Here is a 101,027-nt window from a genome sequence, read left to right on the forward strand (position 1 = left end):
TTTTACTCCTTAATTTATTTTTTTAAATCAGAATCTTGTTATACAAAAGCCTATTATTATGCATATTTGTAAAGTGAGACCAGAATATTCATGTGTTCATTTGATAAGTGAAACTAATGCTCATAACAGAGATTTGTGGAATATATGATTACAGTAGGACAACTTATTTTGGGGAAAGAGTCTTCTAACTATCTTGCCAGGTTTCTTAGTCTTTAAGATGGTATACATAGAAGATATATTTTCTCCTAATGAAAATGGTAGAGCAAGAAAATATGCTATATATATGCACACAACATTTTCTAACATATCTATAACATATTTTCTCACCTCCCATTTTCATTAGAAATATATCTATATATACATATGTTTATATAGATATATATATCTTCTGACATTTATAATATTACCAAGTATTGAGGCACTGCAAATATGACCAGTATGTGACTAGAGTACACACTTACTGTTTTTGTTGACAAGCATCTATCCACCTCTTGTCCAATAATAGTATTCCAACCCTGCTTTTGAGGGATGTTCCTATACCACCACCACAATCCTGACTGTTCATAGGTTTCAAGCAAGGTTTTCCTTCTAGTTCCAAGGGTAAGGCATTTGCTTTAGGGAAGGCCAATCAAAGTACAAAGCACAGCATTACGTAGGACTGAGCAATTACTTAGGGGATGGGCATGTTACCCACCTGGAGCAAGTGAGATGCAATGAGAGTTTTTCTGGTTCTTTATTCCTATTGGATTTAAGTCTGGAAGGTTGGGAGGCTGGAGCTGCTATAGGACCTTACTACAATAAGGGATGAATCTCTAGAAAATCTATCACCATTGAAGTCAAAGCCAAAGGATGCAGCATAACTAGGTGCTGGTAATGTCAGCTGTGTTCCAGAATCATCCTATGCCTAAAGCTAGCCCTAGACAACAAACCTTGAACTAATGAACTTCCTTTTCCTTCCATCCTTCTTTCTTCTCTTTTCTTCCTCCCCTCCTTTTCCTCCTTCCCACTTTCTTTCCTTCCTCCCTTCTTTTTTCCTTTCCTCCCTTTCTTTCTTTCTTTTTTCTTTCTTTCTTTCTTTCTTTCTTTCTTTCTTTCTTTCTTTCTTTCTTTCTTTCTTTCTTCCTTTCTTTCTTTCTTTTTCTTCTTTCTTTCTTTTTCTTCCTTCCTTCCTTCCACCCTCCCTCCCTCCATCCTTTCTTCCCTCCTTCCCTTTCTTTCTTCCTTCCTTCCTTCCGCCCTCCCTCCCTTCCTCCCTCCTTCTCTTTCTTTCTTTCTTTCTTTCTTTCTTTCTTTCTTTCTTTCTTTCTTTCTTTCTTTCTTTCTTCTTTCTTTCTTTCTCAAGCCAGTGTGAGTCATCCTTTTGTCTCTTATAACCAAAAGAGACCTGCTAGAGTGATTAAAAAATTATTTTTGGCTATATCTTCTCTATGTTCAGTTCCAACAAATACATTTTCTAATGAAAATGATGAAACTAGAAAATATGCAAAATTTATTGATTTAATAATTAGGACTGTTTCTGGTTATAATTGGTACCACTGCCTGGTTTTTATTTAATCTTTATTTCAGGCTTTAGTTGAATGAGCAAGTGTTTCTTTTTATGACTGAATAGAGTTCACACATGTTTGGTGTCAGACTTTCAGTTTGAATCCTGTGTGTATGATCTTAGATGACTTGTTCTACCCCCTGTGTACTTCCTTTCTCCAGTTTTCAAATCAGGATCGTGAAAGTGTTTATTTGATAGGCTTGTGGGGAGGATGAAATGATATGGTGCATGCAGACATGTCAGCCCTGTCAGTGACTGGCACGTAGTAAGTTCTCAAATCATCACTATATCACTAATTGAAAGATTGGCATTAGGATTTCACTGGCTTTTCAGTTTTATTCTGGCTGCTTTTCAGCCACTAAAATCAGAGTTTAAATGGGAGTCTCATTTATTTTATTTCTAGAGAAAGTTTATTTGTATAGCACAAAGACCATCTCTGTTGAATTAGCAAAGCACTTTGTTGGAGTTCAGCTACTCTGGGGCTGAGGCTAATGTTAAATTCCACTGTATGTAAGACTTTCATTAATATAATTGCTTTTTTATGAGTTTCTATTTTTAACATTCAGTATTTACTTTCTTTTTTTACTTTGAATTATTTGTATTGATTGAATGACTTCTGGCTTAGGAAATAAAAAGTATAAACAGAAGCTTAATCTGTTAGCAAAATTAATGATTGAAATCAGCAAAGTCTTAGCGTTTTGTTCTAAGAAAAGCCTGTGAGAAATCAGAGCTCCATTAGTGAAAGCTTTGGGCTCCTTCAAACACAGGGCTGTGTGTACATACACTGTGAGGGGTTTCTCTTCACAGTTCCCCCGCCCTCTAGTGGTAGTTATAATAACGCCATTTTGTAGTCCCCAAACAGGAAATGCCTGTTCTTACTTCAGTTACCAGAATCCTTTTACAGGAAGTTAGGTGTGGTCTTTGAAGGAGAATTAAAAAAAAAAAAAAAATGAAAAAAAGAAAAAAAGAATGATGGAATTTTAGCTGCAGTCTTCTTGGTGCCAGCTTATCAATCCCAAACTCTGGGTGTAAAAGATTCTGCAGGGGTAATGTTTTAATATTCTTATTATGCTTATTCTCTGTGATGCTTCTCTACCTTTACAGTAGAATCCTTGGGGGAATCTGCAGAGGACCACTTTCATTTTGAAGCTGCTGGCTGCATGTTTTAGCATGTCTCTTCTATTAGAGCATCCAGGCATGGCAGTTTCCTCCATGGAGTATGCATGGACCGTCTTCATGCCTATGTCTGTCGAGGCATGAGGGTCTCTGGGGATGGGTAAGGTAAATGGGGGATGTTTTGGAGACAGTGTGATACTGAGAGGGCAGTCTGCTAGCTAGTGGCTGAAAGGTCCTAGTCTACTTGAAAAAAAATAAAAATAAAAACGATAGAGTAGCTTATGTTATTTTAAATTTCCCTGTTTGATCTGGCATATGCTACAGAAGTGATCTGGATATTAATGCATTTACTCTTTGAAAATGCACTTCATATAATTAAATAGCAATTCTCATTCCTGTAGGATGGGGGTTACAATGGATTGATATTTTAAAAAGAAGGAAAAATAGATAAGTGATTGTGTACAGATGGCATGCAGGAGTTAAGCTTTTGGTTGTATGATTTCAAAAATCATAGAAACTCTTGCCACTGGTTCAGAGATAACATTTGGAATGATTGGTGTGCTCTGTTAAGTTATATATGTTAGTCCGGTGAAATATGATTAGAATACAGTAAGCCTCCATTTCTATGGCAAAGACCAACAAATAGGAGTTTGTTTAAAAGATAAACTATCTTAAACTTGTTATTTTTTCAAGTCTACATCTGCTATTTAGATTTTTATGAAATGGGCACTATTTGAGAAAATGAACTAATTCTACAGTATTTCCTAAGTACTGCAAATTTGTTAATTTAAGAAACAATTATACTAGGTAGCAGCAGGTTGCTCGGCCAGGGGGGTCCAAGATCCAGACCTCTGACGTGGATGACTTCCTGCCCAGTTTGGCAGGAGCTGGATCCCTTCCTGTGCAGCTTCCGAGCAGTTCCAAATGCAATCGGGCATCCCCCGCTCCTTCCTGCTCCCTTGCTTTCAAGCAGTATCTACCTATGTTTCCATAGCCTGGCATTTCAGGATTTCCAGAGCTCTTTACCAGGTGCGTTGATTTTGAATAAGCTATTAAAGGTGGAAAAGTAGGCCAAAAGGAACATGGAAAAAATGGAGAGGTACATGCAAGATCCTTGCATAGCCCAGGTTCTATAATTTGGGGTGATTATTCATCTCTTGTTTTGGATCCCTGATATTTTTTCAGAAAGGATGCTGAAAAAGATGGCTGCCAAAATATTCACAATGAAACAGCAAGCACAAACCAGTATCCTCCATTTCCGAGCTCTGAATTGGTTATTTTCACTTAAAACATTTTGGGAGTGGGAGACTAGATTACCTCATAGACATCTACTGAATGTGAAAGACAGATCTCCATGCAAGCAAATGAATGCATGCATGAGAATCCCGTGAATACAGCTTCCTTAGTAAAATATTGCAGAGAGCTTGGTTTATATATTTTATCTCAATATCATGTTATTGCCACAGTTACCTTTTATCCTAATGACTGTTGCCTCTCTCTCTCTCTTCTCTCTCTGTCTCTTGTTTCCATAGCACTTTCTTATGCAAGGAGCTAAACAGTGATTAAAGGAGCAGGATGAAAAGATGGCACAGTCAGTGCTGGTACCACCAGGACCTGACAGCTTCCGCTTCTTTACCAGGGAATCCCTTGCTGCTATTGAACAACGCATTGCAGAAGAGAAAGCTAAGAGACCCAAACAAGAGCGTAAGGATGAGGATGATGAAAATGGCCCAAAGCCAAATAGTGACTTGGAAGCAGGGAAATCTCTTCCATTTATTTACGGAGACATTCCTCCAGAGATGGTGTCAGAGCCCTTGGAGGACCTGGACCCGTACTATATCAATAAGAAAGTGAGTTTTTAGTCAAGTTGTCTTTACTTCCCCCACTTCCTAATTGGTTCTGGACTAGTCCCACAGATGTCTGGTGAAGAATGATGTGCCTCTTCCCCTTTGTCTAAAGCATCACTAGGATGCTGGGTGTGCTTGAGCATGTAATGGACCCCTTATCCTACAAGTCTTTTGGAAGTACTCATTTGAATCTACATTCCCAGGACAAACAGAACTGAAGTGGCATCATGCAGTTGGGTAAATGAGGAAGGGCAAAAAGTGATGAAGCAAAAAGTGAAAACAAGGGTTATATTATATTTCCAGAAATCGTATTTAAATTCCTTTTTACAATCTCAAGCTCTATATAAGTTATTTTGATCAGCAGCAGGTTTATGCCTTCATTACCTGTACTTTGCCCTTTCCACGGCTCTCTGCAGGAGAAATAATAGTAGGTGACTTAAGTACCCCCAAAAGAAGCTCATCCAGAAACACACATGGAAAACTCTGAAGTTCTCATGAAAATTTTTTGTCAAAATGAAGAAGTAATCAAAGTCTCATTTTTATGCTTTTTGTGAATTACAAATATAGTTTTAAAATACTGATATCAAAACTTGATAAAAGGTGCTAAATTCCTACGGGGCATTGACTATAGGTTTTTGTGGTTTTTTTCCTCCTTTGAATCCTTATGTCTTACCAAATTTAGGAAAGTTAATGGTGCACAGAAAGAAAAAGCCCCTATCATCATGTTGTATGTTGGTAATTAGTGTATTACTATAGTATTTTATAAGGCAAAATTTTAAATGATGGTCTTACCTTTCTCTTAAAATGTTCTTAATTTTAATATTAAGATCCTAAATTCTGTTTTATATGTTGTGTTTTCTCTTTCAGACATTTATAGTATTGAATAAAGGGAAAGCAATCTCGCGATTCAGTGCCACCCCTGCCCTGTACATTTTAACTCCCTTCAACCCTATTAGAAAATTAGCTATTAAGATTTTGGTACATTCATATCCTTTTTTCAAATAGTTGCTTTATTATGATTTTGTTCTTTGAATTATTGATCTGGGAATTTTAAAAAAATATGTGGTTGGCTATGTTATGTGCTCTTCTTTTTTTCTTTCCTCTTACTCAACAGTTAGCATATTGCAAATGGGATTATAGGTAAGTGAACCCCTTTTCCTCATCTTCTGGTAGTTCCTCTCTTCCTGACTCTTCTGCTTCCTTCTGAACTGCTGCTACATCTAAGACTTCTTCATTAATGTTGATCATGTTGCCAGGCTCTCCTTTTATACGTCTTCCTATTTTACAATGTTTTGCAATGGGTGAACTCCATGAGCTAATTTTCCTTACTGCTTTCACATTTGGAAAATATGTACATGATCTGAATTGCACAATTTTATATCTTTTTGATCTGAGTTGTACTACTTTCTGCTTTTTATTTCAGCATTTGAAAGCTTTGATTAGTAAATGCTTACAGTTGTGATTGTATACACACTAGCCTTTCAGATATCTCTCCAATTCTTTTCCCCAATAGCATCCTACTGGGGAAAAGATTTTCTATTTTCTTTCTTTTTTCTTTTCTTTTCCTTTTCTCTTCTCTTCTCTTTCCCTCCCTTCCTTCCTCCCTCCCTCCCCCACTCTCCCTTCCTTTTCTTTCTCTTTCTTTCTTTCTTTCTTTCTTTTCTTTCTTTCTTTCTTTCTTTCTTTCTTTCTTTCTTTCTTTCTTTCTTTCTTTCTTTCTTTCTTTCTTTTCTTTCTTTCTTTCTTTCTTTCTTTCTTCTTTCTTTCTTTTTCTTTCTTTCTTTCTTTCTTTCTTTCTTTCTTTCTTTCTTTCTTTCTTTCTTTCTTTCTCTTCCTTTCTTTTCTTTCTTTCTTTCCTTTCTTTCTTTCTTTTTCTTTCTTTCTTTTCTTTTCTTTCTTTCTCACTTGTTCCTGTGTTTTATTCAAGTCAAAGATTCTGCTACAACTGTCTCTCTCCAAAGGCTTATTGTCTGTCAAACCACATACATCCTCATTTTATTCTTCATTCTCCTTATTGAAGTAGCAACTTCCTAGAAATGAGATTGATGACACCTTGGTGGGAGATGGTAATTTGATTTACTCTTAGAAGTTAAATAGAGTAGTTGTGAATGAGAGGTTTTATTTTAGGTGAAGGACAGTGGTATGACTGACAGCCAGCCCTGGGAAAACCAAGGAAGCAAAGGTTTGGAAGACTGGGGCTTTGCCAGGCAGGGGCATTTACAGGAAGAACACTTAAACCTTGGGATGGGGATTGATATGCATCAGGAACCAGAGGTAAGGTTCCTGAAGGGGAAACTGAAATCTAAGCAGAGTCTCAGGGCAACTTTTAACGTTGTTTCTTCTTTAGAAAGAGTCATTGCCTTGGATTCCATGACATGATCAGGCCAGGGATTCCAGGACATGGTAAGACTTTCGGTATAAAAGCCTACTTCCTCTAGTAGTCCATGAAAATGTTTAAATTAGATAAAGTGAGGAATTCGGGGTGTGGGATAAGCTTGGTACCGGGAACTCATTTCAGTTCTGAATGGAGGGGCTGTAAATCATGTCCCCAGACTTGCCAGGCAGTGTGGTAAATGACATTTTCAGAAGCATGGCATTCTAGAATTCAGGCTCCCTTTAACATCTAGTTTATTCCTCTTCCTCCCCTATGTCCTTTGCATAGACATCAACATACTTTAATTCATTATTTCTTTTATGCTTTAAGATTTAATAATTTTTTCATGAATTATCTAAAGGAATAACATTTCCTTACTTCTATTTTTCAAGAAAATAACCCATTGTATGGGGCATAAAGGTCTTTAAGTTAGCATTAGAAATGAATAATAAAGTTGAGATTTAGATTTGGGTCTCCTGAATTATAAATTGTGGTCTATTATTATGTTTTGGGTATTTGTAATCTTTGCATTAAATAAATCTTCCCATAAATTATTTATTATATTATCAGATAACTGTATACCCTTTATGTAAATTTTATTTTTATATGAAATTATGTGAAAACTCAAACTTATGTCCAATGCTCTGTTAAGAGTAGATAACTAGGAGAGTATGCATTGAATAAATAAGGGACTAATGAGTCAGAGGCTAGAAAATTAGATGCAAAACAAGTAACAAAATGGGAGATCTGAATAGGTCAGAAAAAACTATTTTGTCCTGAATCTGAGTGATGGGATGGAATTAAGAAAGTTAATAAAGAAAAAAGCAGTTTTTATTTTAAACCTTTTGTGTGGGGATCATGTATTTTTTTGAAAATGTCACGAACACGATCATCTCTAGGAAGTTAGGGAACCCATGAGTCCTAATTTAAGGCCCTTTGAGAAAAGAGACTCCCAGTGACAGAGGACAAGGGCAGTTTTAGAAGTTTTGATCAGAGGATCCAGGCATTAAGGACATAGTTTATGGTGGGGGCTCTCTGAGAATTGAGACAACTTGAATTTGAGGGTTTGCACTTGCTTCCCAGAAGAAAATCTTCAAGGGGCAGAGTTGCTTGGAGGCCTGGAGTGATGTTAGTTATGTGAAGGCAGCCAGGGAAATCTATTAAGATTTGCTAAAGTGAATGGTTAGATGCTTACAAATGTCTGATAAGCCACAAATTTCTTCTAATGTAGAAAAAGTAGATTTTTAAAAATCTCTAATTTCCTGAATTAAAATATTCTATTTCACATATTTCATCTTGGACTAAAGATATAAGAAAAGAAAAAGGAAGTGGACCAAAAGTCTAAGGTAGATAAATTCTTTAGTCTTTTGGCAATAGTGGCATACTTGGTGGGAGAGCCTAGTAAACTTTGATGCATATAATGCTGTAGGGTTTGCAAATGATTCTGCTAGTGATTTTGTCTTTTATTCTTCTCAATACAAGCCCTACACTCAAATCCTGGTTTTCTGACTTGAGGCACATGCCTTTTGCTGTAAGGTTAAAATGCTTGGAAATGGTGATGGCGGTGGGTTTGGGCACAGTTAAGAGGTCATTGTGTATTTATTATCATTAATTTATAAACCAGAAAATGCCCGTTCGCAATAAAGAAATTTGTATTTTAAGCTTAGACTAATATATCTATTTCCAAAGGAAATCCTGTCTTGTTTCTTAAAGAGCTGTTATCTTCATTAGGAGCTGTTGAATATCAAATTAGCTTTGTTTCTTGACTTTGGCAGAATAAGAGGTTATACTTATGCCTACTATATTTGTGCCAGGGTGTATTTTGAAAGCTGAAAATGCTTTTGATATGCCTAATATCTTGTTTTGCTAGTTAAATAAAATATGGTTATATTTTCTAGATAGTAAACATGTTAAAAATGATCCATATTCCTAAAATTCCTTATCAGAGTTTTAAATGTTTCATGTCAGTTTTTATTATTTTAGCTTAAGATGCATATTCCACCTTATTTTGCATTTGTCACTCATTCATTTGTTCATTTGCAAGTATTTACTAAGTACCTAATGTATGGCAGGTGTTCTTCTAGGCATTAGATGCAACACTGAACAAAACAAAGTTCCTGCTTTCATGTAGTTACATTCATATATCTATGTGTGTTTGAGAGGAGAAAGATGAGAAAAATAAACCATATGTCAACTAGTGATAAGAGCTTTTAAGAAAAATAAAGCTGTGTAAAAAGAGAAGAATGGCAATGTACTATTTTAGATCAGAGAGGTCCTCTCTAAAAAGATACCATCTGAGTAGAAATCGGAAGGAAGGGAGAGACTGAGACATGGAAATCTAGGGGAACGTTAAGTGTAAAGAGAATAGCAAATGTGAAGGCCAAGTATAAAGATAGAAGTACAACTGGTGTGTTCAGCAAGGAGAATCAGCAAGGAGTCCAGAGTGATGGGGTGAAGTGGGGAAGGCAGGGTGTAGTAGGGTATGAGGTCAGTGAGAGTGGAGGGCAGGGGCTGCAGTTGTAGGCCATGATGAGGACACCAAAGTCACTCTGAATGAGATGCAGAGTGATGGCTGAAGGATTTCCAGCAGAAGAATATCATAACCCAACTCACATTTTATAAATACCACTCTGGCTGCTGTGTGGAGATTAGACTGCGTGGAGGGAAAGTTTGGGAGCAGAATTGATTGGGGACCTCCTGCCATAATGAAGGCAAGGGACGCTGGTGGTTTGGACTATGATAGAAACAATGAGGGTGGCAAAATGGCATCGAACTTAGATGTGTTTTGCAGAAGAGCTGATAGGATTTGCTGAGCAATTGAATTAAATTTGAATGTGTTTTTTTTTATATATTTTTAAAGATTTTATTTATTTACTTGACAGAGAGAGACATAGCGAGAGAGGGAACACAAACAGGGGGAGTGGGGGAGGGGAGAAGCAGGCTCCCCGTCTAGCAGGGAGCCCGATGTGGGGCTCGATCCCAGGACCCTGGGATCATGACCTGAGCCGAAGGCAGACGCTTAACAACTGAGCCACCCAGGCACCCCTTGAATGTGTTTTTGAGATGGCTGTTAGACATTCAGTGGAGGAGCTGAGTACTTGGATAGAAATACAGATCTGGAGTTCAGGAAAGGGCAGGGCTGGAGATAAAACTTTGGGAGACATCAGTATTTAGATGGTATTTAAAATCATAATAAAGACTGCGACACTCCAAATCACACAACTAGTGCGGACTGCCTGTCATTCACACCGAGTGGGAAAATGAAAAACAGCTTTGGTATCAGAAAACCTGGATTCAGACCCCACCTCTGAGATTTACCTATTGCTCTATGACCTTGGGCCAAGGTATTACAACTGTTTTGAATCTCAGTTTCTCCATCTATAAAATTGGAATAAAATTTTATACATTAATAATAATAAAATGTATAAGTACCTGGCATCGTGACTAGCACCTAGTAGGTACTTGATAAGTGGTTGCTATGATAGCTGTTGTTGGTTGTAGTAGCTACAATTCTAGCAGCAACTGCTGCAAGATTAGTAAAGGAAAACTCTCATATTGTTAAGGAATTCCACAAAGAATTCTATATAAATCACTGCTTTCTTCTGGCTTCACATCGCGAAGAAAATGTTTATCCGGCACCAGAGTTTGGAGCTGTCAGTGACTAAAACGCAATGTGATTGTGCAACCTTCTCATTTTGCAGACGATTTAATTAAGTCCCAGACGTGTTTACTCCCTTTCTAAGGCTACATTTTGTATCAATGGCAGAGCTAAAACTTCAGACCAGGTCTTCTCATTCTCAGCCCCGTGCTCTTTGCATTTTCCACCCAACAGACGAAAACTCTCAGATACAGTGTCCTAGGTGCGCTGCCAATATCGCTGTCTGTATGCGTTCTAAAGGTTATTTTCAGGGGCTTCAACTTACTATTCATTAAAAAAGAAGTAGGCTTTTTAGTTCATCCCAAAATTATATGGTATCCCTGTAGAAATAAAAAAAAAAGTTACGGTTTTCCCTGCAAAGAAGTATGTAGGCCTGTAGGAGAGGAAGGGGAGCAACTTACAATTTCCATGTCCCTTGCTTTTAATGCTCAGAAGTCATCATGCATTATCACATAGTTAGGAAGATGGTTAATCATAGAATGAAACAACTCCAGAGTTAAAAGTATATAGGTGACATTTAGTTAGTATTTCTGCTAGCTTAGAAATGTGCACTGATATGTCGAAAGAGGCCTATCCTACTCTGCTTTGAATTTTCCATTTTTATGTTAAGAAAACAAAACAAAACAAAACTCTAACATTAAACTGTTTTCTCCCTCTAGTTTAGAGTTAAAAATTCCTCTGCAGCGTCTCTGGATATTATAGAACATTACAAAGTCCCTGAACAGATTTACAAACAATGACTTTCCCTTCTTTAAGAATAATAAAGAAATGCCCTACATTTTATATTCAATAAGCAAATGATTAATAGTAATAAAAATAACTGTATCCTCTAAGGAAAGCATTAGTACTGTATTTACATAAGAAAACTGAACATCCAAGAATTAAGCAACTTGCTGAAGCCCATGTGGTTGGTAAAGGAGACATCTGGTCTGTCCTTCAGTGCTTTAAATTAATTTTTTTTTTTTTTTGGTGCTTTAAATTTAAAGCTCACATTGCTCCATCCTATCTACACGGAGCTAGGGGTAGGCATGCCAGTATTTTAAATATTCAGGTTCCATGTCAAAGAGTACATAAACCATATTCAGTATAAACTTGAAGTTTCTTTTCATCATATACACACAGAAAATATTTTAGATTTGCCAACTGGCAGAATCAATCAAAGGTTAACACATTTTACCTGGTATAAATAAATTAATAGATTAAAAGGATCATTTTTTCCAGAAATTATTTAAGGTTAGTCTGCCTCTATTATATTTTATATACCAAGGCTCTTAAGGAAATATTGTTCTTAAGGATACGTTGTTCTTTTGAAAAATATATTTTGTTGAAATCTTGGCCTATATGTTTAGAAAATAATGTAGGATTTACATGTTTTATTACTAGTTCTTGCCCCTTGAAATCTGCCTTGATGTGAAGTTTCTATACTTTTTCAAGGTGTGGTATCACCAAAACAAAATCCATACCTACTTTTTTTTTATATCTGTATATTTATTATGATTATCTGAAGCTATAAAAAGTCACTCACTAAATTCCAGGAATTTTAAAAGTATGTGACTGATAAAATTAATCCACAGTGATTTTTAAAAATTGATGAATTCTGATACACACTCTATTTAGAGATACCTATTAAATCAAAAGCAGAAAACCTAACTCTGGTTATCTTTTATTTGTTTTAAAAGCAAAATAGTTTTATTTGCTTTCCTTTTCTGAATGTCTGTCAGGATCTTTAAATTAGTGTATTTTTTAATAATTAAAAGGATAGTTGTGCAATGTGGAAAACTCCTGTTTGAGCATAAATGCTTTATTAATTGTGACTTATGGGACAATAATCACTCTTTCTATTGTTTAGTAATATTGAAATTTATATTTTACTTCATTACATATAATTAAAATCTACCATTATAAAGAGTAAATATTTTTTAAGGGCTATAAAACCATGGCTCAGATCATTATGTGACAAAATCCCAGGAGGCTATTAATTTCCACCTATGTTTGCCTTCTGCACACTCTTTCAAAAAACAAAGTGTAGAAACTTGTGTACTCAGTATACATGAAGACAAATTTCATGCTGTATTTTTAGACCATATCGTATCAATACATCATCAAAAATCATTAAAAAGGAAACATGTTATTCCATTTAGTAATAAATGAGTTGCAAAATTTATTTCATTCAATAGTCAACTGACTGTGCAAAATGGCCAGGATTTAGTGGTGAACACTACAGACATGGTGTCTGCCCCCACGAAGTTGACCGTCTAGTAGAAGAAAAGATCGGCATTAAAATTAGTCATTGGAAGAATAATATAAGATGCTATGAGGATATATAACTGGTAGACCTAAACAGGTGAGATACTATGGTAAATAACTTTCTACTAGAAATCTTTTTCAAAATAAGTACTAAAGAACAAGTATGAGTTGGCTATAGTGTAGTAGAGAGCATTTCCAGGGAGAAGAGGTGGCATTTACAAAGACCCTTATTTGAGCAAGAGAGTATTTCATTAGATGACCTAAAACAATTACAGTATCATGGGAGAGTGCAATTAAGAGTAAAGAAAAAAAACAACAACAACTAGAGAATGCAAAATTAGAGGAGTAGACGGGTCAGACGTTCTGGAATCTAGACTGTGTTAAGACATTTGATCATTATTCTAAGAATAGTGGAAAACTATTGAAATCATCTGAATTACATTTACACAGGTCATTTTAGCACAGTCTGCAGAATGTATTGAAAAGAACTAAACATGGATTCAGAAAAACCAGTTTGGAGGAGACTGCAATAATCTAGGTTATACTTGGTGGCACTGGACTATGTAGTGATGTGGGGATGTAAAAGTGCACTGAATCCAGTGCCAGCAGATAGAATTGACAGTATTTGGTGCTAAATTGGATGCAGAGGTTTAGGGAGAGAGAAAAATCCAGGATTGCTTCTAGGTTCCTGGCTAGATCGTGGGACATTTTATAAGATACAGAGATGTCAAAGGAGCAGTATGGGTGGGGGGAAGGGGAGGGTAAGATGAAAAGATTTTTACTTCAGTTTTAGTACTCAAAATCTTTTAAATGATTTTGAAGTATCAGTGAGATACGTAGTACAGATGCCATTTGAACACTTCACTGTGTAGAGTTCAGAAGAGGCGTCTAACTTGGAGAGAAGTAGTTGAGATGGTGGGTACATAAATGACATGTGAACCTATGTTTGTTGATGAACTCTAACTAGGATGAATATAGCAGGAGAGGGGGAAAATGGCTGAGATAGCCTATCTCCTTTTCCAAAGGGAATTGCAACATTTCAAAGGATGCAAAGAAATTGTTGCATCCTCTGGTTAGAGAATTAGGATTTCAATAAAGGGAAGGGAAGAAAACTTAATGAAAGAGGGAAGAATTTTCCTTGCTGAATACTACTGAGAGTCAAATAAGAACAAAATTGCCCTTTTGTTTAATGACAAAATATGAAGAGTCTGACATCTTTAGAAAGAAAAGCTAGTAAGCTGAGGATGTGCTGGATACATGAGCGAGAGAAAAGATAAACGGCTCTTTCAAGAAGTTTGGCTGTGAAATGGAGAAAAGTTAGGGCTGTAAGTACTTTAAGAGGATTCAGGATTATAAGAAAGTGTGCCTTCCCCCAAGACAAGAGAGGCTTAAGCAAGTTTATATTGATAGGAAGCTCCCAATAGGATGGGAGATAATAAAGATAAAAGAAAAATGCGGTAAGAGATTTCTGAAGTATCCTGGAAAGAAGGTGTCCGGAGTATGAGTGGGGGCATTGAAGACTTTCCCCATTGAAATAGGAAGGAAGGAAGAAAGGGTAGGTCCAGAAGTCTCCAGAGAAGTTTATCAGCTTAGGGGTGGGAAATAGAGATCTGGCAGTCTGATGCTATCTATTCTCTCAGGGACGTAGGAAATAAGGACATCAGCTTCAGGTGGGGAAGGAAGGAGGAAGAGGGTTGGAGGTCAGAGGAGACTGGAGAATGTTTTAAATTGTCTTTGCAGAGGGTAGGAGATGGAGTTAAGTGAGAAATATGGGGCTGTGTAGAGTAATGGCCATGTTCAGAACCATGAATTTAGAATGGTGTCAATCTGCCAAAAAGAGTTGTTTTCTCCTGTAGGACCTAGCAAACTAGCAGACACAGAAGATCTAGTTTTATATACTAATAGCAAATCATCTTACATTTTATCTTTTTGTTTATTTCTAACAATTAAGGAAAAATAGGTGTTTCTTCTTTGAAATGGTGTTTTTGTTAAAGCGTTCTCTAGGTTCTAGTGCCCTCACGTGGCTGATCCACGTCATTCACTTAGGACTTTTTTTTTTTTTTTTTATGTGGATGCATTTGAACAAGCTGAGAATTAAGCAAGTGCCTTATATCACTGCTAGTAAAAACGAAAAATGAATTATGGCTTTGACTAATGGCAGCTGAGGGTGCAAAGAAACTTCCGTTATAGATTAATGACACATTGGCTACTCACTGTCCTATTTGACTGTACTTAAAATCATGTTACTGTTTTGTTATGTGCAAGTAATGTGAAAACTTACAATAAAAATTAAGACTAAGAAGGGTTATGAACAGCGTCTACTCAATTTCTGGGATTTTTATCATTGTGTCTAAGTTTACATTGATAAAGGTTGTCGTTTTACATAATTGCAACTGAATCTTTCTTGTGCTTTTTCTTAACTATGAAAGTCATTTTAATTATGTGACTACCGAATATTTTATCAGTTTTTGTTGTTGTTTTTTCAATATAAAGGAAAGTGAAGGGCATTGGCTGTGTCTACAAAGGCAAAATGGGTACAGTGACCCAAACCAAATGTTTGTTATAAGGAATGTTCTCTATGATTCAGGAAGTTAGGAAGGCAATTTATTGAGCATCGATTCTTTACCAGGCACATTAAGTATAGGAGCTTTTGTGTATTTTAACTAATTTGATCCTCACAGCAATCCTGTGAAATTGTTATTTTTTTCTCACTTTTATAGTGAATTGAACCAAGTCTTAGGTACATTAATAAGTAATTTGGCCACAGTCACAAACCCAAGAAATGCCATCACTAATACCAGCCATCTTTTCTTACTATTCAAAATTTTATGAGCAGTTACTGTATATTATAAACTCCACGCAGAAAGGATCATATTAAAAACATTCTTCTAGAATGATCCTTAGAATGGAATTATTCTTTCATTGAATTTTTATCATAGTTTATAGACATGCTGAACTTGTAGTTCAGTTGTTGAGGTAAATCTGTCATTTATCATATTTTATTTTTTTATTAAAAAGGCATTTTTTTATAAATACATTTCAGTTGTAGCAGTAAAATACATTTTGTGTTACCATGAATCTTTTAAGACAAAAGAACTTCACTGAGACAATGATCGCAATGTAAGAAGTATAGACCCCGCACCGCCCCCCCACACCATGGAAAAGTTGTTCGAAGGAACCAAAGTGGCTAAAGTAATTACGAAACCTGGTTAAAAAAAAAAAAAAGACCAAAAAAGAAGAAAATAAAGACCCTGGACTGACTTTGGGGTTATTTTATGGTACAAAGTCATTTTTACTTTGAAGGATAAACTCTTTAGGTATTAGAACCTCTCAGATGAGGTATCGTTCACTGCGACAAAAAAAATAATCATTATAGTTTTGCCAGAAATTAAGATTATTAGGTGGCTGCACAACTGGGCCTGAAGAGGTGGAGACAGACCATCTCAATTTTATAAAGCCTCCCTTGCCAAAATAAGACCCTGTATGGATTTGCTAAGTAATTGATTATATGAAGTTAGCTGAACAAGCTTAGATAAGAACTGTTATTTTTGAAGCATTAAAAAAAAACCACACCCACATCTCTCACTAATAACAGGACCCATTCCAAAATGCAAAACCCATTACCGTTATAATTTAGAGGAGAGGCATTTTCATCACCATATTTACCTAGGATACAACTACTACATATAACCAGTACCTTCATGGGTTCCAAAGAATCATGTCAGATGACGGGCACAGAAAAAGCGGATACAGTACAGTGTCCTATACATGGATTGATAGGAAGCAGGCACGGTCTGGATCTATGGAAATCCAAGACCCTTCCTCTCTGGATGGGAGGGGAGGACTGAGAAACATTCTCAGGTGGAACCCACACGTTGGGATTTCAACCTGTGAGCCACTGAAAGACAGAGAGGTCTTTGTATACAAGGCATGGTGCAAAGCCAAATGTAAATCCTGCGAAGCTCCCTGTGGGTTGGAAATGGACAAAGGAACCTGTACCGAACATGGAGACAATCCCCGCGGAAGGGTAATCAAGGCTTTCAAGGAGGAAGTGCTGTGTTTGAAGAATTCCAAAGCTGTGCATTCTCTGATGCTTATCATGGGTACTTCTACACCTAAGTCATTCTAGAATCTATTGCCTTCAAAATTAAATCTGTCATTTAAAAAACTTAAATTGATAAATTATTTACCAATGAACCTATCTCTTTATATTTAATTACTAAGAAGCACCTCAAATGGCCTCAAAAAAGTTGAGGGCTTGGCCTGAGATGGCCTAAATATGTGGTTGTTGAATTACAGAAATGGAAAAGACGAACTCAAGAATAAAATAATAAAGGCATAAAAATTCTAAGCTTCATGGTGTAAAGGCATGGTGGGGCATAAAAGTGAGATTTTTCCATTGAATTTTGTCTTCCTTGACAATACTCTTCTACTTTATTCAATGTGCTCATTATGTGCACTATTCTCACCAACTGTGTATTTATGACCATGAGTAACCCTCCAGACTGGACAAAAAATGTGGAGTAAGTAGAAAATAAAAAGATATTTTTCAATATTGTCACCCCTTATATTTCCAAATTTACTATCTTGAGACCCTATCACTTTCTTTAGCAGATCATACTAGCTACTCTAAACCAGAAAAGTTTAAACAATGACTCAGGATCATTTCAATGACTAATTTCCCGTAGGACAAAGCTTGCAGTGGCTCATTCATTAGCTCAAATTACTGCACTTGTTTGACTGCCAATATTTGTAGCCCTTAATCTTCCTTGTGAGTCTCAAACTCTTTTGAATATTATCAGTGATTACTAATATCCAATGATAAAAGTTACACCTAGTTTGTATGTTCTTTTTCTCATGGCTATCACTTTTTTTTTTAAAGATGTATTTATTTATTTTAGAGAGCAGAAGAGAGTGGGGAGGGGCAGAGGGAGAGAGAATCCTCAAGCAGACTTCCCACTGAGCACAGAGCCTGATGAGGGGCTCGATCTCACAACTCTGAGACCATGACCTGATCCGAAATCAAGAGCTTAACCAACTGAGCCACCCAAGTGCCCCGGCTATCACCTTTCTGTTTTATTAGATATTTCATGGCTCTTAATGATACATATTTTATTAAACACAATGCTTCATTAATTTGGAGGTTAATACCTATTTTGCTTAAATCAGACTGACAGCCAGTGTATTTCAGGTAATATCATCATATAGAACCATATTATTTGGGCCTTCGTTAGTTAATGTAGCAAATACAGCACTTATTTACTTATAGTCAATGAGAATGTCTTTCAGAATGTAATGTTTCTTTTGCCTTAAACTCCTCCTAAGCTTACATCATAGGGAGACTAGTATAGTCCCATATGGAAGCTTCTAATTTTTGTTTGTTAAGTTTCCTTTAAGACACGTACATGTCAATTACCTACTAGATCTTTAATGTGGACTTGGCTATTTCCTCTCAGGTACACCTTTACAGGAATTTATACTTTTGAATCACTTATAAAAATACTTGCAAGGGGCTTTTGTTTAGAAGATTTCACATTCCTGCGGGATCCATGGAATTGGTTGGATTTCACAGTCATTACTTTTGCGTAAGTATCTTCATACGTTTTCCATCCTGGAATAATAAATCACTGGTGGGAGCCTATGCTTTATTTCTCCTCAGTGGCTTCCCTTGACAGATCAAGCATTTTCCTTAGTTATCATGTAAGCTTAGAATACTTTTCCTCTAATCAAATGATGTACTTTGGAGAAATTAGGAATCTAGTAGTAAATTGTATAATTTTGGATTCAGTTAGCACTGTAAAGTAGTAAAGTAAAGTTTCCCAAGTATCTAGACGATGGTTGAAGACAATGCCATTTTTCTCTTAATTGGGAAATCTGATGGCAACGCTCATTGAAGTTGAAAAGGTCTTGATGAAAGACCAACATAGACTTAGATTTCCCTAAATTCTGAATAACTCTGATTTAATTCTACAGGTATGTAACAGAATTTGTAAACCTAGGCAATGTTTCAGCTCTTCGAACTTTCAGAGTCTTGAGAGCTTTGAAAACTATTTCTGTAATTCCAGGTAAGAAGAAACTGGTATAAGGTGGTAGGCCCCTTATATCTCCAACTGTTTCTTGTGTTTTGTTATTGTGTTGTGTGTGAACTCCCTATTACAGATATGTGACAGAGTTTGTGGACCTGGGCAATGTCTCAGCGTTGAGAACATTCAGAGTTCTCCGAGCACTGAAAACAATTTCAGTCATTCCAGGTGAGAGCTAGGTTAAACACCGAGGCTGACTTTACTGCATTGGGGCTACAATTACAGTTTTTGTGCATAAGCCTTTTGCTTGTCACACTTCGCAAAGAAATATGTAAAATAGCAAGAATCAGGACATCATATTTTGGATGGGTTTGATTCTTTGCTTTTACTTCTTGCTTTCTTTAAAACTGTTCTAAATCAGCCTTTGAGTTTAACAGGTCTTTGCATGAGGCATTTGCAGTAACAGGCTACATGGTTTGCATCCTGTAACATCAAGCTTTCCGCATAGAAGCTAAACTGTGAGGCGTTCAGACTGATGCAAATTTGGCCATTCAGGTCGAAAACTGGTGATGTTCTTATCTGCAGATAAATGAAGGAGCAAGAGATAGCATGAGTGCTGCATGGAGCTCAGTTTTCAGATGTCTTCCTTTTTTAACCCGTATTCAAGCTTGCAGAATTCACAAATATATAACCTCATAATCCATTGACTCCAAGATTTGTTACTACTCTATTCACATAGATTTTTCTAAAATCAGTAAGAGGTTAGGGAGTAAGACATCTGCAAATAAAGCAAAATATTTACACAAGGTTTATGTTTAAGCATGAATAACAAAATCATTTCTTTCGCTCTAAGGAGTATTTGGAAATATACTTTTGGTTCATTTCCATTCACAGTTTTCTAACAAACATACAAGTTCTGTTTTCATTCATTTTCACCAGCTACGGGCTTTTCATGAAAATGTTATTCAATCACAAACATTAAACTAATATTGTTGGCATTCTGCATGACATCTTTATTTTCCAGGACAAGCTCATGATGTTTTTGTCGATAATGTAGCTGTTGAATAGTATATTGACATTCCTCTCTGATTTTATTCGTAGGCCTGAAGACCATTGTGGGGGCCCTGATCCAGTCAGTGAAGAAGCTCTCTGATGTAATGATTCTGACTGTGTTCTGTCTGAGCGTGTTTGCACTAATAGGACTACAGCTGTTTATGGGCAACCTGCGGAATAAATGTTTGCAATGGCCCCCTGATAATTCTTCCTTTGAAATAAACATCACTTCCTTCTTTAATAACTCATTGGATGGGAACGGTACCACTTTCAATAGGACAGTGAGCATGTTTAACTGGGATGAATATATTGAGGATAAAAGTAAGATATACTCTTTTAACCATTAAGTTGTTTAGTCCTTTAGTTAAAAAAAATACGTATAGTGGAAATTGTCTCAATTTTAATGTGAACTAAATGATTTAACCAATTTAAGATAACACATATGATACAGAAGTCAAATGATATTTATGATATGATAATGATATTTTACTCCTTTTTCCTTATCTATCAATCAATATGATAAAAGTTATCATTTGAAAATGTGTTATCTTTTCCTAAACCAGTGTTGAAAGCAATACCATTTTATTTGGTATTTGGTAAGCATTGATCAGGAAGGAGTTTTCAGTCATGTAGTAAATAAATCAGTAGTTTGAACTATTCGGTGTATTATGCTGAATTGTGTTGTTAAGAAGACTGTGGAAAAATAACTTGGCCTTATTTGGTTGACTCAGTATTTGTATTGAGTGCATATGATATATCTGGAAATAGAGAAATCATTCACCAAGATGGAAATCTACATTTGTGTACTCATCAGAAAGTTAAGCAACCCCAATCCAGCCATTCACTTATTGATGATGGGAAAATGTAAACTCAAACCTAACCTCTGTTATTGTAATTCATCTTTTTGGTGTTAGTCATTGTTTTAGAGTTGTTATCAGTATAGTTTGATTTTATTTAGGAATAGACATCAGAATAAACTCATGATGCCATATACTTCAGTATAATTTCTTACCATTGAAGCCAGCCTCTCTGTCATTTGGATGTTCAAGTCCCTCCCTCTGCATGTGCAATTAGCTAGCCAATACCCATTGGTCTTTTAATTATCAATATTCTACTGGGACACTTATTCTAAGGTATTCTTCATGGTTTTTAGAACCATATGAAATTTTATCCCTTCTCAAATTATATTCATGTTTTAAGAGTTAGTATTCTTATGAAGATTTCTATAACAGAGATTAAGATGCATTGGATAAATAGTTTTTTTAAAAAATTCATTATTTATGGGGTTTCCTACTTATTAATAACAGCAAAGTAACAATATTTGCACATAAATATTTTCTCTATTTCTGATTATTTCCTTCAGATAAATTTCTGTTAGTAGAATTTGGTTGTGGGGGGGAGTGTCAAAGGGTATAACAGATTAAGGCTATGGAGATAGAGTGTCAGATTGCTCTCAAGAGAGATCATACCACTATATACTTCCTACAGAACTGGTCATCTTACTGAACTGTCCCCAATATTGACTATTACCATATTTTAAAATCTTTTGGTAGAAAGAAAAGTGTATTGTTCCTTAATTATTAATGCAGTAGAATTTTTAAACTATGTTTATTAGTATCAATAACAAGTTATATATTTTATATAATGTGAATTATCTGTTGATTTTTTTACCCATTATTTCATCAAGTGATAGTAAATTTTGGAGAATTCATATGAATTCTTTAATTTATCAAGCATGTTAACATTTTGTCCTTTTCTGGCAAGTATATTTAGCTTGTTTTTCATCTTATTGCTTGTTTTTGATGCTTAAGTGATTTTCATATTTAGGCAATATAGTCATCAAATTTGTTTTCATTTTTCTCTAAGTTTAGAAAATGCTTCTTGATTCGGAGATCATAAAAATATTCCCTTAGATATTGTATATATAAAGGAACCACCTATATATCCTACATAAAAACATTTATATATTCTTTGTATTATATTAATAGACTTAGTTTTTAAATCTTCAATCTTTAAAAATCTAGGAATTTTTTTTGGCATATATTGTGAGGTAAGGATCTAAAACTTTCTGCAAAATTACAGCCCAGATTTCCTTGCATAATATATTAGGAGATTCCTTCAATATAGGCTTTAAAGTAGTCCTAAAAGCAATTACAATAATTTTTTATGGGGCATATGTATGTGTTTTAATGTTTGTGTGTTTTAGTATGTGAATATGTATGTTTATGAATGTATATTTTTTGAGATCATCTTTGCAACTTATTGAAGTTATATATAAGGTTTCCCTAAGAATAGAAATTAGATATACTTAGAAAATTATGTATGTTCAAAGAAACAAATTTATCCTGTTCCTTTGAAATACAGTAATCAAGCCAAAATCCAAAACACAATACTTATTTAGAGCATCATAGAAAGGAAAAACCTAACCCCACTTTTCACAGGAAATTAAGTTAAAACTGGTAGGAAAAAAAAGTCTGAATCTATTTTGAGTCCATGCAAAAAAGTACTTATAAAGTAAAATTTTACTTGCATGGAAGCAATTTGAAGCAACAAGGCTTCCCTTTCTCTCACTTTTTGTGCCAAACAGCCTTAATTTGGCAACTCTTTTTTTGAACTATCCCAAGCAATTTGAGTTTATATTTGCAATAAATGCTGATAAGAGAATGTTATAATAGTTATTCCTTCCCCCCCAAAATTCTTTTTAAAACAGATTTTCTAAACATTTGTTTAATAAAAAATTTTATATTTTGATATTTGTTTAGTATTCAGTTATTATTAAAATATTTTCATTTAGCCATATACATATTTATTACTTTATCCATTTCATTTTAGTTGAAAAAGATTATGAGGTTTATTACCTGAACACAATGGCTGAAGTGTTTTGAGGGCCTTTTTAATGATTCTTTCTATTTCTCACTCTTTAAATAGGTCACTTTTATTTTTTGGAAGGGCAAAATGATGCTCTGCTTTGTGGCAACAGCTCAGATGCAGGGTAAGTGATGTTTCGTATTGAGTTTCAGTCCACACTGCTCCATTGGCCCCAATAACTTGTCACCTCCCACCTACCCAACCCTCCCTCACTCCTCATTCAAAGCCCTCCATAAATTCCACTTCACGCTGATTCTCAAAATAGCTGAAATAAGTGTGGATTCTCACCTCCTTCACACACTCATATGCGGCAATTGTTTTTCCATACTAGGTCACAGCTAATCTTCCAAATTAGTTCAATGGAAAATAGAGAAGCAGTACATATGTATTAGAAGATTAAGTTAATGGAATTCGTAAGCATGTACTTTTGTAAGTGTGATATTTTATACATGCTAATGTGGTCTCCATGACTTCAAATGTAAGATCTCTGGAGATAATGTCGGTATCTGAGTCATGGTGAGTGTATGTCAAGCATATTAGAGCACAAGCTGGGAAGTTTGCATGGATTCAAGCCTGACTACCGAATAACACTCCCTCCCCTTGGCTTAGTTTCCTACAGTGATAAATGGGTATAATAATAGAGTTGCTGCGAGGATTAAATGGATTAGCGAATATGTAGCTATTACAGCATTCAATAAGTGCTTTTGATTATTATGATTGACACGTGAACTTTGTTATTAAGAAGTATTGCACTTGGGGCTAAAGCCTATGAAAATTCAGAGAAATAATTAGCTTTCCCTCTTTGGCAAGAATTTAGAACCATAGAAGAAGTTTAGTGTTCTTCAATGGAAGATGATATTGTGGACATACCTGTAGCAAAATTTCCAATGGTAACGACTTTCGTTTGGCTCATATGATAAATATTGTGCTGCCTTTTCCTCCAAGTCCCAGTGATAAGTAGAACAGACTAATTTTTTTTTAAAGATTTTATTTATTTATTTGAGACAGAGAGAATGAGAGACAGAGAGCATGAGAGGGAGGAGGGTCAGAGGGAGAAGCAGACTCCCTGCCGAGCAGGGAGCCCGATGCGGGACTCGATCCCGGGACTTCAGGATCATGACCTGAGCCGAAGGCAGTCGCCTAACCAACTGAGCCACCCAGGCGCCCAGAACAGACAAATTTTAATTCCTTGTCTGTACCATACTAAATGCTTTACATAGACTATCTTATTTAACACTTGTTTATTTGTAAGGCAGGTTCTGTTATTAATCCTTTCTTACATATGAGGTGCCTGAAGATTAGCAAAGTTAGGAAACTTACTCAAGATCATGCATCTCGAAGTGTCAGGCACAATGCTGGGGCCAGATTTGGCTTGATCATTAAAGTCATAACTATGAAATCTTTACCATGCAGAGACATTCCCTCCTCTCCATGTGCTGCCATCCATCCTTCCTTCACCCCTCTTCTCTACTGCCATACTCACACACTCTGCATCTAGATATCTTCAGTGAAAATCAATTTTTTCCCTATAGACTTATTCTTCTGTTCATTCTGCAAGTCCCAGGAGATATTAATCATGATATGATTGCTTTTATATGGAGACATGATAAATATAATGACAAGAAATCTGTTTTCCCTACTGTCATATAAAGTAGACATTGGCATCTATAAAAACAGGGAAGTCACCCAGCAGACTTGCAGTACTGACTGTTTCTTTTAATCTAATTACAGCCAGTGTCCAGAAGGATACATCTGTGTGAAGGCTGGCCGAAACCCCAACTATGGATACACAAGCTTTGACACCTTTAGTTGGGCTTTCTTGTCTCTGTTTCGACTCATGACTCAAGACTTCTGGGAAAACCTTTACCAATTGGTGAGAACAGATAAAAGGATTCTTCTGGGAAGCATGAAATACTGAAATCAAGGGAATTGCTTTAAGATACTGTATTACTTGGAGTGTGAGCTTTTAGCGTCTATATAAAATTTAATAAAATATCTCTTACATTTTTACAGACACTACGTGCTGCTGGGAAAACATATATGATATTTTTTGTGCTGGTAATTTTCTTGGGCTCATTCTACCTTATAAATTTAATCCTGGCTGTGGTGGCCATGGCCTATGAGGAACAAAATCAGGCAACTCTTGAGGAAGCTGAACAGAAAGAAGCTGAATTTCAACAGATGCTTGAACAGTTAAAAAAGCAACAAGAAGAAGCTCAGGTATCATTAGCAAGAGCATAGAGCTCTTGTGTTTGTTGATCTCAGTCCTCTGACCGCACTGGTGAGGTCAGTGACATTTACCACGCGAAATCGGCAGTGGGTAAAAGTAACATTTGAAACATGTCATATGTGTTTGGTATTAGGAGCCGTTAGATTTTTAGATTATTATTTTATGTTGATGATTACTGTCAATGCTGATGGCATCAAAACATCAAGAATTATAATTGCTTTATTGACTTTTTTTTTTCTCCCTTGTGACTCCTCATTTACTCAGGCTCACAAAATATGTAGACCTGTATGCCCTCAATTGAAGTATTTTCTTAATTTTCTGGGGAAGAGGAATTTGTTATAGTTGCTTCTTCATTAGTGTCAGTAGAGGTGGGAAAGGTCAGAAAACCAGAGTCAAACTGAGAAGATATTTCCTAGAATCTGGAAAAGCAAAGACCTATTTAATATTTATTTTTTTATTCGAAGGGTATTTAAAAGCAAGTTTACAGGTTGCATAAGAAAAACCCTGGTGTGTAAATGTAGTAAATCACTACATTCTCTGCCTCCTACCCTATAAAAAATAATTTAATTTGGATTTGATAAGACTTCAGAATAAGGCAAGAATTGCTCTAATTGTATTTGCTTGACTTAATGGCATTAACTAATCCAAGTGCCTATTTTTGGCTTCTCTTGGATCTTGACTACAATTCCCATTTAATACTGAGTATCCTAAATATTTAATAAAGGTCAGATAAAATATACTGGAGTAACAGCAACAAGATAGGATACTATACCTTTCCCAAAACTGTACTCTTATAATTTAGAAATTCATTCAGATGCCACGATCTGGGATTCCTATATACATATATATATGTTATATGTATACATATATATATATACACATATATATATGTATACATATAACATATATATATGATCTATGATATGTTTTTGTTGTACATTTCTTAGTGAGATACTCCACTTAAGTGAGAGGCAGAAGTTTATCAAAATAAAATACTTGGCTGACTTAAGTTCAATAATTTAGATTGGCACTAAAAATTATTGTCAAGTGGATGTGTGATGGATCAGGTTAAAATAGGAAACCTTTAATTCTTAAATTCTTTCCTTCTTCATATAGTGGTTAAGTCATAGAAAAATTTATTATGATATTTGAATGTCTTGCTCATATTGTTGAATAATTAGAGAGCATAGTGAGAGGCCAGAGCTTTAAAGTTCGCATCAAAGTCACACGTATCATCTTCCACATGTCTTTTGAATTTAATTCTTTAATTGGTTTAATGACAATGCACGGTTTTCCGAAATATGGACCGGAATGGAGAATTGTTTTTCAAGATTGTATTCATGACATTGAAGACAGATGAAGTAGTAAACAGCGAGAGAGTTTTTCAAGGTTTGTGTGCAACTGCCATTTCCTGTCTCCGCTTCCAGGCAGCGGCTGCAGCCGCATCTGCTGAATCAAGAGAGTTCAGTGGTGCCGGCGGGATAGGAGTTTTCTCAGAGAGTTCTTCAGTAGCATCAAAGTTGAGCTCCAAGAGTGAAAAAGAGCTGAAAAACAGAAGGAAGAAAAAGAAGCAGAAAGAGCAGTCTGGAGAAGAAGAGAAGGAAGATGCGGTCCGCAAATCCGAATCAGAAGACAGCATAAGAAGAAAAGGTTTCCGTTTTTCCTTAGAAGGAAGCAGGTTGACATATGAAAAGAGGTTCTCTTCTCCACATCAGGTAAAGATATTATTAGCTTACATAAATTGCATTTTCGTAACAGACCACTTTTTAAAGATATGCCAGAATTTGGTAGAAATAAAACCGCCTTCTCCCTGGATGGCACAGTACTTTCAGAATTGTAACGATCATCAAGTGTTGTGTTTATCACCTCAGAGACTTTGTGAGTTTTGCAACTTTTTGAAATCCCAAGAAAGCATTTTTAGAGCATAGACCCCACTGAGCTTGGGAAGGTTTATGGTTTTGAGGTTTTGTGGAAGACTCAAACATCTTGGGGCAATTTTCCACTTGAGAAATTATCAGCAGATGGTTCCCATCCCTCTTTAGCTACACTACTGTGCCGGGACCCAGTGACTATGGGTTTTCCAAGTGGCAGGTTCCTAGAAGTGAACCTTGTATTCTTTCAGACCATCTGTGTAGTTGTTCCCACTCACATACGAACTTTACTGGAAGAATCATTCTTCAGACACTTGTTTCAAAGGAAACTGAAGTAAAATTTTTCTAGACGTGTAGCCAAAATTCTTAGTTGGAAATGCACTAAGGAATATTTATGACACTAAATAAATAGTGGTGTTTAATTGCACTTGATTATCTCTCTCATGTTTAATGTGGGATTTGTGCTGAAAGAATATCCTGATTATATGGTACAGTAAATGTTCACTGGATGCCTGTGGCTTATGTACCAACACAAGCTATTGAGACTTTGAAATTTAGGATCCTTAAATTTTGAAATTACCAAGAGAATTACCAAAAATACAGAGTTTCTCAGAAGACAATGTCACCAGTAGTGAAACCTTAGTATGATTTAGTAGCCATAACAATGAGAACAAAGCTGAGAGCAATGATAATGGCTAACACTTGCAGAATTCATTGCAGCTTTCAGTGTAAACTCATTTAAGCCCCTCACTACAGCCCTGAGTAGGTACTACGATCATCATCCCCAGTCTACAGATGTGAGAACAGGAGGGCTGTATTCTTTCTCAAGTGCTTGTTTTATCCTTGGTATTCTTTTTACATTATCATAATTAATGTTAACATTAGTATTATTTTCACTATTTATTAGGCCCAGTGAAATTGAATAATTGCCCAGTGTCATGTAGTTATTAAGGGCTGCTGTGGTATTCAAATTTGGTATGACACTAAAACTCCTGAACTTTCCACTTTAACAGCCTGACTAGAAAGAATATTTTAAAAAACTGATAAAGAAACTTACAATTTGATGTCACTAAACAGATACATATATTTAGGGTTATACTTGCTCTTCATACAGTTTGTAGTATATATATACTCACAAAACCTCATATTTAATATGTGTAAAATTTTTATAGGTCAATTCCAAGTCCAAATAACATTATGAGATAGAATAGATTAAAGGATTACTGGGGTTGAATTTATATTTAAAATAGAATTTGTTTTTAATTCTACATTTTACACTCATTCTTATTCATGTTGTTGTCTCAGTCATTATGATTTAATTAGTGGAGACATTAATCTTAATAAATTTGAATTCCTTAAAAATCAAATCCCCTTTTTTATAGCATTGGTCATGTTGTAAAAGAAGGAAAGGAAGAAGGGAGGGAGGGGAGAAGGAAGGTAGGTTATTAGAGATAAAATGGCCTAAATTTGAAACTGCGAATCACCAGGTGCCACAATCTCTTCAATTTGCTTCAATTCAAATCCAACAGAACTAATTCTAATTGAAATAGTGAAGCCTGAAAAGGTTAAGTTCTGACCTACTTCCTTCTGCAAATTTTGCCCACAGATAAAGCATTTCCCCAGTACTGTCTTCTTTGTAACTCTGTTTCCTAGCTAGTTGGGCATGATAAGTAATTACTGACTTATACAACATGCAACATCTGGCTCAAATTGATACTTGTTTCTTAAGTGGTATCTGTATTTTAAAAGAGTGAAAAACTTTCCTTTTATCTGGTAAATAGATGAATAGCTAAGAGATGGAGAGGGAGAGAGAAAGAGGATGGGGGAGAGATAGAGAGAGAGAGGGAGGTAGAGGGGAAAGAGACAGAGAGAATCCTGAATTTATACTAATCCCACTTTCCAAGTCCCTGGAAGTAATACAGGAAATATTAAGGAAGGTAGAGGTTCTTAAGGTACAGTGATGAAAGGCCCATTGTTAGATTTTTTTGAAAGTCCAAGACCCCAGAGTATTAAAGACTATTGTTTTGTGGTGACATGATGGAAAGGCAATTATGTTGATAACCATTTCTATTTTCATATTGAAAAAAAATATATATAATGTAGGCTTTTACTGCAAGATTATAATTTTCTCAGTAGAGTAGGTGGATTGTATGAAACATTTCTTAGGCTTCAGTTTGACTTGTTAGTGTGGGAGATGGGAGAGAAGGAAGTCAAGAGTACAATCTCTAATCAAGTCTCAAGACAATCTGGATATTTATTTATTTTATTTTATTTTTAAAAAGATTTATTTATTTATTTTAGAGAGAGCGAGCATGTGCAAGTGGGGGGAGGGGCAGAGGGAGAAGGAGAGAGAATCCCAAGCAAACTCTGTGCTGAGTGCAGAGCCTGATGCAAGGCTCGATCCCAGGATCCTGAGATCATGACCTGAGCCAAAACCAAGAGTTGGACACTCAATCTATTGGGCCACCTAGGTGTCCCTGGATATTTTATTCTGAAGATATAGTCAACCTTCTTAAGTTATTAGATATGGTCGACCTTCTTAAGTTATTCGTTCACTCCCTATTTATAATAAAGCAAGAGTTTTGCTTTTTAGAGATTCATTTTTTTATGGCAGATTTTTTGTATTGGCCATCCTTTATTTGTGGTGCAACATTTGATTGTTATGGATTTAGATAATTAATGCAAGCAATAGAAGCTGATGTTAACAGATGGGGCACAATCATTTTTCATACAGCTGTCTCATGTAAGCTGTGCTCTTGTATGGCAGAATTCACCTTTAAACTCAGAGAGGAACCCTGTGTGCAATTTTATAACTTATTTCCCTCCAACCCTTGTATTGGCTCTAATTAAGTTGAGTACTTGTAGTTAAAATATAAACTCTTACTAAGAGTGATACATATAGTTTCTACCTTATTTCTTATTGCCAAGCACTTCTTGCCTGCCTTTTTGAGCTGGTGATAGCCAGCATGTCACAAATGCTATAACTCTCATGATTTTATAGCTTATTCAAAGTCCCTTGTGAAAAGAGAGAAAGGAGGTGAAAGAAATGGGGTAGTCTAAGAGAGACATAAAAAAATTACTTTTTTGGAAAACAATACAGGAAAAGAAGGAATCTTACTAGTGAAGTTGAAAAAACTTGGGAACAGGAAAAGGAAAAAGGACATCTTTTAGGGGAGCAGATTAGTCTCAAATGTCCTTCTTTCTGTAAATAATAAATAGGATTCCATAACATAAGATGATTTAAAGCTTATAAATGTTTTATAGATGTTTATAGACATTATTGAGAAAAAAAATTTTTTAGCCAAAAAGAAAATTAAAAGCATACTTTTGGTCAGGAAGTATAAAACATATATAGAGGTACAAAATAATTTTAATTAGCTTTAAATCCTTTGGAGAAAAGAAGATCACACTAATAACATTTAAATGATTAAATTAGTATTCTTTCTATTAATAATAAGAGAAATCCAACTCCAGCCAGCTTAAATTAAAAAAAGAGAGAGAGAGAACTGATTAGATCAGATAAATAATATCTGTGAGTAGCTTTAGGCATGGCTGGGTCCAAAGGCTCAAAGCATGTTATCATGGCCAAGTATTTCTTCATATTGCAAGCCCAGGTTCCTCCAATAGAGTGCCAAGGTGTCACTGCAACTTCAGACTTATAGTCAATATTCTTAACAACCCCAATTGAAAATGCACCTCTTTCTCAACAATTGTAAAAGAAAAAGGTGGCTGCCAATGGACCAAGTGGGTCCCCTGCCCATCTTTAAATGGTTTTCTATGGCCTGAGGTATGGAATGTCCTCATTGGCTGGGCCTGGGTCATAGTCTTGACTGAGGATCATTTGTCAAGGATAATCAGGGTACTGTTGAAAGAAGAAGGAGGAATGGATATCGGACAAGCAAGAAAGTGTTTACTACAGTGAAGTTATAAAAGTAGACTAGTAATAATCAGGAAGTGATTGTGTTCAATGCTAAGCTCTTTCTTTAAGAATCAAGGAAAACTATGTGGTGGCAGTGACAATGTAGCCATTTAGAAATCCGTGTAATGATTGTGACCAAGTACTTAGTGAAAACAGGCTTTTGTGAATATGGTACTTTTCAGATTTCTTGAGAGATAGAAGAATGAAAATCAGGGAATGAATCATACAGTTCTCTCAGCTTGATTTATTTAATTTATTCATGAAGACATTATAAAATATGCAAAGAAGGGGAGAAGCTGCTCATTGTACTATAATTAAACAGACCTACTAGCAAGATTGATTTTATTTTCCTCTGTGGTGAGATCTGCATCAGGGTGTGGTCACTAGTGAGCTCTTACTGGCTATATTTTTGGCTTCAAAGGGTCTAAATGTAGGTGTGTGTTTAGTTGCTTTCCATTGGCATGTTAAGTGAGATTAGCTTCTAGAATAGGGTCTAGCAAAAAATTCTGTTCTAGGTGCCAATAATGGGACAAAATAATGTTGAGGGGTACTTGCAACTATCTTAAGGCATGTGTAAAATAGAAGAAAATAACAGAAAATAAAGAATGAAGGAAGGGAGAAAAAGGGAAAGCAAAACAGATGAGGTGACCTGGTAGAGAGTGCCAGAACACCACCAGCAGTTACCACAGGAGTCCATGGTTCCAACTTGTCCCATGACTTATCCTCAGGTAAGTCAACAAATCTGAAACAAGTCAAGTCTCATATTTTGGGGGATGACTGCTCTTAATTCTGTTCCTCTGTGTTTTGTTTGTTTTATTATTATTCATAGTCTTTACTGAGCATCCGTGGCTCCCTTTTCTCTCCAAGACGCAACAGTAGGGCGAGCCTTTTCAGTTTCAGAGGTCGAACAAAGGATATTGGCTCTGAGAATGACTTTGCCGATGATGAGCACAGCACCTTTGAAGACAATGACAGCCGGAGAGACTCTCTGTTTGTGCCACACAGACATGGAGAGCGGCGTCACAGCAATGTCAGCCAGGCTAGCCGCGCCTCCAGGGTACTCCCCATTCTGCCCGTGAATGGAAAGATGCACAGTGCGGTGGATTGTAATGGAGTGGTCTCGCTGGTCGGGGGCCCTTCTGCCCTCACATCTCCAGCTGGACAGCTCCTTCCGGAGGTGAGGCCAATGAAAACTGCCGCTGCTGGGGAGGGACCTGTGGCTGGGGCAGGCAGGAGTGTTTTTGATTTCCATATCCAGGAATTTTGTTAAGTCTTTTGTTGGGGTTGGTTCAGTCCAGCTGTGAACTCACTTTGTCAAATTGTTCTATTTAGATGTTTCTGCAAGTTAATTAAAAATATAGGTTGGCTCTCACAGAGAAGTATTCATCATTTTTGGGAAGAAGAAAAGGATATCCTTAATGGCCTAAGGGTATGAAACTTGCCAAAAAGCACAGGAACAATTTATCAAACATAATGTTTAATTAATATAATCGAATGAAATGCAAGAAATGATATAAATATTCAACTTAAGGTTGAATAAGATATAAATACTCAACTGTTCCATTAAAAGGAGAATTTGATACTTCCTCTTGAAGTAGATACTATTACTGAAGACATCTAAATCCTGTGATGCAACATTCTTTTTCTTTGCAGGTCAGAGTGCTGTAACATTTTTAGCATCCACTCAAATGACCCCAGCCATTGTACCTTTGTGTGGTAAAGAAGTCACTCAAAGTACCTGGTAGGGTCAAGTATTGCAATTTTTAGAGCAGATTTCAATTTTTATATTACTATCATGATTTCTTTTTGTAAACAAAGAGGCTCTAAATCAAGCATATAAAAAAGAGTTTCAACTAAATAGCAGACACAGGGATATATTATTGCCATTTTCCTTTGTAAACATAAGGTGCTTTTTAACTTTGGTATTAAATAAGATTTTATTGCCCAACATAAAAATATTCTAGCAATGTCATTGGGTTGTATTTTATAGTTTTCCAAATCATATTGTAATCTTCTTTGTATGATTTTTCTAAAACAAGCCCATTTATTATAGTTGGAGAAGCTCTTTCAGTCACATTAAAATCATATGGAGTCAGCTTTCAGTCACCTAATACAGGAGCTTCTTACCTCTTCCCTGGGTTATAGAAATAGCCATTGATCACTTTTTTCCTTGGCCTCTCCCCACCACTTTCTCCCAAAGAAATGTCCAAGTACCTAGAGTCAGATAAAACTGTGAAAAAAGTAGAACTTTGTAGTGAAGGAACCAGGAAGAATGCAGAAGGAATATCAACTTCTCTGTTAAAATAATCATGGCTGACTATGTACCAGGCACTGCCCAGAACACTTTACATGTGTTAGTTCATTAAGTTCTCACAACAACCCTTTATGATAGGTACTAATATTATCCCCATTTTAAAGAGAAGGAAACTGAGGCCTGTGCATGGTGGAACAGGGGTAGATTTGACCCCAAGTGTGCTGGCTACTAACCCTACATTCTATCCATACTGTAATATTGCTTTCCATTGATTTTTTTTTTAACTTTCTTAAATGGAAAGTAAGAAATGGCTAAGGAAGCAAACATTTTCATTTTAACCCAGTATTTCTTAAAACCTACTTCACCCTCAAACTACTTACATCAGAATTCCTTGGGATGCTTCTTAAAAATGGAGATTCCTCATTTTCCTCTCCCTCAATCCCTGGCAACCACCATTCTGCTCTCTACTTCTGTGAGTTTGATGGCCAAAGGGTACAAAATTTCCATTAAGCAAGATAAATAAGTTCTGGAGATTTATATAGCATAATGCCTATAGCTAACAATACTGCATTGTATCCTTAAAATTTGCTAAGATGGCAGATTTTATGTTAAGTGTTCTCATCACAAATCATAACAGCAACAACAAAAATAATAAAGGGGATGGGAGGAAACTTTGGAAGGTGATGGAGATGTTTCTGGCCTTGATAGTGGTTATAGTTCACAAGTGTACACTCACTGAATTGTGTATATTAAATATATACAGCTTTTTACATGTCAGTCATTCCTCAATAAAGTGGTTTAAAGAAGAAAAAAAATAGAGATTCCTGGGCCAATCAAGACTTACTCAGACCAAAAGACTGAAGAGAACGAAGTCTGGGAAACTCCTTCCTTGATGATTCTTACACATGATAAAGTATGAGCATCACTGATCCTGATAAATGTTAACTGAACAAACAAAAACAAATCCACAACTTCTTTGCAAAAATAGAATTTATCAGTAATTACCATAAAACTCCTGCCCTATCGAGAGGATAGGATACATCTCTGAAGGCAAATGGGAGCCCATTTGAAGCAAAGCTTAGTGAGATCCTTTTATTTCCCACTCCATCGTGTTCATTCTGCAATCAGGCAGGTGCTCAGAGGCAGGGTCCTGAGCCAAAGGTGCAGACAGAGTAGGCTTTGAGAGACTGCAGAGGGGGAAATGAGAATAGAAAACAAACCGCTAAAGGCAAATGATACCTACCAAAGTCCACAGTATCCTCGACATGTAAATTCAATAGAAGCAATTTAACTTAAGAATTTCCTCAGTAATATCATTAGAGGATCAGAAATCTATCATTAAAGATGAGACAGATCTAGGATTACACATAAAGTTCTGTATAGAGCAGAAGAGACTAGATGACCTGTAAATGACCCTATTTCTTTTCTTAAAACTTTGCCTCTCTGACCAGGCCAAATATTTTAATTTCTGAAAAACAACCTTTTGATTTGAAGGGCTTTAGTTTCAACAGGGAGGGCTTATTTTTTTTTCTCATTAATTTTGCTTCTCTTCTACCATAAAATTAATTTTAGAGTGACCTATATGGATATTTATCACCATTAAATCATATCAACTGAGTGGAAACTTTGCTTTTGAATATGTCTGCATTGGAAGTATGCAGGTTAATAAAATAATGCTAATTACTCATTCTACAATAAAGTCAAAGTAGATGAACAGGACTCATATTACTCTTTTAGAAATAGGGAGGATCCTCAGAGAACTAAAAATTCTTCTTATTTATTATTAGCACTCAAATCTGCATTTGAAATGCATGAGTTTGCCCTTTCTTCCTGTGATAATTAACTTCCTTGTTTGATCTCCTAAAGTAGGAATAAATTTCTGCCCATGTTAAATCTTGGTGAGTTTATTTTGGAATAGAAAAGTATCAAATCATTTTATCATGGTTAAAAATCAAAGTTCCCCAGATTGGTGTTATTGACTTAGAGTTTCAGCACCAAGGATGTTTGTTTTGTGGATTTGTTTTGTAAATGTAAGACAGTTATAAATTAGTTCTAATATTTGCTTTTATTATTAAGGATGGATGTTAGGAAATGTTACCTATTTATAATGAACAAAAGCATTTTATAAGTTGAATTCACATTTTAGGGGAACTGTTACTAATGCATCTTAGAGAAACCTTAAAAATTCTTTCCCTACATTAAACCATGAATATGTGTCTATAAAGATCTAATAACTCAACCTGAGAGTAAATCAAGGAACAATGAGTTTCAATCTGAAGTTCTAAGTAGGACTGGTTGAAATACTAAAAGTTTATCTATGCAATGGTAGGCATGATCCCTCCAGCCAAAAGCTCCACCATCTTCATTGCAAACCCAAAAATCAGTGAAGGCTGAGAATCTGATGGGCTTTCAAACACGTCCCAAGAATGCTGATTCCAGCAACATCTTAATGAGCTGTTCTCATCTGGTGGACATTTAGTTAAGTAGTACCTATTATAGGAACACTTTGGGTTTTGCTACCCTTAAGAATAATAGTTATTTTATCTAAAATTTTATTTTTAGGGCACAACTACTGAAACAGAACTAAGAAAGAGACGGTCCAGTTCTTATCATGTTTCCATGGATTTGCTGGAAGATCCTACAGCAAGGCAAAGAGCAATGAGTCTAGCCAGTATTTTGACCAACACCATGGAAGGTATGTCAAAAGTCTTACAGCAGAGCTACTTGGTGGTGCTTCGGTAATGATGAAAAAAAAAAAACTTCCATAAATTCAAAGAGAATTCTTCCTGACTTTATATCACATCAGCATTATGTCTTTTACCAGATAAAAGTAAAATCCACATACAACACATAGATTCTACTATCTCATACAGATTTTTACATTTAGCCTCCAGGAAGCTACTACAAATTCAAGATATATTGGAATACTGCTTTTGCAGATTAAATTCTAAACTGTTGAAGCTTGTTGTGTGCATGACAATGAAAGGAGTGTAATGATAAATGTTTATTTTCATGATGATGCTAACCCATTTGAATTCTATTAACTGCTTGAGACAAAATTTATAAAGTCCTTTGATTTAACCAGAAATATAAATGAAAAATGTGGATTAGGGTTTGATATTAACCTTTGAAGCAAATTTTTCAAAATTTTGTAGAACTACTTTTGCCTCTTTTTGACCAGAGTTTTACAATATATCAGCTCTTTCCTTAGTTGCAGATTGTATATCTGAGTAGTTAACATATTGTTTAGCGGTCTGGATCTTACAATGCCAAAATAAAGACTTTGGGGACAGCTTGATCTGTGATCGATTCTTGGTTCTGCTACCTGTTAAATGTGTTAATTTATGACTCTAAACTTCAGGTTTTTTTATTAGTAAAATGCAGATAATGAGGTCTAGGCATCAGGTTGTTGTAAGAATTGAGACATCATATATAAAACACCTATGTATCTGGAATGTAGAAGGCAGTCGGTAAATATTATCATTATTGTCGTTTTACTTTCATTGGTTTTAATACACTTTTGTGTCTTTCCACACTGTAAGTGAATTTAAATGTGAACTATCAACTTCAACTACTTGAAAAATACTTTCATATAAAATATATTCTATCCTCCTCCCTTGCCCTCCATCTCTCTTCTCTCCCTTTCTCTTTTATAGCCCCCCTCTTTCTGCCCTCTCCCAGGTTGTGTGTGTGTGTGTGTGTGTGTGTAGACGTGTCAAAGGAAAAAGAAAGATGGCGAATGAGAGAGAATGCATGGGCACTTGCCTTTCTTATTGTTAGTTATAGTTTCTCTTGGCATTGGCTGGATTCTTGGAATAATTCTTTTCCAGTCTGAATGCAAAGATTTTTTGATACTAATACAAGTACCAAAAGCCTAAAAGTCACCACCAGAAAAAACCCACAGTGTAGATGGCTGAATATATATCACAGCCATGTCAATATTATAAGACCCAGCTTTCATTATATCTTAATGCAGTATCAGAAATCTTCTTCCTGATTTCTATGGAATATTAAACTCAGTACGTTCTTCCCCAACCTCGCCTGCATTAGCTTGCACTCCCTCTTCTCCCCCAGCTGCCAGTAGCTTGCTCCTCCCTGTCCCTCCAGGTAAATCTTTTGAAGATTCTCTGGTCTTCTGCTCCTTGCCATAGCAAAACCACTGAGAGGAAGCTGCCAGTGGTTCTGCTACCGATGTCAGCAGCATGTCTGCTCCCTAAAGCAAGAAGTAGAGAAGGAGACAGGGTAAGTCTAAATCAACAGTCCTAACTTTGCACTTCTGATACCATTAAGTTTGAGCTAACGTAAGAAATTACTTGAAAAACATCAATCCACCACAAGATTGGACTTGTCCACTAATTAAGATAGAGTTCAAATGAGTGTATCCACGTGGCTCTCCATTGAAATGTGTCTCAGTGGAGTTGCCTAGGATGTCCTGGAAATACATATAACTTAGGCAGCAGAGGACTGAGTGTTTGGCTTAATACCTGCAGAGCTTTTTGATTTTATACTTTTGTGAGGGACAATGGCAACATTTTCATTCTGTTTTTCATTGGTTATATAGAATATAAACCTTTTCTTTATTCAATTGTATCTAAAAATTTTGAATGTGACATTGATTTAGGTTGGTTGTTAGCAATACTTCACATACACATGCGTATTAGAGCTGTCTTAGATAGTCCTTCCTTTTTTTGGTCCTGCTAACAGTGGAAAGGTTTCTTAAGTTGACATAATTTGTTTATTTGGGGATCCTTTCTTCTAAGTCTAATCATGGTTCATGGTTTAGTTTACTTCCCACCCCACACCTCTCTCTTTTTTTTTTTTTTTTTTTGAACCAGGCTTGTTGATCCAGCTGGCTGGCATCTTTTGTTTTCCTTCTTTTGAACTACAGTCAAGTCTCCATTGTCCAGGGTAATGAATAGCCTCCTACTTAATGAAACTGTAGGAGATGAGCAAAAATGATTGTTTGCTTTTCAAGTTTTAAATGCAAAAACCATACATAAATGTTTCCTGGTCGCATCCTTGGGAAGGATAGTGGGAGGGTAAGTTATAAACACCTGAGGAATTGAGGAGAACCAGCAAAATATCTAAACTGGGATGTAAGTGAATCTCAGTGCAGATAATCCACACAGGAATAATGGAGAGATGGCTGTTGTTCTTTCCTGAGTGCTTTGTTTTGTTTTAAAATGTAAGATTCTTCTCTCTCCCTCTTTTTTTCTCTCTCTCTCTTTCATTCTCTCTCTCTGGCATGAATAATTGAATGATTTTATTTTAGAACTAAAACAACTTTGATCCACTTTTTCCTGGTGTCAAGATGAGCAACACTGGCTGAATTTTCCCTTTTGAACTTTTCTCTGATTTGTTTTTTTTTCTACACAATTCCTGTTTGCTTCTCTTTACCTGCTAAATGACAAGTAGCATTAAAAAAATACTTATTCTGACTCTACACAGGCCAAGAGTTATTATTTTATTTCTCTTTTGTTAGTTACTATAAATGGTATCTTTTTATCTTCAGTGTAAACATGACATTGTTTAGGAGTCTTAAAAGCATCTGTGCAGTAACTGGTTATAGATATTATATTTTTCCTCTGATTTACACCTCAACTATTCTTTATTGTTTACAAAATTACATATTAAGAAAAAGAGAAATAAACCGTGCACTTGAAGAATTTTAGTATCTAAAGAGACAATTGAAGAATCTACCTACCCTGATAGATTTCTGTTAAAAATAATCAGGAAATTAATTTACTTTAGGGAAGTGGTGAACTTACAGCATTAGTTAGTAGTGAATGTTTATCAGCAAAACAAAAAATCATTAGCTATGGTTGTGTTTATCCATTCAATATGCTGTTTTCTCCCCCACAAAGTTTAGCTTCTAGTGAACTGTATCAGGTTTGAAGGGATACTCCAGTTTTACAGTAGTAATACTACGGTAACTGACCAGAGTCAAATATACCATGAAGGAAAAAAGAATCTTTCCCTTTATATTAGTGCTAAGAAGTGGTGGTCTCATATTTGGCAGAGCAGGTAATCAGGTGTGAAGTAATGATATGGGCAGAAAACAAGTTGTGCATTCTTTTTCCACTCAAGAGTTGATTAAAAGATCATCTTACCAAAGAAAATAATAGTTTCCCACTTCTTATTTTCTAAAATTCTTTGCCAGTATTTACCAAGTTTCAGTATTTTGAGTATCAGCTTAAAGAGCTATGCAAGTCTGCCTTCTCTCTCCTATTATTCAGTTGAAATGTTTCTTGAAATCATTGTACTTTTTTCTTAAATAAATGTATATGATATGAAATTTTATATCATAGGTTTGGTATGATAGTTATACCCTTTAATACATTAAAATAAATTCACACCATGAAAATTTATGAATTCTACATATGTCCCACCTTAAAATCCTCTTATATTTTACCATTAGTGCATAAGTCTCAATTGAAACATTGATTTATGCTAACAGTGAGTATCCTGGTTTCTTAACATGCATATTTTCTCTTCTTTTATGCCCTCTAGTTAAATAAAGAAATTTAGAGAAAAGGAATCTTATTGAATTTAATATGCAAGCCTATATCTAAAAAAGCTTAACTGGAAACTTTTTGACTAAGACTGGTGACGCTAACCAAACTATCTCATTAAAAGACCCAAAATACATATCTAATCCAAGAAACTGAGATTCAACATGACTGATATAAGTTTTAGGACATCTCCTGAGAAGGGGTTCTTTGATTAAATATATATGCATCTGGCTCTATCTGGAGCATGGATGAGCTTAACCCAAGTCCTCCCCATTAGTTTCAAATATACTTGAAGATAATTTTTGAACAGTTTAATATTGCAGATAGAATCTGGGAAACTATGTTTAGCCAAAATAGATTTGGAAAGTTTACTTGCCTTTCTGTGCCCATGTTTTTATGACAGCTAACCCATGTTAGGTCTTTTCTTGTTCCACCATCAGATTAACCCGTTAATGCCTTTTGACAACTTCAGATTTCTAAAAAATCACTTTCAAATTAAACCAAATGCTGCCTAATAGAAAGTAAGCAGTTTTCATGAGTTTTCTAACTTTTTTCTTCCAGAACTTGAAGAATCCAGACAGAAATGCCCACCCTGCTGGTACAAATTTGCTAACATGTGTTTGATATGGGACTGCTGTAAACCATGGTTAAAGGTGAAACATCTCGTCAACCTGGTTGTGATGGACCCATTTGTTGATCTGGCCATCACCATCTGCATTGTCTTAAATACACTTTTTATGGCCATGGAGCACTATCCTATGACAGAGCAATTCAGCAGTGTGCTGTCAGTCGGGAACCTGGTAAGACTCACTTGAGGGTCCTTTTCACCTTGAAAGAGTTCATGATTGCCTTAATGAATTTCATATATCACCTTCAAGTTAAATGTGTATTAATTGGCCATGTACACCTGGACAGCAAAAGTTTAGCATCCCTTTTTTTTATAACAAAAATATATTGCTGCAGTTAAGCAGTGCAAAAGAGTGAAAGATTTTACATACAATTTGATTAGGAATTAAATTTGATGAGAAAGATGATTATGAATTATAGAGGACATTTTTCTATGGTAACAAGATTGTGATGTGTTTCTGAGGTAGTTAGAATAGATTCTTAATGACATGACCACATTTGTCAAATTATAAAATATGCCAAGTCAGATAATTTTGAAATATCATTTATAAACACTGAAGATGGAATCTTTGGGGAGGAAATAGCACATAGAGATTATTATTTCTGTTTGAATTTCTCCTGTAAATTTAGGAATTTATAATGATAAATTTTTGCATACATTTTCACTTAAAAATTTGTATTAACATTCACTGATATATGGTAGAGTGATAGAAAGGAAAGTGTAGAGATCTTATGCAGAGAAACAAAAACTCAGGCAACAAAAATATATTGATAACGATGTAAGAGGCTTAAGTTCTCATGCACCTTCTGACTTGAGAAATGAAATTTACATGAGCTCCCTCTCTCTAGGTTCCCATAAATTCAGTCCTGAGGCAGATACTGTGATTTTCTGTATTTTACAATTGGGGAAACTGTACCCATAAGAAATTGACAGAGCAATGGAAAGTCAGAACACTGTATCAGAGACTCTGAAAGCTATTTCAGAGAATATCATAAACTGTAGTCAGAAATCACAGAATTGTGGGATAGGAAAGAATAATAACATTACCTAGTAAGTCTAAATTTTCACCTATATGGGAACTACTTCAATATTATCTCTAAAAAATGAGCAAGGGATGGAAGAAAGCTTAATGGAGGTGGGTATTAGGAAACAACTCAAATGGACATGAGCAAAAATAAAGAGAATTCATTACCTCAAGTAGCTAACACCCATTTGGGCATAGCTCCAGGTTTTAACCTGTATAGATTCTGTTTCTCAAGCAATGTCACTGGGAGTCATTTTCTGACCCTACTTCTTCCCAATATGTTTCCTTTGTCTCTGGCTGGGTATTCTATTGGTGACAACATCCCACCGACTTTTATCTTACCAGCATACATTCCTGAGCAGAAGGATTGTGCTTCCTAACTAGTTGCTTAACAAAGGTCTAAGAATTAATTATTATTGGCCTGGTTTGAGTTACATGACCATTTCTAAGCCAGTCAGTTACTCTGGTTCTAGAATTAGAATGCCCTATTTGGCCAAACCAGAACCATTTCTTATCACTGAAGACAGAGTAAATGAGTGGAATTAATAAAGAAAAAAAAATCAGTTCTGCCATTTCTAGATGAAGAGAGAGTAGATGCTGGAAAGACAAAAACAACAAATGGACAATTTAAACTCGGACTTGTCTTATGTGTTAAGGAAGGCAAGATTTGCATTTGAGGTGAATCATGGAATAGTAGAAAATATATGGACAGGATATACACATTCTTGTCAAGTGCATATGAAATAGTCCCCAAGATAAGCTATATGTGAAGTTATAAAACAAGCCTCAATAAACTCAAAAAGATTGAAATCATACAATGTACTTTTCTGACAAAAATGGAATGAAATTAGAAATCAATAGCAAATAAATTTGGAAAATTTACAAACATGTGGAAATTAAAAAACTTTTCCTAAATACAATGGGTTAAAGAAGAAATCACAAGAGAGATTAGAAATACTTTGAAATGAATGAAAATGAAAACTCACCAAATTGAAACTTATGAAGTGCAGTTGACAACAATGATTTAGCTGAACCTTTCATGTAAGAAAATAAAAGTGACAATATTAATTTTATGGTCTTAATTCATGTATTCCTCATCACTTAATAAACCTTAAATATAGTAAACAATTAAATATTGATTTGAGTACAAACCATTTGAGGTTACTGATTTGCTGGACCTAAACCAATTTTTAAAATTTGTAATTTAATTGTGGTTTGTTGGAAGTAAGTTAAATTGCTCGATAATTAGTTATGTTTTCAAGAGTATTCACTTGTGTAATAACATTTCTCACTTAGGTCTTCACTGGGATCTTCACAGCAGAAATGTTTCTCAAGATAATAGCCATGGATCCATATTATTACTTTCAAGAAGGCTGGAATATTTTTGATGGCTTAATCGTGAGCCTTAGTTTGATGGAACTTGGTTTGGCAAATGTGGAAGGATTGTCAGTTCTCCGATCATTTCGGCTGGTAAATTAACTGGGAGTATCCATAAATGTTTTTATAATTAATTTAATCAGACTTCTCTCTTATCTAGTAAGAATAAGAATTATAAGATTTCTCATAGTTAAATATTATTTGAATATATTTAAAAGCAAACCGGATTCCTCTATAACCAGCTGGTAATTTGTTCTTCATCATAGCTTTAACAGATAGATGAAGTTTATTCAAATGAACAACCAACTGTTCTGTCTTCAGTAATTGAATGGCAGGGCTAATAGCGAGGGAGAAAAAAGGCTTCATATATAAATCCAAATACAATTAAACAACACAATATTCATCTTTCAGTTATGTGAAGCTTAACTGTGCATAAGGCTTTGAGACTTAGGGTGAGCTCATCTTTCTCTCAGAGGCTCAGGAATTATGGAGTTGCCCACTTTGCCCCCATAGAAGTCAAGACTTGAGACTGGGTACAGTGTGCAAGGGAAGAAGGTGGAGCTCCCCACACATTTGCCCCTTCAGCCAGCTTGGAAGTCACCAGATCTAGTCCTGAGTAGACTTGCCTATATTACGTTTTGTTAATTTTAAAGAGTCTTTTATTTGATCTTTATATTCATCAGTTCATGAATCTTTTAAAATTAAGAGACAAAATATCACTTGACACATTTCCATTTAAAGTGTGATACGTTTTATCATGCTGTTACTTTGAGTTGGCTCTTTTTGTGATTTATTTTCAATTAACAGAGGTTGTAGATAGTTACTAAAGACAGTTTCCTATTGGTAACCATATTAGTCGTGATTAGATTCAAGACTTTGCTGTGAAGTCTATTTAGAATTTCCTGTACCACCTTCAAAGATGAAATTTGAGTTGAGATCCTTAGAGCTATGGTTTCCTTCCCTAGTTGTCATGGATAGCTATGAATCTAATTTGAAGCTAGAAGGATGCAAAAAAACAGAGCAAAAATTAGAAATGATTATATAACAAATAATATGGGCAACTACTTAAAAAATGTTTAGTACATCTTTGTGATGATGTGATGCAGTTTGGGGAAATAGGAAGCATATTAGCATTAGCATTTTGCTTAGTGTGTAGGCTCTTTTGCATTAGTTATTCTCTGGGAATAAATTAAACATTTTGGTGCATAACCACTCCTTTGGGTCACTTAGATGCCATTAAATAATGCACTACTCTTGGCCTGACATTTACTGAAGCATCAGAAATAAAATGCTGCTGCAGTTAAACTGTAAATGGTACCTTAGAGGATTCCATGAGCTCATACAACTAACACGTCAAGTACAGTGGTGGCAAGCCATTTACACACCATAATGAATTGATTGATTAAGTCACTGAAGACATAAGAGTTGACAAAATACAGCTTTTTACTTAAGTCCAAGTATTTCTTATTCGAATACAGTAGTCGCAGTAGTCCCCTCCCCCTTATCTGTGGGAATATGTTTCATGACCCCATTGGATGAAACTGTGGATAGTACCGAACCCTATATATACTGTTTTTCCCTATACATACACACCTGTGATAAAATTTAATTTATAAATTAGGCACAGTAAGAGATTAACAAAAGTAAGTAATAATAAAATAGAACAATTACAACAATATACTCTTAGTAAAAGTTATCTGAATGTGGTCTCTTTCTGAAAATATCTTATTGTATTGTACTCACCCTTCTTCTAATGATGACATGAGATGACAAAATGCCTATGTGTTGAGATAAAGTGAGGTAAATGACATAGGCCTTGTGACATAGTGTTAGGCCACTGTTAAGAAGGAGGACAAAGCATCATCTGCTTCCAGACCATGGTTGACCATGGTTCACAGAAAATGAAAACACAAACAAGGGCAGGGGGACTCTGGTGTAATAAATCTCCTTTAAAATACAGCTTGATGTTATAGCAAACTTATGATATAGCAAGATTAAAGCAATCTAAATATTTAAGAAATTAGTTGTTTTTTCTCTTGTAACTTACATAATTTTTGTTAATTTTATCTGTACTTATGCATCTCAAGTACACTAAAAAATGTATCCACCTTGAGCTTTTAAATAATGACAGCCTCAACTTCTGTGACTCAGTCTCTGCCAGTTAATCGCCATTAATTTTAGCTATATCAGTTCCCTATGGAAAACAAAAAAAAAATCTTACATATGCTTGTGTAAGATTCTGGAAATTTTGGTATATGTTATCATTAAAATGCCCATAAAAACTGTATATTTGTTTTATTTATAAAATAGACTATTTTAGAATGAAAAATAACCCATGGTATTAAATAACTGATACATTTGCTAGATAATAGTTTGACATGCAAATAATCCAACACCCTATAATTGAGACAATTATGCCATGGATTTTCCCTGTAAATAAATTTACAGATTCTTTAGAGGGCAGGGCACTAAGAGCCATCTCACTTTTGTTTCCAGCTCCGAGTTTTCAAATTGGCAAAATCCTGGCCCACCCTGAATATGCTGATAAAGATCATTGGTAATTCTGTGGGGGCTCTTGGTAACCTCACCTTGGTGTTGGCCATCATCGTCTTCATTTTTGCCGTGGTCGGCATGCAGCTCTTTGGTAAGAGCTACAAAGAATGTGTCTGCAAGATCTCCAATGATTGTGAGCTCCCACGCTGGCACATGCATGACTTCTTCCATTCCTTCCTGATTGTGTTCCGCGTGCTGTGTGGAGAGTGGATAGAGACCATGTGGGACTGTATGGAGGTCGCTGGCCAAACCATGTGCCTTACTGTCTTCATGATGGTCATGGTGATTGGAAACCTGGTGGTATGTAGTAAAAACATTTTCCTTATTTTTAGTAAAAGAAATGTAACCATTAAAAAGTATGTTCAACTGAGGAATGTTTTATGTTTTTGGCTTTTTTAAAATCAGTGCTTAATTATTCAGTATTGCAGGAGCCACATATAGTTTAGACTATTGAGACCCACATAAACTTTTTAAAAAATATTTTATTGTTTATTTTTATTTTTTCCAGTTTTATATAATTGACATATAACATATAACATATAGCATATAACAAACTGTTAAACCAGAGTTGTTCTTCATCACTATACTTCTTACTATTCCATGGAGAGGGCCATTTCTGGCTTTTATCTTTTAGTTCTTGTATTAAAGCATGGATGTGTTACTAAGAATAGTCACTCACTTTATTTTTAAGTATCAACAATTGTATCACTGGAAGATGTTTCAGATTTGGGTTTCCTGCAAATTGGAGTTAAAAAAAATTAACGATCATCTCAATCCATTAAAAGCACATGAGTTATTTGGTGCCTAGGAACTACAGTATCAGCAAGTAACACTGACTCAAGAATCACTTATTATCATGTCTATGTCAAATGAACCATTCCCAATACATCTTTACTGAGTCCTGGAGGCACAGAAAAGATGATAAGAAGATACATATATCTATATCTATATCTATATATATATATACACACCATGATATGACTTACTCAAACAGGAGTAAAGGTAGAAGTATCTAATATGTGTCAAAAATGTAAAAACAAAATGCTATATGTCAAGTTCACAAAGTGTAAACATTGTTTTGGCAAGGATTATCAAGGCAGGCTTTGTCAAGGAGTTTGAACCTGAATTATCTTTAATTAAGATGTAAGATTTAGCTTGGTGGGAAGAAAAGTAGACGGTCACAAGCCAAGCAATAGTAGACCCAGTGGATGGGGAAGAGAAGACGATAGATTCAATGAGGGGGTCAGGTTCTTATACTTTACATATTAAGTAATTATTCTGAGTTGATTGATTAAGTTCCAATCCAGTGGACTAGAACAAGGACTGACATAACCATATTTTAAAATATGTAATTTATAGACTTAATCTCCTTTCACATAAAAGTAACCTCCAATTCCCCCAAAGGAAGAAAAAAGGGAGAGGAAAAAAGGCAAAAGGTAATCGTTTATTTCTATTCATTTGCAGATTTCAGCCTCCTCAATATTAGCTTAGATACTGCAGACCTATTTTTGAAGTAACAAGAAACGTGAGCACTGTGCAATCCAGAAATGTGAACAGTGACTTAAAACAACAAATATTTATTATCTCTAGTTTCTGTAGATCATAAATTTGGGAGCAGCTTAACTGGGTGGTTCTGGCTCAGGTCTGTCATAAGGTTGTTATCAAGTTGTTGGCTAGAGCCCCAGTTATCTTGACTGAAGCTGGAAGATCAGCTTCCAAGAAGCCTCCCTCTCGTAGCTTTTGACAGGAAGTCCCAGTTACTCTTTGGCTGTTGGCACAAGGCCTCAGTTCCTCTCCACATGGACCTCTCCATAGGATTGTTGACTGTCTTCAGGACATGCAGCTGGCTTCTCCCAGAGCAGGTGACATGAGAGAGAAGGCAAGGAGAAGGCTTTGTGTTCTAATCTTGAGGTCCTACACTGTCCCTTCTGCCATGTTGTATTCATCAGAGCTAGTCACTAAGAAAAACCTCACACTTAAGAAGGAATTAGGCTTTAACTTTTGAATGGAGGAGTAACAAATAATTTGTAAATATATTTTATAGCCACCGCAAACCCCAATACAATTTGCTTGCTTTCAGGGAAGTACAGGATTGCGTAGGACAGGAAGAGATAGTCCTGGGGTTACCCAGGACAGAAACAAAAAGTCATAGGCTTGTATTATAGATTTGGTTTGATTTCATATATATATATATTTGTCATATATTGGAAGAAAAGAAGAAAAGGCAAAGAACAGAATCCTTTATGACAACAAAGAATGAACAGATCAAACTGCAGCAGGGAATCCATAGTCGGAGTAGTAGAAAGTTAAATGTAGGCCTAGACTGTGTAGAGTTTAATTTATGAAAAGGCCAATTGTGCATAACAAAATTGGATTTTTTTGTAGGCAATTCAGAGCTACAGATGGCTTTTTATTAGGAAGCTAACAATGAGCAAGTGGAAAATGCAGAATGGATTTAAAGAGAAAGAAATTCAACATATCCCATATAATCTATTAATTTACAGAAATAAGACAAATCTGACATGTAATTATACAGAAGATTCAAATTGAAAGGAGAATTTCAGAAGCATCGGTACCTATGGATGACATTTGGACATATAAATTTGGATTACTGTAGGGGTACTTGTGTGGCTCAGTTGGTTAAGTGTCTGCATTCGGCTCAGGTCATGATCCCAGGGTCCTGGGATGGAGCCCCACGGCAGGCTCCCTGGTCAGCGGGGAGTCTACTTCTCCCTCTCTTTCTGCCCATCCCCCTTCTTGTGCGCTCTCTCTCCCTCTCAAATAAATAAATAAAATCTTTTTTTAAAAATTTGGATTACTATATATGATTAAAGAGATATAGTCTGTAAAATAATCCTTTCCTTCTACATGCATACATTGAAATTCCGTACCTTTAAGGAAAAAATTAAAGGCTCTCCTTTCTTTTTTGACTATCAGCTTAAAAGTTCCCCCTTTTGGGATATCCTGGGTGTATTTCTGGAGTAGCTAAGGTAGTAATAATATCTGTCATTTTTACCACCAGTAAGGAAATGTGTTCATATTACATTTGCTTAAACAAGGCGGAATGAACTTTGTGCACTGCCTCCTATAATTTTTCTTTTTCATCCTCACTGAAGAGAGAAAGGTCCCCCAAAGGCAAGCTGACATAACCCCTTTTGAACTCCCACAAACTTCTTACGGTGCTCCACCACAAGAAGTGTCAGTAATCACTGCCATGACTGGTCCACAGACGAGACAGAGGCGGGGCCACAGACTGCCCCACACTCATTCTAACAAGAAAGGGGAGCAGGCCATACAGCTATAACAGTAAATGACACACTTACAAATAGAGTCCTTGCCTCAGCACTTCGAAGAGGAAATATAAGTTGTATCTCACTCTGGGAGGGTCGATCGATACATATCAAGAAAAATGTCCTAATAGACAAAGACAGTTCATTAATAACCTTCAGAAATCAAATCTAGAAAACAATTATGACACCAAAATTCAGTTTCATTATGGATAAACAACAAAATGTAGCATTTAATTTTTTCTTTTCATCTATTTTTCATCTAAATAATAAATTCAAAGGCAAATCACAATAAAATATGATTTTATTGGTAAAGGAGTAAGTCTTAGTATGAACACCAGCAGCCATGGTATAGCAATTGAGAAATGTCAATATAGACTCACAGATTATGTGAAGTCCTTACTGGCTCTTACACATTTTTACATTTCCTATTACCATTTGTTAGACTAACTTGTAACTGGCTAAACAAAGGAGCTTTAGGCCTTATTAGCTTATTGGAAAGATAGGAATGTAGCAAGAATGCAGCATCTTTTTCATTGGAGTTTTACTTAAAGTCTTTTCTAGGATTCGTCTTTTTTATTACTTACATTTTGCCTTTGGCTCCCTTTAGTACTATATCCTTCTGTCATTTTATATGCTTCAATAATCAGAGACTCATAAAATTATCAATCAAATCCTGAAAAAAAATTATACAACTTGGTCTTGTGCCCATCTGAGTACCCAATTCATTAATAAATTACATCTTTTGAGTACATACAGTGGGTTTATTGTCACTAATCTTTTCACTCGCTCATACCAGTGGGGCCTATTTTTGGAGACTCAAGTTAGAGACTAATTAGTGATTTTTGTCCATGGCAGTATCTTGATTCCACAGTCTTTAACTCAATATTAACATCATGGTTATTGTATAATAACCATTTTTTATAGATATTTCCAGCCATTGTATAGATCTAGTGGCCATGATTTTCTGAACCAAAAACTGTGACTTTTGATCTAACAATAGGTATTTTTTTTTTCTAATTTGGTTAAGTTGTCTGGTGCAAAAATTGGTACAAATACATAAAAACAAAATCATGTTTAAATGTATTAGAATTATCTTTGGTTTTAGGAATAAAGTTAAAATAAATTATCAGTGTCCTGGAAAATCCAGGTTACATGGGGAAAATACTTAGCATCCCAAATAAAATTTTTTTTCTTTGTTCACTGTTATAGTTATCTAGATAACTAAGATTTCTCTTTTGGAACTGAACTTAATTTAGAAGTTTCACATAATAGGGGTTTAAGTACTTTTGTAATGACTAAAAAGGAAATAGTGTTAATAGTATTACTTGATATTGGACAGGTATTTATTTCATTGACTTTTTTTCAGGATAGTTTATCACAAACTAAAAGGAATATCTATTGGTAAAAAAATGAGGTATAAGAGCAATCTTGGAAAATTTATACTTAACAGCAACTGAAACAACACAATGTTTTCTTTTTATTTTTTTTGAGTGGATATCTATGTTTTTATTGAATTAAGACCAAGACAGTCATAGCATATACAAGTCCATGTTTTGTTTTTAACGTTTTATTTTTTAATAGATGTATATATTGATAGTGGAATTATTTTTTTATTATGTTATGTTAATCTCCATACATTACATCATTAGTTTTTGATGTAGTGTTCCATGATTCATTGTTTGCGTATAACACCTAGTGCTCCATTCAATACGTGCCCTCTTTAATACTCATCACCAGGCTGACCCATCCCCCCACCCCCTCCCCTCTAGGACCCTCAGTTTGTTTCTCAGAGTCCATTGTCTCTCATGGTTCGTCTCCCCCTTCGATTCCCCCCCTTCATTTTTCCCTTCCTGCTATCTTCTTTTTTTTTTTTAACATACAATGTATTATTTGTTTCAGAGGTACAGGTCTGTGATTCATCAGTCTTACACAATTCACAGCGCTCACCGTTTTCATCACCTATTTTCCTACTATGTGTAGGTTCTGAACCTCTTCCTGGCCTTGCTCCTGAGTTCGTTCAGTTCCGACAACCTCGCCGCCACCGATGATGATAATGAAATGAACAATCTCCAGATTGCCGTGGGAAGAATGCAGAAGGGAATCGATTATGTTAAAAGAAAACTACGTGAATTTATTCAGAAAGCCTTTGTTAGAAAGCAGAAAGCCTTAGATGAAATTAAACCTCTTGAAGATCTGAATAACAAAAAAGACAGCTGTATTTCCAACCACACCACTATAGAAATAGGCAAAGATCTCAATTATCTCAAAGATGGGAATGGGACCACCAGTGGCATAGGCAGCAGTGTGGAAAAATACGTTGTGGATGAAAGCGATTACATGTCATTCATCAACAACCCCAGCCTCACTGTGACTGTACCAATTGCTGTCGGAGAGTCTGACTTTGAAAATTTAAACACTGAAGAATTTAGCAGCGAGTCAGATATGGAAGAAAGCAAAGAGGTAGGAATTTTTAAATAAGATATTTTGACATCACGTATGCTTTAAACTAGGAGTCCACATTAAAGTTATGTTTTATCTCTGTAAGAAAATAGAAAGTATCTATTGACACACTTTCTATGGCAAAATTGGTGATAGGTAAGTTGACGACAGATGAATTTGGTATGCTGACTCGTTTTTTCAAATATTCGCCATTTTGATTTATTGATAATGTTAATATTCAGATTAATATGAATTTAATTATCTGAAAATAACTTGAGATTTGTGAAAATGCCTCAGTTTGTTCATTTTCTTCCTTTTAATTCTCCCACAATGGTGGGTTTTTTTATGTACTAGAAAAATACTTGGTGAGAGGGCAGTTCCAATTCTCACCTGGCTTTTTTTTTTTTTTTAAGATTTTATTTATTTATTTGACAGACAGAGACATAGCAAGAGAGGGAACACAAGCAGGGGGAGTGGGAGAGGGAGAAGCAAGCTTCCCGCCAAGCAGGGAGCCCGATGCGGGGCTCGATCCCAGGATCCTGGGATCATGACCTGAGCCGAAGGCAGACGCTTAATGACTGAGCCACCCAGGCACCCCTCTCACTTGGCTTTTATGAAATACTTCATAAAATGTGATCTTATTTAGTTTGCACAGGCATTTTTATTCATGAAAAATCTGATTGGGATCTTGGCTTGGTGTTTACATATAGTTTCATGTTTCTGAAGTAAATAATTTTTTTAAGGAAATGAAGGTAGTAATGACTCATGCTGAAAATGTGTAACCCTACTGAGCCCAGAGCATGCTGTCTACACAAACAACAAGTCATGATATGTTAGAATATGTAAAATTCTGAGTTTATCAACTGCAGTACCAGTCTCGGCAGTTTAAAGTATTCTTTGATTTACTAGAAAAGTATGAGTACCACAGTATGCTTTTAATTTGTTTCTAGGTTAATAAGCACAGAGTTGGGGATAAAGAGAAGAAAGAATTTAAACCCTTAGTGTTTAATTGTTTAACCATACAAAAATGAAAACAGAATTCCCAGTGATTAAAGCTTGCATAAGCAAATAAAAATAACAGCCAAAGGCAAAGATTCATTCTTTCTTGTCATTTGAATTGGTTGACAGGAAGAGAAAGACCTCCAATACTATTTTCATTCTAAGAAAGACAGAGGACTGGGGAGCTTGAGGCACTGAAGGATAAAATTTAAGTAGTGTAACAGTCACAAAAATTGGACATTAGTTAATAAAATTATGAACAAAAATATATTTCTATGAAGGAAACCTTAGCTGTTTCAGTCAGTATTCCCATGCTGATTACCTAAAATTACTGAAGAATATGCTATTTTTCATTCTTTCTTGTTTTAAGATAAGTATTGTTAATTCTGTGATTAGGTAGAAGTAGATGTTAAACATGAAATCCAGAGAAAGTTTATTTATTTATTTATGTTTTTTTATTATGTTATAATCACCATACATTATCTCATTAGTTTTTGATGTAGTGTTCCATGATTCATTGTGCATAACACCCAGTGCTCCATGCAGAACATGCCCTCTTTAATACCCATCACCCGGCTAACCCATCCTCCCACCCCCCTCCCCTCTAGAACCCTCAGTTTGTTTTTCAGAGTCCAGAGTCTCTCATGGTTCGTCTCCCCCTCTGATTTCCCCCCCTTCATTCTTCCCCTCCTGCTATCTTCTTTAAAAAAAAAAAAAACATATTTTATTTATTTGAAAGAGAGGGAGTGAGTGAGAAAGAGCATGAGCAGGGGGAGAAGGAGAAGCAGACTCCCTGCTGAGCAGGGAGCCCGATGCGAGGCTCAATCCCAGGACCCTGGGATCTTGACCTGAGCCGAAGGCAGTCGCTTAACTGACTGAGCTACTCAGGCACCCCAGAGAAAGTTTAAATAGAGGTATTAAAATTAACGGGTAAGGGTGCCTGGGTGGCTCAGACGGTTAAGCGTCTGCTTTCGGCTCAGGTCATGATCCCAGGGTCCTGGGATCAAGTCCCGCATCCGGCTCCCTGCTGAGCAGGGAGCCTGCTTCTCCCTCTGCCTCTGCCTCTCTCTCTCCCTGTCTCTCATGAATAAATAAATAAAATCTTTTAAAAAATTAAATTAAATTAAATTAACGGGTAAATAACAAGGCCATAGTTATTAGTTTCACAAAATAAGTGATGTGATTCAAGGGGAAAATTATAAAACTTTATAGCCTGAGGCAACAAATTGCTGTAACTAGTTGAACTCAAATGTTTACTAATAAGGCCATTATTTTAAAATTTAATAATATCTTAATATATGGTTAATAAAATTTTGGATAAGCGTAGTTGGTTGGGCTGTGCTGAAGGAAAGGGTGGGGCCTAATTGTTCTTATTGTATATTACTAGAAACTGAAGCCAGCATTTAGAAAATAGAAGTGGGTCATTAAATTTTACTATATATTCCCCTCTTGTTATCCTGACATTATACCAAATAGCAAATATTTACTGTAAGGGAAGCCAATTTTTCTTTTTTTTTTCAATTTTTCTTTTTATGTATGTTTAATTTTAGAGTATTTCATATAAACCAAGAATAAATTATGAAGAATCAAACGTTAAAGCCATCAGTCAGTTTAAACCTTTGGCTAAGTTTGAGTATCTTTTGAGGTGTAGTTAACTTGGCATCCAGTCTTTTTAATTTTCAGAAATTTTAAAGCCTCAGGCTTCTCCAAAACTGCATGTATTTTTGCCTCACCTCAAATCATTATGTTTGACACAGGAGAAATGTCCAGTCAGGTGGGGCTTATAGTAGGAAAATCCAGACTCTCTTTCCAGTTACCATTAAGCTTTTTCATTTGTTTTGTGTTTCAATTAAGTACTCCAAAATAACATAAGTGAAGTCATTACTTTGGAATTGGAGGCAAAGAACTGATCTGCCCGTTGGAAATAGAATTATTTTATTGCTTTGGCTGTGGAGTCCTTTTGATTCGTTCTCACCATAGAGATTGTTACCCGGTTGCTAAAACTTATTATTTGGAGAAATTTTCAAGTATATCTTTATATCAAACTTCCCAAATATAAACTCATAAAAAATTAGGGCAAAAGTCTAGGAAGAGAAGTGTGCAGGTTTTAATCATTTGGTGTTTTACCTAGTAGCTCTATACTAGAAAACAAAAGAGATTTGAGAGAATTATCCAAGAGTTCCAAATATTCCTACCTGGAATATCTGTTCAGTGTTCTGTCTTCTAGTTATTTTTGTCTGTTCATTTTTTTAAATGGTGGGATGGGGTGTGCTGTTAAATATTACATGTAGAGTAGTAAGAAATGGTGTGAAGGTTATTGATATTCTTTTCTAAATAATTTTTTTAATTAAAGGAAAAAATATGGCACTTTAAAAATTTCGGAATGCCTGAAAATCCCTTTTTATAGGACAGACTAACCAAGTGGACTCGGAGGTTGTTTGGGTGTTTGAACTAAATCCTCTATGTCTTTGACAAAGTTGTGTGATTCTTTGATACCTTTCTATGGATTCTCTAGAGTTTACCGTGTTATAATCATGTATGCTTTAACTCAACATTATTTGACTATATTTAATGTAATTCCTTTCATAGTTTGTGATTTTGAATGATTGATTTCTCTTTTAGAGTTTTAATAATGTTGAAGCCATGCTTGAATGATTATTTTTCAAAGTGAAATTTACTAGTACAATATGGTGACCTTCACTGCTTACCGTTCTTACTTCTCACAGGGGTAAAATCAAGCTGGAGCCATCAAGAGTGCAGCTCTGGTGTTTTTTAACCAGCCAGAGGCTCGTGCCACCACTTTTACCCAGGTTACCCAAGCAAGTTGTACATATATAAATATAATCAGTTTCTAAATGAATTTTGACTGGCCTGCATGTTACTCAGCTACATTCCTTGCCCATCCATTGGCAGTAAAATAAAAATATGCACAGCTGCTCTTATGCTGAGTCATATAAAGCATGGTCAGGCAAGTCTGGCAACCCTAACTTTTTAAAACAATGATTTAGTTGCTAATCTTCTTACATAGATTTTAATAGAAATTATATTCATTGAAAAATAAAAGTGCATGCCTTTATGGATTATTTAATTTCCATTTAATGCTGCAGAGTTTTGAACATGCTAAGGGCTTAAAGAAGAAATGTAGGTGCTCTTTGAAAAACTTGCAGAAAAGCTTTCTCACCCCCTTTTTTTTAATATAACCCCAATGGGTGTACTTTATTGGTAATTTTTTGTTCACTGTCTTATATTAAGTTTGTCTGAAGGGTATTCTGCAAACCAAAGTAATTCCTTATTCATGTGCAAACTGCCTAAAGGGTATTTTGATGTGATAATAATGTAAATGAATTGGAATGTTTATATTTTGGCTGCTAGCAGTGTGGGTACAATTTTTAATCTGCTTCATTACAGAGAAAATGACATTGCTTTATTCAGCAATTGACCAAAAGTATTTTACATTTGGAATATGATTACCTTGGAAATTCTGTTGATATCTACCCCTAAAACTCCTAAGACTGAAAGAAAAGGGGAAAAAAATGCTTTTTGTACACCAAAAAAATAAGATAATGGTCTTTTAGGTGGGATATTCATTCTGAAAATAGATCTGGAATCCACCTTCTTTACTTGGTTGCTCCTCTGTCCTTTGTGGTTTTGTTTTTCCTTGTTTCATCCAGACCTGCTGGAAAACTTTCTCCTGAAGAATATTATTTAAATATGTCATGCACTACAAAGTCCTATATAGGAAGAGAATCCTTGTGAGGTCCTTTAGTGTTTTTCAATGAAAGGACCTCCCTTGTCATTGATCATGGCAATGAGTGTAACCCACTTTGGGGTCCATTTGGTGGACTTTGCATTTCCTAATGTTGAAATCATAGTTTTGTACTCAAATATGTTAACCAAATTGCTCGGTGCGATTTAGTTATTTTCTTAAGAAATGTTAATTAAATACTTTGTCACTTAAGTGCAGTTTCCTCTTCTGCCATTAAAACTGTAAAACAACCCCAATATAAGCATATTTGGCTCTCTGGAAAGGAGCAATGATTATGTCATTCTTATAGTATTCTTTTATACTTTGGAACAAAATATTCAGTCCTGGCACTCTAGACTTTTGAAAGATAATGCCTTGTATATTGAAGAATGACATAAAATAGGACCCAAGATATATAAGCGTTCACAATGAAACACAGATATACGTATACCCACAAGGACTAGAGAGAATTTTTTCCCTATAATTTATTAATTCTTCAGAAAAGTGTGGGACTTGACTCCTTAGGATAATAGCTTGTTTTTCCCAGTTTCTAGGAAAAAGGGAAGGTTCATTTCCTTATTTCCTGAGAATCCCATATTCCAAGTTCTTGAATAGACAGGTATACCAAGAAAGTGATAATCAGATAGATATATTACCTACCAGTTTATTTTGGAGATTTATTGGAGTACATATGGTGAAACACAAACTAAGCAGAAACTGGTTTAAATTGACTTACTTATTCTTAACTCTTACATTATTACAGTTTTCAATGTCCTTGAATATGTCTCTTATCCTCCCTCAGGAAACATTGTCTGCTCCATAAAAGAGTATACTAAATCCAGTACAAGGGGTGGGAGAGGGGAAAAGATGTAAGAGAAGGTTTTGGTGGGAAGGATTCAGTGAGAACCCACTTACTATTTTATCCTGGAGAATGTTTAGTCCTTGAAGGAAAGTTTTCCAGTAGGATAGTGATTAAGGGAGAAAAAAAGCTCTTAATATCCATTTTGTTCTTGGACTAAACATGTGTGTCTTTGGGTCACTATCTATCTGCTGAGGAGTAGGCCAACATGATATAAGGCTTACTTTTGCTGGACCAACATGGATACTTCAAATCCAATTTATGGTTTGAAAATTGTGTAATGTATCCATTATAAAGACAGAAATGATTTCTGGGTAATGTAGTATAATACCAATGATACTTTTTGTCATATGTTTGATTTTGCCATCTTCCTTATTAAGACCGTAACACCAACAATCCCTTTCTGGTGTTAATGTGCCACTTTGGCCTTAAGCTTATCCCAAAGCAAGCAAGATTATAACTTTCATTGTTCTAGTGTTAAGATTTTTCATGGAAAATAACCCAGAGCTCCTTAAATATAAATTTGAATTAAGATCCATGTGGAACAAAGGATTGTCATTCTTGGGGGTCAAAATATTTAGATATGAAATATTTGATTTAATCTATATTTGAAGCTATTTCATTCTTTAAAATCCCAGCTCCTTTTATTGAATCAGAGTAGAATATACCTCTTTTCTAAATTATATAAAATCTTTATAATATTATATGCAATCTTTGTAATAATTATATTTCCCGTAAAAATGTATCTCAATTTTATAACGAAAAACAAGTGTGCCTATGAAAAAAATAGCAAATGATGTTTTCTCTCCCTTTTCCTGCTGTGATTAATTATTTTAAAAAATACTTTTACTTTCTGAAAGAAAGACTATTAGTTTGGCATGTCAGTGTTTAATAGTAATATATCAATGACATGAAAAGTAAAAGAGATAGAATGTTTAAAAATACAAAATGAAATATTATGTGCCTTGATATTTATTTATTAGATCATTTAGCAAATATTAGCATTTAATATTCCAACAAGAATCCAGCAGATTTTCAATAGGAAGAGTCCTATAGTATGAGATTTTCATTAAAACAAATGTTCATGTAATATTCCCCCTGAAAATAAATTATTGCCAGTGCTATTCATAGCAAGTAACAATTGGCTATTCCTGTTTGATCTCTTTACTATCCTGATACTAGAATACATCATATTTTGTTAAAATTTAACTAGGCAAGGGTACTCTAACAATATCATTTAGTTCATTTATTTCCTAATAAATAAGCACAAAAAATAAAAAGGGAACCTAAGCATTTAAATTTTACCAAAGGGAAATATAAAACTTGCCAAGTGTAGAACTTGAAAGTATAGAATTGGTTCTATTTCTAGCCAATTCATATTTTGGTCTCTTACTCATGTGGTATTTTGCAGTGGATCATGCCTAGTTTGGAGCATTTGCAAGCAACCTTTAGTTGAAAATTCTTCAAGTACATGAGCTCTAAAAGTTCCATATAATGATGTATATTTGACAGTTCTATTTGGTGAATTTGTACGATAGGATTTATTATAATTATGACCATATCTGAAGCTGGAGTTTTATAGTCTTAACTAGATTCCTTTGATTTTTATGGATTCTTTACACATTTTAACTTTTACTTGACATATTTTATATTATGATATTTGCCTCTTATGTAATTTTAAGGAAGTCATTGGATTGATGTTATCAAGAAAGATTTTATAAATCACAGTTTCTTGCCTACATCTCGGTTATTGTTTACTTTTTGTTCATTTAATATTCCAATGAATATTTAGTTCTACTCTACATTAATTACATATAGGAATATGAATATAAATTGAACTAATACTAAGTTCATAGTCACAAAACATGGGAATCAATAATATCACAAGCACTATCTTGAACCTACAACATTTAACTACATACCATGTCTACTAAATATTTTATACTGATAAAGGTTGGTTTTACTTATGAATCATCAAAAAATTCTCTAGGAAGTTCTGGTAAAATAGGGTACAGAAGATCTAGAGTCCAGTTACTGACTCACTATCACTTATGACAAGGTATTTAAAGCCACATTTCCTTCTCTAAATAGACACCAGATTGGTTACTGTTCCATATCAGAGGGAAGATGGAGAAGGAGGAGATTGCTTCTCCTTAAAAAGATTCCATTCACCAATGGGACTGCAGATCTAACTATAAAGAGTGAAAAGAAAGAAAACACTGTCAGGATGATTCAGTGTTAGTTTACTAACTCCAGAGTTAAACTACAGTTTTCGTTGTAGAATGATTTTAGGTCTGAATAATTGAGAACCTGATGTTGAGACAACACTCCTAATTCTAAAAGTTGTTGGCCATTATTTATACAATTCAGAATCTTAAAGGATTTGTGTTACTCTGCACCTAAGTGGGGATATTATTTGTATTCCCTTGAATGTAAAAGTATTTGATAGGCGGTGTCAGAAGTAGTTACTGGCAGAATAAAAGAGTCCATGCACTGGTCATTTATTCATTTACTTGACAAACATCTATTAAACACAAACATTGGTGATAGGTACTAGGGACACAGAGATGGCAAAAGTAGTATCTTTGCCTCAAAAGATTAAGTCTTGTGCTATATGTCTTCTAGAGACAAAATAGTTTCATGTTGCACTTATAAAAAAGTAGTAACCTGACCTTTAAAAACACAAATATTTGGCTTCAATAAAAAGACATTACTTCTATGTTAGTATTAAGGAGCTGCACCAAATGAAAGGTGTGATAGTTGACGTTACAGGGATCCTCTGGAACATTTCAAACCAAGATTCACTGGAATTTGTTCTCTGATGACTTCTCCCCATCAGTGTCAAGAGCTAACCTTCATTTTGTTATGGAGAAATCATTCATTCATTATTTTTAAACAATATTTATTGAGTACCTGTGACATACCCAGCCCTGATAGGCTGTAATGCAATCATTCACTAATGCCAGCCTGAGCATATGGAGTACTCTGAATATGGAGCCTCATTTTTCCCTTGGGTTCGCCCCTAAGTCTTCCCCCAATCTCTGTTTACAGTGTTACCCTTTTTTCCTAAAAGGAATGTGTTCCATTTCTTATTGTGGGCTGTCTGCAGTTAGATTAGGTATGACTAAGCTTCAGTTTTTCCGATTGCCATGTTTCAACATCCTGCAAATGAAAAGATCAGTATCTTCAGCTCCCTAATATGTAACAATTTTATTCGAGTCAGATGAATTGGAATGAGAGGATAATTTGGTCATATCTTAGTCAATTACACGTACCTAAACACAGCTATATTATCAAAGAGTCTAACCAAAAGACAAAGGATAAGAAATTAGAAGTCTGAAAAATTAAAATATGTGTAATAAATATTCTCACTTTGACATTTCATCTTAAAACTAAATATATTTAAATTTTAAGGACAAAGATATCGTGATTATCTGTCTACTATTGTGATACACCTGGTGAGCAGGAGAAGAATTCAACAAACTTCAAGCATTTTATAATATATAATCCTTGATTTAACTGTTTCAGTCAAATTAAAAAATAGTCCTGAAACTGGTTCTAAGAAGATAGACATATCTAATATTTATGCCTCTATCACTGATACTGTTAAATTACATGAGACAAAAGCGTTTTCAGTCTCATAGTTATCATATATAAATAGTTTTACTTCATCAGCATCACTATGCCAAGTAAATATTTTAAATAAAGAAAATGATTTTCATAAAATAAAGGAACCAGCTTCCCAGAGCAGATCCATATAATCCTTAGCTCAAATATGAGTAGAGTGTTTCTAGTACTGACTACAATATCCACTTTGTAGTAGTTCAACATACTTCAGTGTGCATTTTATCATGTGCTTACCTCATCCCCTTTATAAAGTAGCTCTTATCAGCTCAGCCATTTCCTAATGTTATGCACTAATGGTAATAACATTGTAACAGGTCCGGGAATGCTGTGGCCCAAACTACTCTGATTCCATGTGGCACTCATACCTGGCCCTGTGTCATTCCTGCAGCATTTTAAGACCAGGCTAAAGACTTGGATCCCTTTATTTTTAGCTGATCCCTTTAACACCCTGACCTGGCTAAAGTTTGTTGTATGTCAAGGTTCAAAACAACTTCTTTCTATTATATTTTTCTTTTGGTGGTATTTGATGTAGCCTAAAGGAAACCAAAGTGACTGCCAAAGATTCACTTCTCCCCGTATTAACGGGACAGGTAAGAGTGCCAGAGTAACAAGTAGTTTCCAAATGCACAATGAAACACAGGGGTGCATTGGCCAAAGAGAATGCAAAATACCAGCTCTTGCTATAAAGCTAACAATGTGCTGCTCTTTTCTGAATTAGAAAACTATAGAATATATTTAATAACAACTAGTGGTATATGTTTTCATGTCAATGAAAAGTGGATAAATTTAGATTGTTGCTGTTTATGTGCATTGGATCAATCTTTTCTGCATTTGACATGAAAATACACTTGTGCAGCTTTCGTTGGTTGGGTCACAATTTTAGAATAAAACAAACTATACCATTTGCAAGCTAATTTACAAAAGCAAGATCACAGATGACCATATGACTCTGGCAGCTTACAAAGCTCTCTTCAGGATTTTATTTCAGAATCTGTATACATGGGCTTAATCAAAAATTATTTAAGTTGTTAGCACCATATTTTTAAAGAAAAAAATACGCTGTGGCACTGCATCTAATCTTGTGACCCCCACCTCTCCTAAGCGGACTGGCATTATGTTTAAGATACTCTTGAATTACAGATCAAGAAAATGCATACAGAAGACTTGAGGGCACGCCTATAATTTTTATATTATAAAGAAAATATTTTAAAAGATTTTCTGTGGAATTGATTTTCAGAAGCTAAATGCAACTAGTTCATCCGAAGGCAGCACAGTTGATATAGGAGCTCCCGCTGAGGGAGAGCAACCTGAGGTAGAACCCGAAGAATCCCTTGAACCTGAAGCCTGTTTCACGGAAGGTAAGTGGGAACAGTGCATGTGAGCTCACTGGACCCCTTTACCTATCTCTTTCCCCATCCTCTAATCATCTCTATCTAGTGACCATTCGTTTATTTGTTTGGTTTTTGTTTTTTTTCTGTATCAAAACAAAGATAATTTTTTAGAAGATTTATGTGATCAGACATTCCTATTTTTGTGCATACTGTTCAACTAAGAAATGCTGCTAACTATATGGGTGTTTTAGTGGCCTCCTAGAATATCGAATCAGAGAGAATGACAAATCAAACCTATCTCTCATTAGCTTTAAAAAAAAAAAAGGAAGAAAAAATTTAAGGTCCAAGAGGTAATTTATTGTTTACTGTTTTGTCAGCTTACAATGGGGAGTAAATGACAAGTGTACATTTAAAACTGTCCATGAGTAATGGTTATTTGTATCTGTCAAGATTAATTTTTTTACTTGTTCTGAATGATAATAGATAATAGATAATGAAATGCCAAAATACACTATGAGTTTTTAATATGGGACACCATGCCCTCAGGCCACTAATACCAAGAGGATTTTCTGAAGAAAGCTAAAATTATGTAATTTGAGGTGTGGATCAGTTATCTCTTGAACAATAATACTGTATATCTAACAACCCAGAACTTCTTAGCATATAGCAAAAAAACGTATATTTTTGCTCACAAGTCCATGGCCAGCCAGATGGTTTTGCTGATCTCGGATAGGCTCTCTTCCAAGCCTGAGGTTTCGCATGGACTCTTGGGCTGACTCAGCTCCACTCCACTCTTAATCTTGTCCTCCGCACAGCGAGCAAGTATGTTCGTGGGGTGAAGGCACAGGAGCAGGAGAGGAAGCCTAACTGCCAAGCCTCCTCTTTGCCAGGTTTGCTCCTGTCCTGTTCACCAAAGCAAAGTCACCTGGCCAATCCAGACTGTGTGGGAATGCACCACTAATGATCAAAGAGACAGAAAAATTTAGTACAATTTCTTCCCACAAGATAAGAAATTCTCTTCATTTCTTATATAAATCCCTATTGTAGGTACAGGAACATTTCTCTAAAACCCTGGATATCACTTCACATTTAACTCATTTTTTTAGTTAACAGCTGTTTAATAATGCATATCATGTCTTAGTCTCAAATCAATACTATATAGCAATTGCTTAAGCAAAAATTTAAAAATAGTGACATGCCTCAGGGCTGCCTGGGTGGCTCACTGCCCTAAGCAACCGACTCTTGATTTTGGTTCAGGTCATGATCTCAGGGTCGTGAGATCAAACCCAGCATTAGGCTCCGCACTCAGTGGGGAGTCTGCTTGGGTTTCTCTCTCTGTCTCCCTCTACCCCCTCCCCCTCTCTAAAATGAATAAATAAATCCTTAAAAAATTAAAAATAAAGATAGTGACTGTCTCAGATTGTTACTAGTAATGCAATTTTATTACAACTAATTCTAAAAGTGTTTCATTTGGGTTATGCATGTTTACATTAAGAACACTAAAGCTGTTTTAATTTAAAATTCAAGCAAATTTTAGAATATGTAATTACACAGATGTTAGAAATCACAATTGACGTCAATGGATTCTTTCAAGGTTGTTACATAAGATTATTTTGCATATACTTGTTGATTTTGGACTTTAATGCATTGGTGAAAATAAATACTTAAATATTAATTGTGAATTTTTAAATAATTTCAGAGGGAGAGCTATTTGTTCAGCATAAGTTATGAGGGAAGTCACTCTTTGCTATTTTCTTCAAAAAGTCTTCATACATTCCAGTGCAGTTACTTGATTATGAAAAAATATATGACTTCCCAAAACATTCAAGTGGTATATCACAAAAATAATTTCTGTGGAATTAGTTTTTACTCTTAGCTAGCTTATCTTTAGGGTCACAATAGATTCATGAATACTACAATAATAAGGAAATAATAAGTAATTATGCAATAATAATTATGGTACTATCAACATTTGTCTTTTGTAAAGTTTAAAAAACCACTTAAGTATGAAATATTTTAGAATATATTCTCTGTAGGATATAGAATAACAACATTATAGAAAATAATAATGAATAATATGTAGATGCCCACCAACCAACTTTAACAATTTGAATACTTTTGTCATATTTGCGTCAGACTTTTTATTTAAGATAAAACAGATGGAGTTTAGGCCCATTTTGTTCCCCTTCCTTATCCCATTTTCTTCCTTTCTTCTCAGAAATAAACTAATGTCTCAAATTTGGCATTCATCATTCCCGCGAAAATTGGTCTTTTTCTCTTAAACTGTTTTTTCATCTCATATCCTCTCTAGAGAAAAAAAAAAAAAAAACCTAAATTTAGTTCCATTTAATTTAATACAATGAATATTTTCAGGGCATATAAATCTTCTTGATCTTTTGGGAAACAGGAGTATGAAAAAGATCTTGCCCTCAAAGAAACAACAAATACAATGCTATTTATTTCTTAGATGAGAAGCTAATAACATTTTATAGCACATCGTTAAATTTTCATGAAACAAAGGATATGATCTCTCCGACTGACATTATAAAGTAGCATCTGATAAATATCTGTGCAGTAAAATATTATGCTCTTTTCAAGATGAGGTTTCCATTTTTCTATTCATTGATCAAGAGCCCTCTCCATGGTTAAAGCCTTATCTCATGACTCATCTCCCACACCCCAGCATCCTCCTATTCTGTGTGCCGCCAGGTCCTGTCAGCTCAATGGTATCTTCTGATTCCTTACCACTGTCACCACAGTTACCCTTGTTTGAATCTCATGCATTCTTTTTTTTTCGTGCACTCTTAACTCCTTTTTCATCTTCTTTCTTCTATCCATCCAGTGCCTTTTATAGGCAGAGATCATTCTAAATCAGTGTTTTTATCAGGTAAATCTTCACAACTCCCAAATAAATCCTTCAATGTTTTACTCATTGGACAGTATATAAAATCTAAAGTCTCCAGCTGACTCCCCAGTTCCTTTTTTCAGATTGGCTCTTAAGTGTTTTTTCTAGTCTTGACTCCTAATTCTTTCCTTCATGCAACTTCTAGACCTATCATTGAGTTTTATTGATGTCATTGTTTCTCCATTCCTTTATAGCTCCTGTGCCAGATCTGTTCTTACATATCCCTCAAAGTCTAAGCTGAAATTCATTTCCTCTGTAAAGCTCAATATCAGAAATTAATCTATACCAATCAACTCTCACCATACCTTATTTAATTTGTGAATTTTTTTTTGCTTTCTATAACTATAGAATTTGTGAACAAAAGTCCCCTACTTAAAATGCACACTTAAAAAAAAAAGATTTTATTTATTTATTTATTTGAGAGAGAGAGGGAGCATGGGGGGGAATGGGCAGAGGGAGAGGGACAAGCAGACTCCCCACTGAGCAGGGAGAGGACACAGGCTTGATCCCAGGACCCTAGGATCATAACCTGAGTCGAAGGCAGATGCTTAACAGACTGAGCCACCCAGGCGCCCCTAAAGGGCACACTTTTTTAAGAGAAAGTCCATGTTTACACATTCTACTATTATACTTTGTCCAATACAACTCCTTGAATGCAATAGAGATTTAATAAATATTTGTTGATAAGCCTTTGATGTAGTAATCCACAAATTACGCAAAGATGTTTATAATATTGTTGCTGATAATAGCCAAAATTAAAGCAACATATTCAATAATAGTGGAATAATTCTATAAATTCTGGTTAAGTCTGGTAATCTTATTTAGAGAAGTATTGTGAAACCTTTCACAGTTCTATTTACATACAATAAAAGGGAAATATGTATATTATACCATTAAGGGAACTATTTAGAATTCAAATGTCAATGTATGAATGGAATCATAAGGATAAGATGGAAATATCAACTTTTGGTGATTTTATTTTCTTTCTGTTTTTCTATATGTTTTTATGATGTAATATAATCCATTACAATAATCACATATACATAAAAATATTTGTTGAATGAGTGATTTTAAAAACCGTGCAGATGATTTCCATTTGTGTAAGTGGAAACCATCTTAAAAATAGTTACTGACAATATATCAGGTAATAATGTAGATGAGTCTTCCACCAATACAAATGTACGTAATCAAAGAGTAACTATTTTTTCTTCATTTACTTTGACTTATTGTAGACTGTGTGCGGAAGTTCAAGTGTTGTCAGATAAGCATAGAAGAAGGCAAAGGGAAACTCTGGTGGAACTTGAGAAAAACTTGCTATAAGATAGTGGAGCACAACTGGTTTGAAACCTTCATTGTCTTCATGATTCTACTCAGCAGTGGGGCACTGGTAGGTGACATACGATCTACTCCTTTTCTTTTACTGAAACTCTTTACCTTCCCCCTTAATGAACCTCTTGTTGTATGTTTTTAAAATATGGTGCTTGTGAAGTACGGAACATTGTGTGATATTCTTAGCACAGTGTGAGCCTCAGTAAATAGCAATTTTTATTGTTGTGGAGTAGGTCTCAGATTGAATCAAACTCAGATTATGGTTTCTATAATATTTAAAGAAAGATATTTCTGACTTTGAGTCATCAGAGGCAGTTCTTATTAAGAGTGATTATGCAGACAAGATATGGGATCATCAGCTAAATATCAAACTGCTTAACATAAGCTCCATTTTGCAGGGAATTCACTTGTCTTGTTCATGCTGATTCACTAGTGCCAGTCATAGTGAATGGCAAATAGTAGACTGACTTAATTCCTGACTAGTAGCAAAGTGAAAGCATTAAAACTTAATTTATGTCCGATTTCATTCAGTGGAAGGGTCAGTTTGGTCAAAATATTAATTAACATATGAAAATAGTATGACCCGTTTTCCCATTTGGTGATACAAATGTGGCTGCATTTCTTTTATTTTTTCAATTAGTCACTACAGGGTTTGGTGAGTCGATTTCATTAGGATTATAGTCTTGTATCTGGAGACCTCTAAGCCTGCCTCTACTTTGACTAAGAGTCCTGCGTCTTGCCATGTACTTGAGCAAAGAGGGTCAGCCCTGCGCTTTTAATGCCAGTAGAGAGGGAACTCTGAAGTCTCACCAGTAACTAGTGCCTTTGCTGTCTTAGCTCTTGGTTCTCAATCATACCCAGTCAAAACTCACCAAGGTGCATCACCATGCTGGCACAATGGCTGGCTTCTGAGGGGCTTCCAGCTTCAGCTATAAATTGAGCTGGAGAGACTTTAGGCCCTTGTGCCCTGATCACAAGCCCAGATCCCCCTTTTCTCCAAAAAAAGAAAATTTTCTTTTGTCCTTAATCCAGGCCACCAAGTTATCCTGATAGTTTTTCCTATAAGGCAACTGAGTAGGATAAGTTATCTTTTCATTCCAGAACACCCAGAGACTCCTGAAAATGAATTCCCCACACTGTCTCAAGAGCTCTGCAAAATGTCGCAGAGCCTGGCGGAGGGGGCTTCCCCACATGCACCACACACGTGCCCATGCTGAAGGAGAGAAATAGAGAGGTGAAAGTGATAACCCTCTGTTCCTCTTTCCTCAGGCTATGGGGGCGGGTGGGGGGGGGGGTGTCTCCTTGCCTTACATTTGCATTGCTGAGAGAAAACATTCTAGTATAATGAACAAAGCAGATCTACTCACACATGACTTTCTGCCTCCTGCTGTAGAGAGAAGCACCTGACAGTTTCTCAATATTTTTAAGCTCTTTGGGATATCCTGATACCCTAATTTAAAAATTACTTGAATTCATTGGTTGACTGAAGTGTGCCTGCAGATGACCCTAAAGCACAATGCCACCATGGGGAACACGAAGCCTTCCAGACGCGGGCCCCTGAGACGAAGCTTGCTGAAGGTTTGCTCTATTGAGACATCAGTTAGAGACAAGTTTATGACAATGAAGTTACATGGAATTTTCTCACTCACAGGCCTTTGAAGATATATATATTGAGCAGCGAAAAACCATTAAGACCATGTTAGAATATGCCGACAAAGTTTTCACTTACATATTCATCCTGGAAATGCTTCTCAAGTGGGTCGCGTACGGTTTTCAGATGTATTTCACCAATGCCTGGTGCTGGCTGGATTTCCTGATTGTTGACGTGAGTGTTCTGCACTTCTGTGCTTCATTCCATTGCCATGTGATGGTAGTTCTAGCAATGGTGACTGGCACACAGTAGGCACTCAGTAAATATGTAAATATAAATGATGATTCCCATTTTCCCAACGAGAAGATACCCCAAAATATTTTTTTGCTGATTTAAATTCATATACTTTCATAGGTGAAACAGTCAAATGCTGCCTTACTATACTTATTGATTTCGTTTCAAATCAATATTTAAATTCCAAGTTATACAGAATAATATATTAATGTAGAAGTTTTGCTTTTTTCACCCTTACCTTTGACACAATAACTATTTAAATTCCTCACAGTTATCTTTGACATTAGTGTTTTTGTTATCACCAGAGCTTATTGAGAAGTGTTTGTCCCACAGATGGGTTACTAATTACAAAGAAACTTGGAAGTCAAAAAAGCAGGAGACATACTTCTTGATTTGTATGATGGTTGAAACAGATTGTCTGTGGGCCAGTTATTTAAAAGTTGTATTAAACTGCACTGGTGTTGAAAATAAAGTAAGATGGAGTACCAGAATATAAAAGTCTTTACAAAATTGAATACCAGGTTACTCCATGATTTCTGAGGGAGAATTTTGAAGAAGATCTTACCTTTTATTCACAAATATAAAATCTTAATTGAGCAAAAAAATTAAAAATCATTTTCATTTAGTTCTGGAGGTTTACTTCTTAAATACCTTTTAAATTAGTAGTCCATTCATAATGGCTAAAAAGAAACTTGGAAGTCCTTTTGTTTAGAAAAGACTAGGCAAGCCAGTGGGGACAGGGGACAGGCACATGGGGGAGGTGACAGGATGATGTTCACAGCCAACAAAGGAGGAGGAGGACCCTGGAATTTGCAAGAAAGCACAAGTGCTAACTAGTGCATTTTAAAGATAATATTCTGTTGATTGTAATTCCATGGAAATTAAAGACATACTTTTAACTTGAAATATTTTGATATATAAAATTTACTTATCATGCTAGCAAAATAAAAAAATGGAGACTTTCATGGAGAAAGTTATTTTTTTATAGTTTCAAATGAAAAAGTATCAACTTTGGGGGCACCTGGGTGGCTCAGTCGGTTAAGCTGCTGCCCTCGGCCCAGGTCATGATCCCAGGGTCCTGGGATCCTCAGCAAGGGTCCTCCGCAGGGAGCCTGCTTCTCCCTCTCCTCCCCAGTCATGCTCTCTCTGGCTATCTCTGTCTCTCTCTCTCAAATAGATAAATAAATAAAATCTTAAAAAAAGAAAAGAAAAGAAAAAATATCAACTTTTAATCCAATTTGAGCTTTCTAAGCACCAAACCAAAGAAACGAAATATGAGGAAAAGAGAGTTCTTTGAATTTAAGAGAGAGGAGTATCTTTATTATATTTTTTTCCTAATCTGTCTATAGCAAATCTACTATTAAATATAATATATAAGGCTACATGCAGAATTATATCAAAACTTTTCTGGCAATAAAAGAAGACAATAAATAAATATTTAAAACCACATATGATTGGATATTACACAATGGAAAAATATACCAATTCTTTTATTTGTATAATTGGATTACTGATGATACTTAAAAAAATTTTTTTATATGTGATCATGATACCTTGGAGAATTTATAATAAAAATACCTGATATATAATGTACCTGTGTAACATTAAAGGCATTAAATCAAAATGACCTGAATATAAAGAAATTCTTAGGAGAGATCTAGTTGCCCTGCAGCTGATGCTCATATTACTGAGCATATCCTGATATTTACCTTCTTAGATTTAAGAAAATTATTATGACAATATATTAAACTCATCAATACTTTGCTTTATGTCAAATATATTCTTGATCATCTGTTTTGTTACGGAAGATACAAATATGAATGTCATTTTTCTGACTTGTAAGAGCTTACAGTCGACTAGTGAGGAAAGATACGTATACAACAAGAAGATGACATCTGTATTAGAAGTGCCATTCACTTCACTGAGGAAGGAGGCAAGGCTTTATGAGGCAGCGCCCTTGTGAGCTGGAGTTTGAGGGCTGAGAATGTCAGCAGATACAGATAAGGGGAAGAACACCAAAGCATTAAGACCCATGCATGCCAAGCAGGGCCTGTGCAAGCAACAAATAATCCTAGAGGGTAAGAACAGTGCCATGGGGTGAGGGAAAGTGTTTTCTAATTGGATGACAAGGTAAGAAAGGTAAGTTGGACAAGAGTTTAAAGAACTGTGATGCCATCCAAGGAGATGTAGGCCTCTGATCTAGTTCAAGAAGCCACTGAAGCATTATCTATGGAAAGTGACAAGAAAAGCTTGATCTTTTAGGGAGAGAAATTTGGTGCAGTTGTGAATGATGGAATAGAAAGGGGGTTTTTTAGAGACCAGAAGACCAATTAGGAGATTGTTCCAGGAAGAGGAGAAAGCATAAATGTATCTCCTTCTCACATTCAGCTACACAAGTCACATAAAATTGGGTATTTTACCACTTCTTTTAGTTAGCCAATAAATACTGCCCCTGTTCACAATTTTTTTTCTTATGTCCTACTTTTATCTTTTATCCTTTAGTTTATGTCTATTTCTTATTGATTCTGTCTTCAGGGAAGATAAAGTAAGTAGTCCAGGTCCTCATATTTTATATACAGAAAATCTTCACAACAAATGAAAATCCAGTAACTTTATTTTTCAATTATTAGTGAAGAGAGGGCTCACAAGGCCTAAAATTAAAAGTTTAGATTTTAGGGGCACCTGGGTGGCTCAGTCGGTTAAGCGTCTGCCTTTGGCTCAGGTTATGATCCCAGGGTCCTGGGATTGAGTCCTGCATCAGGCTCCCTGCTTCTCCCTCTACCCTTCCCCCCCTGCTCATGAACTCTCTCTCTCACCTGCTCTCTCTCTCTCTCAAATAAATAAATAAAATTTAGATTTTAGGGAAAATATGTGAACCACTTAAGATAAATTTTTGTAGCTCATTTTTGGCCAAATTTAGAGGGTTTTTTCTATTTCACATTACATGTGCAAAATTAGTGTGAATAAATTTTGTGGAACTTTTCTGTGTGCTTTTTCATAAAAAATGATTTTTTCAAATATCCAATAACATCATACTCTTAAAAAAAGCTCTATTACACATCTATTTTTATTTATCTGGTTTTGAAATTCAAGTGTCCTTTAAGACAAAATAGTTTTTCTTAGATTATATAGTTTTAATGAGTTTTCTATGTATTTTCAAGGGAAATCAGACATTTCTGTGCTACCTCTGACAGTTGTTCTTTTCCTTTTTAGTTGAGATTTTAGAATTTCTATCAACTACATTAGTCATCTGTATAAATGACTAAAACCATTGTTCTGGCAATTTCTAATTAGTCATACTGAAATCTCAATTTTTCTTTTTTTTGGTTAATTATTTTAATTTGACCTAGTTCGTGGTTTGATGCCCTCATACTGAAGTTGCGGAAAGACAAAGCCACTTTCAGAGGCCTAGATCTTTCTGAGTGTGTTTGTGTTCAGATTCATCAGTGGTTTGCTTAGTTCACCTTTGTACTTACACTAAGTTTTAGTCATCTCCCTTTTGGGTCAGCTAAATAATAGGAGAGATGATAAAAGTTTACAGATCTGTAGGTGAAGATTGCATTTCAGTGGGATTCTTATTCTTGTTTTGCATTTAATTTAAAGAAAAAAACTGTTCTTATCAAGAATCTTTGCAAAGAGAACATGTGTAGCTTCTTTCTCATAAGTTTATGGCAGTGGTTCTCAAAGTATGGCTCATAGACCAGTATCTTTAGCCTTACCTGGAAACCTGACGATTCTCAGGCCCCACCCCAAAACTGCTGAATCAGACTCTGCCAGTAATCTGTGTTTTCAACAAGCCCTCCAAGTGATTTTGGTACTCACTAAAGGTTGCGAACTACTGGTTTATTGCAGAGCAAGGTGGAACCGGGTAAGCGTCTTTGTCTGTAAATGAGAAAACCATGTTGCTTTCTCTGTATAGGTGTCATTGGTTAGCTTGACTGCAAATGCCTTGGGTTACTCAGAACTTGGTGCCATCAAATCCCTCAGAACACTAAGAGCTCTGAGACCTCTGAGAGCCTTATCCCGGTTTGAAGGAATGAGGGTAAGACCGCATGCCTTAGAATTTGCTGGAATTATCATTGAGAACAGACTGACACTTTGTACCCCAGAAATGACAAATCCGTGGAGAATTTATATCTTGTACATTCACACTGACATAACCTATCAATCAGTATTTGTCCGACATCGTAAACTTGACACTGTTGGAGACACAGAATAGAATGCCGAAGTGATAGCTTCTTGTTAGAAACAATTAGATTGCTCGTAAGTAGATTTTTCACTCTGTGGGAAATCTCTATCATGTTGTGTAGACTTCTGATGTGAGTCAAGATTAGTTAGTTCATTCCATTTGTAAATGTGCAGGAAATTCCGCTGACTGTAATTTAAAACCCCAAAGGATTCCTCATCATTTTTTCATTGCTCCATGTGATGTGTTTGAGCCTTTTAAAATCCGAATCTGGCCCTTTAGCTTTCAAACAGGCTGAGGTGGCTAAGAAGTAGGTCAGCTGTGGAAATCCAATACTCATTTAGAAAGGTGGTACAAAGGAAGAAGGAGGAATTTGTGCTACCATTTGTCACCCCCTGCGGGGCACAAAACCTGAGACCAACACATCCTCAGCACAGAGGAAATGATGACATCCTATCTCTGTGGATTTTGCTATTATAAAAGAAACTGTTAGAAAATGATGCTTTTTCTGATAATTTGAAAGTCTTTACCTGCGACTTTCTCTGAATGTTGCAATCATAAACAGAAGTGAATGATGTGTGTAGGTGTGTGTGTTTGTGTGTTGGTGTGCTCATGAAGAATTGGTAGCTGTTAAATTCTTTTCACTTTACCAATTTAAAATCACCGTTTTTGCAGTAGTTTTAATTTTAAAAGGGCAATTAAACTCTCAGTATTAGAATAATTTTCATATTTTCTGTACCAAATTTACATAGATAAGGACCTAAATTGCCAGCCATTCCATACATCTGACTATCTTGGAAAACACATGTATTATGTCTTTGCTCTCCAGTTTTTTTTTTTTTTTTTAACTCTGTTAACCAGAATCTCCTCACATTTGCAGAGCATTTGTTGTAGTGAACTTAAAAATAAACTGTCAAGGGGCGCCTGGGTGGCTCAGCCATTAAGCGTCTGCCTTCGGCTCAGGTCATGATCCCAGGGTCCTGGGATCGAGCCCCGCATCGGGCTCCCTGCTCGACGGGGAGCCTGCTTCTCCCTCTCCCGCTCCCCCTGCTTGTGTTCCCTCGCTGTATCTCTGTCAAATAAATAAATAAAATCTTTAAAAAAAATAATAAAATAAACTGTCAAGTCTACAAGTACCTCTACATTATCAGAGAGTTGAAGTTCTCATAATAACACTATAATAAGTTCTTGAAAAGTTACTTTCATTTAAAAATACTTTAAAATATTGGGGCGCCTGGGTGGCTCAGTTGGTTAAGCGACTGCCTTCGGCTCAGGTCATAATCCTGGAGTCCCGGGATCGAGTCCCGCATCGGGCTCCCTGCTCGGCAGGGAGTCTGCTTCTCCCTCTGACCCTCCCCCCTCTCATGTGCTCTCTCTCATTCTCTCTCTCTCAAATAAATAAATAAAATCTTTAAAAAAAAATATTATTCTTTACTGAATAGGCTCCAGGTGCCAATTTGCAGGTGAGTTGTGCCTTTTGCCAAGTACCCGTCTGGTATGATTGGTTGTAAGATATCGTTACTCGTATATTTATATATGTGTGTGTATGTATGTATGTACGTATGTGTGTGTGTGTGTGTATGTATTTTTATGTATTTTTATCCCATAAGTGAGTGGAGGAAGATTAATGCATGTATTTCTTATATTTTACATCCTGCTCCTTGATAAAGTCTATTGCTGAAGTAGGTTAGGTGCACTCGCACAGAACACGATTTTTAGCTAAATATTTCCTTGAGGGATAATTTTAAAAAGTGCTGAAAAATGTTTCCTGAAAGCCCTAGTTAATTGAGAAAGCTGCAAGTAACAAAGTCATTAAGTGAAAACCCTGGGCTCAAATTGCGATGCTTTAGGAGAATTTTCTTCTGAAAGGGATTCCCCAAAGGGGGATCAGAGAAATGAAATAACTTGCCCAAAGGCGCACAGCTAATTTGTGATGTAAACTGGGACACAGAGCTCCTGACTTCCAAACCTTTTCCCCCTGTCACGTATTCGATTTCCATGCTTCGATCTCTTTGCTCCGAAGTTGTAGCTGTAGGGTGACCCTAGACTACACTGCTTGGGACAGTCCTGGCTTATACTTGCTTTCTCAGAATAATTATTATCAGTGTTCCCTTTTGCCCTGGAAATTAACCCTCACGTGTTGTTCTCTTTCACTTTCAAATTTTGGATAGTAAATTTTATGGTTTGCAAATGTTCGGAAATTATGATATTCACACGCTGACACTGTTGCTGTTGCCATGTCACTATTTGCATTTATAATCAGTTCCATTCTTTGATGAACATCTGCTCTGTGTATGTTCTTACCTCTTGAGAAAACATTCCACGACATAAAATAGATTTTATATCATTCTGAACTGTAATTGTAAGATTTTTTATTGGAGCTACCAGGTACTAGTTTCTGCCCAATATTTAGCTTTAGGAACAGGTATATTTTCTGTCACTTGACTGCTGTTCTTTTAATAGTGTTCAAAAACGGTTGTTGAGTTTTCACTTATTTTCCCTTCTCGTTTCTGCGCCAGGTTGTGGTGAATGCTCTTTTAGGAGCCATTCCATCCATAATGAATGTACTTCTGGTTTGTCTGATCTTTTGGCTAATATTCAGCATCATGGGAGTAAATCTCTTTGCTGGCAAGTTTTATCATTGTATTAACTACACCACTGGAGAAATGTTTGATGTAAGTGTGGTCAACAACTACAGCGAATGTAAAGCCCTCATAGAGAGCAATCAAACCGCCAGGTGGAAAAATGTGAAAGTAAACTTTGATAATGTAGGACTTGGATATCTTTCTCTGCTTCAAGTAGTAAGTAATCACTTTATTATTCTCTGTGATTTATTATTAAAATGAATCTGAAATCGTCTCTCTCAATATTTGCAAATACATACTTCCTCAAGCCCATCTGCCTAGATTCTTTCTGATCAGTGCTGAACTCTCTTTTCGGCATCACGCTGGAAACTGGACTGCTCTACAAAGTTTATGGTCTCTGGGGTAGCTGGTATGGAGATTTTTCAAGAACAAATCATGATTAGTGATTGGCAATAATACCAAAAGAATAAGAATGGAAAGCATTAAGATCAAACAATGCAGCATATTTTCAACTTGTGTGATGCTATTTTATCAAATTTCATGTTATATTCTTATAGGTATATCAGATATGATATACCTATAAAAGCATAAAATATGCTTTTATGATAGCATATTGTTATAATCGCTCATGATTTATAGATTTATAGATGAATGTAAAGTTGAAGTATTTTCTATGCATCTATTACAAAACTTTGCCCAGATTTTAAAGACTAACCCCAGACTTTTATATACCTGTTTTTGAATGATTGAATTGGTCAATCTGATACTTAATTTCTTTTCTAAAATTATGATTTGTGGGGGAAAAATTAAATGGTATGACTTTTTTTACAGGCCACATTTAAGGGATGGATGGATATCATGTATGCAGCTGTTGATTCACGAAATGTAAGTCTTTTTTAGAGGGAAGATTGTTTAATTTGATCCAGTGACTATTTCCACAGTGTTGTAATTTACTAATAAATAAAACAATGGGTCAATTTATAGAAAACATCTATATTACAAAAAAAATATTCAACCTTGCATTATTTCTTCCAAAATTTGATTTGAATGTTTTTCTCTACTCACTGTAAGTCTTCTAACACATCTTTTCTAGTATCTAGCGTGGCACCGAGCACTTAAAATTTTGTTGATTTTGCAAAATGAGACATTTTATTTTTGGCTCTGATAGTTCTGGACATTAGTGCATTAGAAGCCCTCAATCTGTACATGCACTTTCTTTATCTGTCACAGATTTCTTCCGTCTTTTTATCTTCCCTGGAATAGGAAGAATCTGGCTAATGGTGGAAAAAAACAAACAGAAAACTTTACAGTGTTTCTCTCTGGGAAGTGAGATTTTGTGATAGAAGGAACGGGCCTTCACAATCTGCCTTAGACACCTCAGCACTTTTGAAAATTTTGTACAGTTTTCATTAATTTTTCACTATTTAACAATGGAGGAGGAAATCACATTTTAAAAAAAGAGATTGGCTTCTGGTATATTGTCAGAGCATAGTAATTAAATTCGAAATGTTATTTTCCTAGCACCAATAACCAGGTGGTAACTGAGAAAGAATTCCTGAGTTGCTGGGGTTTTTTTTTTACCTTATTAAAAAAAAAAAGAGAGAGAGCAAGCATGAGAACTTGCATTGTATCTCTGTGAGTACTATCAGGAATCCCAGTCATGTGCTTTTTTGAATAATACTAATAACTTACTACTTATTACTACTCACTCTGCTAAGGGCTTTCTTACACAATCCCATTTAATCTTAAATAACAACGTTATTGTGTGGTTGATAATTAACTCCATTTCACTATTGAAGCAAAGAGGCTCAATGCGTTAAGTGGTAGTACATGTTTTTGAACTCTGACCACAAACAATGGGCTCATAACCACTTTCTTGTACAGTAGTTTCCTACCTGCTTTGAATAATTCATTTAGAGTTCTCTCTACCTTCCTTAGCAGCAGCCTGATACGCAACTTTCTTTTGGTTTCTTCCTTAGTAACTTAGCGAACAGTAGCTACATAACTCCTCAGCGTTCAAGCATTTTACAAATGATGAAATCCAAGTGGACACTAAAATTATGAAAAGTTGCTCGCTCTTAATCTCAGTAGTTATCAGAGAAATGCAAATTTAAACCACAACATGGCGTTAACTATACATTTACCTCATTAGCAATATTAAAAAGTATGACAATACCAAGTATTGTCAAAGATAAAGAGCAATAATAACTCTTATGCAGTGCTGACGGGACAAAATGGATAAATATTTCTTTTAAAAAGTTGGGCATTATCACATTATTCAATAAAATTCAAGATCTTCTTTAACCTTGCAGTTTCATTTTTAGCAATGTATCCTACAGAAGCTTGTGTGCAGGCATAGCAGAATCTCAGCATGAGAAAGAACATAACTTTTGGAACTGGCAAAAAACTGGAAACAACTCAAAAGTAGTAGAACTGGACAAATGATTGAATGTTATACAATGATGAAATGATATATGAATACAGCATACATAGCAATGTGGATGAATCTAAAAATATAACAGTTATAACAAATGTATCCACTAGACAAAATATAGACAAAACTAATCTTACTGTTCAAGAATGCATACTTAAGTGTTAACTCTAAAGAAAAAGCGAGGAAAGAATTACCATAAAAGTCAGCATAATGATCGCTTCTAGCAGGGATTATAGAGTTTATATTTGGGAAGGATGCAGCAAGGGTTTCTGAGTTCCTGGCAATGTCCTGCACCGTGAGATTCACTTTATAACAATTTATTACTACATTTTACACTTATGTGCTGTGCACTTTTCTGTATGTATTGTATTCAATTTTAAAATGTTTAAAAATATCATTTTATATCACTGTTCACTGTATACATATATAAATGAAATAAAAGTCTCATCAAAGAATAGGTACTTTTACAATATTTCTAACATTTTCCATTTTACTCTTATTTCATTAGAAAAACATATCATGTTTGGCCTTTACCCTCTAAATTGATTTCATGACACAATGGGTCATTACCTGTATCCATTACCACCTGTGACTGGTTAACTGAATTGGTTAGAACAATATCCTTTGAGACCTGAGCTATAGATTACAGCCAAAGCTCACACCAACTGTCACTCTTTTTTTGACCAAAAGTGTGCTGGGCAAGACAAGGCATCATTGTTACAGAAACTGTGCCTAAAGCCCACTAAGTAGGATGAATCTATAGAATCATTTTCAGAAGGGCATGATCCTACAGATGTACCCATATCCACACATACAATAATAATTCTAGCCTATGAAAAGAAATGTGTAATAGAAATCAAACCTTTACACTCAGCTATTATAATAGGCCAGGCACTATTTCTTTAAGCACTTTTCATATATTAATATATTTAACCTTCTCAACCACCCTATGAGGTTAAGGTTCTATTATTTCCATTTTACAGTTGAAAAAAACCAAATCAAAGAGACTAAATCTTAAAGATTTTAACATGAAATAGTGAAACTCAAACATCTCTTCTGCAGGAAGGGGAAATCCTCACTTTGCATGCCCTGTTGGAGGACTTCGCCTATAAGGGAAAGTGCATTCATAATCTAGAAATTTATTGGGTGAAATTAATTTTAATTATCTAGACTTTTCTATTAATTGTTTCACTTTGTCAAGTCAGTGAGTGGTCTTGCAGGACTCTTCAATAAGCAGGTTAGATTTGATGTTTCATAAAATCTGTTTAATGTTTGATCTTTTTTTTTCCCATTCCCAGCAGTTGAGATATGCTTTGAGAATTGAAAATTAGCTGATGTCTTTTTTATAAAACAAGTAGTAGTTCTAATAGTTGTCATTACTTAATATTTTGTAGGTAGAATTACAACCCAAGTATGAAGACAATCTGTACATGTACCTTTACTTTGTCATCTTTATTATTTTTGGTTCATTCTTTACCCTGAACCTATTCATTGGTGTCATCATAGATAACTTCAACCAACAGAAAAAGAAGATAAGTATACTAAAACTTCATCTTTATTCTAAAATGTTGACTAAACATCTCACACTGGTTCTTTTTGGCTCTAAAATGTAATCAGCTATATAAAATTCTGAAATTGTTTTGAGATATTTAATCAATTGTAAGTTTTTAAGTAATTGTTAATTCAGATAGCATGTTTTGATATTTTCAGGATAGAAATATGACTGATTAATACAGAATAATTTATAGATTGAATCCGTGCATCTATCTCTGTAAATACAAAGATTGGCAACATTAGATAGCACTTGGAAGCCAATTTTCACACAACTAATGAGATGGGTTTTATAGCTAGCAAAGAACATGATTTTAACAAATTTTGTTTTTATCTCTTTACTTTGGAGGTCAAGACATTTTTATGACAGAAGAGCAGAAGAAATACTACAATGCAATGAAAAAACTGGGCTCAAAGAAACCACAAAAACCCATACCTCGACCTGCTGTAAGGATAACATGCTTTCATTCCCAGCAAGATCTATGTTGTTTATCACTTGCACAGTCCAGATTGCCAGATACTAGTATTTTTATGAATTTGCAGAACAAAATTTTTATCTTAGCCTAAGTATATGTGTTTTATATGTATATCATATGCATAAAATATATAATCTAGGTATTATAAATAAACATAAAATATATGTAAATAAAAAATTTCAGACTTATATGCCAATAGTATTACATAGGATTGATGTCATTGAGGAGCTTCTAATAATGTAGAGAAGAAAACATATGCATACATACATTGTGTGGAAATATTGAATGTTCACAGAGTGCAATTAAGACCAATTGGATACAGTCTCAGGTATTGGTACATCTCAGATATGCCCCATTTTCTGTCCAGCTCTGGTGATTAAGTGGAATCATTAATGAAACAAGTGACAGGTTTTGTTTTCTTTTGGTTTTAAAAACATTTCATATTTTCCCCTAGCATCTTGCTTCTAAATCTGATAACATCATTCTCTTCATGAATTTTTATGGAGATTCCAATTGTATATTTGCCAATAGCTGCTTGGTTGCTGCAGAAAATTGTTGTCAGGAGGTGAAGAGCCCTTTAAGAGAAGGGCGGTGCTTGTGTGAAGGCCCTGAGGCAGGAAGGCCAGTGAGGCTGGAGTACAGAGAGTGAGGGCTCATTGGGATGTGTTGAGAATGAAGAGGTTAGGTTGGGCCAAATTTTTCTGAGCTTTGTAGGCCATGTTCAGAAGTTGTCTTTATTCTTAGAGCAATGGGAAACCATTGAAGGGAACCTGGTCATTTTCAGTTTTGTAAAGATCACTCAACTAGTATTGATAGGGGCAATGTGTATGCTTTGTAGACTTATTTTGGAGCTGTTTCAGAGATGAGAGGTAGCCTGAACCACAGTGGTGTGGAGATGAATAAAAGTGGATGGATTTGTGAGCTGTCACTGGAGTGAAATTAAAAAGTTTGTCTATTAATTGAATATGGGAGACAAAGAAGGATCCAACAAAGAGAACCTACAAGTTTCTGCCATACACACTGGATGACTAGTGTCATGCAGGATATGAAGAAGGGACATGCATGGAGAAAAAAATGGGAGATGCTAGCTTGCAGAATCTGGCAATCAAAAGGAGATGGGGGAAGAATGAATATTTAGAAGTAGTAAAATAAAGTTTCTTAAGATTTGGAGAGAGGTTTAGGTTTGAAGCAAAGCAAGAGTTCTGGAGAAGAAGAGTGTGAAGAGAGGGAATATAGAATAAAGTCACACATAAGATGTGGCTCAAGAATAGAATGCTCTAGGTTAGAGTTAGAAGTAAGAGGGACTGGGGCGCCTGGGTGGCTCCATCGTTAAGTGTCTGCCTTCGGCTCAGGTCATGATCCCAGGGTCCTGGGATCGAGCCCCACATCGGGCTCCCCACTCTGCGGGAAGCCTGCTTCTCCCTCTCCCACTCCCCCTGCTTGTGTTCTCTATCTTGCAGTCTCTCTCTGTCAAATAAATAAATAAAATATTAAAAAAAAAAAGAAGAGGGACTGAGTCCTCTGATGAATATGGAGTAATATATAAAAAGATATATGTGAAAAGTCAAGATAATATGAAATGCAAAAGGAAGTAGAAGAGTTTCCTTACACTGATTTTGATGCTCTCAAAAAAGAATAGAGGGCAAAAGAATAGAATATTTTTGAGAAGTTTGGAACTATCCTGGAGCAAGTGAGGGATGATAAAGGATTCCTCATCATCGTCAAGGGACAAGATGAAGTGAGAGAACATAAATCTTTGGTGAACAAGACTGCCAGGGTTACGTAGCTTCCTCCAGCATATACTACATCCTGGGATTTAAATTGGAGATAGCGATTAGTGACTGGGGATTGGAGTTGTACATCAAAGTGACCCATTGGAAAACTACACAGGCAGAAAATCTAAGGAGCTTTTTATTGATAAAAAGCTTCTGATTTTAAGCAGTTTTGAACCTACTACACTCTAGGTGCTATATCTATGAGAAAATGACACTGCTCTGTCCTGGCAGAGCCTCCAAATGACTAGAAGAAAAAATTAAAATCAAGTAAGAGCAAACCATTTGCAATACAGTGTCATCAGTTTTATGACAAATGTAAACAAAGTTTTCTGAGGACACAGAGTGCTTAAAACTTAAAATTGAATTCAAAGTCACCAGAGAAGGAGTCAGAGAAGTCTGTTTTAGTACAAGGAGACAAGATAAAATGATACAGTAGAATTCTGCAAATTTTATCAGAAGGGTAGAAATAAAAGAAACATAGCCAGACTTGGAAGGGTAAGCTACAGTAAATAAGAACTAAGAAGGAAAGGTTTGGAACTGGAATTAGACACATTTATCAAGTTGAAGGAGGCTCTTGAAGGACAGACCCAGCTGAAGCAATAGAAGTCCAGTCCAGCAAGCCCGATATCTACTCAGAGAAAGAAAAATACAACAGACAGGTGGTGTTTGATGTCCAAGAATTTCCATAGGGAGTAACGGATGTCTCTCAACTGGGAGAGATCAGAACACTAGTACAGAGAATCCAGATGGATAAACATGTCAGGATCTGGGGAAGTAGCCTGTGAAGTGTATAGGTAACAGACCATCAGTGTTTCTAGTTAAGAAAGTAGAGGACAGCCTCGTGGAAGTTAAGTCAAGGCTTGAGCCCTAGAAAGCCTGAAATACCAAGCAGGTATTCGGTATAATACAGGTAAATGGTACAAAACAGGGTCCAAACTAGCAGAACTGGTAAGGTGAGGACTTAATTTCATAAACAAGACATAAAGCCAGTTAGTGCTTGGCAATAAGGTCCAAACTGAATAGGGCAAAGCCTGAACATCTGACTGTGGACTATAACTTTAAAAGATTATTATATTCTTACAGAAGAGTTACCCACATTTAATTTCACCAAGCTTTTCCTTATTGCAAAATCTGGCATAACCATAGATCAGTAATCAAAGCTAAGGCATTAACCTTGGTACAATACCATTTAAATAAAATACAGAACTTAATTGGATTTCACCAGGTGTTCCACATATGTCTTTTTTCTTGGACATAATTTTTTAAAACATCTTCCCAGATGAAACTTAAGATGCTCTGGCTTTGGGGAAAGACGATAAAAGCAGAAACTAGAAAAAAATAAACATGAGAGAAAAAGCCGGAGAAGTATTTATTAGTTCTTTGAAGTTTACTTTGATATGCACCTCCAATACAGGGGATAACAAAGATTTGTTATAGTAGCAAATATTGGCTGTCTGTCGTACACATGATGATGTTATGGGCACTGAGAATACAATAAGTGGTTCTTAAAGTCAGTTTATAAAATCTGATATCATGAACAGTGTAACTAAAATACATTTGAAAAAATTTGCATATGCCAATATACAAAATGTTCTTCCAAGTATTAAATAAACATGGTGTGTTTTTATAAAAGCTACATTTTCATATTGCTATGTTAAAAGCAGATAAGTCAAATTTGATATTTTTTTTATGTTCCTAAGTGAATTTTACATATTTCTTGTTCCAGAACAAATTCCAAGGAATGGTCTTTGATTTTGTAACCAAACAAGTCTTTGATATCAGCATCATGATCCTCATCTGCCTCAACATGGTCACCATGATGGTGGAAACTGATGACCAGAGTCAGGAGATGACAAACATTCTGTACTGGATTAATCTGGTGTTTATTGTTCTGTTCACTGGAGAGTGTGTGCTGAAACTTATCTCTCTTCGTTATTACTATTTCACCATTGGATGGAATATTTTTGATTTTGTGGTGGTCATTCTCTCTATCGTAGGTAAGAAGAGATGTTTTACTCAGTTAAGGAAGTTAGTAGTAAAAATTTGTTTAAAACTTTGGAAGTGTTTCTTCCTAATCTTTCTCATTCATCCCAAAATTTCAGATAAAAGCCTAATAGTCCATTCTTCAGTTTGTCATTTCTCTTGTTGCATGCTGTGCATGAAATGATGTGTAAAAAAAAAGATTTTATATTTTTCAGCTTTCATTTATCATCTTGTCTCATTTCAGAAGACAATAACTGCAATTTGTCATAACACTCCTATAGTCACTCAGACTCCTGTGGTATAGACAAGTACTGCTTTGCATAAATAATTCACACACACACATACACACAAAAATTATTAGAAGTAATCAAATAGTCCAGAAATAAGCTATTGATAATTGGAATAGTTTGCGTGTGTGTTTACATATATTCACACATAAATAAGCTTCATCCTACCTTTGGATTCAGATAGTTCCTATGGTTTGTAATATTCTTTCTCCAGAAGTAGCCATTTTGTTCAAAAAACTAAAACAGACTCATTTTCATTAATACATATCAAGTGGTTAGGTATAGGGCATTAAATGAGGTGCTGGCAGTAAATATCAGAGATTTAAGGCAAGGTTCTGCCTATTTGAGAAAAGAAAGCATACATAGAGGGAAAAAAATAGTATTCCACTATTTATACTGCTTTCTGTGGTGGACTAGAACACTGAAACAATATGCCACTCTGATCCTCACAACAGCGCTATGAGGTGGTCATATAGTGATTAAAGGATGAGACTCTGGAGTCATACAGATCTGGCCTGGAGCTTCCCTATTTTCACTACTTACCAGCTCAGTGACCAATGGCGAGTTACTTCCAATTCCTGACTTTCCAGGGAATATTTCTGTAAAGCGTTACTGTGAGAATTAAATGAGATTATGTAAGTAGATGCACTTAGTAGCATGCCTAGAACAAAGAAAAGGCTCAGAAAGTACTAAGTTTAACAAAAACAACAAAAACAAAAGTAGATACTATCACCATTTAGTGATGTGGAAAAAAAGAGATAGGATTCAGTCACAAGTATGTCTGTCTCCAAAGCCTGGATTCTCTCCTGTCCATCATTCTTGCCACCTTCCAAATAAAATGGATCATAACCATCTCAGGATAAGAACTCCCATATTCCAATCGAAAAATCACAAGCCATGTCCATTAGTTCTTATGCCAATACCAGAACTGGTACTTTTTTTTTTTAAGATTTTATTTATTTATTTATTTATTTATTTATTTATTATATACTTTATATATTATTATATGTAATTTATATATTTATAAATTATTTATATAATAATTTATATATTATTTATTTATTTCTTATTGACAGAGAGAGCGGGAACACAAGCAGGGGGGAGTAGGAGAAGGAGAAGCAGGCTTCCTGCTGAGCAGGGAGCCTGATGTGGGGTTCGATCCCAGGACCCTGGGATCATGACCTGAGCCGAAGGCAGACGCTTAACAACTGAACCACCCAGGCACCCCAGAACTGGTATTTTAGAACTACAAATCCACTCCTTTGGTTGGCCACCATATACTTTGTGACATCTTTAGGCCTTCAGTGGTTGAATCTTTCAATAGATGCTTTTCTTGAACTAGGAAAAATGACCACTGAAACCTCAGTTAGCATAAAAGGGTTAATGTTATAACACCAAACATCAGTTTCATTTTGCTAAACAAATACTGCAGATTGTGTGTGTATGTGTGTATGTATACCTAATTCTTACGTCCACATTTTGTAAAACTAGTGATTATCTAATCCATGTAAATTTGCATTCACTGCTATTAAATATAACACTATTTCTTGTTTTTGTTTCTTGATTTTCCACAGGTATGTTTCTGGCTGAGCTGATAGAAAAATACTTTGTGTCCCCCACCCTGTTCCGAGTGATCCGGCTCGCCAGGATTGGTCGAATCTTGCGTCTGATCAAAGGGGCCAAGGGGATCCGCACGCTGCTCTTTGCTCTGATGATGTCCCTTCCTGCCTTGTTTAACATCGGCCTCCTGCTCTTCCTGGTCATGTTCATCTACGCCATCTTTGGAATGTCCAACTTTGCCTATGTCAAGAGGGAAGTTGGAATTGATGACATGTTCAACTTTGAGACCTTCGGCAACAGCATGATCTGCCTGTTCCAAATTACCACCTCTGCTGGCTGGGACGGATTGCTAGCACCTATTCTTAATAGTGGACCTCCAGACTGTGACCCTGAAAAAGATCACCCTGGAAGCTCAGTTAAGGGAGACTGCGGGAACCCATCTGTCGGGATTTTCTTTTTTGTCAGTTACATCATCATATCATTTCTGGTTGTGGTGAACATGTACATCGCTGTCATCCTGGAGAACTTCAGTGTTGCTACTGAAGAAAGTGCAGAGCCCCTGAGTGAGGATGACTTTGAGATGTTCTACGAGGTTTGGGAGAAGTTTGATCCTGATGCCACCCAGTTTATAGAGTTCGCCAAGCTCTCTGATTTTGCAGCTGCCCTGGATCCTCCTCTCCTCATAGCCAAACCAAACAAAGTCCAGCTCATCGCCATGGACCTGCCCATGGTGAGTGGGGACCGGATCCACTGCCTCGACATTTTATTTGCTTTTACAAAGCGTGTTTTGGGTGAGAGTGGCGAGATGGATGCCCTTCGAATACAGATGGAGGAGCGATTCATGGCATCGAACCCCTCCAAAGTCTCCTATGAGCCCATCACAAGCACTCTGAAGCGCAAACAAGAGGAGGTGTCTGCTATTGTTATCCAGAGGGCTTACAGACGCTACCTCTTGAAGCAAAAAGTTAAAAAGGTTTCGTGTATCTATAAGAAAGACAAAGGCAAAGAAGGTGATGGAACACCTATCAAAGAAGATATCCTCATTGACAAACTAAATGAGAATTCAACTCCAGAGAAAACCGACATGACGCCTTCCACCACCTCTCCACCTTCCTATGACAGTGTGACCAAACCGGAAAAAGAAAAATTTGAAAAAGACAAATCAGAAAAGGAAGACAAAGGGAAAGATATCAGGGAAAGTAAAAAGTAAAAAGGAACAAAGAATATTCCATTTTGTGATCAATTGTTTACAGCCTGTGATGGTGATGTATTGGTGTCAACAGGACTCCCACAGGAGGTCTATGCCAAACTGACTGTTTTTACAAATGTATACTTAAGGTCAGTGCCTATAACAAGACAGAGACCTCTGGTCAGCAAACTGGGACTCAATAAACCAGGAAAACAGCATTGACAGGAGGTTTCTGTTTTCACAACCAGCTGACACTGCTGAAGAGCAGAGATGTAATGGCTACTCAGACTATAGGAACCACTTTAAAGGGGGGAGGGAAGTTAAATTTTTATGTAAATTCAACACGTGACACTTGAGGATAGTAATTGTCACCACTGTTTATGATTTAACTGCCACACCTGCCATATTTTTACAAAATGTATGCTGTGAATTTATCACCTTTTTTTTTAATTCACAGGTTGTTTACTATTATATGTGACTATTTTTGTAAATGGGTTTATGTTTGGGGAGAGGGATTAAAGGTAGGGAATTCTGCATTTCTCTATTGTATAACTGCATATATTTTAAATGAAGGCATGCTGCACTTCTCATTCACACATAAAAAAAAATCACATCACAAAAGGAAAGAGTTTACTTCTTGTTTCAGGATGTTTTTAGATTTTTGAGGTGCTTAAATAGCTATTCATGTTTTTAAGGTATCTCATCCAGAAAAATTTTAACGTGCCTGTAAATGTTCCATAGAATTCACAAGCGTTGAAGAATTGTTTTATTTTTACATAATCCATTATATGTACATGTATATATGTATATATGTATATGTGCGTGTATATACATATATATGTATACACACAGAGAGACACACACACCATTACGTAGTCATTCAGAGTCCTGGCAGCATGACTATACCGTTTTTGATAAGTGTCCTTTGGCATAAACTAAAAATATCCTATCAATCCTTTTAAGAACCTGAATTGACCAAAAAGCACCCCCCCACCACTTTATAAAGTTGATTCTGCTTTTTTCCTGCAGTATTGTTTAGCCATCTTCTGCTCTTGGTGAGGTTGACATAGCATATGTCAATTTAAACAAGAAAAGTCTGCTTTGTAAATAGTAATTTTACCCAGTGGTGCATGTTTGAGCAAACAAAAATGATGACTTAAGCACAGTATTTATTGCATCAAATATGTACCACAGTAAGTAGAGTTTGCCAGCTTTCAACAGGTAATATGATGTAATTGGTTCCATTATAGTCTGAAGCTGTCACTGCTGCATGTTTATCTTGCGTATGCTGCTGTAGCTTATTCCTCCCACTGTTCAGAAGTCTAATATGGGAAGCCATACGTCAGTGGTAAATTGAAGCAAACTGTTCGACCAAGACCTCATTCTTCATGTCATTAAGCAATAGGTTGCAGCAAACAATGAAGAGCTTCTTGCTTTTTATTCCTCCAATCTTAACTGAACACTCTATGGTGAAAAGCCCGACTGTACGAACATGTTGCAAGCTGCTTAAATCTGTTGAAACTATATGGTTAGAGTTTTCTAAGAAAATATAAATACTGTACAAAGTTCATTTTATTTTATTTTTCAGCCTTTTGTACATAAAATGAGAAATTAAAAGTATCTTCAGGTTGATGTCACAGTCACTATTGTTAGTTTCTGTTCCTAGCACTTTTAAATTGCAGCACTTCACAAAATAAGAAACAAAGACTAAGATGCAGTGTAGGTCTCAGCTTTTTTATTAGTACTGTAAACTTTGCACACATTTCAATGTGAAACAAATCTCAGACTGAGTCCAGCGTTTATTTGCTTTCAAATAGTAATGCCTTATCATGGAAAGAGGCTTAAGGAAAGATCAGTTGATATTCTTGGCATTGCTTGGATCAGATGTTTCCACCTAGTCTTTTTATTTAGTAAATCGTCAGTCTTTCCCAGTGTTTGTTTACCCAGATATATCTTACTCTTATTGACCCGTATGGCATTAGAACTGTATCAGTTATGATCTGGGACCCAAGTTTGTTTGTTTGTTTGTTTTCTCACAAAGCCAGGTAGTGAAATTATATTACCAGTTACAGCAAAACATTTTGTTTTTCTTTCACAGGCAACATTAAATGTAGATTCTTTATACTAAAGCTATTGACTTGTAGTGTGTTGGTGAAATGCATGCAGGAAAATGCTATTACCATAAAGAACGGTAAACCACATTACAATCAAGCCAAAAGAATAAAGGTTTTGCTTTTGTTTTGTATTTAATTGTTCTGTCTTTGTTTCTATCTTTGAAATGCCATTTAAAGGTAAATTTCTATCATGTAAAAATGATCAGAAAAAAATATAAATGTAAAGAATACACATTAAATATAATAATTCATCTTTAAATTTTTTCATGGAATGGAAGTCAATTAAGAAGAGTGTATTGGATATCTAGTTTTAATATTGGCCAAAAATCTAGATATGGTATTGGGTAGAGTACTGGAAAGTTACAAAAATTAATAAAAAAATTGACTAACATTTTAAGCTGTGTGTCCTTTCTCCTTCCCGTCTACTGTTTTGTTTTGTTCTCCTTTTCACTTTAGTTTCTTCCCTATGTATTTTTTTTTAAGACTTATTTATTTATTTGACAGAGAGTGAAAGTGAAAGAGCAGAAGAGCGGCAAGCAGAGGGAGAGGGTGAGGGAGAAGCAGGCTCCCCACTGAGCAGAGAGCCCAATGCGGGGCTCAATCCCAGGATCCTGGGATCACGACCTGAGCCAAAGGCAGACACTTAACCAACCACCTGAGCCACCCAGGAGCCCTTCCTTATGTATTTTTGATCTCCTTTCCTATATACTTTTCCATTCCTTCCTTTGGCTCGTGTTTTTCATTCAGGATACTTTTCTTGTTTCTTTTCTGTTCACCCAATCTCTTTATTAATTACATTCTGTAGAACAATGGCTCTGTGTGCCTAAACCCCTAATAATTTGTTGTCACTATAAAAAAATCCGTAGAATGGGGTGCCTGGGTGGCTCCATCGTTAAGCGTCTGCCTTCAGCTCAGGTCATGATCCCAGGGTCCTGGGATCGAGCCCTGCATCGGGCTCCCTGCTCGGTGGGGAGCCTGCTTCTCCCTCTCCCACTCCCCCTGCTTGTGCCCTCTCTCTCTCTCTCTCTGTCTCTCTCTCTGTCAAATAAAGTCTTTTTAAAAAAAATCCATAGAGTATTATTATACTCATGTCTACAATTTCCTTGACAAAAATTCTAAGTGGGCTTAGATCTCAACTTTTCATACCATATTAACAAAACCACAGATTTGGTTTTTCTACTTAATTATGAGCAGTTTGGGAAATGTTTCTCAATTCTGATTGCTTATTAGAATTATCTGAGAAGCTTTTTTAAAAATGCCAGTGCATGGACCAAGACCAGACCAATTGAACTCGTATTTCTGGGGATGAGACTTAAGCATCAAATTTTTTTTAAGGCTTACCACTGATGCTGATTCGTGAGTTAAAGCCAGTGTGTTAGGGTCTCTATCCCCAAAAGGAAAAAATATTTTACAGAAAATGCCCCTTTCCTGTTTCAGAGTTTCATTATATAATTCATTGCGTATAAAATAAGGCTTCCAATATGGTGGCTTTTGAGGTGTTTATCTTGTAGTGCAAGGAATTGATATTGATCTATTTATATATCAGGGGTTCTCTTCTAAGACTATAGATGGTGAAAGGGAATTCTATCAGTATTGTTTTTAAGAGCTTTTTCAAATTATACACCCACACAACATGCACCCCAATTATTCCTAGTGCATACTGGGTTAGGTGAATATGCAGGTGGTTTGGGAAACAGTATGGATTCATAAAATACTCTTTCAGGTGAATCCTGCATGCCCTGTTGGGTAAAAACCATTAATCTGGACCAATGAGGGATAGTCCACAAAAAACATACATTCAGTTTGTCATTATCAAGTCACAAATCTAAAGAGGAAAGACTTCCATTCTCTACTTTATTCTGGGGCACCTCTCATAATCACATGTTCTCCTCAGTTCTTTATAATACAGATTGATTTACAAAAAGAAGAGAGGAGAAAATAAGAGGGGGGATAAAAACACAAAGAAGGAAAGAAGGGAAAACAACTGGGGGAAGTGGAGGGAGGAGAGTATAAAAATGGGAAGGGATGCTTTATAAATTATCCTCTGGAAAAAGGTCCTGCTGTTAATATCTACAGCAATAGTGAAGGAAGGGGGAAAGAAAAGGCATAGGAAAAGAAACTTTGCTTAATCATCAATATGTTAGATACGCAATGCAAACATGTTTCTCCTCTCTTTTTATTTTTTTTTAAAGATTTTATTTATTTATTTGACAGAGACAGAGACAACGAGAGCAGGAACACAAGCAGGGGGAGTGGGAGAGGGAGAAACACGCTTCCTGCAGAGCAGAGAGCCCGATGCGGGCTCGATCCCAGGACTCTGGGATCATGACCTGAGCCGAAGGTAGCTGCTTAACGACTGAGCCACCCAGGCGCCCTCTCCTATTTTTTTAAAGAAAAAATACCTTTGAGAAAGGTGAAGAGGACATTATGCAACTAAATGTTAGAATGATTGCATCAATAATGGTTTTTTTTTTTCTGTCATCTGAACTAAATAAATATTTGAGTGTCTACTACATATTAACTTTGTGATAGGAGCTGTGAGATCAAAGATGAAATTAAGTGTCCAAAAGAAGGGTATAGCCAGAGGTGAAGAACCTTGAATGTCATGCTAAAGAGCCTGAGGTTTATTCTGTTGGCAATGAGGAATGATTGATTGCTCCAGAGCAGTACAATGGCAGGGAAATTAGATATATCTGTCCCTATTTAATTTGATAGTAAGAAGACTACACTGACCATTCTTTCTGCTAATATTTCACAGAGATCTCATTTTCCCATCTCTTTATTTTTAAAGATGTCTGTGTTCTTATCTTTTGGTATATATTTTTAAAAGAATATACATAGATTAAAAAAAGACTAACATTTTCTGTTAATAGCCTATCTTAATCTACTTGTATTTATTTTAAACACAGATTTATTTGATTTTATTTTTATTACCTTATTCTGTGCTTTTTATTTGTCAAGTTTTTCTTTTTTCTTCCTTCCCTTTTGGTCCTTATTTGCATTAATTTTGTTGTTTACTCTCTCTCCCACATCTGTACTGGTTTGTAAGCTACACATCTTCCTCCCTCTCTCCCTTCTTCCCTTCCTTCCTTTTCTCTTGTTTTTTTTTTTTTTTAATTTTTAAATAAGTGATTGCTCTTAAATTTTAACATGCATACTTAACTAGTGAAATAAAATCAGCAGTTGTACCCTTATATGGAACAATGAAGTTCTCTAAACTCCGTACATATTATTGCCCACTCTTGATATGATTTTTGTCTATTATTTTAATTCTACTTTGTCTGACGCCCAACATATTAAACAATATTATTGTGAATTTGTTTAGTCAGTGCTTAGTTAGACTTACTCACTTGTTAATCTTTCCTAAAATATGTTTCTCCTGTCTACTTCTTCATTTTTGTCTTCTATTTCCTTCTTTTTTAAGATTTATTTATTGGGGGGGAGGGGCACAGGGGGAGGGAGAGAGAGTCCAAAACAGACTCCACCCTGAGCACCTGAGCACAGAGCCCGACTTAATCTCACAACCCTGAGATCATGACCTGACCGGAAATCAAGTCATTGCTTAACTGACTGTATCACCCAGTGCCCCCTATTTCCTTCTTGAAATATATAAGGAATTCTAGTAGTAATATCTGTGGGTAGCAGACTCTTTTTTTCTTTTTTCTGAAAATGGCTTTATTTCAGCCATATTTTAAAAAATATTTATTTATTTTAGAAAGAGAGAGGCAGAGAGAGCATGAGTGGGGGGAGGGGTGGGGGAGAGACTCCCAAGCAGACTCCCCACTGAGTGCAGAGCCCCATGTGGGGCTTAAACTCCCAACCCATGAGATTATGACCTGAGCCGAAATCATGAGTCAGACGCTTAGCCAACTGAGCCACCAAGGTGCCCCCAGCCATATTTTTAATAGAATAGTTTAGATTATAATTATTTTGGTGTTTTTTTATTTTTTGAGTCTATTTATGAAATTACTTTTATTAATATGCCTCAGAATTTATGCTAATGTAATTTGAGGATTGGCATATTTATTAATATCTATAATTCAGAAAATTTCAGGAAAATCCCAGGAAAATTCTCAGCTTTCAGCAAACAAATATTTCCTCATCCTGTATTCTTTTATTTTCCCCATCTGGAACTCCTGAGGGTTATATGTTAAATTTCTAAATATTTCTCCCATGTTTTTTACTGTCTCTTTCTTATTTTTAGTGTTTTTTTCTGGGTAATTTGCCAGCTTTTGGTATCAGGATAATGCTGGCTTCATAAAACAAGTTAGAAATTGTCCATTTCTGAAAGAATTTCTGTAAGAGTGGAATTATTTCTCCCTTATATATTGATAGAATTCATTTGTAAAACCATATGGAACTTGAGTCTTTGTGGGAAAGTTTTTAATTAAAGATATTTGTTCCTTTAATAGATACAGGGCTATTATGATTTTTCCCTTTTTTTGTTTGGGTAAGTTGCATTTTTTTTAAAAGAATTTGTTCATCCAAGTTATTGAATTTGCTGCATAAATGGTTCATGTAATTCCATTATTATGCTCTCAGTATCTGTGGCATCACTAGTCATATCTCTTTTTTCCCTTCTAGTCCTGAAAATCTGTAATTTATCTTTTTCTTGATTGGCTTATTTAAGGATTCTTCAATTTTATTAATATATTCAAAACACCAACTTTTGGTTTATTGATTTTCTTTACAGTTTTTCAGTTTTCTATTCATTGATTTCTGCTCTTTTCAATTCGACTATGATTATGTTGTTTGATGTAGGTTTTTAAAATCGATACTCATCAACTTAAAGAAAATCACTGCAATTAGGAATTCTAAGAGTTTTCAAAATCATTAGTGCACACTGAACTTTATTAAATTTTTATTGTACCTTATTTAGACAATCATATTATTGTTATTATTCTTTACTTTGGTGTTATGGTAAATGGTATTGATTGCTTTTAGAATGTTAATCCTAATTATTCTCCTGGAATTTGATCCAGTTTGGTCATTTACATTATCATTTTCATATATTGCAATATTTAGCTCTTTAATATTTTGTTTCATATTCTCACATCTACATCTGTGAAATAGCTTGGCTCACAATATTTCTTTCTTTTAACGTGACTGTTAGGTTTAGATCATAGGATTATGGTTTGCTCTTAAAACAAGTTGGGAAAAGTTTTCTCCTTTTTTGTCCTCTGTTAGAGATTAAATAAGATAGGTGTTAATTTGTCCTTAATATTTGGATGACTTATGAAGTCTTCTGAGCCTGATTTGCTTCTGAGCCTGATCCAATTTTTTAATCGTGTATTTATTTTCTTTAATAGATAGAGGGCCATTTAGCTTTGCTGTTTCTTCTGGTTTCAGTTGCCATAAAATTATTTTTTTCTAATATTTATTTCAAATAAGATTTCAATTTTATTCACATAAAGTTACTTATTACTTTATATTATCTTTTAAGACTCTGTAGGATCTGTAGTAAAGACCTTTTTTCCCTGATATTAATGATGTTAATATTATATTACATTGTATTATATAATTATATATTAAGAACCAAATTTTGGCTTTTTTAATCTTCTCTACAGTATGTCCTTTTCTATTTCATTATTAATTTTGGTTGCTTTTATATTTATAATTTCCTTACTTCTATTTCATTGGTTCTAATTTACTATTATTTTGTAAATTATTTAAAAAATTTCAGCCTTTATTCTTTCTTTAGTAAATGCACTTAGGCTAGGCTATAAATTTCTCTCTAAACATGGCTTTAATAACATTCCACAAATTTTGTTATATTTTATTTTGTTACCATTCAGTTAAAAATGTTTTCTAATTTCTATTGTGATTTCTTCTTATTAGAAATTTAGAAGAATACTGCTTAATTTCCAAATATTTGAGGAATTTTTTAGATATGTTTGTTTTGACTTATAATTAATTTTCCCTTTGTTCAGATAATATAATCTGCATAATTTTAATCATTTAGCTTTGGGGGGACTACTTTGTTATTGCAATGTTTTATATATGTTTAATAGATCAAGCTTATTGATCATGTCATTCAAATTCATCTTTATTGATTTATTGTCTGTTTTTTCTACATAAATACATCACACATTTTTAATTGATAAATTTTATAATCTATTATTGAAGCCAATCTTTAGGGGGTAAGAGTAATTATCACCCCATGCTCAATTCTAGAAAGGCTTCCTACAAAAGATTGAATTATTAGAGGGAACTATGAGTGGGCTTATAACTATTGCCATTATTCTCCAATACTAAAAAACATTCTCTTGTAATACCAACCAATATTTTAGGAAACCATATTCTGATGTGTCTTGTTTGGCCTTTTTTGGTGGTTCCTCAAAAAGTTAAACACAGAATTACCATACAACCCAGTATCCACTCATAAGGGATACACCCAAGAGAAAAGAAAAAATACGCACACACAGAAATTTGTACACAAATGCTTATAACAGCATTACTCATAACAGAAAAAAGGTGGAAACAACCCAAATGCCCATCATTGGATGAATAGGTAAACTGTAGAATATACATACAATGAAATATTATTCAAAAATAAAAAGGAATGAAGTACTGATACATACTACAACTTGAATTGACCTCAATAGCATCATGCTAAATGAAAGAGGCCAAAATAAAAGGTATTGTATGATTTATTTTATGTGACATATCCAGAATAAGCAAGTCCATACAGACAGAAAGCAGGTTAGAGCTTACTAGGGGATGCTGAGGGCAGAATAGGGAGTGATTACTTACTAGGCAGTGTTTTCTGAGGCTATTTAAAGGTTTTGAAACTACAGATAGGTTGTGGTTGCACAACATTGTAAGTACACTAAATGCCACTGAATTGCACACTTTAATATAATTACGTGAATTTCCATTTCAATGAAAATTTATATGAAAAAAAGTTAATATTATTGCAACACTACCCACTAGGGGGCGCTACTTCCATTAAGAAACATGACTAGCATTTTTTTTTTTTTTTGGTGGAGTAGGAGAGTTACCTTTGCAGATTATTTTGTGCTTATTTTGCATCTATTTTAGATGTGAAAAAATAGAAGCAACTGTACCTTTTGGAAACATTTCTGGAAAACAATGTTTTACATTTGAATGCATCTCTTTAGGAAAAAGCAGTTTGTGAAGCATCTTTATTAAGAAAATATTTCTTTCCTTGAACATTGAAGACTTCATAGTTGAAAATTCAAACCAACACAAATAAATTATGAAGCCCAAAGAAATGGTGAATGGAAAATATTTCAGAGAGTCACATGAAACTAGATGAACAAAATGTCCAAGTACAGAGTTTCAAATAACTTTTCATTATTACTATAAGTACTTGAGAGGGTCTTGAAGTGTTTGTCCATATTTTCATGAGCACAATAAAATCTGGTTGTTCAACTCAGCCCATGTCTTAAATTCTTTCTCTAATTAATGAAATAACTCATAATTTATTCATTAATAAAGCTATATTTGTTGAAGTAGTATCAGGAATAAAATAATTAGACCATAATCTCCCTGAGCTACTGTGGCCAGGGGTTTTAACAAAGTCACACAGGAAGGATCATGCTTTCACATGTGTAAAATATTTATTTTTAGTTTGAACCCACACAGTAAGTTACTCTTCCTACAAAGAGAATGTTCTGCTATTGTAAACAACAGATCCCAATTGTGGCAGAGAAAAATTAGCCCAAAAAAACATAGTCTTCAAAGCCAATCTGATTCAAAGCATTCTAATTAGTACCATGTAACATTGTACCACCATTCTTGGGTTAATTTGTAAGGTCAGCAGTCAGCATTTTTCAAGGCATACTAACAGGAAGCAAAGCCTTCCTCAGAATCAGCTGATAAAGACTATACTCTGAGCAAAATCAGAATGGTCTTGCTACTAAGTCCTCTGTGAAACAAGAAACAGACATTCCAGGACAGACAGTTTGGGATAAAAATCAATGTGGGGCTTGGCAAGAGAATCTAAAAATTCACAAACATGAGCTTAATCATAAACCTTTACTTAGAAAGAAAAGGAAATATGTCAGAACCTACTCTATAGTCAATATATAAGGCATATATAGATTTTCCTAAGATGCTTCAATTCAGTCGTTCTAAAACCCAACAAATGAAATATCTTTTTGTCCTTTCCATGGAATAACTTTAGAAATTGTTATAGTGCATTGGTTTTCAATTGCCGAGTAACAAATAACCACAAATATGGTACCTCAAATAACACATGTTTGTCATCTCACAGTTTCTATGGGTCAGGAGTCTGGGCACAGTTTACCTGGGTCCTCTGCTCAGGGTCTCACAAGACTGTAGTCAAGATATTGGCCAGTACTGCGGTCTCATCTGATGCTTGGGGGCCTCTTCAAAGCTCATGTGGTTGTTGGTAGATTTCAGTTCCTTACAGTTACAGAACCCATGGTGGCTTGCTTCTTCAAGGCCAGCAAGAGTCTTTGTTGTTTCAAGTCTCCACATTCACTGTAATGGCAGATGCATATCATTCATTATACATTTGTCCAAACCCATAGAATGCTAAACACCAAGAGTTGAACTATAATGTGAATTATGGACTTGGGTGATTATGATGTGTCAATATAGGTTTATCAGTTATAGCAAATGTACCACTCTGGTGTAGGATGTTGATGATGGGAGAGATTATGCATGTGTAGGGGCAAGGGGCATATGGAAAATCCCTGTACCTTCCTCTCAATTTTGCTGTGGACCTAAAACTGCTCTAAAAATAAATAAATAAATAAATAGATAGATAGATAGATAGATAAAAGTTTTTAAATAAAATTAAATCAATTGGGTATCTTTATCACATATGCAAAATTCCTTCACCTTTGCCACATCTCAATAGTTAAAAACAAGTCGCAGGTTCTGCCCACATTTAGGTAAAGGGAATTAAATCAGGGTGGCAGAGCTCAGGGGGAATGGCATCCCTCTAGGTGTGTCTGCCACATATAAAGATAGCTGAACTGAATGAAACCTGACTATCCTAACCAAAATTATATTGCTCACAGAGGACAAGCCAGGAAGAAAGTACCCTCTTCTGCAAGCCTCTTATCGTTGTAGAATAACGAGGCTGATTTCTCTCTGGGTGGCTACATATATCACACAAACAACAATTAAAACCAGCCATCACTCTTCATCCTTCACACCAGCACATTCATTCATTTGCACTCCAAATAAACTATCTTTCTCTATCAGACAAAGACCTAAGCATTGACAATTGTTTTCCCTTGTCCAGAGGAAATTTCCTTTAGAAGCATGCAGCCTGAATTTTTTAAATTGTAATTAAATCTCTACCAATAACTCAAAAGAAAAATCAAGTAGGCTTACCTACTAGAATTTACCCAGTCATAATTTCTAACTTACTCAGTAGGTAAAGAATCCCTGAGGCATTTGTTGACTTTTATCCTATTTTTTAAAATGCACAATGATTCATTCTCACACCACTTAACTTTGCACATGACTATTTCTAGATGGTACTGAAATGATCTGGCATCCAGATATTGGTTACTGCACTAATGAAAAGAAGTGGCTAGTCTACACAACTCCTTGCCTGAAAAATCAGAACCTCAGGGAGAAAAAACAAAAAAGAGGTCTCTTAAATCTCAGCTACAAACAAACAGGGGAAAGTAACTAGTAAATGAACACTAAGTAAAAAATGGTAAGCTTGAAGAGTCTTCTGTGAGGGCAGTAAAGACCTTGAAGAAATAGACATTGGAGAAAGTTTGCAGAGGCAACAATCCTGCAATCCTGTCTGCATGATCTTGAATAATTTGTTAGTTCTGGGAGTGATTTATGGCATTTGGAATAATTATCTGAAACTGAAAATCTAATTCTTACTTGAGGGCCATTTGTAAGTACTGATTTTAGTTGCTAGAAATAATAAAGCAATGAAGTCGATCAATAAGTGTGTGTTTAAGGCCTGTTACATGCCCAATACAGGGCTAGGCTTTGTGTTTGATATGGATCCTGATCTCCTAAAGAAGGGGTCAGGATATTGAGGAAGGCTTGTCACCAAAGTTGGTTATCATTTAGGTATTCCATGACATAATGACTTGCCACAGAATGGCTTGTTGCAGATTAATACTTGTGTTTTTGTCTTTCTACAAGTGGGGGAATGTCTAAGAATCCAGGTGGCTACTTTCAGGATGGTTACTAGCCATAAAGACTTCAATGCATCTTGGCGCCTTTGGAAGGCTTTGATGTCAGTTGCTCAAGATTAATCAGTCATTTGTGTCAAAATTAGGGAAAGTGCCAGGGTGCTACCACCCCCATGTAGACAGTAATACCAGGAAAACAGCAGGTGCTTATTAAATATTGCTGTGAAATTACGTGAATGACAATCTGTATATAGCCTTTCTCAAGGGTTCAGGACAGCTTGGATCTCGTAGCAGTCTTTCCCATGAGAACTGCCCCCAACTCATACCCCATATCCCCACAGACTGGTCATTTGTCAGGCATTCTTCCAGCTCTGCCGCCTAACCTTTCTGGTCACAGTGGATGAAGGATGTAGATCTAGCTGGATCAATCAGATTCTCTTTTATAAATCTGAACTTAAGACATAGAGATTGGTATTTGAAAATTGAACTATTTAATGGTGGAGCTAGGAAGACTCTATTTCTTAGGATTATTTTTTTAATCATTTCTTTGGATTCTATGAAATGTCTTTTCAATAAATCCTCTTTTTATGCATTTATTTTTGTTTACTTTGAAGATTATTTTTACGTTCAACCTCAGATGTTTCAAGTAAGATTATCAGTGGGCTTTTGAAATGTGCCAGAGGCCAAAGAAAGGAACACGAGACATCTGTGGGTGAATTACCTTATTTCCTCATTTTTCTCACTTCAAGCATGAAACTTATTAAGCTTAAAACTTTTAAGAGTATATAATAGCTTTTCTCTCCATCCTCATATTACAAACTCTTAGGGATGCAGCAGGTTTAAACTCCGTTACATTTATTTTCTGGAAAATGTTTTTGTATCAACAACAGCCCCCAAGCTTGAAGGGGAGGAGGGAGAGAGAAAGGAATATAAATTTATAATTCTCAGGAGAAATAGTTTAACATGAAGAAAGTGACAGATGCATTGTAAAGAACATGAAGAGATTCAGTAGAATTGAACATGTTTGTCGAGCATTTGGTAGAGGTTTTCTATTTATAAGCTGGAGTTTATAAATTGTCTGACTCTAGTTTGTTTCAAAATACATATGATATTAAATGAACATATACATAGATTTAATAAGATATAAATAAGTTTGTATCTTATGTCAATTTTTATGAGAACCATGAAGAACAAAAGGTTGCAAAATATTATGTATAAAACTTCTTAATGACTAATATTATTTTAAAATTTCTATAACTTAAAATCTGAGGCTGCTTCACTTCTTTTTTTCTTGGATATTTTTATTACACTTTTCAATATGCTTAAAATATTTTATAAGATTCATATATTTAAAATATACCCTCTGATGAAACTCATCTGCTTTAGAGTGCACACAGTTTGATTAATAATATATTGTTGGTTTTTACTCTCCCTTGCTAAGAAATGTAAGTTCAGATAGGCTACAGAGAATGATTAAAAACTAAAAATTGTATATATTGATATTTTTAAGTTATTACTGTAGTTGGGAGTCATTGGAATAGCAGTTCCTAATATCACAGAAGTGCATGCCTCCCCAACCTGCCACATCGCCATGGGCTACGTGGGTCTGTCTGCCTCCGTTCCTGCTTTACCCTCACTGGTAGCAGCACTCCCTGTGGTTCTTGCCCAGTCTCACTCTACAACTCTTTTACTGACCACACTTTAGCTCAACACGGAAGATTGATTCAAACCTCCTGTTGTCATCATCTCTCATGCCAAACAGTAGTGAAAGGCGGCAGGATGTACATTTACTCATATCAATGGACAAGAGCCCAAACCTCAGAGTCAGATCTTATCACCACTGGGTAACCATCCTGATACACCATTGCTACTCATCAGCAGCTGAAAGGCTGAATAGGCCGAATTCCATGGGAAAGCTTGACTTCCTGCTGTGAATAGGTGAGGGTAGCTCTTCCAGTTAGGTAATGCAAAACATGATGAGAAATAAACTGTTCCCTAAACACTCTAGGTCTGATGTCATGTCCTCCTGGGGTCTTCCTGGTGTCTCATTTCCTAAAACACCAATCAGGTGTCCACTTCTTCACCATCTAGCGTTATGCTTCTCCATGAATCAGCCCTCCTGGTGTCCAGGATTTTGAGCCCACATGATCCCCCTATGCATATGCATTCCACTGAGAGGAGCAGGGGAGATTGTGTAGACCCCATATGTCTGGAGCTTAAAAACAGAGTAAAAGAGAAAAAGAGACTGAGGTTTGTTATGGGCAATGGCTCAGAGCTGGTGAGAGATAAAATATCAGAAGAAAGAGAGAAATATAGAGTGACTTTTACCATCAAAGGCGAAGAAGCTTGAATATTGGTTTACCATCTTCTTTTATCTTCCTGAGGATAATTTCTAGTCACTACTGTTAACTCCCACAGAAAATTTTACCAGGAGGCAGCATATCTCTACCATATTTCTTGAGATTTTTCTTTCATAATCATATTTGCTCCTTACCTACCAAGAATTATGGCGATAATTATAACATTATTAATTACTATCTATAATAATACTACTACTTTTGTTATATTTACTATTATTATTAACCTTAATTGAACCTCGCTATGTACCAGACATTCTTCCAAGTAATTTACATGAATTGTCTCATTGACTTCTCTCATCAAGTGTGTGTGTGTCTGTGTGTGTGTGTGTGTGTGTGTGTGAATAATGTTCTCCCCATTACCAATGGAGAACTTGAGACCCAATGAGATTGGGTAACTTGCCTAAAATCATAGAGCTGAGTAGTAAAGCCAGCATTTGAACCTTTGCAGTGTGATCCAAGCTTTTAGTCACTGAGATATGTGGCAGATATGAGCTTGACTCAACCCTCTTTTATATCCGAACAGCTTCTTAACTCACTCAGTGGCTCCATCCAACCAGACAGGTCAAAGTATGTCTAAAGCTTTTCCATGTCCACCAATGTTAACAGCCAACATCCTCCTTCAGGATGAACTATCCTAGGGAAAAAAAAAAATTTCTTGCATCAAGTGTCTTTCTAACTGTTTGATCTTTTGAGTAGTTGGGAACAAGGAGGGTTGAAATAGTGAAACAACAGAGGCCTGCTTTTGGATTCACTGATTCATTCAACAAATGTCTGAATGAGCACTTTGTTTTGTATCCTAGGGACTGAGGGTCACCAGTGAGCTGGCTGCTCCTTTATTTGGGTCTGTCTGTCCTAAACCCAGCATGCTTCCTGAAGACTGTCTCTTAAAAGTGGTTTTTGTGTCAAGCCTAAGACATA

General features: G+C 35.5%; 1 protein-coding gene across 12 annotated transcripts; it reads left to right on the top strand.

The window, feature by feature from the left end:
• The first annotated feature begins 4,236 nt into the window (after positions 1–4,236).
• Positions 4,237–85,769, top strand: LOC123839343 (sodium channel protein type 2 subunit alpha). 12 transcript variants are annotated; one of them, XM_045868709.3, is made up of 27 exons: positions 4,237–4,509; positions 5,374–5,492; positions 17,219–17,308; positions 18,242–18,370; positions 18,945–19,036; positions 19,910–20,182; positions 22,790–22,853; positions 24,461–24,602; positions 24,743–24,949; positions 25,436–25,438; positions 26,387–26,674; positions 31,579–31,965; positions 35,566–35,698; positions 40,077–40,315; positions 42,464–42,637; positions 45,041–45,397; positions 50,368–50,847; positions 61,294–61,414; positions 65,525–65,679; positions 67,273–67,446; positions 71,426–71,548; positions 74,212–74,493; positions 75,109–75,162; positions 78,106–78,243; positions 78,605–78,709; positions 82,240–82,510; positions 84,358–85,769. In XM_045868709.3, exons 1-27 carry the CDS (start codon positions 4,243–4,245, stop codon positions 85,551–85,553), a joined length of 6,063 nt encoding a protein of 2,020 aa, XP_045724665.1. In that variant the 5' UTR covers positions 4,237–4,242; the 3' UTR covers positions 85,554–85,769. The 12 variants fall into 12 exon arrangements, with proteins under 12 accessions (XP_045724665.1, XP_045724668.1, XP_045724672.1 ...); XM_045868712.3 differs by having other exon boundaries at positions 31,579–31,926; XM_045868716.3 differs by having other exon boundaries at positions 31,579–31,875.
• The last annotated feature ends 15,258 nt before the right edge of the window (positions 85,770–101,027 follow it).

The sequence above is a fragment of the Mirounga angustirostris genome, unplaced genomic scaffold, assembly GCF_029215605.1.
Source record: "Mirounga angustirostris isolate CCGP_5_RB_7025 unplaced genomic scaffold, mMirAng1.0.hap1 SCAF_3, whole genome shotgun sequence".
Taxonomy (NCBI): domain Eukaryota; kingdom Metazoa; phylum Chordata; class Mammalia; order Carnivora; family Phocidae; genus Mirounga; species Mirounga angustirostris.

What these genes read in the sequence shown, in the direction of transcription:
- LOC123839343 (XM_045868709.3), top strand. Translation starts at nt 4,243, where the DNA reads ATGGCACAGTCAGTGCTGGTACCACCAGGACCTGACAGCTTCCGCTTC. An exon ending in TGAATATATTGAGGATAAAA is followed by an intron (nt 20,183 to 22,789) that starts GTAAGATATACT and finishes CTCTTTAAATAG; the next exon opens with GTCACTTTTATTTTTTGGAA. An exon ending in TGCTGTCAGTCGGGAACCTG is followed by an intron (nt 40,316 to 42,463) that starts GTAAGACTCACT and finishes TTTCTCACTTAG; the next exon opens with GTCTTCACTGGGATCTTCAC.